Source organism: Lepeophtheirus salmonis, chromosome 1, assembly GCF_016086655.4.
Source record: "Lepeophtheirus salmonis chromosome 1, UVic_Lsal_1.4, whole genome shotgun sequence".
Taxonomy (NCBI): domain Eukaryota; kingdom Metazoa; phylum Arthropoda; class Copepoda; order Siphonostomatoida; family Caligidae; genus Lepeophtheirus; species Lepeophtheirus salmonis.
In genome coordinates this window covers 36,932,783-37,043,611 of record NC_052131.2, presented here as the reverse complement: position 1 = coordinate 37,043,611, position 110,829 = coordinate 36,932,783, and the positions used below count along the sequence as shown (strand labels likewise).

At 33.3% G+C, this 110,829-nt stretch overlaps 14 protein-coding genes and 1 long non-coding RNA gene across 32 annotated transcripts; 7 read left to right on the top strand and 8 right to left on the bottom strand.

Moving 5' to 3' along the window:
- The first annotated feature begins 12,645 nt into the window (after window positions 1–12,645).
- On the top strand, window positions 12,646–35,001 carry LOC121126708 (cubilin). The gene is made up of 34 exons (XM_040722017.2): window positions 12,646–12,927; window positions 12,993–13,263; window positions 13,324–13,631; window positions 14,733–15,613; window positions 15,673–16,211; window positions 16,276–16,444; window positions 16,703–16,877; window positions 16,937–17,109; window positions 17,165–17,735; window positions 17,787–17,917; window positions 17,981–18,167; window positions 18,296–18,792; window positions 18,854–19,074; window positions 19,137–20,376; window positions 20,427–20,759; window positions 20,817–21,136; window positions 21,194–21,411; window positions 21,475–21,686; window positions 21,756–22,499; window positions 22,567–22,797; window positions 22,858–23,177; window positions 30,677–30,872; window positions 30,929–31,860; window positions 31,916–32,065; window positions 32,130–32,301; window positions 32,365–32,668; window positions 32,720–32,914; window positions 32,977–33,226; window positions 33,309–33,701; window positions 33,784–34,006; window positions 34,064–34,245; window positions 34,312–34,612; window positions 34,675–34,781; window positions 34,859–35,001. The coding sequence occupies exons 1-34, from the start codon at window positions 12,845–12,847 to the stop codon at window positions 34,967–34,969; spliced, it is 11,340 nt and encodes a 3,779-aa protein (XP_040577951.1). The 5' UTR covers window positions 12,646–12,844; the 3' UTR covers window positions 34,970–35,001.
- Window positions 23,866–29,387, top strand: LOC121126715 (thioester-containing protein 1 allele R1-like). The gene is given in 2 exon segments (XM_040722026.2): window positions 23,866–27,989; window positions 27,991–29,387. Coding segments are annotated over 2 exon segments (4,581 nt in total). The 5' UTR covers window positions 23,866–24,641; the 3' UTR covers window positions 29,224–29,387.
- On the bottom strand, window positions 35,002–44,319 carry LOC121126731 (2',5'-phosphodiesterase 12). The gene is given in 4 exon segments (XM_040722064.2): window positions 35,002–36,238; window positions 36,240–36,622; window positions 36,694–36,952; window positions 44,191–44,319. Coding segments are annotated over 3 exon segments (1,671 nt in total). The 5' UTR covers window positions 36,821–36,952; window positions 44,191–44,319; the 3' UTR covers window positions 35,002–35,077.
- Window positions 37,078–40,877, bottom strand: LOC121126722 (uncharacterized). Of its 2 annotated transcripts, XM_071891997.1 has the most exons (4): window positions 40,732–40,877; window positions 40,536–40,679; window positions 39,856–40,240; window positions 37,078–39,800 (listed from the first exon to the last, which is right to left on the bottom strand). In XM_071891997.1, the coding sequence occupies exons 3-4, from the start codon at window positions 40,016–40,018 to the stop codon at window positions 37,153–37,155; spliced, it is 2,811 nt and encodes a 936-aa protein (XP_071748098.1). In that variant the 5' UTR covers window positions 40,019–40,240; window positions 40,536–40,679; window positions 40,732–40,877; the 3' UTR covers window positions 37,078–37,152. The 2 variants fall into 2 exon arrangements, with proteins under 2 accessions (XP_071748098.1, XP_040577973.1); XM_040722039.2 differs by lacking the exon at window positions 40,732–40,877 and having other exon boundaries at window positions 39,856–40,538.
- sicily (NADH dehydrogenase (ubiquinone) complex I, assembly factor 6 homolog sicily) lies at window positions 41,021–42,164 on the bottom strand. Its single transcript, XM_071892006.1, has 2 exons — window positions 42,033–42,164; window positions 41,021–41,830 (listed from the first exon to the last, which is right to left on the bottom strand). The coding sequence occupies exon 2, from the start codon at window positions 41,707–41,709 to the stop codon at window positions 41,029–41,031; it is 681 nt and encodes a 226-aa protein (XP_071748107.1). The 5' UTR covers window positions 41,710–41,830; window positions 42,033–42,164; the 3' UTR covers window positions 41,021–41,028.
- On the bottom strand, window positions 42,386–43,129 carry LOC139906535 (peptide deformylase, mitochondrial-like). The gene has a single exon (XM_071891590.1). The coding sequence runs from the start codon at window positions 43,127–43,129 to the stop codon at window positions 42,386–42,388; it is 744 nt and encodes a 247-aa protein (XP_071747691.1).
- On the bottom strand, window positions 43,369–44,195 carry Rrp46 (exosome complex component Rrp46). Its single transcript, XM_040722065.2, has one exon. It carries the CDS (start codon window positions 44,144–44,146, stop codon window positions 43,502–43,504), a length of 645 nt encoding a protein of 214 aa, XP_040577999.1. The 5' UTR covers window positions 44,147–44,195; the 3' UTR covers window positions 43,369–43,501.
- A 620-nt stretch (window positions 44,320–44,939) lies between the features above and the next one.
- Window positions 44,940–46,012, top strand: MED6 (mediator complex subunit 6). Its single transcript, XM_040722005.2, has 2 exons — window positions 44,940–45,227; window positions 45,283–46,012. The coding sequence occupies exons 1-2, from the start codon at window positions 44,940–44,942 to the stop codon at window positions 45,916–45,918; spliced, it is 924 nt and encodes a 307-aa protein (XP_040577939.2). The 3' UTR covers window positions 45,919–46,012.
- LOC121126691 (uncharacterized) lies at window positions 45,947–48,164 on the bottom strand. 3 transcript variants are annotated; one of them, XM_071891974.1, is made up of 3 exons: window positions 48,007–48,164; window positions 47,125–47,185; window positions 45,947–46,969 (listed from the first exon to the last, which is right to left on the bottom strand). In XM_071891974.1, the coding sequence occupies exons 2-3, from the start codon at window positions 47,143–47,145 to the stop codon at window positions 46,028–46,030; spliced, it is 963 nt and encodes a 320-aa protein (XP_071748075.1). In that variant the 5' UTR covers window positions 47,146–47,185; window positions 48,007–48,164; the 3' UTR covers window positions 45,947–46,027. The 3 variants fall into 3 exon arrangements, with proteins under 3 accessions (XP_071748075.1, XP_040577930.1, XP_071748064.1); XM_040721996.2 differs by lacking the exon at window positions 48,007–48,164 and adding an exon at window positions 47,349–47,478; XM_071891963.1 differs by lacking the exon at window positions 48,007–48,164 and having other exon boundaries at window positions 47,125–47,463.
- Window positions 48,165–49,326: 1,162 nt separating this feature from the next.
- On the top strand, window positions 49,327–50,493 carry LOC121126674 (GATA zinc finger domain-containing protein 1). The gene is made up of 3 exons (XM_040721976.2): window positions 49,327–49,780; window positions 49,848–49,907; window positions 49,961–50,493. Exons 1-3 carry the CDS (start codon window positions 49,394–49,396, stop codon window positions 50,348–50,350), a joined length of 837 nt encoding a protein of 278 aa, XP_040577910.1. The 5' UTR covers window positions 49,327–49,393; the 3' UTR covers window positions 50,351–50,493.
- Window positions 50,416–56,117, bottom strand: LOC121126620 (DNA helicase B). Of its 7 annotated transcripts, none has more exons than XM_040721947.2 (9): window positions 55,754–56,117; window positions 53,576–53,713; window positions 52,864–53,518; window positions 52,247–52,793; window positions 51,724–52,172; window positions 51,511–51,671; window positions 51,359–51,456; window positions 51,055–51,300; window positions 50,416–50,999 (listed from the first exon to the last, which is right to left on the bottom strand). In XM_040721947.2, exons 2-9 carry the CDS (start codon window positions 53,634–53,636, stop codon window positions 50,535–50,537), a joined length of 2,682 nt encoding a protein of 893 aa, XP_040577881.1. In that variant the 5' UTR covers window positions 53,637–53,713; window positions 55,754–56,117; the 3' UTR covers window positions 50,416–50,534. The 7 variants fall into 7 exon arrangements, with proteins under 7 accessions (XP_040577881.1, XP_040577857.1, XP_040577871.1 ...); XM_040721923.2 differs by lacking the exon at window positions 55,754–56,117 and adding an exon at window positions 54,498–54,865; XM_040721937.2 differs by lacking the exon at window positions 55,754–56,117 and adding an exon at window positions 54,359–54,854.
- A 2,890-nt stretch (window positions 56,118–59,007) lies between these two features.
- step (cytohesin steppke) lies at window positions 59,008–81,880 on the bottom strand. 8 transcript variants are annotated; one of them, XM_040721965.2, is made up of 9 exons: window positions 81,693–81,880; window positions 81,186–81,329; window positions 65,566–65,701; window positions 64,323–64,580; window positions 64,001–64,262; window positions 61,277–61,616; window positions 61,132–61,201; window positions 60,656–60,772; window positions 59,008–60,067 (listed from the first exon to the last, which is right to left on the bottom strand). In XM_040721965.2, the coding sequence occupies exons 2-9, from the start codon at window positions 81,205–81,207 to the stop codon at window positions 59,989–59,991; spliced, it is 1,284 nt and encodes a 427-aa protein (XP_040577899.1). In that variant the 5' UTR covers window positions 81,208–81,329; window positions 81,693–81,880; the 3' UTR covers window positions 59,008–59,988. The 8 variants fall into 8 exon arrangements, with proteins under 8 accessions (XP_040577899.1, XP_040577905.1, XP_071748040.1 ...); XM_040721971.2 differs by lacking the exons at window positions 81,186–81,329; window positions 81,693–81,880 and adding exons at window positions 65,833–65,858; window positions 67,508–67,646; XM_071891939.1 differs by lacking the exons at window positions 81,186–81,329; window positions 81,693–81,880 and adding an exon at window positions 67,641–67,776.
- LOC121126681 (uncharacterized) lies at window positions 66,150–69,992 on the top strand. The gene is made up of 3 exons (XR_005867083.2): window positions 66,150–66,284; window positions 67,025–69,413; window positions 69,477–69,992. It is a non-coding gene; the product is annotated as an uncharacterized lncRNA (long non-coding RNA).
- Window positions 81,881–89,392: 7,512 nt separating the features above from the next.
- On the top strand, window positions 89,393–93,800 carry drn (doctor no). Of its 2 annotated transcripts, none has more exons than XM_040721918.2 (4): window positions 89,393–90,409; window positions 90,749–91,153; window positions 91,600–91,771; window positions 92,386–93,800. In XM_040721918.2, exons 2-4 carry the CDS (start codon window positions 90,761–90,763, stop codon window positions 92,532–92,534), a joined length of 714 nt encoding a protein of 237 aa, XP_040577852.1. In that variant the 5' UTR covers window positions 89,393–90,409; window positions 90,749–90,760; the 3' UTR covers window positions 92,535–93,800. The 2 variants fall into 2 exon arrangements, with proteins under 2 accessions (XP_040577852.1, XP_040577848.1); XM_040721914.2 differs by having other exon boundaries at window positions 89,399–90,424.
- Window positions 93,801–94,342: 542 nt separating this feature from the next.
- Window positions 94,343–95,786, top strand: LOC121126604 (uncharacterized). The gene is made up of 2 exons (XM_040721900.2): window positions 94,343–94,604; window positions 94,697–95,786. The coding sequence occupies exons 1-2, from the start codon at window positions 94,434–94,436 to the stop codon at window positions 95,540–95,542; spliced, it is 1,017 nt and encodes a 338-aa protein (XP_040577834.1). The 5' UTR covers window positions 94,343–94,433; the 3' UTR covers window positions 95,543–95,786.
- Window positions 95,787–110,829: the final 15,043 nt, after the last annotated feature.

Here is a 110,829-nt window from a genome sequence, read left to right as displayed (position 1 = left end):
TGTGTTAGCGAAGTAACGACAAGATAGAGTGAATGCCTATATTTAAATTCCGAAATCAGGCAGATAAAAAACTTAAGAGCCATTGCTTACATGTATATATTTTTCACTCCAAACGCTGTTGTGCAACACGAACCGAAGGAGTATTGGCCTTGTATACTCGTAAAGACACAAAACTTAGATTTATATGCTGTTACTTGTTTTTATTGGGAAACTATATATAATAGAAACTATGTAATGCAAAGTTGTGCCAAACATGACAATTATTTCATTATTTATTATGGAAAAATAAGTTTATAAACCGTGTTTACTGACGTCACAAATTACATAATAAACCGAATACAAGAACATGTTGGAATTTCCAAATTGAAATCTGTAGGAAACTTTATCTAATGTTTTTAAAAAAATGGGAAAAAACTAAGTTTTTATACTTAAAGAATTTGATTGCGTGTGACTCTTCTAAGATGGATGTCTCCCAGTATAATGGCATCATGTAAAAGAGCTCTATTAATGACGAACTTGTTATTTACTCCTAATTCTTTAACAAATTAAAGCTGATTAAAAAATGATTTTGTTGATATGATTAATTATTAAAACCCCTTTTTGTAACAATTTTGTTGTGATCTAACATATTGCACATAGGTTCCTAAAGTGAGTTATTGGAACCCAAAGGATCCTTAACAAACCTCATGGGATTCCATACAAAATATTTACTAGGCAATTTTTATTATATAAATTTATAAAATATTATTATCTAAAGTTCATTTGAAAAGTTGACAAACCAAAAATGCTCCGTTTGAGAATCTCTGCTCTGATATCTCACTGTTCTTCTAAATTCCAATTATATAGACATAATTGTAGGAAATTGATCTACGTAACTTTTTAATTTTATTTTATCAATGGGGATTTATTTACTTTGACATTACAAAGGGAAAAAAATCCTTTGCAATATTTTACATAAAAATTTCCATTTAGAATCAGTTTAGAGAAAATCGACTTCCTCAAATGACAATACAAGCAAGACTACAATAGCACAACGTCCATATTTTGAGTAAAATGATCAAAGATAAGATACATAAACACGGTATAACAGTAAGCTCCAACACCAAATTCTCTTCAAAGATATGAATTGGCTCCATAATCTATAGTAGAAATCAGGACTGAAATATATTGGTTATACAATGGTTAAATTATTTTGTAATGCTATAGTTTGGGCTCGTGGGGATCATCTGACACTTGATACATATTTATTTTTAGGGCTTATATATCTGAGCCAAAATAGAATTTATGTATGACTATTAGCCATGTCCATGAATGTGCAAAGAAGTGAGGAACCACACCCTCCATGGATCATCCATCAGTGACGTGCACCCTGACATACAAAATTGCTTCTTGATTCATGGAATATATATAATTAATTAATAATGAACAATATAAATACTCGATAAATATGTCAAGAGAAAAAATTAAAGTAAAATTTGATTAAACAAGAATTTATAAGAAAAAATGTTCGAATAGGGCCAGGGGATTTGGCCGCAAGCTATTTTTTGTTGTCTAGAGTGCATACCTAAAATTAAATTTGATTTTTAAACTCCCTTTTAATGTTAATCACATAACTTTCAAGTACCATATCTTTTCTCCAGGGAAAAATATGGACTTGATTTTTTATACTAAAAGGTCAGATTATCTCTAATTATTATGATTCAAAATAAAGTAGATCTAAGGATATATATTTTTTTGCCCCTGTGTCCATAACAGGAATCAATTTTAGCATCTTGCATTTTTTCAAAAGTTTTTTGTTTTTTTTTGTTACAATTTACTCACTTTTAAGAGAATTTCGGATAATGTATTTGATTTAAAAAGAGGGAATTTCAATTTTTTTAAATGACCTTATTTATAAAATACATTGAAGGAGATTATTTTTTTTAAAATATATTTATCTATTAATTTGCCACACTATAAAATATTCTTCACTGGAGGGGGAGATCTTATTTAATAATAATAGGTTGGGAAAAAGTAATTTCGTATTTCCAGTCACTTTTTTTTAGCTAAGTATATCTTCTTAATGATCCGTCACATTGGATCATACGATAAGGTGTTGTAAAGGTGTGAGTGTATACTACAAACGCTTTATAACATTTTTCTGCTTGGTCGGTTCAGTCGTGAATTATCTTGCGTCGAGTATGGAGGTCTCAAAGGAAGGAATTCGCCATATTTTACATTTTTACTACATGAAAGGGAAAAATACGTCGAAAGCGACCAAGAAAATTTGTGATGTATACGGAATCAATATGCTTTCGGTTCGTGTTGTACAACAGTTGTTCCAGAAATTTAGTTCTGGTGTAGTGGAGATGAATTATGCACCACCCACTGCCAGGTTTGTAGTCGAAAATGTATATAAAGTTAAGGAGAATATCGAGATAGACTGTCATATTAGCAGTCGTATCTTCGCTTGGTAGCTGAGCATCGAGAATAAAACTCTTTTGAGCCATTTGCAGAAGGCTGGATACAAAAAGAGACTCGACTAGAAAAGCAATCGTGTTTCATTAAGACAACACCAGGCCGCACACATATTTGATGACGTGTCAGAAGCTCCAGTAGCGGGGATGGGAAGTTGCTATCCATCCATTCTACAGTAAGGACTTGACACCAAGTGACTACTACCCATTTCCTGCCCATGGCCAAGGTGCTTGAGGATACAAATTTGGCCTCAATAGAGGCCTGTGAAAATGGGTTATCCGAGTTTTTTTACCAATTATGAAACAGCAGATACGAAATGACTTTTTCCCCAACCTAATCAAATATGTATGTAGTTGGAAAATAATATTTATGTACATATGTATACCTACTTCATATGATAATGTTGAGCACTCGAAACATGCATTACTCTCAAACAACAATTTGGCAAGGGATATGCATATTTTTTTAACTTTAAAAATATTATCTTACTCTTGTTTTGAATGTTAGCCCTCAAAGAATTTCTTCGTAAATACTAAATATATAATTTATACTAACATAAATCAATTTTGAAAATATTTTCTTTGTGCAAAATATTTTTTGATTTCTTTAAACACATACCTATGTGTGCAGGAGAATAATAAAAATAAGAAAAATATATATTTTAGTTCAAAGATATAAAGTCATAGACTGTACATACAAATTTATGCCGGGTGGTCCATTGAAATCTAAACACTTACTAATTCAATAATTAATGAAAGTTAAAATTAATTTATATTCCGATATATTGAAGCATAAATAACTAGTTACAAAACAAAACAAACCTGAGCTCTCCAGCTTACGTACAAGTCGAGAAAATGATACTTGAACGTGACCTACACAAACTGGATCAGGAGGACTAAAAGGAAATAGGCGAGACCAATTCCCTCAAGTCCATGTGGGCCCATGCAAGAGATCTCAGGATTTCACAACAGAGTGTCCAGAAAGCTATCAAAAAATGGGTGAAAAGAGCCTTGTGAGTATGGAATTGCAATGAAAGAAACCATCCCCGACTCTTATAAGTGAGTCTTTTGAACTCTTTTTCCCACTTTTGCCCCCCCCCTGCAACCCTGATGCCAATCCCCTCAGCTTAAGCTTTTTGTGTGGATGTCGAAGGGAAGGCCTGCAGTTTCATTAATATAAACACCAAGATCTTCAAAGCTACTGGGACGCCATGGCAAAAAACTACATTTGCAGCGGTTGAAAGGCCTTCAACCGCCGCCTGGAAGCCATCATTGACGCTATGGGCGGCACCATTAATAATTAAGAGAACTCAGACACACATCTATTTATAGAATTCATTTTATTAAAATTCTATTGCATATTAATAAGTTATTTCTTTTTGAAGTTTAAAAGTTAAATTGGGCAGATTTTAATGGAACATTTAGTCACACTGACCCATCCAACTTTTGGAAGCATGATGATTTGTCTTCTTTCACTTAATTAGTGAATTACACTGATTATCTTTTTACAAACTTTAAAATACATGAACGTGATGATATCACGCAATCTTTCCGTTGATTTTTTGCCCCTTAAACGAAAAGATAATCTCATAATACAATTATTAGAAGAAAACGGAAACACTAGTAAAGATAATTCTATACTTTTTCCTTTGAATAAGCTATCACATAGATTCCTTATTTCAAAAATGAAAAAATTATAAACATAGTTTCTTGGGTTTAGGATATAATATATTGTAATTTATATCCTTTTTTTAAATGTCTCTAGTTCATAATAGGAAATAGTATTTTCCTATGTATTTTTACTCCTGAAAACGAAAAAAAAAAACACGATTAAACTCGATACATAGATCTGGTATATTTGCTAATTTATTTAAATGCAAATGTCTGACAAACCAGAGCAATTGAAAGAAAAGTAAGACAAAATTCGAATTTAGTACCCTAAAACTATGCTTCAGCAAGCGTTGTCATCAATGTATTAATTATTTTTGGGTCAGTCTTATTATGTAAAGAGTTTGTAATTTCTCTGATTTTTTTTCTTTTTAATTCATCAATCATACAAAAACCATTTTGAAGATTCAAAAGCATTACTAGTATTTGCGTTTAATTAAACTTTTTTTTAAACCGTATCCAGATAGGTAGAGGGTTGATCTTATCTAGTGCTACAGATTTTATCATTTTCAATTTTTCAAGAGTAGGTTCCTAGGAACGTTGAAGATGAGTCATCGCAAAGGTGGCTACGAGGAGGGACCTCTGCAATCTCACAAAGGACTTTACACACAACTTTTTGACATTTTTGAACACAGTAATGTGACTAACGCTGAGATTCTTGGCATGGGCGTGCATAAACTAGGTTGGGTCCTTTTTGATGGCGTCCTTGAAGGCATCCTCATTCATAATGGGCTTTTTCCATAGCCCTCTATCTTCTCTATGGTTTCGTTGTGGTCTAGACTCTTCTTATTATTGTAGATTGTATTACGAGAAATTCCAGTCAGACAGGCCACCTCTGTTGGAGTGTGACCCTCCGAAGAAGAGTTGATGCCCTAAGCCTTGAATAACGCTGCGATGACATTTCCCGTCCGATTTAAAAAATTCAAAAAGCAGCATGTGTTTGAAATGCATGGCTAGCTATACAGTAAGAGACATTCATAATTTTCTCACACAGAACCTATCAAATCAATAACACACAAGTGTTTAACTTTCAAATTTCCAGCCTGTATTTCAATATGACGTAGTTTCTTGAGATATCATATATTAAATATTCGTCTTAAAATGAATGTAAGTGACTCAGAAGAAGAAAAAATAAAAAATTATCAATCCACTATTAATAGCTACAAACAAAGAAGGCTTCATAAAACACAGACAACCTCGAATTTACGGACAATATTTCAAAATATTCAATTTAAAAATATCAAAGAATAGACTTCTCATACTTTAATAGACGTATAGTCTATTAAGTCTGAGGTTTGCCTGTGAGGAATTTAGTAACTCTACATAGGATTCAAATATCTTTAAATTTTAATGTAAGTGGGAGTCAAAAGAGGCACAAAATATACGTAATATATACATATAATTAATTCAAAATAACAATCAGCTTTGTATGATTCAGAGGCAATTAGTCAAAGGGATTTTTTTTTTTTGCCTAGGTTTTTTTCCTTTTTATCCCGGAAAAAGGCATCAACAACTCATATTTATATATATAATTGTTAGCTATTGATTTGTCTACTGGTTCCCCTTATTAGTTAACTGAATGTTGATTGGTTAAACACGAATAATATCTTGTCAAGCTGTGAACAATCCCAAGAATTATTATTAAATAATAATTCCATATTTGGAAAGAATGAGCTAACTTCCCACTGGTTTATTTTTGGAGAAAGGGTTGAAAAATACAATATAGGGAATTGAGATCTGGGGATGAGGGCGGGCACCCCTCTTTGGCCCGAATTTCTTGAAGTTGTTGGAATATAACTTACGACTTTTTACAGAGTTGGAAGATGGGGTCACCGTCTTACATGCAAACGTACGGATATTTTTTCTTGGTTCAGAGCTATTGTCATTTGATCTCTCTACTCCTACACCTTACTCGTATTAAAAATGTTGATTGGTTGGATTAGATAAATTTATCATTCTATATTGGGGAAAAAGTTATTTCGTATTTTTCGTTTTATTTTTATTCTTTATAAGAAGTGTTACAATCATCCCATTTAAGCCAAATATGCCCCATTATATTGGATAACTTGTTACCCATGAGAACTTTATAATGCCCGTTTCGTAGAAACCCTTTTGCCTATAGGCAAAAACTCAGACCTTCAATTTTCACATGCCTCTATTGAGGCCAAATTTATATACTCAAGTGCGTTAGCCAAATACAAAAACAGGTAGCAATCACTTGGTGCCAGATCTGGAATATAAAGTGGATACATAAGAACTTCCCATCCAAGCTCCGGGAGCTTCTGGCGCGTCATCAAAGATGTGTGAAACCTGATCCCTCTCCTATTTGCCAATGCTGGCTAATAGTGTTCGATCAACAGATAAAAATGGTCGAGTTGTTCACAGTAGAGGGCAGAATTGAACGCTTGTCATAGGGGACCAACTCATAGTTGATCATTCTCTAACAATCCTACCAAACACACAACTACACCTTCCTGGCAGCCAATCCTGGCTTGGACAAGGTATAGGCATTTTTGTTGGCTTTTGACCACGATATGTGTCAGTTGATATTGATATAAGTTATCCATTTTTCATCGCCAGTCACAATATGCTTCAGAAATGAAGCATTTTTCCTTTTCAGATATTAAAAATGATGTAAAATAAAACAATTTTTTCCCTTCGTGACCTCTATACTCAATGCACGATAATTTGGGTTTCAAGAGACCAGGCGCAATGATTTCCAAAAAGCAGTTGTAGTAACACTCACACCTTTACAACGCTTTATCGTATGATCTGATGTGACCAATTATGAAAAAATATAAACTTAGTTTTTAAAACTGTTAACTGTTGATTTATCTACTTCTTTTTCCCTTATCATTGTTTTGAACGTTGATTTTTTGAGCTTGTATGACCTATTATTATGCTGTGAACAATACGCAACGACACATTGTGTTAAATGAAAAATATTCCAACAATTAATTGGAGGAAGATACGTTTTTGGCTAAATAACAGTTAATTTCGAGTCTTTTTTTAAAGAAAAAAAGGTTGAGAGATATTTAAAGTAAGGATCCACATGTGGGATATTAACTTTATCTCCTTAATTTGAATTTCAATCCAATGTACTCAAATAGTTTAATGATTTTGATTTGTCTGTTTATTCTTCATACATATTTATTTTAATTACTTTCATAAATAATTACTCAAAAAAATTGTATCATATTTTTATTAATTTATTGCCAGAAATAAAATTAATATATATGTATTTTTTAAATATTTCTACTTCCGTTTGTAATAATTAACTACAAATGGATTATTTCCATGATTTAAAGACTACACTCTTATTCAGTATGTTCTGTCATTGTTTCCTTGTGTATAAGGCATCAATTAACAATGGACAAAAGATCAATCATCCTTTGGTTCATTGCTATGTGATGATTTAATATTTACCTGCCTCCTTTTCTATCTATTCTTATAATGTCAAATTTCATCAATTCGCACATGTTCAATAATTATGTAAAAAAATATATACACATGTATCATTCTGCGAATGTGACACATAGATATTGAATCCGAGTTTCCCTTCAAAGATTGCTTCATTCTTTTTTATGAATGGATTAATGCATATGACTTAATTGTTTTGTTTTTTTCTTTAGTAGTGAGGGGCATCTGTAGGGGGGCTATTCAATCAAGAAAAGGAACTTTGTTGTCACTAAAGTTAATTTTTAATGCTGTTCAATATCATTTCTGAAAAAAAAAGAACCGTAGACTTCTTACAATATTTAGTGGCCTGGAAATCAATATAAACTATCCTTTTAACTTTTGAGGGTTTTGTGTTTCGTTTAATTTCATTCTTCTAGCCCTTCGACTAGGTCATTTAATAAATAAAATCAACAGCCCATTATTTATTCGTAGTTCCTCGTTTGCTTAATTCGTTTCCCAACTGATTGGGAAGGAAAATGCATGGACAAAATTTGTTGTTTATTAATATCAATAAGAAGCTTTGGGGGTTTATTTACCATTCTCTTTTCATCTGGGTTCTTAGAGCTGCTAATATCATCGCAAATATTCGATACTAAATTGATTTTTTATTACAATTTATTTCCACATGACCTGTATTTTCGATTATTGTAACCTCTTCTTGGACAGTACACGTGTTTAGTCTGTCATTTTCAGGAATGTTTTCTTCACTTTTTGTATTTCTCCTCCCATCTGAATCTACAACATTATTTGTGTTATCCTTAGTCTTGTCAACAATGATGGAACCAATATCAATGTTTTCACTTGTTTTATTATTATCCGTTGCATTGTATATGGGTAAAACTTCCCTAACTGACTTAACATAATCTCCCCATTTCACAAACTGATTGATTTAATTTTTTGCTAATTTTGTACACCCCTGACATTGCATCTGGAACTGCTATCAGAAAGTATTTGTTGAGCCTGGAAGCTGCATTGACCTCTCCCTCAACCATATCCTACATTACAAAGTGACGGGGGTTATGGTCAAGTGAAAAGGAAGGCTCAAATTGAACATTGTTCTTCCACTTATATCTCTACACAGAATACTCTATATTTAATTACGTTAAAGTGTTAATGGGACTCTAATTCTAGACCACGCTGTATATTCAAAAGACTTATGTAGAGCTGCAACTAACACATTCATTTTTTTTAATGAAATGCACAAATAAATTAAAAACGAATTTCTTTGTGTGTTTACGTATTTCCCGTATATTTTACGGCATAAATCAATGATAAATTCCTAGCAATATAGGAGTCTTTATACGCATGAGCGGCTTTTTTTTTTATTTGATTATAATCCTGTTGATTTATATCACAATCATTACATATTAGCAAAAGTACCCAGAGTTATATGGCGTCAACAAAAATACCAAGATTACTTTATCAATATAGGGTTAATCTTATATAGTAGTTCACTTAATTAAAATTTTAATCAATTGTCTTCAAATATGGTGAAAGATAGGTTTTGTGACTCAAGATTCCTCATGTAAAGTTTCGACTCAATTAAAAACAAAATAAACGAGAACGAGTTAAATGGAACAACGAAAGAGTGACATTTACAAGCTTCTCTCAAGTGACTTGTCCTCCATGGTATATCCTATGAAGTCGGGTGCATCCATATCACTATTTATCATGCCAGGGAATTATTCACCGCCTACATGGTCTTGGGCGTTGTGACCAAATAATAGTCATACGAACATAGGCTAACGACCACATAGTTTCTATGAAAAAAGTTAGAGACATACAAAGGCAAAAAAGGTTCAAGGCGAAAACGTCGTAAGACCAAAATGTACAAAGCGAAAAAGAATCAAGGCGAAATTGTACAAGGTGGACACGTTCAAGGCAAAAATGTTCAAGGAGATTTTTGCAGTACTAAGATACACTCAAAAAGGATGCCTCCTCAAATATTCAAACATCTAGACAAATTTTGCTTTAATAATATAGATATAACTTAATGAATTTATGGGTTGTCAACACAAATTCAGCTATAATGATTTTTCTCAAAATTGAGTCTACATTCCTCGACAAATTATCGTCAATTTCTATCAGGAAATTATTTACAGCAATACTTTGGAGCCATTACAAAATGCACATAAAGTTGTAACAAAAATGCATTGTTTGAATGAAAAAATTAGAAATTGATTAATTATATTTGAAATCCTATATCGTGGCTAATATCATAACTAAACTGCAGCCTGTATATGGCTCTGCAAATATATTTTGTTAGCCTTAAAAAGGTTTTATATGAAGTAATATGTAATTTAGGTGAAGTGTATACATTTATCAAATGTATCAAACTTTTTCCCTAGAAACAATATGGTCCTTAGTCCATTCTCGTAGGACTATTACTCATCTAAAAGTAGGAAATTATTAATAAGAATTTATAAAAATCTGATTCATATTCAACCAATCAACCTTTGATTTCAAATGACTAATAAGCAAGGTTGCGGTACTAACGGTTCGAGTGGTTCCGATTCTTGAAAAGCTAGAACCAGAGCAATATATTATTGCTTAAAATATATATTATAAAAAATAAATTAGCTTTAACCAATATGTCAACTTTCTAAGTTTTTTTTTTTTTTTTTGCAATTGTACAAAGCTGTTCTCCAATGAAATTTTTTTTACGTTGCCAGAGTGATACAGTTGTATCTGAGTTCCAAATAGCTAAGGACTTCTTATGGATCTGGAAAAGAGGTTTTAGGAACCAGACAGTATAAATACACAGGGGCGTCCGCAGGATTTTTTTTTTTAAGGGGGAGCTTGTTTCTAGATTATGGATCCAGGTCCTCTACTACACTTGTCAGGGTCCTATAATATTTCTTAAGCCAGGGTTTCTCAAACTTTACTATCTAAAGTTCCCCATACACTAATACATTCTAAACTGAGGCCCCTACATTTTCGGACATTGCACAGAAGATAATCAAACTTTTTAGAAAGAGCAAAAAAAAAAAAAAAAACAACGAGTAGGTTGTTGGTTAATATTAATGTTATGTATGTATTTTATATGATAATGTTTTTAATTTAGATATGAATATTTTATCTTTGTAGGCCTAAATTTGGTGAAGAAATTTGAAACTATAATGTTTAATTATATTTTTTTTTAAATCCATCTTCATCAGAAAATTTTAGATAATTCTAATTTTTATAAATTAATTGTTGTCTAAATAAAGGTTTTAATAAAAAATAGAAAATAAAAACTGAGACCCCTATTATACGAGTTTTCAGGGCCCCTGTTGGAACTTGGGGTACAACGGACTCTGCATATAAGGTAGCTGCGGCTCTGCTTGTATGGAATATCATTTTCTGAGCCCAAATTTTATAGTGACGCGCCTTGTTTTAAGTGCATGTTAACAACTCATCCTGTAGTAAAAAGAACCGAGACCGAACCCGTTGAACCAGGACCAATGAAACTGCGGAACTTGAACCGGGTACAACATTGCTAATAAGGAGTTATAAAATAGAAAATATATAGCTGAAAAAATCAAGAAAGGAGTAGTTAGTTGATGATGTTGGGATGCCATTCTATTTTTTATTTTTTTTTTAAATATTAAATTTGCTTTTCTAATCAAAATTTCCTTAATGTAACTTATGCCTTTGCAAATTTGTTCAACTCCTCCTCTATAATGCATATATTTAACAGAGTTTAGTTTTTCAATTAATCCCAGAAATAGGAATCCAAGACCTAAACTTTACCGAAATAATAGGCTGGGGAAAAAGTAATCCCGTATTTCCCACCCTTTTTTAAACTAAGTATATCTTGTTCATTATTCATTATCCACATCGGATCATACGGTAACAAGTTGTAAAGGTTGAGAATATACTACAAACGCTTTTTGAACATTATTACGCTTGGCCGGTTCAGTTGTGAATTATCTTGCGTCGAGTATGAAGGTCTCAAAGGAAGAAATTCACCATATTTGACATTTTTGCCGACTGAAAAGGATAAATGCGTCGAAATCGATCCATTTCTGAAGCGTATTATAACTGGTGATAAAAAATATATCAAAGATCGTTGTCGAAAGCCAATGAAAAGGCCCAGGCCGTGGTCAAGACTGGATTGACTGCCAGGAAGGTCTTGTTGTGTGTTTAGTGGGACTGGCAGGGAATAATCTACTATGAGTTCCTTCCCTACAGCCAAATGCTCAATTCTACCCTCTAATTTGAACAACGAGACCGTTTTAAGATGACAATCGAACAGAAGCGGCCAGTATTGGTGAATATGTGACAACAAGATATCATCAAGACAACACCAGGCCGCAAACATCGTTGATGACACACCAAGAGCTTGGATGGGATGTTCTTATACATCCACGCTACAGTCCATACCTGTCTCCGACTGACTCCCACCTGCTTCTATCTATGGCTCACACGCTTAGGGGTATAAATTTGCCTTCAATAAAGGCCTGTGCAAATTGTTTGTCCGAGTGTTTTTTTCAATAGGGCTTCTACGAGAAGGGCATTATGAAGTTGGATTCTCATTGATAACAAGTTATCAAACCGATCGGGGCATACTTGGCTTAAACCCGATGATGTGAATACTTTTTATAAGCTTTGAAATAAGAGGGAAAATACGAGATTACCTTATCCCAAACCTATTATTAGGATGTATGTATTGGAAATCGTTATTTTGCTAGATTTTTATTAGAGATCGTTTTTTTGTTAAAGCATCGAATCGATAGGGATGTTTTTGTTCAGGGATTTTCTATATGTAATGTTATGGTTTACGTAATTTTGTTTGTTTATTGTTGTTTTGAGAGGAGGAAATGCTGAGCAACATATGTAGGTTTGTATCTCAAGTTACGGATTTTAAACTTTAAAAAAAAAAAAAAAAAAAAATTAAACGCCCAATTTAAATTAACAAGGAATTGAGTTAAGAATTCTCCCTCTAGAATGACTCATAAAAATATGTATTTGCTTCTCTCACATGATTTACCTTCGGTATAGTTTGGGTCAGACCTTGATTTACTCCTTTTCGTATCCATTCTAATATTTAATTATTATTCTTTTCTCTATTTGACCTTATAAACAAAATAACCCATGTTAAGAATCCATATATTATTATTTATTTATTTTTACTTGATCTTTAACTCCCCCTAGATTTCTCCTTGTTTTACACCTCATTAATAATTATCAAGGTGCTCAGTTTGTATTTGAGTCTAGTTTAGTTATGATTCTTCATGGTTGAAGTTAAAGAGCTTATCCAACACTTTAACCTTTAAAAAATGTTGCAACTATACAAAAATACTTTAATAATTATCCTTGTGTCAAAGTTAGGTCTCTCTGAGACGGAAATACACCATGAAAAGTATAAATAATCACAAAGAAATATCTTTCATTGGCGAGATCATTAAGATTGTTTTCTTTTTTCAGTCCTAAAATAGTTATCACGGACGGACATCTTTTGATAACCACGGGAAAGGCTAAAAATATTACATTTAAAACCTCTGAGAATGGCTTTGTCCGTTGGAACCGAGGTAACGCTCAAACAATCCCGTTTGGAGGAGGAAGTAGTGGGTATACTTATTCAAATGGAGCTCATTCCTCAAGCATAGAGGATCGAGTTCATGAGTTGGAATCATTACTTCGAGGTAGCGTTGAGGATAGGATAGTTTCCCTAGAAAACAGTGTGCAGAGACTTCAGGTAAAACTAAATAAATAGTATATTTGATTTGATTCCACGTAAATAATGGTTCGTGTGTAGAATGATGATGAAGGCGGAGCCTCTACTCCTGGTAGTGGGCAGGTTCCTCAAATGAGAACTCAAATCCGTCAATTACAGCGACTAATGAGAAGTATGAGGGAAATAATGAATCGAGATCATTGTGCAAATGCACCTTGTCGAAATGGAGGTAAATGTATTAACACATTTCAAGGACCTGTATGTCAATGCTCTGATAATTGGGAAGGGAATACCTGTGAAGATGATATCAATGAATGTATTAGATTCACTGGTACAGATCTGGGATGTCAGAATGGTGCAACATGTCAAAATTTACCAGGGACATATCGGTAATTTATACATCAAAGTAAAGTTACTTTTCAAATTTCGAGGGCAATGTATATTTGGTATGATAGTGCATTAACAAATGAGTATGTATTTATTTTTAAAGCTATATAATATGTTCGGTTTGTTTGTGAGAGGCTTAATGTTTACAGGTATTTTTTCATCGGTATCTACAGTTTGTTTGTTTTTTTTTTTTTTTCATAACCATATACCCATAATTGGTTACCAGTTATGACCCTTTTGAGCAAATCAAGATCATCATTGACGTCTGTCAGCGGATCATTAGCGATCCTCATTCTTTTTGTTAAAATTAAGCAGTTTCGGAACCAAATTCCCGAAACTCGTCTCATGCCCAAAATATTCCAATAAAATTCATGGCAGAGACAACTGATATGTCAATATCCTCAGCAACTTCTCTGATAGCCATTCGAGCCTTTTCAACAACAATTCTATTCACTCCTTGGGCGTCCAGAGCGAGGCTTGTCATTGGCAGCTTCCGGCCATCTTGGAAGAGTTCGTACCACTTATAAATATTTATTTTTTTACTCAGAACAGTATACCACAGTGAACATTTCAAGTGTTTTGGAGCACTTAATTTAATTTTTTACACTTAATTTCATGAAAATCCTTAGATCTATATTTTTTCATTAACAAAAATCGCGGAAAACACAAAATAGTTCTAAAAATTACGCCTCTCACAAACAAAATAAACATATTATATAGCTGATGTTCTTTTTCGAATGTACTAACATAAAAAAAAAACATAAAGAAATCTAGCATACCAAATATACGTTCCCTGCGAAATTTCAAAAGTAACGTTACTTTTTGAGCACACATCGTATATAACATTTGGTTATGATATATGATATATGATTATATGAGAGGTGATGATTTGAGATTGTTGTCTTCTTCCTCCTTCAAAAAAAGCGACAAAATATATTTATCAGCATTATAATCGCTAATGACATTCAACTTTTTTTTTTTTTTTTTTTTTTTTGATAACTTTTGATTTGAAACATGAGAAGGTAAACATTTTAGCTTTCGGAATATTCCCATGTTCCACTCTTCAAACCTCTCAACATTTAAATAATGTACCTATTTTTTAGATGTCATTGTGCACCAAAATGGTACGGTATACACTGCACCCAGAGAAATGATGATTGTAGCAGTGGTACTAACGAAGAGATCTGCGGTCATGGAACTTGTATAGATCAGCCTGGTGGATCCAAAGGACATACATGTATATGCAAACAAGGTTGGAAAACAGATGGAGTTAATCCTGCTTGTGTCGTTGACGTAAATGAGTGCAATGGACCCATATCACCATGTTCCAAAGATCCCCTTGTCCAGTGCATTAATACACCTGGTAGTTTTTCATGCCAGTCATGTCCTTCAGGATTTTCAGGAAATGGATTCTATTGCCAAGATATTAATGAATGCCTTAATAATAATGGAGGATGTAGTCGGAGTCCCTCAGTGGATTGTATTAATACAAGAGGTTCATTTCGATGTGGTGAATGTCCCATTGGATATCAAGGTAATGGTCAGACCTGTGCATTTATGGGTCCTTGCCATATTAATAATGGAGGATGTAGTCCCATGGCAGTCTGTCTTGTCTCATCTGGAATAGTACAATGTTTTTGTAGACCAGGCTACAATGGAATGGGTATTGGTCCCATGGGCTGTTTACCTGGGGCCTCTCAATATCCAAATCTCCCAGGTCCAAGTGGAGGAGGAGAATCAACTCCTGCTCTCTCACCTTGTATGTCAAGTCCTTGCCAACACGACTCTGTTTGTATTCCAATGGCCAATGGGTTTATTTGTAATTGTGCTCCAGGATACACGGGTTCCACTTGCTCAATAGAGATAAATGAATGTGATTCAAATCCCTGTTTCAATGGGGCAACATGTATAGACATGAACAACGATTTTCGTTGTGTGTGTAATGAAGGATTCAAGGGGTCAAATTGCGAAGAAGAGGTCGAAAGTAAGTTGTGGCTGTAGAAAGGTGTTAATGTACTATTTTGTATATCCTTTTTTTTTCAGGTTGTGGGGGTACATATCAAAATGAAGAGGGTAGCATAGTTTTTCCTCCTAGCCAAGGAGATCTTTACAATCATGAGTTAGATTGTACATTTGACATTCAAACAGTTTTTTCAAAAGTCCTTAACATCACTTTTCATTCTATAAATATTGAAGACTCCTTTAATTGCGAATTCGACTACGTGGATTTTCAAAGTGATGAATCCCGTAGTAAAAGCACATCAATCGGAAGATTCTGTGGAGAAACCCTTCCAAAACCATTCACTAGTGTTCATCATTACGTCATAATGACATTCCATTCAGATCACTCCGTGAATGGTCAAGGTTTTTCCATGTCATGGACATCTATTGATCCTGTTTGTGGAGGAGTGATTCGAGATGAAACACACGGATCAATTTATAGTCCTGGCTATCCCAATAATTATCCTCACGGGAGAAATTGCACATGGACTATTTTTGCGAATCCTAGTAAACGGGTTCAGTTTCACTTTGCTACGATTGAAATAGAGAGGCATCCCAATTGCTCGTTTGACTACGTTCAGGTAAAACACCGCTTGAATTAAAATAATAAGTTCTTAAATAAATTATATAATTTCATTCTAAAAGATACGAGATGGAATGGAACTTACAATAAATTCTCATATTTTGGCAAAATATTGTAATTCTACATCACCCCCTCCAATTACGAGCTCAGGGAGTACCGTGAGTATAGACTTTGTCAGTGATTATGGAAGTAACGATAGAGGATTCCACATAACATGGTCAGAAGTTCCTGGTAAGTAATATTATCTACACCAACAACTCGTTGGTCCGTATTTGATCAGTACGGCTATAGTACATTTTTTTATTTGAAGCCCCTTTATATAAAATCCAGTATTTTGTATGTGAAAATAACAAAATGTTAATTCGTAGCACTGCCGGACTTGAAAGGTCCGGTATGATCATGGAACAAACTATGCAGCAGACTGTTTGAGACATTACTGTATTATGCACCTAGATAAATATTAGATTTATAAATTATTGATCTTCACAGGCATTCCTGGATGTGGAGGAATTTTCACAAGTGATGCAGGGCAAATTTCTTCTCCAGGTCATCCAGAAACGTATGAATCACATTTAGAATGTGATTACCTAATAAGAGCTCCAAACAATGTTCGATTAAAGTTAGAATTCTTAGATATGGGGATTGAAAATGGATGGGATTGCTCGTGAGTGTCCTGCTCCTTAGGTTGTAAGCCCCTTATTTATATATTTTTTCCTCCGAAAGCTTTGACTTTGTTGAGGTGCGAGACGGAGGAAACGAGGATGCTCCTTTGATTGGAAGATATTGCGGGACATCTATTCCATCTGATATTCAATCCTTGAGTAATCAGTTGTTTGTCAGATTTAAATCAGATCATTCAATGGAATATGAGGGTTTTAGAGCACAATTTGAGACAGGTTATTCCATTGAATTGGCTCAATTCTTCAAAAATTTAATTATTTTTATTTATAGTATGTGGTGGAATATTTAACGCACCCACTGGAATAATCATGTCTCCCTATCATCCCAATCCGTATCCCCATAATAAAATATGTGATTATTTAATAGCACAGCCAATTAAGTCATCAATACATGTGGAATTTATTGATTTTGATATTGAAAACGGTCACGATTGCCGATATGATTATCTCGAATTTCGCGATGGTGACAATTCCAATTCTACCCTAATTGAAACATTTTGTGGAGATTCTTCATTTATTCCACCACCTATATACTCCACTCATAATTATCTATGGTTCCGCTTTGCAACTGATAGTTCATTAAACAATAGAGGGTTTAAATTAAATTATACGACAGAAGATAATATTTGTGGAGGTATTTTCAAAGAGAGTCAGGGAATAATATCAAGCCCAAAGGATACGGAACATTATCCTCACGGACTCGATTGTAAATGGATAATAAAGGGAGAGCCTGGCTCAGTCATTCGAATAACTTGGGTTCAATTTGTCTTGGAAATAGATGACAGCTGCTTTTTTGACTATGTGGAAATATATGATGACATAGCAAATTCTGGAAGTAATAGGTAAAAAAAAATTTTTTTTTAAATAATCGTTACATTCAATTTCATTGGCAGATACTGTGGAGAAATACTACCACCAACGATAACAAGTGTTGCTGAGCAACTAACCATTCATTTCGTCACAGATTCTTCAATATCACATGAAGGGTTTATTGCAAGCTATTCTATCATGAACGGATCGAGGGGTATGGATGAGTGAATACATTTTTATATATGCTTTTACAAATAGGGATTTCTCTTGAATATAGTTTGTGGAGGAGATTATTATACAGAAGTAGGGTTTATTCGTTCACCTGGTTGGCCTGAAAATTATATTCATGGTGCTAATTGCGAATGGACAATCACTGTACCTCAGGGTCAACAAATCCTTTTAAATATAACTAATTTCCAACTTGAACCCCATGAGGACTGTATTATGGACTATTTAGAAATTAGGTAATGCAATTTTATGGAATGCCTTCCAGCGAATCCCAAAATCCTAGATATATTTGCAATCTTGGGACTCAGACAGCCCAAGTCACATAAATGTATTCGTTCTTAAATTATTTTTTTATTCAATCTAGAAATGGTGGTTATATGACGTCACCACTGATTGGGAAGTACTGCTCCAATCGTATTCCTCCTGTTGTACTCTCATCAGGTCATCAACTATACATAAAATTCCTTTCTGATTTTTCTCTAAGTGCTAAAGGCTTTGAAATATTCTGGGATGGGACATCAACCGGTTGTGGAGGTCATCTCACTGCTGTTGAAGGCTCTATAACCTCTCCTGGCTACCCTATGTCTTATCATGAAAATGCTGAATGCTTTTGGAACATACGGGTTTCTGAGGGCTCAAAAATACAAATAGTTTTTACAGATTTGGATTTGGAACCAACTACGAATTGTAGATTTGATTATGTTAAAATCATTGATTCGAGCTCTATTCAAAAGAACTCATTAGGTCAATTTTGTTCTGCCAAGCCCAATATTATCTTGAGCAGTGGTAATATGGTTCGCATCAAATTCCGTTCTGATATATCATATTCAAACCGTGGATTTCGTCTCCATTATACATCCAGTAATTTATTTTTTCATGATATTTGATGCTTTCGTATTTACTATCTTTCTTTCGTTTTAAGTATGTGATAATGAACTAACTGACTTCAGTGGGATCATTGAAAGTCCCAACTTCCCTAGTTCATACCCACATTCAAAAGATTGTCATTGGACAATTAAAGCACCTAGAGGAAATCAGATTCAAATTACATTCTCATACTTTCGAATGGGATCGAGTCATTCAAACGATGATTCTTTAGCTTCAATTTGCTCACTTCGCCAATTAAATGTTACTTCCCTTAATGTAAGTCATGAATCCTGTCAAGTTTATTTTTTCTTATTATCCTATTAACGCCTATAAACTAGGAACAAAACCAGGGAAGTAATTCCAAGTCTTATTGTGGTAACACAGTCCCTACACAGTACAATTCAACAACTAATACCATATCATTAAAGTTTAAATCTGATGGCAGTCAATCCCATTATGGCTTTAGACTTCAATATAACGTGATAGGTTGTGGAGGATCATTCTCTGGTCGGTCAAGTGGTCTGATTCTCACCCCAGGGTATCCCCATACTTTTTCAAAGAGTATAGACTGTGTGTGGAAAATAGCCACAGATTTGGGAACACGAATAGAGTTGAACATCCTGGATTTAGATTTAAAGAGTTCTGAGAGTTGTAACCATGAATTTTTAAGAGTTTATGGAGGACCAGACGAGTCTTCTCCAATGTTGACGGAACAATGCACTAGACGAACAAGTCCAATGATTGTTCAATCCATGGGAAATCACATGTTGATCATTTTCCGAGGTGATAACTCAGAGCTCGGCAAATTAATGAAGGCATTTTTTAAGACTAAAATTAATGGCTGCGGAGGAAAGATATCCGCTCCAAATGGACAGATTCACTCTCCAAACTATCCCAATTCATATGATAAAGAAGATGACTGTTTCTGGTCTATAGAAACAGATCCTGGACATGCTATTCGGTTAAGCTTTACAGATTTTGATATAATGCCTACACTTAATTGTAGTGAGGGCTATGTGAGCATCTATGATGGAGACTCAGTGCTTTCTCCTCTCATTCTTCGCCATTGCAACCAAAGTGTACCAACACCTCTCAACAATTTTGTTTCGTCAGGGAACAAAATGTATATTAGACTCAAAGCTGGAGGCTCTGTTTCTGCTAAAGGATTTATCGCAAATTATTCAAGAATCTGCGGGGGTCACAGGATCATACGAGACGGAGAAAGTGGAGAATTGATTTCTACAAATTTCCCTCATCCTTGGGCAGAGCCTGGAAATTGTTCATGGATTCTTGAAGGTGCTTCTGAAATGGATAGAATAACTTTAACTTTCTTACATATGGATATTTTTGATCAAAGTGTACCAAATGATGCCCCGAATGGAATAAATTGCTCTAATACACGAATAGAAGTAAGAGATGGAGGAAGTAGGGACTCTCCCCTTGTGGGACAGTATTGCTCATCAATAACACCACCTTCTATAACCAGTCATGGTAATAAACTATTTGTTTTTATCACAAAAGTGAATTACCTACCCGAGGGCTTTGGCTTTCGAGCCGTGTATAGTAAAGAAAATTCTGGTAAGTATTCTGATTACATTGTCCAAATGGATATTTATCATAATTTTTAGCCTGTGGTGGAGAAATAACATCAGGTAGGGGAAGAATCTCTTCACCAGACTTTCCGAATCCTTATCCCATCAAGGTTGAATGCATTTGGACAGTGGGTGGGTGGCCAGGAAATCAAATTAACTTTCAGATTACGTATTTAGACATAGAAGAGTCTGACGGATGTAATAAAGATTATCTCGAGCTACACGAAAACGGACCTCATGGTCGCTTACTGGGCCATCACTGTGGATCCAATGTCTTGCAAAATTTTACAGTCAGTAACAAATTATGGATAAAGTTTAATTCAGACTCCTCCGAAACTGGAAATGGTTTTATCGCTCAGTTTTCCTTAGGTAGATCATTTTCGAAATAGTTTTGAGCAAAAATATATTTCTTTTTTTCAATTTCAGCTAAGCAAAATGAAATCATGAATCAAAGCTCGGGTCAAATCTCTTCTCCACTCTATCCATACAACTATAGAAGTTATGAAGATGATAGCATTACATGGAGAATTGTGGTTGAGGAAGGAAATAAGATTGAATTTTCGTTCGATCATCTGGATATATCCATAAAAGGCAATGATTACTGCCTTTCCTATCTACTCATAAAAGATGGTTATGATGCTGAGGCGGATAATATTTTTGCAAGTTGTGGTGTTTGGAGACCGGGTAGATTCACATCCACAGGCAACGTTGCATTCATTTATTTTCATGTGAATGCAGCGGATCAAGTGAGTTAAATTACATTTATGAGCTTTTGGGATTTCTTATTTTTCTTTTATACACAGAGACGAGGCTCTCAATTTTTGCTCTCATGGTCTGAGGTTCCAGGAGAAACGTTTGCACGTCTGACGCCATTTTCTAATAATTCATGTACATATAAATTGATGATTAATGATATCACTCGAATCAATAATACAAATTACCCAACATATGACAACAACGAAAATTGTACATGGATTTTAGAGACTTTACCAGATAAAAGGATTAAACTATTGATCACTGAGTGAGCTAATACAACCAGCAATATCAATTCCTTCATTTGTATACCTCTTTATTTCCGCAACAGATTGTCCATGGAGTCAACTCGTCATTGTAGTTATGATGCAGTTACAATATATGACGGAATGTATGGTACTCAGGAATGGAACAGAACAGGCCGTTTTTGTAAACGAGGTCAAATCGGTCGAGTCTTGTATTCTACTGGTTCATATATGAAAATTCAGTTCAAGACAGATTCATCCAGGACAAGGCAGGGATTTGTCGTCATGGCCTCATCTGGTATATATATATATATATACATAGTAATGGTTGTAATATAATTCTATTAATATATTTTCAAATCAAAAGTATGTGGTGGATATTCTAGATTGAGAGAGGGTATTATTCAAAGTCCAAGATATCCTGAAAGTTATCCTAGAGATCTTGATTGTACATGGAGAATCCATGTAAGACCTGGGCGAACAATTCAAGTGGAGTTTGAGGATATTGATATTCTCTCCTCTGACTCAAGCTGTCCTGATAATGATTACCTCACATTGAGAAATGGAGAATCCAATCTCTCTCCCCTCATTTTGATTAATAATAATCAAGGGAATTCACAGAATGGCCGAATTTGTGGTTCCACACTTCCTTCAAAGTTTAATACATCAAGCAATCATTTAAGTATTTCATTCAAGTCTTCGGATAGTCGAGTACGACGAGGGAATGGTTTTAAGCTACTTTATCGAGAGTTGTCCATATCATGTGGAGAGTTTATTCATCTTTCTTCTCATATGAAAGAGACCATCCTTACTTCACCTAACTATCCTAATGTTCCCCAAGCACACTCTGAATGCTATTGGAAAATTGTTACTGTTCCAGGAAAAAGGATTCAATTAGACTTCTTAGAAAGTTTTGATGTTAAGCCCTCACGTGGATGTAATTCCGCGGGAGTGCAGTTATTCGATGGCTTATCAGAAGATGCAACGGAATTGGGTACGTTTTGCAGAAATAAACCTTCAACAATATTTTCTACTGGCTACATGTTGTATGTAAGGTACTATACTTTCCACGATTCTCCAAATAATGGATTTAAAGCCAGAGTTAAAATAGGTGAGGAACTTGTCTTCAATCATTACAGAAACATTTTTTACTCATTATTCGTATGATTACTAATTAGCAACGTGCGGAGGAACTCATTATATTGGAAGGAGACGATCCGATTTCCTTACCATATCCTCTCCAGACTACCCTCATCACTATAAAAATAATTTGGCATGTGATTGGACCATTATAGGGCCTAGTATGCACTTTTTGGAAGTTAGTTTTATTGAATTAGATCTTCCTTCGACATCGAATTGCTCAGATACAGATCACTTAACAATAATTGATCATGAACGAAGTTTTGAAGGTAAAAAAACAATATATTTTGAGTATTTTTCATTGAAATGAAACTTGTTGAATATTATAGCTATGAGCCTCGGAACTTTTTGTGGGCGTGGTCCTCAACCTCCCATCGAATCCCTTGGGAATAATATTACCATCAAATTCAAAAGTGATCAATTGAATACTGAACGTAAGGGTTTCCTCCTTCGAGTTAAAGCAAGTTTTAGTCATTGTGGAGAGACAGTAAGTGGAACATCTGGCATCATCAAGAGTGTTGGATATCCCAACGGGGATACGCATTTTAGAAGGTGCTCTTATTTAATAAATGCTCCGGAAGGACACAAAATTACCTTTCAATTTGAGGATTTTGATTTGAATAATAACTGTCATCTCACCTTCATTGGGGTAAGTAGATTATTAAATTGAGTCTGTGAAAATTAACATATGTAGACAATCTCAAGAGGTTTAATATTTAAGCAATTCATTCTCGAAAGACATAGAAGCATTTGTACCTACCTGAGTAAATGCTATGTTTGTGCATCAAGTTTACCTTTGATTAGTATTACATATTAATAATACTGCTACTATTTTGAGCGGCTGATTAATATTGAAAGCCGCGAAGAGGTATGAAACAAGTTTTGCGTCTTTAATATATAAAAAATGTTTGAAGCCCACACAATCCCTAAACGAGACCTTTTCTTAAAAGTTTTATATATTGGATCACTAATATATGATATGTACCTATTATTCAGCCCCTTATTGTCAAAGTATTACTTTAAAGTCCTTGAGACTTTTCCATCTTCTTCTAGATAATATATCAAGGCATGTTACATATGTAATATGTGTGTATATGTACAACTAAATGATTACAGTTTAACATTTAAAAAAAAAAGTACCACTACTAGCAAAAGGCTCTGCCCTTCACTGTAAGACTTATCTTCCTTTGCAAGGACATATTCTCAATACCATTATCATCATCCTTAATTCCTTACCTGTGAAACACAGAGGCAATAACGCATCAGAATGTTATGTATACCTTATCCCACTCACTCAGTCATATATTATTTATAAACTGAGGCTCTCCAGAGCGGGATCCAAAATGCTTATGAAAACATGTCATAATAGAAATTTTAGCAAATGAAGTTTTGAAATTATATTTCATAAAGACTTGATGAGGGAACAGAAATACACTTATTTGTACATAGATGTATACCTTAGGCATTATTTCATATTTAAATAACTCCTACGCGTACCATAGATGCGCCTACCTAAAAAAAAGTATGTATGGTCTTGCTTGACTTTATTTTATTTTATTTTTAATATTTCATTCTCCTCAAATTCACAGAGAAGAGTGATAAGGACTTGATAGTATGTGTGTTTCTGTGTTCTAGAGACGAAAAGTTGTGTAAAGCATTTATTTTCATATATTTCATTTTAAAAATAGTCAAAAAGTGAATAGTTTTAGTTTTGACTTTGTTTATCCCTTTGGATATTCATATTTTCCGGAGAATAAAACAGTGATTTAGATCAAGTTAACTCCAGGTGGGCCCGTTTTGTTGTTGTTCCTTCTAAATTTATTTTGGGCGAAGATTTTTGAGTGTAGGTGAATCACCTTCAGTATTAGTAAGAGCGTATTCATTGGAAGAGAAAGAAAAAAATCAAGAGAGGCAAACCAATTTAACGCCTCCACAAATATCTTTTAATGATTTTTGTGATATAATAAGACGTTGACAAAACTCAGTTATGTTTTGCATAATACAAAGACTAGATTTGTGAATCATACTTCTTTTTTTTTTTTTTTTTTTTACTCAAAAAGAAAAATTCCTAGACATTTCAAGATTTTAAAAGGAGAAAAAAATAAATAAAATTATGTGGAAATCCAAGGTCATCCTTCTGTTCCTCCTCTCATTGATTACCTTCGTAGAGGCCAAGAAGCCCACATATACCATTATAGCACCGGATGTGATTCGTCCCAATACGGACTTCTTAATTGCAGTTTCCACTCATGATATTTCATCAGATCAGGATGTATTACTCACAATTAAAGGACTGGGTGAGTCTGGAGACAATATTGAATTGACAAAAGAAACAACGGTGCGTCCGGATGAAACTCAAATTGTACGAATTGGGGTGGGAAACTTAGAAGAAGGGAAATACATGCTTCATGCTCGAGGGAATAGTCCTCTTGCCTTTGATCACACTCAAAAGTTGATTAATATCAATCAGGGCTATTCTGTCTTTGTTCAAACTGATAAGGCTATTTATAGACCCGGGAATGTTGTTAAATTCCGTGTTATCGTTGTTACTCCTAAGCTCAAGCCAAGTGTTGTTGGATCCATTGACGTTGGAGTTTTGGATGGGAAGGGTCACTTGGTTCGTCAATGGGATAGAGTCTTTACTACCGGTGGAGTTTTTGCTGAGGAGTTTCTCATTGATAATGATCCTGTACGTGGTGATTGGAACATAACAGTGAATGTAAGTGGACAAAAGTTTACCAAACACTTTCAAGTCGTGGAGTACGTCCTTCCACAAATTATAGTTGACATTGATATTCCAAAATATGGTTTATTCGATGAAGGACTTACTTCCTCCAAAATTAAAGCATATTATCCTTTTGGAGTCCCCGTGAAAGGGGAAGCCACTGTCTCGATTTTTCCAAAATATAAATCTGGACTACTTCAACCCATTTTTATAAATCCTATCAGAAAAGTTGTGCCCATCGATGGAGAAGTGGAGGTCAGTTTCAATATTGCCAAAGAATTGAATATAAGAGATGATTACTCTAGAGAAATCATTTTTGATGTTGAAATTAAGGAATTTTTGACCGATAGAGTTCAAAATAATACGGCTCTATATCCCATGTATAAATATGATTATAAATTGGAAATGGTTCGAACGGCTGATGCCTACAAGCCCGGAATGCCTTATACTGCATATATTAAGGTTGCAAAGCAGGATAATACGCCCATTGTTGATAAAAATGCACCTATTAAATTAAAATGGGGATTTTCGAATGTACACTCGGATGAATACAACACAACAACCCTGCTTGCAGATGAAAATGGAATTGTTTCACTTACCTTAGATACTCCTGATGTTAACAATACAGACGCCGTGGTTCTAGGAATAGAAGCTTCATACAAAGACTTAACTCAATGGTTTTCAACCATTCCCAGAGCTCAATCAAGATCAGGACTCTACTTAAGATCCAAACTAATTACGAAAAATCCCACAGTAGGAGAAACCATCTCAATCGAAATTACTTCAAGTGAAAACATTGATTCCCTTACATATTTGGTATTTGGACGAGGAAAGGTGGCTCTTGCTATTACCCGTAAAGCCAGTGGAACTATGAACAATAAAATCTCGTTTAGAGCAACAAGTGATATGTCTCCAATATGTCGAATCATAATATATTATGTAACATCTATTAGTGGAGAAATCATAACTGACTCAATGGATTTTGAAGTTGATGGAATACTCACCAATTTTCTGAGCATCTCTTCCACCAAAAAAGTTACCTCTGCAGCAAGTGATGTGACTATAAATATAAAAAGCAAGCCAAATTCGTTCGTTGGTATTCTGGCAGTCGATAAGAGTGTGAGATCTCTCAAAGGAGGTCATGATGTTCTTTTGAAGGAAGTAACGGATGAATTAAGGCGCTACGACACTGCAAATACTCCCAACTTTTTCCCTTGGTTCAAATTTATTAAGCCCAATGATGGTTCTTTGTCCTGGCATACAGGCTCTTTAAATTCTGAAGATACTTTTGTCAAGTCAGGTACTATTATTTTTACCAATGGAATATTGGAAAAAGACTATACCGAAGAATCCACAAATGTTATTGAAACTGAGGTACATAGAACTTTAGCTAAAAATAGGCCGTTTGGACGTCCAATTCCAAGACCTGGTGTTCCAACCTTAAATCCTGACAAGGGCCCTGGATTGGAATACGAATCAGCCACGAGGCCTCCATTAGAAGGACCTTATGCCTTTTCACGTTTTCCAAGACCCTTGGACAATACTCCAAAGATTTATTTAAAGAATGATTTGCCTGAAACTTGGCTTTTTCTCAATGCAACAACTGACTCTAACGGAAGAGCATCAATTCCAGTTAAGGCTCCAGAAAAAACAAACACCTCATGGGTTATATCGGGTTTTGCTTTAGACGACCTACATGGTATGGGTATTACTGAGCAATTTGGATCTTTGGAAGTATTTCAACCTTTTTATGTCCAAGTAGATCTTCCATCTTCCATTAAACTTGGTGAAACTTTGAGTGTACAAATGGTTGTATATAATTACTTAAAGGAGGATATTCAGGCTTCAGTGACTTTAGAAGGTCATGAAGAAGAATTTGTTTTTGGTGAAGCACAGCCTCATTTATTCATTTCTGATGATAATCAAATTGGTAGCCTTATATCACAAGAAAAAGAAGTTGTGATTCGACCCGGACGAGGAACAATTGTTTCTTTTCTCATTACTCCTCTCATACTCGGAGATATCAAAATGAGAATAAAAGCAGTAGGAAAGAGTGATTCTAGTAATGTGGGTAATGACAATGTTGTTAAAACTTTAACTGTTAACTCTGAAGGAGAAGTCATGTATATAAATAAGGGTTACCTCCTAGACTTGAAGAAAACCTCCGAGTTCAAAAAAAATGTGACGATCGACATTCCCTTTAATGCAGTTCCTGGATCAGAGAATGTGTATATCTCATGGATGGCAGATCCTCTCATTTCAGCAATGAATAACTTGGATAAATTGATTCGATATCCAACGGGATGTGGTGAACAAAATATGATAAGACTTGTTCCAACACTTGCAATCCTAGAGTATATTGATGAATTAGACATATCTGCAACGCATCAACGAAACAAGGCATTAAAAACTATGGAATTGGGATATCAACGAGAACTGACAATGAGAATGATAGATGGCTCTTTTTCATTTTTTGGAAGGGATATTGATGACAGTGGTTCCACTTGGGTCACTGCCTTGGTGATTGGAAATTTCTTAAAAGCCTCAAAATATATTGATATTGACCCTGCTGTCATCCAAACTGGACTTGATTGGCTTGCAAAAATTCAAAACGATGAGGGTGCCTTCCCTGAAAAGGGAAAGATCTATTTCAGTGAATTACAAGAAAGTGAATTGGGACTAACTGCCTTTGTTGTGAGCGCCCTCTTCTCTCAAAAAGAAGATTTAGATGCTAATTCAAAAAAATGCATTGAATCGAGGAATTTCTTTTATTGCAAAACATTGGAAGGATGTGCGCACTGAGGTTGAAGATAACCCCTATATCTTTAGTATTATTGCATATGCTCTTGCTAAGACAAACCATCCTGATTCAAATGACGCCTTCAATATTCTTAAGTCTGTAGCCAAAAGAAACGAAACTATGGGATGGGAATGGCTTGAGGCCAAGATACCCAAGGAAGTTGAGAATAATCATTGGTACAATCAATCAAATTCCTTAAATAATCAAATGACTGCATACTATGCCTTAGTAACCTTAAAAAACTCTCCCGAAAGAGTTGCTCCAATTATGTCATGGTTGGTTGCACAACAAAATTCCATGGGAGGATTTTCATCAACTATAGATACTTATATTGGCATTGAAGCGCTTAAAGAATTTGATTTAACTCTCAACATTCCCAATAGTACATCCAAAATTGATGTAAACTATTCTTATTTGGACAATTCACGTAGCAGAGAAATTAATCCTGAATCCTTGACAATCTCAAAGAGAAGAGTGCTTCCTGCAAATATTCGAAACTTAACTTTAGAAGCCCAAGGAACAAATGCTGTGGGAGTGGTTAACGTGGAATATGCCTACAATTTGAATGTTACTGCAAGCTGGCCCTCTTTTGTTTTAAATCCTCAGCTTCTACCCGCTCCACCAGCACAACTAATCCTTAATGCATGTGTTAATTACATATTTTATAGTAACAAGGAGAGAAGTAATATGGCTGTAATGGAAATCGATTTACCTAGTGGCTACACAGTCGATGCTAACTCTCTCCCAGGTTTAAAACGCTATGAGGGAGTATCCCGTGTCGAAACGAGTCTACGAAATACTCGAGTCATCATTTATTTCCAAAATATTCGCAAAAGTGAGGTCTGCCCAACAATTTTAGGCTTCAGAACTTATGGTGTGGCTAATCAGCGACCAGCTCTCATCAGAGTATATGATTACTACGACCAGTCCAGAATTGCCAGAATGTTTTATCAAGTTCGTCCTGCAACGATTTGTGAAATTTGTTCTGGAGAGGATTGTCCAGAAGATGGTTGTAAAGACAAATCGTTCTATCCTATTTACAATCCATCTTATGAAGCTAAAGTGGATCCGACTCCCGCTCCTGGAGCTACCTCAAAAATGTCAGTATCTCTGTTTTTGATGAGCTCTTCATTGTTTTTTACTTTAGTCAGTCTTGTCTTTGCCTATTAGGCTATTACATATTTCTACTCTATTGTTTTAACCTTGAGAATATTATTTGAAAAATTCATAATCATAAAATTTTCAAACAGTTACAAATACATACATTTATACATATATATATATATATCTAAAATCTATTTAAGAGAAAATATAAATGAACCTATAAGAAAGTACATCTTTTAACTTATTAACTCCTCATACATAATATGTACCCACATTTATTTGTCATCTTAAATATAAACTAATATTAATTAAAGTCCTATAATGAAATTCCAAGCCTCAAATAACTCAAAAGTAACTTTTCATAATATACATACTTATATGAGTTCTAATGCAAATTGACAATCCCATGTCTACATAAACTAAAACTCCAAATTAAATTACAAATAAATGAAGAATATAATAATCACTTAATCCTTTTGATTTTTTTAAATTGTATTTTATACTCATTTGATACAAGATGAAGAATGGAGAAAAACTAATCTCTTTCTCGGGATTTCTCAGGGGTTTACATCTACGGGAAATCACTTATTTAATTATTTCATTAAGTAAGTTTCATTTAAATATATTATAATTCATTAATAGTGTTCCATATCTGAACAAAAGTTCTGTATTTTAAAATATAATATGTATTTCTGAAGCAGACAGATGTTCTTAATATTTTTATGAAATGAGTCACATGGATTCTAGTGATTTACCCACAGGTTGGGTTGGATATTTTACAATTATACAGCTCCCAGTTCTATCAAAAATTAGTTTTTTCATCACTTATAATTAGTTAAGTTTTTTTTGAGGGTGAGATGGTCCTATTGTATTCAAAAGAGCGGTACCAGCAATGCCTTAAAAACCATGTAGATTCTATAAGTGATAACTGATAATGATACAAATGAAGAAATTGGGAATATATGGGTCAGACTAGCTTAAAAATGATAAAATATTTACTATTTACTAACGTGTCCGATATTTCCCGGGATCCCACTCAAAGACAATTTCCCAGGAAAGAACCATTCCTACTAGATAAATAAAATATATTTTATGTACATTTCTGCACATATATTACAACAAGAGCCAACAAATTAAATAGTTTGAGAATAATTAATCGATAAACCCCCAAAATGCACAAAGTTTTTCAATTTAATTTTGTAGACTTCGTAATTTTAAGAAAAATGAATAGAAGATTAACAAACTATCATAAAACCCATAAAAGTTGGGTCCTAATGTAAATATAAGTAGGTATAGTACGTTTAGACAGTACTTAGTTGGATACTTGATATTGATTGTTAATCTTATCAAGTAAGACTTATGAGGTCTTATTTACTCTGGTTTAGAATCATCATTAATTACATTAATCCTTAATATATCTATTTACGGATATCAATATAATATTATATCTATTGTTCATTAGTATTCTATTTTTTGCATATCAATTAATTTACTTAGAATCTATTTAATACTGTATTAGGCATATTCCCAATTTGAAGAATATGATATCCCCATTTTCGGGGACCATGATCGCCATACTCTCTGTCAAAGGAATCCTCCTTCCAGTGATACAACATTTAAATCATTAACAAATAAGCTATTAATTGATTTCCAAACTTATTCCATGATTGGTAGAAGAGGTTTTAAAATGGCATGGACATCTGAGGCGACAACAGGTTCGAAATTGACTTATTATCCACAACTAAATTGCAACCTTTAATTTACTATGTAGAATGTGGTGGAGAAATGGGATCCTCTGGAGTAATGTCTCCCATTTTGGACCCCGTCTCTGGAAATTACACTCTTCCTCAGTTGTGTACATGGAAACATGTTAGTGATCAAGAAAATATGACAATTTCCTACAAATCCAGCAATATTCAAATACGTAGATTCAACAACTCACTCTGTATGGGAGACATATTAATATTTGATTCAGCACCTTCTATGACACAAGATAATTCATTTCAATTTTGCGAACCTAGAAGTATTGAATTTTTTACCTCTGAGAGACTTTCTAGATTCACATTCATTGCGGCTAAGTCTTTAGAATTGCCTCAAATTACAAATAAGGGATTCAATATGAGTTACAGGATACATCCTTGTGGAGGAGTTATATCTTCATTAAATGGGCCTCAGATCATTACAAGTCCGAATTATGGATCAATGGATAGTCATTATTCCTCAGGAATTGACTGTGTTTGGAAGCTTCACTTTGAGGAAGGGGAACAAGTAGCTCTAGACTTTAATTCCTTTGATCTACAAAATTCAGGTCAAAATTGTGATAACAGCGACTACTTGGAAATAGTAAACGGCCCTTCAAATGTCAAACATCCTCTGTTATGGAAAGGCTGTGGCGTACAACTCCCTGATCGAAGATTGATATCCATGAGAAACTATTTGTGGATTCATTTTCATTCTAATGAAGATTCAATTACAGGAAGAGGTTTTTCAATTTCAGCAACTCCACTACAGAATGGATGTGGAGGAATATTTCATGGATTCAGAGGGACTTTTTCTATTCCATCATCCGGGGAATCTAAGTATGAAAGAGAAATGGAATGTATTTGGGACATAAAGGGAACACCTGGCTATCAAGTATCCATCAATTTTACAGACCGATTCGAGGTTGAACTAACTTCTGGATGTACAAAAGATTATCTTCAAGTATGAACCTTTAATATTGATTTTATATGTTTATGTTCATAGATCCATTGTTTAGATTCAATACTGGAATGAGGATTCATCGAATTGGATTCAAAGTGGAGAACTTATATGCGGTCGCGAATTACCTGCTTCTATCCTTATACCATATCATCACGTTCGATTAGTTTTTAGATCGGATAATGATGTACAAGGAGATGGCTTCAGCGTAAAATATATAAGAAAACTGGTTTGACAAGGAAAGTAATACATACTTATTTCTTCGATTACAGATTCGCTGGGAGCTTCTATGTGGAGGTCATTATAAAGAGAAAAAAGGAGAAATTGCATCTCCAGGATATCCAAACAACTATCATAGTAACACTCATTGCAATTATTATATAAATGCATCTATTAATGACTATGTAGTCATTAACTTTCAAGAGCCATTTGAACTCGAAGAAGGTGATTTTTTAAAGAATTACAGTTCATTAAATACTATATGAACAATGAACATTTTTATTTTAGATCCTCAATGTCGATATGATTCATTAAGTATTTACAAAGTCTTAAGTTCGAACTTAATTGGCAAATTTTGTAAGCATTCTCCTTATCCAATATCAACTCAAGGGCCTGTCCTAATTCAGTTTGACACGGATTACGTAATTGAAAGAGCTGGATTCAAATTGAGTTATGAAATTCATTCTTGTGGAGGTAACATTACTCAAGATGGAGTTGAAATAGCATCACCTCTTAGTCCTCAAACATATCGCAGTAATTCAAATTGTACATGGTTCATTAAAGCTCCAGAGAATCAAGTCGTTGAACTCAAGTAAAAGTGTTACATTATTTACCAATTTACTACTTCATTATTGATTTTAAGGTTCAATCTATTGGATCTGGAAGCCAGTGGAGATTGCTTCTACGATAAAGTTGGTATCTTCGATGGTCATACACTTAATGCTACTCATGAGCTAGCAAAACTCTGTGGAAACCAAAGCGGAATACCAATTATTAAATCTAATCAAAATGAAATGACTGTCCAATTTGTAAGTGACAATAGTTTTTCGGCTGCAGGGTAAGAAATTTTTACTTATATGATATTTAATAGGTATATGTGTCTAATTTTTAATTAAAAAGGTTTAAAGCTATGGTAAGATTCACTTATGGAGCGAGCTCTGGATGTGGTGGCATGATAAATATGACATCATTGCAATCTAAGTTAATCAAGTCTGTGGATGCAAATGGTGACGGTAACTACGAAATGGATTTGAATTGTCAATGGACTATTTTTACAGGGAATGATAAAATTTTAAAATTACATTTCAACGCTTTTGATATTGAAAATGAAGAAAACGCAACCTTTAATAAATGTTGGGATTTCTTGAAGGTAAATTGTATTTCGACTGCTCATATTATACAACCATATGTTTCATATTCATTAAACTATAAATCATTTACTTTACTTCAAGGTATTCGATGGCCCAGGTCAATTTTCTTCATTGATAGGAGAGTTTTGTGGAAATGTCATTCCTAGTACTACAATTCAATCCTCCGGAAATTTTATGTGGATTAACTTTTTCTCTGACTCAACAAATGTGAGAGGAGGTTTTGAAGCTTTGATAACAGTTGAGGACCCTATTTGTGGCAGTCATACCGTTATGAATGCCACAAAAGAAGTTCAGATTCTAACATCTCCTGGATATCCTAATAACTATCAATCAAACCTTCGGTGCCGCTGGGTTATTTACGGAGGGAGTAATGATACTCAACAAACTGTTCATTTAAACTTCTTGGAATTTAATATTCAATCTGATTCAAACTGCAGACAAGATCGCGTTCATATTTCAGATTTAAATGGTCTTGTAAGTTCAATTCAGTTCAGTTGATTTCTTTAGGCAAATATATGCATACACATACATATTAAATATATTCCAAACTTAACAGGTTTCTTCCAGTCACGGATTCAATACATCTATTATTCACTCAGCAGACCGTTCATACTACTTAAATTATCGTTGGTTAAGTAATGCACAGATACAAGACACAGATCTATGTGGATCTGAAGTCCCAAGAGACTTTTTCAGCATGGGCCCCATGGTTCAAATTGAGTTCATTTCGAATCATGAAGGATCATCCAAAGGGTTTAAACTAGAATATTCTTTAACTAGTAGTCAAAATTTAATTTTTCTTTGAAAAATGTGTTTACCATGATCTTCTTTTACAGGTTGTAATAGGACTTATGATAAGTCGTACGGGCTTTTACTGAGTCCAAACTTTCCTAATGTACTACAAAAAAACGTTTTTTGCGATTTTAATGTAACTACGGTTCCGAGTAAAACGATTTCCGTTTACTTCCGAGTTTTTAGTATCCCCTCATCTCAAAATTGTTCAAAATCATATTTGGAAGTTCGTAATCAAATATTCTGATTTAAAAAAGGAAACAATGTAACTACTTTTTCATTACGCTTTAAGGTCTATGATGGACTATCTCTTTCCTCTTCAACTATTCTACGCACATGTGGTTATAGTATTCCGATTGCGATTCACTCAAGTGGACCAAGTTTGAGATTTAAAACCGTTAATACACAATATCCATCATCAGGCTATGAAGCTACATACTTGACTACAGATCAGGGCCCTGGCTGTGGAGGACGAGTTATGGATAGTAGAGGTGTAGTTACGAGTCCCAATTATCCTAGAGATCACTCTCAAGATACAGACTGTACATGGACGCTTTCTGTTCCGCCCGGTCGTAGAATAAGTCTTCGATTGAGTAAATATTATTAAAAGGTTACTCGTCATTGTATGTATTAATGTATATTTATAATTTTATAGGTTTAAGATTTGGGTATGACTTACCTTGTGCAGACAATTATTTGGAAGTATTCGACAGAGACCTTTCAACAAATAGAAGACAATTGGTCTCAAAGTACTGTGGTGGGGTGAGTGCCTTTTTTATCTTTTTGTAGAATAATCATGAAAATTTGAAATAAAATTGATTCTACTTTTTTTCGAATAGGACAATCCAAGTGTACATGAGGGACCGTTTAACACTGTGGACCTGCATTACGTTACTAGTGCAAACAATACAGGTGGATGGAAAGCTCACTTTCAATATGTAATGAATTGAAAAACTTGAAATAAACGCCAAGATTGAACGAATATGATTTAGAGTTTACTTTAATTTATAATCAGAATAATTATTAAAGATTGTATACATGTTAAGCCTTATTGATTATTATACTTTCCATTTTAAATCAACAACACAAGCAATATGATCAGATGGAAAATGTGGATTAGGTATGGCTTCACCGAGTTCTTCGATCGTTGGAAATGGAATCACTTTATCAACAGAAAAAGCCCTGGTATCAAAAAATACATAATCTAAACAATCTTTGAATTTGAGTGTGTAATTTGTATATTTAGGAGTTCCACAGCCTGATTCTAAGCTCAGATTATGAGATAGATTAATACCTTCAACCTCTTGACTAGGGCAACTTTTCCAGTCAGCATGATTTGTTGTAATTTTGCCTCCTAAGAAATATTCGTACACAGCATTAGTAGGAACACTATTAAAATCTCCGCAGAATATCAAATGACCGTGTGTCTCCTTTAAAAGCTTACACATATGGCGTAAGCATATTTCCGCTTGAATCAATCGAATATGATCGGCTTCGGGTAGAAATAATAAATGTGTTATTCCGATGAGTAGAGGAGGTTTTTTAGTTCCAGAGGTATTCTTGGGCTGCAACAACACAGTTAAAAATGCAGTTTTTCTCTTCATAATAGATTCTTTTAGCTCGGGTTTAGCTTGGATAGCGTTCCTTAAATCATTCCAGGTCTCATCATTTCCTTTCAACATCTCATTTATAACATTAACTTGAGAATTCAAAAGATCAAACTTTGATTCCCTCCAGAAACAGGCTAGACCTTCAGATAAGTCGCCTCCCTTTGTTTCAAAAACGCCATTGAAGCCCACTTCTGATAGTATGGGTAATAAATCATACTTAAACACCTTTCTATCAACTTCTTGGAGACAAATTATATCCCCATGGTAACCCTTTAACTCTCTTAAAATCATTTGTTTTCTATAATCTAAAGAAAGAGCAAATGGAGGGCAGGATGGAAATAAAACAGTTCTACTGTACACAGAGTCAGCATATAAATCAGCTAATAAATTATAGGATACAACTCGGCAAGTTGATTCATTTGTAATTGAATCAGTGTATTCATGACGTCTCTGGAATGGACAATACCCAGGACCAGGGTCCACTGCATTTTTTGAAACAATTTCAACTGTTCTTCCAGCAGTCTGATTCCCGTCTCGTGGTATAACTTCGAGTTTAACAAATCGACCAACGTCATTTGAACTTGGAGTGTATAAAAAAACTGTTCCCTTGAACTAAAGTCCATTTCTTCTGGGTCTGAGAACTCTCAGATGTATACCAATTAAAAATGGAGCTCTCTCGAGTACCAAAACTCATTTCGAACTTACTGGGATAGCATGGGAAATCAACCATTATTCGATCGGATAGTTTTAAGGTTTCTACAAAGGGAGGATTTTTTCGAACCGTGAAGATACTCCCACAAATGTCCATTGATATACTTTTTTGGCTAAGTAGATCTAAGGCATTTTCATTTATTATATCTATTTTCTCCTTATCCTGAAGAAAAAAGACCGGTGAAGGCTCTAATTTTATTTCTTGATTCATTTTCTTTTTCTTTGACTTTTTTTCTTTGATTTTATCAATTTTGTGTGATATCACTCCCAAGAAATCCGTAGCTGAAAAAATGTGCACATTATAAAAAAGGTAACAAATCAGTCAAATAACTAGTTTGAACATTAATACATACCAGACTCCGTAATTTTACGACTAAAATTGAATTCCCTATCCACTTTTTCATCTTTCAATCGAAAAGTTACCATAAAATATTCATCTCCTTCAAAGACTTTAAAGATGAAAAGTGGTGGATCTTCCATTCTTTTTTAGAAATCGAAATGTTGAATTATAGAATTTGGATTTAATAACATACACTCTCGATTTCAAGTTCAATAATCCACGAAACCATAAATACATGCTCTTTTTAAGGATCCATCAATCACCTTATGTATCTGAAATACGTAAGATTATAATCTATGCGTCTAAAAGGTAATATATAGGTACACATGCACACATTGAACAACGCATAATAATTATTAATGTAATCCTTTAATGAAAAAAAAAATAAAACTAAAGATTTGCTATCAAAATGTATAATTCTCTTAAAGAATGATTTCCTTATAATAATCATATTTATGAAATACATTATCATTTAATCGCTAGTAGACTCCTCATCCTCGGTTTCAGTATAATATTCCCATTCACTAGAACTAATGCTATTTCTATCACCAGAGTCTTGGACTAAAGAATCATCTTCCATGTCTATTCTTTGAGGTTCGAACCCTTTATTTGATTTTATTACATTTTGATGGCTCAAAATAAAAGGAAGGCTTTCAAGGTGAGGAACAGTATCCCAAAACTCAAAGTGGTAGGGTTTAGGGAAATTCGGGACATCTTTCAGGGCAAAAAGCTTGATAGTTGATGGAATTCTATAATCTCTTTCTTTACGGAGCTCATTGTCTAATTCAGCTACTTGACTAAGAAAGTGATCATTTGGATGAACGTCTCGGCGCGATCTAAATATTTTAAGTGTTTGGACTGCAGAGAAGCCTTTTGTTAACATAAGATAGGACATGGCACAAACGCAAGACCTTGAAACTCCCATCTGACAGTGAACCAGAACTCTACCTCCTCCTTCAATGCATGATGAAATAAATTCATTGGCAGGACCAAAATACTTTTGAATATTTACTCCAGGATGATCCCATAATTCGAACCCTTGATAAGTAATACCAGTTCCATCATAATAGTCCTTAGTGAGATCAACAAAAGAGTAGTCTGTCCATTTACCTTGTGCCGTATTGAGTACATGAGTTACTTTTATTTTTTTGAGAAAACTTAAGTTTCTAGCTGATGCTTCATCTCCAAGAAAAATGTGAGGGTAAATTTCGTCACAATCAACACCCCATCCACTTCCCATCACAGATGTAAATAAATTACGCTCTTTAGGTGTATCCCAGGGTTTGATTTTCCAACAGAGTATACGAAGTTGTTTGGATAATGTTGGTTTAAAATCAATTGGCGTTTGAGGTATTTCCAAGACTAAAGATACATCTTCATTTTTTTCTTCAGCTTCTTGAGATTCAGAAATGTTAATATCATCAAAATTAATGGAGACTTTTTGTGAAATAGATTTCCATTTTTTTGCAGAATCTACCTTTAGGAGCAAGGATTCTAAAATTTCAGATTCATTCGCCTTAGGTTGAATCAAATTTTTATTAATTGAGCTGCAGCGAGATTGATAACTACCAATTGGTGAAGGAGTCTCCATATTGCCTTTGTCCCATAAAATTCGCCATCTTTCTTCGGGTTTTTCGATTATGTTTTTTACCTTTTCAAGTTTTCTAGTAGTAAGTGGAGAAGATTGACTCATATCCTCCTGATTATTGTCATCTTTATATTCCCACGCCCATTCCCAGTCATCGCCATCTTCTAAATTATTATCCCTCTCATAACCAGGGTAGGCCTTTTCAGAAGGTGTGATACAAATACTTGGAGTTTTCCTATTCCTATCATAAAAACTACTATTTCTTGAGACAGCCCTGGAATTTATAAAGCTACTTTTTCTTGAAATGGATCTACTCCATCTTCTAGGGGATGATGATTTGCTTGTTTTTGAAGAAATGTTTGGGATTTTTTTTGTACAGGTATCATCAAATAAGGAAATCAATGTTCCACCAACATCATCTTCTGAAACATCCTTTATATCAACCCAAAACTCTGTGTTCTCACACCTTGGAAGTATAGCATTAGGAGGGGCGAGTTCAAAAGATCTAATTATTCCAAATTCTCTTTCTTTCCTTAACTCATTGTCCAAACTAGCTATGATTTCAAGGAAGCCATCATTAGGACGAATATCCCTATGATAACGAAATTGGGAGATTGCCTGTGAAGCAGACAAATCCTCATATATCATAAGAAAAGATAAAGCACAAGTGGCAGACCTTGAAACACCCATTTGGCAATTTACTAAACATTTGCCTCCTCCATAAATTGAGTCCTTGATGAAGTCAGCTGCGGGTCCAAGGTAGGGCAAAATATTACAATTGGGACAATCCCACAGAGGAAATCCCTTATAAATTATTTTAGTCCCCTCATAATGTTTTTGACTTAAATTGACAAGACCTTCCTCATCCCCTTCTGCAGTATTAAGAACATGGGTTATTCCCAGCTTTTTCAAGAAACCAAGATTTGATGCTGAGCTTTTATCTCCAATAAAAAGAGACGGATAAACTTCATCACAATCTACATCCCATTGAACTGCAAATTGAGATGAGAAAAGCCTTTTCCCCACAGGTCTACTTGGATTAGATTTATTTCCCCAAGGTTTAATTCGCCAACATATTAAGCGGAGAGAGGCTACTTTTGTAGGTACAAAATCAGATGGATTATCGGATGGAGTTATTTTTACTGTATAAGAAGTATTATTGTTCAACTTATGAGATGAAAGAATTGACTTTGGTTGAACTACATTACGTCTTTTAGAAGGACTGCCCACGATCTCATTACTAAAAGTAGCTGTATCATCTTTGTTCTTGGACTCAATTAAACTAATCCGTTGGGAAAGAGCTTTCCATTGAGCAGCACTCTGGATATGGAGAAAGTTCAAAGGATCTTCTTCATCTTCTCCTTCTAAGCTACTTGTAATTTTTATTGGAATGTTTGAAATGGATCGCTTACGATTGGGAGATTGAATAATTTCTTTTTTCGTATCCAATAAAGATTGTTGTCCTGTCCATACTTTTTCCTTTGTATGTTCTTCAAGATCGTTTTGGGATAATGATGGTGCATGCCTTGTGCCTATGTATTATAAAGAAGTGGTCATATCTGAGATATAGTATATACTTGGGCATACTTTTTTCCAAACGTTTAGAACGATGAGGATTGAAAGGAAGATTCGAACTTGAACCAAGATCATTCAAATACAATGATTGACTCTCCTTAATTCTTGTTCGAGAACTCTGTCCTCGGTTATTCGTCTTTAAAAACCGACTTTTAAAATAATTAATTCCATTCATATCCTCATTTGTTTTAAGGATAAAAGTATTATTATTAAACAAGAGAAAGGCGGTATGAAGAAGTGAGCATTCCCAAAGCAACTAAGTCTACAGACTGACAAATAGTACATTCCTTTGCTTGCGCTCAAAGGAATTGTCCTAAATTTGTTTACTGTCTCAAGCGAAGTTATTTCGATTAACTTTTTATTCCTTGCGATAATAAACTGTTATTCCTATCACTGTCTTAAAGTGTAATGTAATATTTGTTTATTAAGGATTAAAAATAAAATTACTCATCAAATGAATTAGATAAACACGAATGGAAAGTCCTAACGAAGAGGTAAATTGGCATCTAATCAATTAAACAAAATTACGCAAATTAGGATGAATATTATAAAAAATAAAATATACAGTGAAAGTTGATAAAAAACCGCCATAAAAATAATGAATTGGATAATCCAAGGAGTACGTATAAATAGCGTAATCCTTGGATAATCCTATTAAAGAAATCAACTATCATGACTGAAACAAAAATTACATTAGCTATTAAACTCTTTATATATTCGATGTTTACTGACTACATATGACTATTACTTATGAGTCATATTCATTGCAAAAGCTTAAATATTTTTTAATATTTCAATGAGCACAAGTGACGTCAGCCTTAACAATTCTTATCCACCTAAAATATAATTTGACTCAATTGTATTTTTTTAAAGAATGCGAAAACAAACTTCATAAAAGTTATGATGTACATGAGCTTTTATCCTTGAGATATTAATGGAGAACTAAAAAATTAAAACTATGCAAAGATTAAATTTTTAGTTATGTTGTTAAACAGGAAAATGATAAGATTTCGGTTTTTTTTTCTTTTGGTTTTTTTAGTTGCATTAAATTATTCAATATCTTTTTTGCTCAAACAATGAAAGAACATAAATTGAACACTTACATTTAATGAGAGCAATAAAGTTACTCTTATCTAACTAATGCAGTAGCCGTCAAGGCAAATTTAAAATACATAAATGAAATGTTTAAAAGGTACCCTTTAATTTATTGTATAGGAGTAAAAGAGGTAACCAGGAGTTACGCCTTTGTAGGTCAGACTTAAATACATCGCATTCAGCCTTATGTAGTTTACTTAGATAATTATCAATAGAAACAAATGGAAGAAAGAGTATTTTCTCTTCTTTACTAAGATACTTGGCTCGAAATCTACAATTTTCTAAATGTTCTTCGACACGAGCAGCAAGAATTTGAATAACTTCTTTGAACTTCGGATTGGTTTTGATAGACTCAATGCGGATAGATCTTTCTATGAGAAGACTATGTGGAACCATTATTCTCCTTTTCGAAGCATGATAGGGGATAGAACGAAGAATAATACAACATCCTTGTGCCTTGCCCAATTGATTAGCAGCATGTCTAGCATGACCTTCTTCATTAGCCCGCATTGCTCTTAAAAGAAGGAAATAAACGGACGAGAAGGAGTCCGACGCATATTCTTCAATTTCTTTTATGTCTTGGAAAGGTTCATTGTCTAAAAACCTTTCCCTGCTCTTGAGGATTTTAATAAAAGGTTCTTTTGGTAGGTCGTGGTATCTTACTGCAGAAGCCAATTCCATTGCAACAGGATGCGAACCTCCTTTAGCTAAAAAAATTTCAACATCGTCAAATATTTCATCGAGGAGTCCTTCCCAATATTTCATACGCATTTGCCCGGCTAAACGCTCATTCACACTGTCTCTAATTGTAGAAATTTCCGTATTAAAGGCTCGAATTGCAAAAGAACTATGGGATCAGGACAGTAAATTTTTTCATTCATTGATAATTCCACTAGACAGACAATCTTACTCTTTTTTATCAAATGTATACTGACAATTTAGTGCCAAAAAAGAAAATATCGAGTTTTACGTCAATAATTAAATTAAGAAATACATGTAAATGTACTAATAAGGAAAGAGTTAAAATTATGAATTACTAATAAAAGCCTGCAACATAAATTTTGATAAATGAAAAAATTTGATATGGTGCGGACCAAGCTCTGATTTTTGATGGAAGTAAGAGATTAGAGAGATAGTTTTCATAGTCTCTAGTTTTTACTTGGTTCATACAGTAATCTAAAGAGGATAAGGAGCGACGTGATGCAAGTCGTAAGGAGCCATTTATACGAAATCTTAGAAACATATTGAAGAAAGATAATGGCAACAAAAAGACCTGACGCTAGATAAAGGAATTCTTCCTGAAAAATACAAGACATATTCAGGTCAAGAAGGAAATAAATGTTGGGAAGAAAATAAACACATAAGATGAACTAATTAATATATTACAATATATCTTAAAGTTTCAAAAAACATTTACATAATCAACTACGAATGTATAGGCCAAGTCTTAACTTTGTCGGAAAAAAATTTTAAAGGGGAAAAGTTTATGAGACGCTCCGACTCCGGAATAAGACATTTTAAAGTTTCCTTTTCGATTGTTCACACTTTGCCAATAATTAAATTCGAGTGTTTGGGTTGAAGTGGGTGGATCAATAAATAATTTACCACTCAGATGATCCATTTCATGCTGAATTATTCTTGCAGTCCAATCAGTGGCCAACCATTCAAATGCTTCACCATGAATATTATATCCTTTTAGAAGAACCTTTCTATAACGAGTGACTTGAGCCGAGAATCCGTATAAACTACAACATCCCTCACGGTGCGTTGATGATGATGAGTCGATTATATCGATACGAGGGTTAATGACGACTCGAGGGGGATCAATAGGTTCCATCCCTTCCTTGGCTACAGTTTCCGTGGACCATGACTTAATTTGAGATTTAGTGAATCCAACAGCAAACATTGCAATTGGAGTTCCAATTTGCGGAGCAGATACTCCAACAGCATCGTATTTCTTCAACACATGGAGAAGCTTGTCTGCGATGGAATTAATGAACGGAGTTTTAATTTCGGAAAGAGGGATCTCTTCAACTTTTCCCCTCAAAATTGGATCTCCAATTTGAACAACATGTTCATATGGGGGTAATGTCTGGTGCATTTCTTTTGCCGCTCTTTGCATTCGCTTGTCAAATAACTCCAGCCATGACTTGGAGGGCTTGTGAATACATCTGTAGAGAGTAGTCCTCATGAGCCTTGAAATCCATATAAAAAATGTGGTCAAAATATAATTTATCAAGTAAAAATGAAGAAGTGAAGCTACAAAGTAATTCTATGTTATATGTTTAAGAATAATAACTAATTCTGTAGGATACAAATGTCATCCATGCATGAACTCAATACTATACTTGGTAATTTGTACAACACCATTTCCTTTTAAAAAATGATAAATAATGCGGACTTGACTTTTGAACAGTTTTTTAAACTCACTCATAATAGAAAACTCAATTTTATTGCATATATATCGCGAAGTAAACAAACGAAAAAGTAAAAAGACAACCATTAAAATAAGAAAATGATGACATGAGAGAGTGCACAAGAAATGTCAAATTCTTCCTCATCGTCAATCCTTGGAAAACTTTTTCTCCACGGCTTTTCGATAGAAATCAAAAATGGAGGCAGAGGCTTCCCTTGCCATTTTAAGCGCCTTATTAAAGACTTTGAGCGAGACCTTTCCTTTTTGAAGCGATGAGGATATCATTTGTCGAGAGCGGCTCTCAAAGACAAATAAAATGAGTGCTTGAGCATTCTGAGACTCTAATTTGTCTGGATCGAGAATGAAGGAGCCGGACTCGGAGTTATACGCTATGTTAACAGCGGCAGTGAGGAACTGGAGAGCGATTCCAGAGTCCATGAGTGCCAACATGCCCGCATTCAGTGAAGTAGCAGAGTAGGATCCATCGTCCTCTCCCTGTTGGAGGTAAAGCGCCGTTCCGGTTCGGGGGTAATCCGTCGGGATGAGGCCACTCTTCAAACACTCACTAAACGTCCCCAAGTTTTTTGAAGCGAAATCCCGCTCATGGGTGCGGTAATAAATGTCCACAACAGTCTGATCGTAGAGGCGATCCTTCGTTGAAAGTCTGGGCTCTCCCGGACCTGAGACGGCCGCATAGGCCAATGTCCCGCCTTGAGACAAGGAAGCGGACCCATCATAAGCACTGAGGATCCCAGACTCGGCAAACAAATCTCTTTGTTCCAAGGAGGACATGAGAATGGATAACGGAGAGAGAGAGAGTTAATCAATATCCTTACCGTTAATTAAGTTACAACAAGTATTCGGGATTCCCACGTTGAAATAAAATGACCGTCCTTCGTCTCCACAGCAGCTACCTACACAACTAACTCGCTTCTTCATATCAACTTAGCTAGAAGTATTCACTGGCTAGATATAGCCTATAGCCTATAGGCGATGTGTTTACCTTGCAGCTGTTTTCAATTTAAAGCAGCTGAGGCTACGTCTCAAGTATTAGGAACTCACGAGAACATAGGATTTGGATTTTTATTCTCATTTATATCAATCAAGGGCCTTCGTTTAGAGTTCCTAACATTTCATACTCGGTCATTGCTAAGATGACCCATTCAATGTATATAATTCATAATCTATTATATATTCTCTAAATAATAATGAAATAAGAAAAATACAGAGGACCTTCTACCACATGTTTTTTCGATTTTTTTTATTCTTTTCGGCCCTTTTGACAGTAGAGGTTAAGAGTGGATAAAAAAGCCAGTCCTGAACCTTCAGAAACAAACAACATTAGATTTACTTCTATGGCTCTGTCTTACTCTTATTCAACGCAAAACCTTATTCAACCTAAATTTTATAATGACAACGACTTTTTATTAGGTTGTTTGAGGCTTGTTTTAAGATGTAGATCACACTTATTATAATATCAATTTAATACTAATTATTTAAAAATAGAAGCTTTTATCTGGAATCTAATAAATAATAAAAGTGTTTTTAATAGGTTTTGTAATGTAAAAGGGCGGAAGTCCAAGTAATGTGCTTGCTCTACTCTGTGATTTTTGTTTATTCACTTTATTATTTAAAGGCAGGCCGTTATTGGATTATCTGGGTCTCCAGAACTACAGACGACAGGGAGATTGTGAAGATGATGTCCGAACCGAAATTAGACTCTCCTCTCTCCATTTCATGGCACGACTCTGCCTGGATTCCAATGTTGAATGCAGGGAATGTGTTGGATTATTTCTCTGAGCGATCCAATCCTTTTTACGATCGAACCTGCAACAACGAAGTCATCAAAATGCAAAGGCTGAATCCGGAGCAGGTGGGATATATAATTATTTAATGCATCTTACCTAAATAATTACGAATTGTTGTAGATGCAAAATATGTCTGGAACGGAGTATATTTTACTTCACGTTCAAGAGCCCATTTTGTACGTGATCCGAAAGCAACTGCGCCTCCAGGGTCGAGTCATGCCGCTTACAGATTACTACATTGTTGCGGGTATAGTATATCAAGCACCGGACTTGGGCTCTGTCCTCAACTCACGCATCCTTTCCTCCGTGCATCATTTATCATCGGCATTTGAAGAGGCGCGCCACTATGCCAAATATCACCCTTCCAAAGGATATTGGTGGGACTTTGAGCCTGCCAAAAGACCCGGCTTTCCTCATCATTACTTCCCCTCTCTCAATCCTATTCCCAAATCCCCTCAAAATAAGAAGAAAAAGAAGAAGAAATCATCAAAGAAGCAAGAGCATAAAGAAGAACCCAGCAGTTTATTCCAAAGAAGAAGAGTTGATACTATACTCGAAATGATAACCGGAATGTTCCCTCCAAAAACCAATCAACCCTCTCTTCCTCCCCCACCACCACAGCCCGTTGAAGAAGTAAAGACGGAAGTAGTGAAAACCGAAGTGAAAACAGAGCCCACCAATCCACAAAATGGTGTTAAAAGGGAAGCTCCCACTAAGACACCTTCGGATAACACGAAAAAACCTAAAACCTCCTAGCAATCTCTCCATACCTCTACTAAATAAATATACATATTCCTATTTTATTAATAAACTATTTTAATAATAACAAAATAATAATTTAATGAATCAAGTAACAACAGTACATTTAAACCTCGCTTACATCCTTGAATTGTGCAAATTCCTGGGTCGGGAAATTAAAACTCTCTGGTTGATAATTAGACGAATATATCGGATCTAGTATTCCGGATCTTCCTCTTCTAATTGGAGATCCTAAGGCATTTGCTTCATCATACGTTTCCCCGGGGATAACGGGTGAATCATCAAGGCACCACTTTGTTTTTAGAGCTTTCTTCTGGATTGTTGGGGGAGTAAACTTGATGTTACAGACTTCTTGAGGAACAATTGTACATTCATGCTCGGGTTTTAACTTAGGAACAAGTTTTGTCTGGCGGCTACATGTCCTTTGGGGATTCAAGTCACATATTTCTTCTGGTATATCCGTCATCGTCACTATTTTCTTATCATGGCACTCTTCTTTGCCCTCTTGAGTAATACAGCCTCGTCCGCAGATCTTGATGGGAAGTTTTTGACATCGTGTATCTCCAACAAATTTACCAGGTTGTTTTTCGACATATTTTGTTGAACAGGAAGACTCGTAAACTGTTCGACACTGCTCTTCACCTTGTCCATTACAAACTTTTTTTAAGGGTTTATAACACTTTTTAACTGTTTCCTCTTGAGCTTGTTTTTTAAAAGTAATTTGACATACTTTTTCAAAGTTTTCTTCACAGACCTTTTCTTGTGATGGATCAAATTGTGTTACATAAGTGTAATGGCACTTCTCAACATTTTTGTGTGTACACTCAAGTATAGGTCTTTTTTCTAAACTGTCAATGGAATCTTCTTTGATTACACAACGCTTACCGGTCTCTTGATCTAAAACTGCATTCGAAAAGTCTATTCCACCTGGTACATCCACATCATTAAGTTGTTTTCCCTGACGATTTGGTAGGCTATTAGGTCGTACAAAATCAGGGCCACAACACACATTGGTTATTCCAGTGAAGAATATGAATAGAGTATAGGTCTGAATTTTTGAACAATAAAATATATTAAAATCTAACATATATGACATGAACTAAATTATTTTTATTAACATTTTCAACACATTACTAAAGTTACTTTTAATTTAGTATATTTCAATCAAGAAATAAGTACAGAATGGAGTATATTGTAAACTACCTTAATTTTCATCTGATCCATGATATGATGAAGTCTAGAGTTAATCAAGAACTGAAATGTACTTCATGAAAATGATTAAATTATAAATTTTTTGAAAAGCAAAAAAACAAAAAATTAAAGGTTCGAGGAAGTAAATCTTTATTGTCACTTTTTGCTCCCACCATAGAAACAAAGTTATTACTTATAAAAAAATTATTTAATTAAACAAATTTATGCATGCTTACTCCCGGATCAGATAAGAAGACAAATCTTATTTTAGTAGTTCCTAGAGAACTATCTAAGGACCTTGAATTTTTTTTTAAATATATAACTAAGATAATGTATGTTTTGTTATTTACTGTTCTCACTTTTTTTTTAAATGTTTGTAAATATTCCGATATTTAGGTTGAAATAAAGTAATTTCATCTTTTTTGATCATATCTTAAACTTTCAATTTAATATTATTTTAAAAAGGGGGCTCGTGACTCCACTGGTAGTGAGTAAGTACACCTAATCCTGAGCTCTTACTTAAATTTTGATCCTACAACATCGAAATATATTGCTCTTTCTTCATTAATTTTCTTTTGAAATTCTTAGATCCTCTTTATTTTATTAAGATATCTTTATTTGTGGTTAATTTTAGTATTAAATGGAATTAATCGGTTAGGTATTTAGTGAACTATTAGTTTTTGAAGTCAAAGAGTAGTTAGAGTAGGGCCAAGTTGACTCACAATTCACGCTAGTTAGACTAAATATATATAAAAATAGAACAATAAACAAATTAATTAACCCTCCAAAGTAAAATTTAAAATTCTTGTTGATGTTAAACATCAATTTGGGATATCATCTTAATTATGTTAAGTTTAATAAATGTATTATTTATTTTCTATATAATATGTTTACTAGTGATGGTATCCCGCATTGGCTGGTATTATTTGGCGTCGACGAACATACAAACTTTGTTTTAATAATTTAAAAGATAGTTCCTAAGTAACCATCAGGGTTTCTATCCGTTTTTCATGATCACACTCTGACGTAGATACTCAATAGTTAGATGTTTTCTACTCAAGAATAATAATAATAACAGTTTGGATTTTATTTTTTAATATGACGTGATGTGCCAGGAAGTACTTTAGTCTTTGGAACTCTCCCTGGCTGAGCTTTAGCTACGCACTGTACGCAGTATAGAAAAAAATAGATAATTCAAAGATAAGTGACAAATTTGTAAGAGGATAAATTTTAAATGAATTTTTATAATGACACATTTAGAGACATTTTGACAAATTATTTAAAATTTGACAGCAACAAAAATCTTATCCCCTCTAAAACATTTTAACAACAAAATTTTTCATTTTTGTCAATTTTTTCTTTCCTCATAAAGTTATTTGTCTAACTTGGTATTTATTTAAAAAAAAAGCAAAAACAACGATTCAGTCAATCTTTTTTCAAATGTTTTTTTTTGAAATTTTATGCTGCCTTTTTTAATTTCTTTTTTCAATCAAGCGCGAGGCCTATTGTAGGTGGAGGGTCAACAATGACCGTAGTGGCTTTAGGCTGTACCTGATGATGAATCATAAATTATAATAATAAAACAATATAATAAGGCCACGCCGTCTCCAAAGTCAGTTTTAATATATAATAAAATTATTGGAAGTGGATGTCAAATTAATTAAATATAATGAGGGGAATAATAATAATTAATGTCAATGTTTGAAGGAGATTATCAATTTTGATTTCATATGGGGCACCAAACTAGATGTCTATGTAAAATCTAATATTTTTAGCGATTCCAGTTAGAATCATCAATTTTTTTTTCAATAACATATCAGGTTAATAATAATTATTTATTTGAGTCTTGAAGACTTTTATTGACTCCATTATAAATTAGTATAATTATAATAATTCACAATTAATCACTACAATCAACCCTCAAGTGTTAAATAGCAAATCATTCACTTAATTATTTACTCTGATTCGAATTCAGGTTTTTATATAGAGAAGGTACTTTGAAGAGTACTTTATTGTAAATATACAGTGAAAAAATTGAAAATATTGTATGAAATATCTTTAGAAAATTGTCCATTCAAGTTTTGAGCTCAAGTCAGGTACAGAAAATGCACACTCAAATACAAGTCTGACTCAAGGTTAATTGCATTTCTATTAACTTGGGTCTGACTCTAACAACTGGCGTCACCTAACTGCGTCAAAGACGAGGAATCAATGTTTGGAATGTAATCTATAGACACTGACGTCATCACTAAAAAGTAATAACAAATAACAAACAATTCAAATGGCATCTGAAGTCGAAGAATCGGAGCCCGTTACTCTGAAGCATCCTGGAGTGTTTGTAGAGTCAACGGATGATAAGGTTGCATCATTAACAGAAGCTGCCAAAGTTCACCTCTTCCCTGAGGCCTCAACTGAAATGGAAGTGTCCAAAGACTCTATTGTAACAACGCGCAATAAGAAACAAGGACCTGAGGAAACTCCAACCCCAATCTCTGGACCGCATGATGAAGAAGAAGATGAGCTCAGCTCCACTGAGTCCACCTCCTCAGAAACTAACCTCAATTTAAGGCCTAAGCGAGCCATAGCTAAGAAATCCCGACCACTTCCCACTCGGCGGAAAAAGGCCCTGCCTAAGGGGAAGGGCAGGAGGTGGATCTTCAAGAAAACAGTACTTTTTGCCGCTTCTTCACTTAGATCTAATCTAATCTTTATTTTTTCTCTGTCTCCCTTGAAAGCCTCTCAAATCTCCTGCAGCTGTGGCCAGAGCCGTTACATCCGATCGCGTCTATCACCAAGTAAGTACCCAATAGAACTGCACTGTCATGCCCTCACTTATTTCTCTTTACAGGGTTGCTACTACACTAAAGGGGATATTGTTTCAGTCACGGATATAGGTGGTGGTATCTACTATGGACAATTAAGAGGCTTTCTCACTGATCAATATTGTGAGAAAAGTGCTATTATATCATGGCTCCTTCCTTCTATTTATTCTCCAAAACCAGAGGAGGGGTTTGATCCTGCTACTTACGTTATTGGACCTGAAGAGGATTTGCCACGGAAACTCAGCTGCTTTACTTTTGTTATGCATGCTCCCGATGATTATTTTTACTATAAGAATGCACCCTATCCCACTGAGAAAATAGAAACCAACCAAGAGTATTTGATAACGAGAGCTGGACCAAAAGTGAGGTTAGTCCAAGATGGGAAGGCTTTTTATAAAGACTCGAAAATATTTTAGTTTCTATCCTTATATTTATTATTTCAACTAATAGAAGCATGCAAATAATGAATGTTGCCATAAACTGATTTGTATTATTTATTTGATTGTTACCCTCGTTTTATAAAATAGTAAAAGCTCTTAATAAAAATGATAAATGCTGATATCATTGTTGTACATGGTGAATGAATTCATTCCTATACCACTAGCCCATAGAAAGTTTCAACTTTGAACTCATCTCGGGAGTAAGACACGTCATTCGTTGCTTACTTAATGGAGAGTTGGGAGGAGTAACATCCCCACTGTCATACTGTATTTGACTGAGTACTTGATCAAATGAGTCATTTTGCCAAGCATCATTATCAGTAGTAGCATCCATTTGGCTGAGCATAATATCAAACGACTCGTTATCTTGCCACAAACTGGAATCTAACTCAGTATCCTGAAATGAGGATTCATCGACCATAGATAAATCATCTGAAAGGAGGGAAGTGTCATTCTTTTCATCAGAGATAGTCGAGGCAATTTCATCATCAACGTTATTTTTCCTTGGATTATCTGATAAAGAATTCAAAAGATCATCTAAGAGGGATTTCAACCTTGTTTGTCGAGGTTTCGGATCACGAAGAATTGCAGCTTCTAAATGTAATTTTGAACCAATAATAATAACCTTATCACAATCAATTAGCTCCTTTTTTTTTATTTGTTCAAACTAAAGACAGTACCTTTTTCTTTCCTCGAGTAATTGCAGTATAGACATGCTGCCAATTTTCATTCCTTGAATTAGATACACTATAGACGATTGTGTCTGTTTCTGAGCCTTGAAACTTATGAATAGTTAGAGCCCAAGCGTGACATGGCTTACAAAGCTTATCAAATATTTTCTTTTCTACATAAATTTTTTCACCTTGTAAGTTATCGAGCTCATAGCTTAAAGCTGACGAAGATTCGCTTTCAGTTACATTTTCACCCTGCAAAGAACAGACCCACATAAAATCAATGCATTTTCAGTAATCAAAAATTAACTACCTCCTTTTCCTCTCTGCTGAGCCCTTTGTAAGATTTTAAGGAGTCAATAATGAAAACAGAGCCATTCATTAGTCTATCCTCTTTTCGTTTCACAATTACTTTAAAAGGAAAAAATTAAAAACAATTCATCCATAGGTTAATGTAAAAAATACCATTGTTATGTATGGTTAAAAGTGGAACGTCTTTATTCTTCGTACAAATGATTTTATCATTTTGTACTAAAGTTTTTAGTTTTCGACCGTTATAGTAACTGAATATATAGTGGTCATTATATATTTTGCAACAGAGTTTGTTGAGAAGCTCACACTCTTTCCTAGATAATTAGAAAATATAATTTTACTCAAAGATAAAAATGAGGAACAAACCTAGTGAAAGTGATGATTTGTGATTTATTTTGGCAGTCTACCTTTAATTCTATTGATTTATCCACTAAAAGTTGCAAATAAGCATTTATTTTCGATGGATTTACATCTTCCGCAACAATATCTTGCTTGAGTAGTTTCTTCAAAGTTCCACATCTTTTGCTTAAACCCTTTTCATCCCAAATAGGTTCGATCAAATGAAAGCCATCATCATCATGAAAAACAGGCATGATTTTTTTACTGATCCTTTTTGCATTATTAAATATCAAAGACCCTTCAGATCGATGATTTGTCACCAACTCAATTGAATAGCTGCGAGATTTAAAAGCTTGATAAATATCGCTCATTAAATTTCCTGGATCGATGGATGGAAGTTGAAGCACATCTCCAAGAAGTATCACTTTTTTTAACTCTGCATCCTTATGAAGAATATTCAGAATATGCGAAAAAAGCTATTTTAAAAGAAGAACATTTTCAATGTTCATTTATATATTGTTCAAACTTTCACATTCTCAAAGATACTTACGCACATTCCGACCATGGAACATTCATCAACGACAATCACTTTTATAGTAGCATATTTCCAAGGACCAGATTCAGCTTTCATTCGGTTCTCCAGAAACTTTTTGTGTGAGGCGATAATTTGGTGAATTGTATATGCTTTACTCTTAATGCGATGTCTGATAACGGATGCAGCTTTACCCGTGGGTGCAACGTAGAGGACGCTCGTTTGATCAATTTCATCGTCATCACTTTTAGATTCGTCTTCATCTGTTTGAGCTATTTCATTCAGAGAAGACAACACAGTGGTCACTATTTCAGTTTTACCCGTTCCTCCTCTACCAGATATGACAGTGATTGGATTATGAGCAATCATTTTAGTTGCTTTTCTTTGTTCCTTGTCTGGAGTTAAGTCTTTAAATTGTTTTTCATTAAAATCAATTGTCCAGTAAGGCTTCAACAATAAGGACTTAAAAATTGCTATTATCTTCATTTCAGCTTGTTTAAATCGCGAGAGTTGATAAATTTGCAATGTTTCATCAATAGAGATGACATTATGCTTTTTCAAAAATCTAATGGCAAACGATATTTAAATTATAAAGTTTATGAAAAGACAAATCAAATAATTTATTCAATACTTGCTTCAAAATGTCATCTAAATCATTGTTGAATCCCTTAGAGAATAGTTCCAAATTTCTTCGAGTTAAATATGTATGACCGTCTTGATAGCACTTGGACTTAAAGCCATCGTATATCTCCAATGCATGTTGGTGAATAGGCTCTAGTTTATCATAAAAATTGGTCATTTTAAGAGACTTGAGTCTAACCTCTAATCCAGAACGACCTGTACACTTATAAAGAACATCATTGAATCCTAATGACCAATAACTTTGAGAGAAAATGTATTCTAAATCTGACAATAGCTTTTCTTGAGAGCTTACATCTGCAGGTGAATCTTCATCCTCATTGTCATTTTTGCTCAATAAACTCAAAAACTTATTTCTAAATAGTAAAGCCCCATAAACAAACAAGTTTGGCTTGTCCTGAGCCAACAATAAAATTTTTCCTGCAGGAGATTTAAGATACTGTTCTTTCATTTCTATTGCTCTTTTATCAGGCCAATCATCTAATAAATCCCAAAAACGACTTAATCTTATATCCGATCCATATTTTCTTCTAAGATGATCCTCAAAGCTTTTTGCATTAGAACTAACATCATCTACACAGGAAAGGAACTTGGAAATGGACGTTAAACCCAAGGAGTTATTTAGCTCATATCTGATGGGTTCGAAAAAGCCTAAATAATTCCTTATGAAACTCGATGGATCAATAATGCAATTTAAAGAAAAAATACCTCGCCTAATGGACCAAGCGATATCTCCGCGACTTTTGAATACGGATATAAGACATTTCATCCAGGAGTAGGTCCATACAAAAGCCTTGCTAACAATACTGATTGTTGAGACACGGTCTGTTTTGATGTTGAATGAAACTATAAAATAATTGTTATAACTCGATATTCATAGGTTTTCAAATTTTAATTAATAGACCACGAGGGAAGTTAAAGGTTTTCATTTTTTTTTTATGATAACAAATTCACCCCAATAATTAAATAATTATGAGACTAGAAAAAAATGACATTTACCCAAGGCCGGAAGGATAATGCATGGTAGAAATTTTCTGATTTTTGAAATTATAAATCCTTCTTTATTTTTAAGAACAAATTTTTTTTGTTTTGTCTTTTTAAATAGATTTTTGTTTGAATCAAAAATTTTGAGTTATTGGTTAGAAATTGAGAACTTTTTTTAATTTTGCATGTATCTGACTGAGTGTTTTTACTCATGTTTATTTACAAACTTTCATATTTTCTTTATATAATTACAACTATAAAATTAGATTTGTAATTGTTAGAAAAACATGTGGGTTTGATATTTTTTTGAATAGTCAATACGTTTGGAACACGCGAAGATCTTAAGTAAGAAATTTGCATTTTATTATGTTTAATGATCTATTGGTTATACATTTGCAATTGCATCTATGTGGTTTAAGAGCCCAAAAATTGTCAAAGTTCATAAAAATAAGATATAGCCTATGATTTTTTAGCCACAGGCTCCAATTATAATTTATAAACCAATACCTCACTGTTCAAGAAGCTCTTCTAATAGGTACCCAAGAATAAGTATGCACAACATCAAAGACGCCATCTTAGATGGAGTACTTTTGTATTCAAAGTACATAAGGGATGAATAATAAATTATTTGTTCTTCCATATATACCTCTCCTATATTGAGGCCTAATTGAAGGAACAGAGTTAGGTCCATAGGAATTAAAGTCTTCTTCTTCATCATCCAACTCTCCAGAGTCTTCCAGATCCATAAACTCATCGGCAGTAAGAGTTCGACTTTCCACAAATTGCACCCAAACTTGAACCCGATTAAAATTGGATGATTTCATGATTAAAGAGTAAATTAATTAGTCTATGAGAACCATTGTCTATCAAATTCAAACATAAAACACTTCAGATAATTAATATAATATTAATAATGAATAACCATAATCTAATGTGTGTTCTGTTAATGTTTTTATAAATTGTAAATACTAAATTAAAAATTTAAGTATGCTGATGATATGTTATGAAAGCTTTATTATTTATCTGCCACCTAGTGGAAATAATGCTAACTAGTGTAAATAAAATATTAACAAATATTGCTCTATCTTTGAATTTAGTACATAGCTAGTTACTAAATATTATTTATTAATTATTATTAGGTATGTTAAATGATTCCAAAATATTAATTTTGAAGGCAATATTTGATGCATCCTTTTCTTTTGATTTCAGTGATGCTAATATTTCATAAATATATTAGACAGCGACATATTAATTTAAACTTTTCAATAGAAATTACTAGTTCATTTTCTCCGCTTCTTTAATTATATATCCATTTTTTGACATAGATGGTTCATGTCAGATTCAGGAAATTTCGTGAAATGTTAGTTGAAACATTTAAGTATGTGAGAAAATTTTTAAAAAAATAATCGAAAATTATACGTAATATTATTTCAATCTTCCCTCTTTTAAATATTTCCCTCTAATTAATATACCTAATTATTATGTATGAAGGATTTAATAAATAATTGTTTTATAATACAGTTAAACTGGTCAACGGAATTTCAACTACATTTGGTCGATTTATTGAAATAACATCTTGGGTTGAGTGCCAAATTAAACTCCATTTTTTAATTTTGAATAAATAGTAATGGTGGTTTCCATTTTTTTACAATAAAACACGGTGTTCCAAAATAAGAGTTGGATCTAAAAAAAAAGTAGCAATATTTCACATACATTTTTGAAGTTTGTATGCCCATAGGTATCCAAAAATGCAAATTTCAAAATCAGAGATCTATATCCGCCCGAGATATGGGCTTGGACTTTTTTGGGCAGCGTTAGTGTAATTAAAAAACCAAGACAGTTTAAAAAACAAATTTTTTCAAGAAAATGACTATGACTTCAATGATGATGAATGATTCTTACCATGTGCTTAGTCTAACAATTGTTACACAGTCTTGAGATCTCAAAACTATGATAAGTCAATAAAGCTTCCAGATATAATATTTGTTTCTAGGTTAGGTCTTGAATTTTGATTTAAGTTGACTTGTTATAAGAATCTTTTCCAAGGTTCAAGGAGTTGGCTGATTCCATGAGATCAATTCCACCATCCACCAGAACCAAAGAGGACAAACCATACATAATTGAAACACCCAAAGGTAGGTTACACCAATCCTCTCTTCTCTTGGAGAAGCGTAAGAAAAAAAGAGGAAGGCCTATCAAAAAAGCACCCTCTCCACCAGACTGCAATGTCTGTGGGACATGCGATCGCGAGAAAAGAAGAGGAGTCAGGCATCAGTGCTCGTTGCTAAAAAAGGGCTAAATGCTGCTGACAAGATATCCAAAGATTCACTGCCATGGTCATTATGGTATCTGAATATTTGAAGAAATGTGAACCGTGTGAGGAGGGTTTCATCTTTCTTCAGACAAACCAAGGTGCCAAAATGAAAGTCAAAATTGGAAAGACAAAAAATTTCCAACCAATGGCTTAACTTAAATTTATTCATTAACTTGGCCACTGAACTTAATCTCAGTGTCCGAAAGACCATCTAGTCAGGGTCCTTGCTTCGAAGTGCCTCCAAGACCATAGGTGTTACAGGATCTGTTGTATCTAATTTAAAAAAATGGTTATACAGAAAGGCCATGAGCTTGATTCTTTCCTTGAGGCCAAAATGTTAATATGTGATGCCAAGGACGTGGATGAAGATTACTCTAGCTCCAAGAAGAATGCCTCTAAGTACAGAAAAATGGCGAGTCTTCTGCAATGATCTACCAAATTTTACCAAACACCATTGAGAAGAGAGAATGCAAGAAGTCCTTGCTGAAACTTGGCATGGATGGTGGCCAGAGTTTTTTGGAAGTATTCAAGAGTAAGATCCGACTTGCGCCAGCCCTATACCTCAAAAGGCCAAACTTTGGGGTGAAGAAAATGTTAATGCATGCAATTGTGGATGACTGTCCTGAAAATTTATTTAATATCAGAACCATCTTGGATCAGTTGAACATAAGTGCCACCCATGTTTTGCCATGTGATTTCAAACTATTAAATATTCTGCTTGGATTGCAGAACCTTACAGCTACAAAACCTTGATGTGAAGCCAAGAAACCTGTAACAGATTATAAACCCCCTTGAGAAATCTTGGCAACATCAAAGCAAACTATAATGATTAAATATTTTGGCAAAGAAGACTTAAAGGTTGCCAGGGACTTCAAAAATTGTAAACATGAAAGCTAATCCTGTAGTCATTTTGGATTTAGCTCCCCAACAGAACTACATCTATTTCAAGGTAATGTCAAGAGGATTTTTGATAGCCTCAATAATACACTTACTGGCAACAAGGCTTTTAAATGGGCCTTCGAAAATGAATAGTTTGGCAAGGCTATCACAGAGGCCAATTAAATTACCCCAATTGTGTACTTTTGCTCTCCAAGCTGGATACTCTTGATCAAATTGAACACAAAGATTTATTTGAACATATTGATACCCTTCGATCGTTTGACAAATTATGACAGGCGTGTTTTGGCAAGACTCTTTATTCAAATTATGCCAAACTGATTGAAAACTACAAGAGCTTATTGCAAACTTGCAATTACAATTAGCCCAAGATGCAGTGTACCATTGTGCATGCCAAGCAATTTATTGACCGATACCAAAAGCCACTAGGATTTTACAGCAAGCAAGCTGTTGAGTCTCTTCACAGGGATTACCTGGATGATATACCCAAGGAAGAGTAACCACCGCGACTATACCAACCAGTTGTGGAAAGCAGTAGTTTATTATAATTCCTATCACATTTGAATATAAAATCCAGTTGATTTATGTGTTTTTATAATGATTTAGGAAAAGCTTTAAAAACGATCCAGTGTTATAGTTAAACTTTTTTTACATGAAAAAATTATACATATTGTGAAAAATTAGCACTATTTCCTGAATGATATTGCTCGTTATTATACAATTTTTTGGACTTTTTTAAATTCATCATAACTTCGTCAAAGCTTAACTAAATTGAGCCTTTATGGCTCTAAATGGGTAAAAAAACCCTTTGTTAAATCTATTTATCCCAAAGATAGGCGAGAATTCTTTTAGAGAGAGATGTTAACACCCCCACGACTTGTTAAGTAGTGAGAGAGAAGGAGTACACACGTTATTAATTATTATACAGCACCTTGGCACACATCGGCCGTCTTTCCTTTTTTAATCGCTAAACACAGTTTTTTCTTTAGATATACAATGTATACATCATGGAACACTATGTACAGTGCACCCGGTGACGTTTATTCATACATAAATTATTTTTTAGTAACCAAATGTCACAAGTTGAATCAGTGTTACTTTTTAAAGACTTTTTCACGACAATCGGCAAGATTCTATGTAAGATTACAGTTGTTTCACTCAATTCAATCAAATTGCATCCCATGGTCACATCATGAAATCCCCCCCATTTCTTTGATTGAACATACTTTTAGATCGAAGAATGTCTGATTATTATACATTTTCAGGAGTGATACGTTTTTTTTTTAATAATAGAGATTTCTTACAATTTAGAAAATTCAAATAAATTAGTGAGTAAGGAGCATCATAGTTTTGTAAGTTATCTCAGTACGACAAATAAAATGTCGTCAATCAACGTTCCTAATAAAATTTAGGATTATTCGGATTTACATTCGACAATTCTCACACACCTATTTATATATATTGAGGTCCTTTCGTTGTCAGACGGATATAAATTATATAAAGCGATGCAAATAATTTTACAGTATGCGCAAGTGTATTTTTCTTTAGTATGATAAGGCATTCACAATCACCCTGTCCTTCATTTCAACTTCATTAAATGCATTGTTGTATCTCTCAATGAAACTTCCGTCTGTTAGATAACTTGTTAATAGCAAGTAATAATGTTCACGATTGCATTCTCAAGAGGGATGTATGCCTTGCATTATAATTTGAAATACATAAAGTCACACCTATTATATATTTTTTGTAAATTGAAACTATGTAAACAGGCTACTCCAGAATATGTATTTAATAAAATAACATAGGATTCTCTTTTTCATCCTCTTCAGAGAGGCAGCGTTAATCATCTCAACATGCCAATGATATATAGAGTAAATGACTATATACACTGATAATAGACATCATTTGATCATTATTAATTTTGTTTAAAAATCATTCAAATAAGTTTATATAAAATAACATTTTATATTCGATTTGATAAATATATATAAATATAAAAATACGAAATAGTAATAATACTTGATGAGACATGCCTTTGTTCAAAAAATAAATAAATTGAAAAATAGTCGTTGTTAGCGTAAGAATAAATAAATAATTGTAATTATTAATAAAAGTATAATTATGGTTACGGATATTTTTCGAAACATTATTATCAAGTGGTAATCATAATTTTAGGTGTGCGTGGTGTTTAGTCTAATAGTAATAATTAAGAGCGATAAAAAAATAATCTGGAATCAGTCTCATTTGAAATATCATATGTGTATATATATATATATATTTTTCTTCTATTGATACAATAACGGAAAAATTGTTAACATCAACTTAGGCTAGTTATTGCTTTCTATAAAGGGGAGAAAAGGCCATTACTGAGAGGCATATTTGTTGATAATAGTAGTAATAAGAATAGAATTAATAATAGCGTAGAGAAGAGATGATATTTTCATATAGTATATGTATGTATAAAAGGAATTAAAAATAGAAAGAGGCAAAAAGAGTTCGTCTTTACAGTATGAATGAATGTTCGTTCAGGAGTCAACTATAAAGGGTTCACAAGGGAAGCGAGGAGGGAAAGTGGGAGAAGGCTCTTGTATAATAATAGCATTCACAGGTGCCTGAAGTAGAATCATCCTCTCAATTATCAAAATTTCAAAACAATAACAAAATAAAGGTTTTGATTTGATTTCACCTTCTTCATTCATTTGTACTCAATAAGCGTAATACAGATGTGCGTTGTGTCATCGTTATCATCCTCATTAATTAATTATGCATGGTGATATCAACAAACAATCACTAATAAACATTCTTCTTTAATATATATATTTTTTCCTCTTTGGATAGCTGCTTTTTTGTACTCGTAGGGTTTTGATTCTCTTATTCTGATATTGAGATACTCTCTTCAGTCTCTCCACTCTATCGAATATGTCATCTATCGAGACGCGTTCTTCTGAACCTTCTTCTTCCTCACAGCCAACATATCGTAAAAGGGATTGTGACTAATACTTTGTCTGAAAAAAAAAATTGAGGGGGATGATTAGTAACGGTTAATCATAGTTGTAATTAAATGAGTGGAAACTAGGAGTGAGTGAGTTAGTCAATTGGGTGTTGTCGTTGAATATAATTGTATACATAATATGTATTTCTAAATTTACTAATTAATTATAATTATTAATGAAGGGATACGTAATAAATTAGAGTTAATAATAACAACAATTGTTAGTAATCATTAAATAGTTGCAGAGGAGGGGGAGATTAGGTAGATTTGAGTTATTTCCACCCATTCTCACATACGTCAAAAATCAAGTGCTATATAAATGAACAAACGTGCAAAGGCATGAAGTCAATTGGTTAATGCCGCTCAAATAGTAGATATTTATTATATGCAATTACATTTTTGTTAGTAGAATTTAACTAAATAAACACATGCAGACACTCAGACTAACATATTCGATTCTATTATAAGTATTAAATACTTTTTATAAATTAATTAAATGTATTAATCATCCTACACCACACTTCATAAGCAACCCAAAACACAAAATTATTATGACCATATTGTTTAAAATGCACGCCCAAATAAAAAACGTAATTCTTACACTTTGATGTATTTAGGGGCACTAGTGCAGAATGTCAACATTTTAGCCAGACTTTTGGAAGAAGAGGGCCTAGGCAACGTTAAGAATATGTCTTCTTCCTCATTGGCCTGTACTCGTCTGAGGGACGAAAAATTAGGGGAAAAACAGAAAAATGAATAAAAATTGAGAAGTCTCATTCTTTAGAGCCACAATACACACATCAATATACACTCATTAACAAAAAAGTATATATTTAAGTAAGAGAAAAATATAAAAACATGGCAACAAGATGACCATTATAACATTTTGTTGACCTTTTATTCTTTTACGTAGAGATAAACTATAAATGAAATTCAGGTACATAAAAACAATGAAATAATAACTATCTTTCATGCCATATAAGAATGATATGTACACTAAAATCCCTAGCATAAATAACTCTCCGACTCTAAAATAACTATCATAGCAATGTAGGTATGTAGGTAGAAGGAACTCACTGTATGCACTTAATCCACTCTTCTTTTTCCTCTTCGGTTGATGCTGACATGCGATATACCGTATGTTTGCCTAAATGAAGTACAAGATAAAACAATGTTGATAATCCTGACTCACATTAGTTGAAAATGCAATTAAATAACATACCTTCTACCACTTTCCCTTCGGAATCCGTTTTACAAGCTTTAATGACTTCGTTTCCCGCTGAAAATAACTCGAAACAATGGGATTTATTACGATCCCCGACCTCTCGGACTCTAATATTCTCCAATGGAATGATTCCACGAGGTTCTTTATCAGTGGTAAACTCGAAATAGTAGAGACAATTATCATTCAAAATAAACCACCGACGCTTCCATGACTTATAACGGCCTCCTTGCTTCCACAACCAACCTTCTCGATCAGGATTGAAGAAGGTATGCATGAGGTCATTACCATCATCCTCAGGTATTTTAAAAGGCTCAGTCTTAATGCTATCATATAGACTCTGAAAGAAAAAGGGCAAAAATAAGACACAAATTAGAATAAATAGTATGTATGAGTGACAAAGGGTCATGTCAATTAATTTAAATGTTATGAAGGACGCCACTCAAATTATATTATTATGTTTAACACGCCTATTCTATGTAAATACATATATTAAAATGAATTAGGAGTAGTTAGTTGGATAATTCACTACATCAAATAAGAATCCCTCTCTTTATTCATACAAGCATATCCTAAAACAATAATCAATAGAATTAATTATGATGAAGCAGATGGAGGTTTTTGAGAAGGGAGGGGGGGAGAGAACTGAGGAGTCATAAAAAACCTTTTGATGTTGGAACAAAATGGCTATGTGTTATATGTTGTTGTTGGTACAACAACATAACGATTAGTAGTACATCTAATACTCTAGTAAATGTATTATATAATACGATAATATATTTAATCATAAATTAATCTCGTGATTGCAATGACGTTTCCCTCTAATTAATGCATGTTGCTACGATATCAATATTTTTGTATAAAATAGGTATTGGTATTTCCATACTTTTTCGACTAAAAAAAATAAGTACCGAATAACGCTGATGCATAGTATATTAAAACTATTAGCATAAATATCGTTATTAATAACAAAATAATTAGAGATGAAACTAATTTGAGGGAGGCTGTTGTCTTTATTTTATTTAACATCTGCAACTATATAATAGCCGTAGCAAAGCCTCAAGCTATCCCAATAAAATAATAAAAGTAATCATTCACAGTATACTTAGAAGGGCCATCCTACTCATCTGAATCGTACATACTCATACTCAGAGGGTTGTGCAAACTTGGCTTGAATACATGGTTTTTCCACTTGACTCAAATGGTGAGTCAATTTCCAAATTATTATTTAAAAAAAACGAGTCGACTTCGTATTTTTATGAGTTGGATTAATTTATCATTAAACCTCATCAATTATGATGAGTTTTGTGTCGCTCTGATTTTCTAATTAATCTCAATTTCTAATATAATTCTTTTCATCAATGAGGCAACAAATGTTGCACCGTTCCAGAGTTGGTTCAACTCGACGCAAGTAGATACTATACTCCTCGTATATACCGAGTCATACAGTACAAACTGAACACTTTGAATTTTAAACTTCAACAAGAACTAATTTATTAATTAAGGATAGAAATTCAACAAAATTAATACTATAAATGGATATGTGTCTGAGCTCACTAAATCATTAATGATGGCTTCCAGAGGACGGCGGAAAGCTGGGTACCCGCTACGGATGTATTTATCGGTCATTATCTAGCAGTGCTGGATGACAGTTGCTTTCAGGGCCTCGGTGTTTGGATGGCATTCCCCGCGACATGCAACCAAAAGGTTTAGTCAATGGGGTTGGCATCAGGGCTGAGGGGGGCAAAAGCGTCAAAGAGTCTTGTAACGGAGGAGATGGGTTTCTGCTTGAAGTGCACGAATGGAAATTTGTCCATCACGTTCAAGCGTCATTTTCTCGAGTTGTACGTAAGCTAGAGAGCTCAAGTTTGCTTTGTTTTGCAATTAATTGTTTATACTTTAATAGATCGAAATATGAATTAATTTCAATCACTCAACCTTCATTCATTATTGAATTAGTAAGTCTTCCGATTTCAATTGACTACCCTCCGGTATATGTACATATATCTTTTGAAAATGAGAGAAAATGTTACTTCAGCTCCAACTAAAAAATTATTCAATAATAATTATATTTAAGGTGAAATCCAATGCTTTAATTTTACCATATTGTAGAAGTAAATAATGTTTTGCCTTTGTGATTATTATGACATGCGAATAGCTACTTAACAAAAGAATGAAATTATATTTCCTTTAAAGAAAGTTTCGCAATGGAACATGGATTAATTTATTATTATTATAATAGCCACCATGTGTTTAAATAATTATTTAATATAGAAAGAGACATGCATTCCAACTAAATAAAATCTCTTTCCAAAGGAATCAAAAGGTCGGAAAAGAAAAAGAAGAATAAATACAAAACTTCCTAAACATCTGCAAATAAATAACATTTTAACTGTTTATTTTTTTTAATAGTGTTTTTTTTTTTTTCAAATCTTGAAACTAATAATATACAGGAAGAGGTTTGTTTTCTATTTTTAGATAGTAGTACTAGTAAGAAATTACATAATCAGAAGCAAAAAAAAAAAATAATAATAAGGGTCTTCTTCCTCTCCTTATCCTTTTTTCTTATATTTGATAATGAAGGTATGTCAATATCAAAATAATATAACGGAAAGTGATATCATAATAATATTGCGTCCGACAAAATTTGATCATTTTAACTTCATTTAGTACATATATAGAATAGACATGAATGTAATCAAAAATGAATAAAAATAGTCTTACCACAAGAAGCTCTCTTGGCAAATCACCTCCATCGTTGATCCCTCTATTCATTGAAATAAACTGTTCCACAGAGGGTTTGTCCTTCACACTAGGATTATGAAGACTCGTATTGAGCATAATAATGGCAAAAGAAAGAACGTAGCAGGTATCTGAATTAGTAAAAATATCTGGATTCAATTGGCAGTATCTTTGAGCAAAACTTTCCATCATTCGATCAATCTTTTGAGCCTCACCCGGCAGACGAAAGCTCCAAAGAAATTGTCTACAAAAGTAATAATGTAATATAATCATTTTTATATATGTGGTGAGAATAACAACATACCTAAGTGCTTGTACCAGAATTAAATCTGTAAAATCATGTAGTTCTACGAAGGCTTTAAGGACGGCTTCATTGAAATCGTTCTTTTCTCCAAGGAAATCCCCAATCATTGTTTTATTGAGGCCTTCTCCCTTATAGAGGAACTGTGCTACATCCTCGGGGGTTTCTTTAATCAGACCCTGAGTAATGAGGAATTCAATTCCCTTCTTAGGATCCATATTAAACTTTTTCTTTCCCATTTGAAGATTTTTTACTTTAGCACTATAACAAATAAAGATACATTTGATTAGAGTACATATTAATAAAGCAATACTATAATTATTATTACTATGCACAAAATACAATCCTTGACTAAGGTAGAAATATCTTTGTAAGCAAATAATGCACGTAATGCAGTGGTTCTTAACATAGCTTTTTGTGTGTGCACTTTAAACTTTGAGAACCACTGATAAAACGTCATAATTCGGATGATTAGTATTAACAGTCATTTGGACTCTGCTATCATAATACATACATATGTATTTTAAATTTCAAATTATAGCATTTCATTGGTAATTTTATATTTTCAAAACAAGGATATCAAATGAAAAAAAAATAGGATATCTAAAACAACAACAAAACAGAAGCATTCCACATTTCTGTTTGTTGGTCCTCCCATTCTTTTGGGTAGGATATTTGATTATATATTTCTGGTCTACTATTGACTGATGATTATTATTTTCTTTTTGGGGGATTTTTTTCTTCTTCTTAAAAGAAGAAGAAGAAAATTATAAGCCTTTTTATCAGCTCCCCCAATTTTTTCCTTCTTTCTTTCTTCAACGAACAAACTCAACAAAAAGACGTTGAGGGAGGAGGGGGGGGGATAGGATTATATTATGTACATGCTAACAACTAATACAAGTTTTTATAATGAGCTTAAACATTTAAAAAGAAACTATAGCTAATATGTACATACAACAATAAAATTCCATTGACATCTACTACTACTAATGAAATGTTAGAAAAGCGGTTGAAGTTTTTTAGATTAGTATGAGGGGTTCATGTCAGCTTTTTTGGCCTTATTATATATATATATTTAAAAAAAAAACAAATTGTAGACTAGCATACATTTTGCTTTTGTGTATTCATCAATTCTAAAGACCTTTATTGGATATAATTCTATTATGCGTACATCAAATAGAATTATTTCTCTATGTAGTAGAACACATTTATATTATATTATATGATATATATTTCACTCTCTTACCCTTCTTCAGTATCCATGGCTTCTATTTCTGAATTGACTTCGTTCAGTTCATCTTTGAGCTGATTTATTTCTTGGAGTAGTTCTACTTTACGCCTGCGAATGGTATGTAAAACTTTTTGTTCTTCCGGAGTCAAATCTGCAAGAATAAGAAATTAAATTATCAACTATTATAATAGAATAGATGTAATCATAGAAAATCAATGAATAGACATAAACATTACATTAATTGTACATATATATATAACTTAATAATAATAAAAAAATTACATTAAAAGATACGCTATTTCTTTTTTCTGCTTGTGCAATGCGAGTCAATAGAGAAGTAAAGAAAGAAGAAGAGGATGATTATTATTTTTACATTATTCTCTGAGTAATAAATTATTATAAATAATAGTGAGAATCAATGTTGTTGTTGTTGGTGGTGGTGGTGGGTGAGAAGGAGCTCTGCTCTGGTCTTCTACACTACTACTTTCAAAGGAAAAGTATTTGATAACATGCAAAGAAAAACAACAATACTGTCAAAACGCGGGTCAATTATTTCCCCATGAATCATCATTTTATTCATTATACAACATTTATATTATCATCAATGTGAGAAGAAAATTGTCAAAGAACAGTGTTGTTGTGTTGTCTTGGAGAAGAGAAGAAAACTTGAGTGGGTTATTATTTTTGTTCTTCGAAGAAGAAAGAAATAATTTATCCACTATAGTACACGATTGGTATGCACGTATTTATTATAAATCCTTGTTTTTAATACACATAGTAATAGGATTGGTTCAAATAAAGGAGTCATTAAAATCTTTACGTTTGGATGGTTTCATTAGGGGGTGTTGTTGGAAATCTAGATATTCGGTGCGATAAGGAAGAATATTTGTTTTTAGAGACACAAAGACGAAATAATAACAATAAAATATATTACATCGCTAACTCCCCCAATTCTATAAAGTTTAATAATACCTTTATAGAATAATAACAACATTTATAAATATCCCCGCATTCCAAAACACCCACGTTTCATTGCTCCATATTTTTTAGTGTATTCAGTTTAAAAAGAAAAACTCACGTTTGACTGACTCGCTTGATCGTAGTTTTTTTTAGCTATCCATCAGTCTTTTCTTTATATATATAGAAAATTTATAAATTCGCTTTGTTTAAGTTTAATCGATAAAAAAAAATGAATTTACTCCAAAAAAGAAGAAAAATTATCTAGATCAACCGACTTTTTGTTATTTTTATTTTTTTTGATTTAAAACCAATCATCCATCTTTTAGTCAACATTGTCCATGGTTTGTTTTTTTACTTAAAGAAAACCAATTGAAATATCCAATGTATATACAATTTATAAGAAGGAGAATAAATCGTTTAGTCTAGATTTTGAGAGGGAAAGACGGACGGACTGGATAGAAAAACAAGTAGTAATTGGATTTCAAATTTAATTCTTATTTTTTTGACTACGTAGGTGGGATGGAACAAAGGTCCAGTTCATCACGAAGGAGAAGAATTTAAAAAAAAACTATGATATTAGGGATTTTTGTGTAAGAATGAATACATGATGTGAGAAAAACAACGTCAGAGTGGGGGGGGAATTGAAAATAATGGAGGGTACTGAGATGGATTTAAAGAAATCCAATAAAAATTCTAGAATTGGTGTGAATTAAATCCAATCCTCTCCTAAGGGATAGAAGAAGATGAACGAAAAGGAGTAACGGACTCCTACAACTTGTGATGGATGTGCAAGTGACTTGGGAGGTGCATTCAAAGGACAGGGACTGACAAGTCCACTTCAAAAGAAGAAGATCCTTGTCATTTATTCCTCATCCGAAACTAAAGGGTTTTGGATCACGACAAGCAATGAAAAAGATTGAGTTTTGAAAGACGTGAATAGAGAAATAAGAAAATCAAGATTTAGAGAGAGATCCGAATGGGAGCGGATGGGGTTTACCAGGAAAGGAAGATTGTCCAGAGATCTCATTAATGCTCATTTTCCTCTTCATTTAGACGACGACCACGAAGAAGACGACTTCTAAAACAATGTCTAGTATAATTTCCTTGCTTCACCTCCTCTTAATCCTCACTTTTTAGTTCACACTCATAACAAACTTCGTGGTCCAAAGGAAGGATCTTCTCAACACTGCATTAATATTAATAATATCTAATCATAGGAAAACTTCTTCTTCCAACAGCTCCGCATCCCTTTGCGATCCCTCAACCAATTTAATACTAACTCCAGAATCCTTCTCTCTTTTTTTTTATATATATTTTTTCCTCCCTTCCCCCCTCCTTCATCTCTTTGCAGTAATATATTCTCTCTCTCTCTCTTTCTCCTCCTTCCTCTCTATACACTCCTCAGCTCCTCACCCTCTTAAATAGCAAACAGACAAACGTTACTACTTCTATCGCCCTCTTTCAACAACGTACTTTTCCCTCTATGACATAATAATGAAACAAACAAAGAGGTCGCTACGTGTTTTATTAATCGGAGTCATACAATATATAACAGTCAAAATATTCAAGGAGGGCTCTTATCCTTCTCTTCATCACTCAACCTCACTCCTCTCTTTTTAAATCCATTTCTTCTTCTTTTCGTATTAGGTAATAATAAATAATATATTATTATGTTTATAAAAAGTCGTTATGAGGGGGATAGGAGGAGGGGGCAGGGGGGAGTTGCGTATCTAGGAGTCACTAGAATGCACTTGAGCGTTGAATTCCCCCATTTCAGTGGAATTGCTGACAGTATTGAATCAAAACGTCACGTTATGACTCCTTAATGATGGCATCGTGTGTGTATTTATATAGAAAATGTCAAATGATTGGACTTTAAAATGACAAATCCTTAATAGGTCGATATTATATGTAGGATAAATATTTTTTTTTTTTTAAATCAAGTTCTGAGAGATAATGATGATGCCCTGGTATTTACCAACTTTCATTAGAAGAGAGATACTTAGGCATTATTCTACACGGCGGGAGAGTTAAGGATAATAGAGTTGGGGGGGGAAGGACCAACCTTCTGACTGCATCATACACACATGCAATACTATCTGTTTTACATCAAAGAGAGTTGGTTGGTTGTAGGGCCATTCATCTTACTCACCCCCATAATAATTAGTGGTTACTAGCTTGACTCCTAAGGATGTTCGTTACTGCTTCACCCCCTCCTCTCCTCTCTTTACAACAGGGGGGTAGAATAATGGCAACGATGATGATGCTCTATGTAGTGACTAGTAGGGTGTCTGGGTGTTTTGTATGGTTGATTTATTAAGAAGAAAATGAGATGATGCACCAAAGGAGGTCTTGTCTCTAGAGTCTACACTCTCTGCCTTCCTTCATCATCAACATCATGTTTTTCTTAACAATTATTGGGTTTCTCAATCCTTTTGCTACGGTATCAACTATTCAATGGACAATGACTAATAATGACACTTAGCTTGAAGGAATCTTAGAAGGGGACTGCCAATACTAGAACTGATATAAAAAAAGAAAAAGAAATCAAGTTGATTGACGTCATCAAGGAAGGAACTTTATATGTTTTTAGAACTGATATTCCGGACTGTTCTGGACGGGAGTGCACTGACGCAAGACTATGTAGAAGGATAGGGGTAGGAGAGAGAAAGGCAAGAGATGCAACGGCTTCTTGGCCCAATTTAGGGTAAAATAAGCAATGGTACCTTCGGCCAATTTTTGACCTGTCTAAAAAAATGTCCCCAGAAAGGTTATTTTACAAAAGAGTTACCAACGAAATGCTAGTAAAGCCCTCTCAATAAATTATCTTCTCCCACGTTTTGGGTCAAAGGCAGCTCAGAAGGATTGACTCAGGTATTCTAAGTACTTGTACAGCACATGAGGTATGACTAAACACTTGTTCAATCATGAGGAAACAATTATTTTGTGAATTCCTGGATTAATAGGTGGAATAACATGGTATGAAGTTCACAGACACTACTACCACACATTAATAGGGCAGATGGGATGGATCTCGGATTTTTGTTTTCCTTCAAATTTCCCTCTCGAAATCATATTGTAATAGTGAATGGTTGAAAATTACAATACCAACAACAATAATAATAATAACAATAAAATAATCAATGAAGACACACTACACTCGTGTATCCACTTTTATGTAGCAGGGCAGCCTTTAATAATAGATGGAGACAGAAGAAATTCAATTCTTTCATCCATTTTTTATTGTTATTACACATTATTATATTGATGACTCAAACATGTGGATTCATTTCACTTGGGACGGTCAACCGTTCTCTTTTCGCCGGACATGACATCTTCTTTTTATATCCTGTCTGAGACGTTTGAGACTTTTTTAAACGTATAAATTAATAAAATGTCCAATTTTATTAAGGGTCCCATGTTAACAATCGAGATGAATAGGAAATAAAATTGGCATTAATGAAATATAAAAATGAAAAATAGTTGATCCAGAATATGTTTTCTAAAAAGTCAAATTTATTTTCTGAAAAAAATCAGAACAAGAATCTAAAATTATTTGTTTTTCAATATTATATTACTTTCAAAATAATACCCCCCCCCCCCTAAGCCAGGGATGTCCATCCTTTTAATATAATGGGCCGCATTGCCACTTGAAATATTTTAATGGGACACATAAAATATATAATTTCATGAAAATTATTCTTATGAAACTAAACTACTAAATACCTATTTATTTCAACTTTAGGCCAAATCTAATTTTTCAAGACCAAATTGCTACAGAAAAGGCCAATTTGGCAACTCTATTCAGCAGGTGCGTCCACAAGGGGTGGAGTGGCTGTAGCCCCACCCAAATTAAAGAATTTGTGATGTTTACTAAAAAATTTTATATTTGAAATTTAATTAAGTTTTTAAAAAAAAATCCAAAATATCTGGAATATCTATGGATTTTAGAAATTTTTCTTCAAAAATTTAATATTTGAAGTTAAATTTTTGAAATTTTTTTCCAAAAAAATTAATTTTTTGTAAGAACTGAAGGTTTTTGAATTTTTTTGAGAATAATTATTCCAAAAATTGTAATATTTGAAATTTTTTCAAAAAAATATTATTTTTCCTAAATAGGTGTGGATTTTTGAATTTTTTTTTCCAAAAATTTAATATTTAAAATTTAATTTTCGATTTTTTTTTCGAAAAAATTATTTTTTTTGTGAATAGCAGTATGTTTTGGAATTTTTTTTCCGAAAAAAATATTATTTGAAATTTAATTTTTGGAAATTTTTTTCAAAAAATTCTAAAAACAATCGCCCGCCCCCAAAAAAAAAATAGATATATATACACCAATCTGAGGATGCTCCTGTTCAGGGGCGTCTTTTCTTTTAGAAATCAAAATATGGTCACTCGCTTTCTATTCCTTCAATTAGTTATTTGATCTCAAATCAAGAGGATTTCAGAATTTGTTATAATATAATGCTTATATATAGAGAGAGAGTATACACTCTATATTATAAGAAGGTACAACAAGATATGTCTGTGTGTCCCTATCTATCTCATACTCCTGGGAAAAGACTTTAACATCATCAAATAACGTATAAAAACTCCCAAAGGAAGCAATTCAACCTTAATATTTTTATAAACAAAATATTTTCTTAAGAGTTTTAGGCTGAACATATGTGAGTATGTACATTCAATATTGTATGTACGTACATTTAAGAATTTCCGTCGTTCTTACAACTGTCTTAATACGTAGTAGTAGGTATTTACATATATACAATATATACTCTATAAGAATTCAACTATGACTTCCCCAAGGTTAAACCCCATAGAAGTGTCGATGTTAACATGTACTACACACATACATATGTATTCTATTTGTAATTGAATACTCTACTGCAAGGCAGATATTCTTCTCTCAATGCAGGGAACTTCCTGCATTATTTATTATGTCAAAAGTAAAAAGAATCTATTACAAAGAGGTCCTTCTTCACTTCTCAAAATCACGTGCAAAAAGCAAATAACTTGATGGGGTTAACCCCCTTAAATCAGGGGATGTCTTCATAACATCCATAATTAATGATCTAAATGTACCACGAAATGACTTTCCGGATGTCATCAGTCAGTCAACGGTTCGTATCCATTTATAATATATATTATTTTTGTTAAAAGAGATCCCAAAAAGGTGGGGGATGGGATAAAAAATCAATATTTACGTTGGGCGTCCTAAAATAATTCAAACCCATATTTAGCTAACCGACACATTAAAATGATTTTCTTTATTGTATATATAACCGTAGTAATCCGCGAATTATATCCTTTATTATTCTAAATTAAACAGTTGGAAATATGGCTCCGGCGCCAATAGGTTTTTATAATTAGGTGAGAAACTAAACGAGAGAGAGAGATTTGTATATATATGTATTTAAAATTTAATACTAATCTCATGTTATCTTTTTGTGGATTAGAGTGTTTGGGGGCTGAACGGAATGTCTTTTCTAGGAGGCTACTACATAATTAAAATGTGTTGTGGAGAGTGGTTAACTCAAACTCATTGTTGATAGAAATATTATTATATCATATCGTAGTGCAAATATGTACCTACAGGATAGTTAGTTACGTACAAGGAAACTATTTGCGGTGACAGTAGGTATTATTTATATGTAGGTATCTATTTACAGAGCCGTAACTAGGATTTTTCTTTGAGGGGGAGGGGGGTGAATAGCTCAGAATTTTTCTTTATTATAGAGGTGACATTGTTATTTATTTATTTTTATTTTTTCAAGAGACATTTTTGAATGACTTTATTTTTTGTTTTAATACAAAAATTGCCACTTTTTGACAAAAAAAAAATCCATGACACTACGGCTAGCGTTAGATCCAATAAAATTTGTCAGTCCCAGGACCGGTTCTTATCGGTCTTTTATGGAAACTACGCTAGATGATGCTACGTAGTTACTATTAACTACGTCATTTGAGTCGCCAAAGTTAAATCACAGTCTCTTTCTAATAACAAGATACCTACGGGAGATGTGTGATTAGAACGTATTATTATACGTTCTAGCTATTTTTTATTACTTTCTTGGTTCTTATATTCTTCAATTCTAGTAAGAAGTGAAGAAAATAAAAAGGTAGCTAGGACTGTAGGAAAAGAAAAGACTGAAAAGTGTAGAAAACTGATTAGGAAATCAGTTCTAGGACCAATCCGACACTAATCACGACATTATCTCATCAATATAACAATTTAGTAGATACTTGTTGTCAGCTGTCGATGGTTCTACCTCTTTCCCCTTTATTTGAACGTTGATGGGTTGAATTGTTAAGCTGTGAACAATTCTTTTTTGGGTATCTTTTTAGATGAAAGGTTTCGAGATATTAGAAAGGTAACGGTGTATTATTATACAAATATATTTTGAACTTTGACAAAATATAAGCATTTCGACAATTTTTATTAAAAATTGAATAGCAACTTAAGACTGTATATACCTCCCCCCACTCCCTCCACTCGTAGTCACTGTCCTGTAAATTTTGGAAAAAAATACCCTACCTACTTCCAAATGTAATTTTCACCTTGGCGAATAGTTGACTTTTTTTAGAATAATAAAAATAAATATAAGATAACGCCCAAATGTTTTTGATAACGTGGGTAAGGAGCTCATCTGGATTAACACTCAAGTTTAAATCGTTACAAAAGTGTCATTTCAATAAAGATGAATTGATAGGCGCATTAGTTAAAATCACGACGTTCCTTTGAGATAATTATCTCGCGAGCCAAAAAGTTTATTTCTTAACATCTATCAGACTATCTTATCTATAGGAATCCGTGTCGAGTATTCACTTGTAGTAATAAATTATGTATGATTACTAGGGTTTCTCTCTCAGGATCCCGGATACCTTGGGGTTTTACATCTATGGTAAATCTCACATTTAATTATTTCAATATATAAATTAATATATATTTAATCCAACAAAAATTAGTTTTTTCATTAGTTACTATTTCATTTTATTTTTTGCCTGTCGGATCGGATAACGGAATTTAAAAAAGAAAAACAACCTCTACACTATCAGTGATAATCATACAAATGAAGAAATAGAGAATATATGGGTACTTACTTACGGGATAACGATATTTCCTGCAATCCCTTAACTCATAAATGTGTCCCCAAGATCTCTCTCTCTCAAAAAAAAAAAAAGAATCATAAAACAAAGCTTCTGAATATATATTTCATATTTAGACCCAATCTAATTTTTCAATGGGAAACTGATTAAAAAAAGGTCAATCTGGCAATCCTGTTCAGGGATGTCCACAGGAATATATATTGGGGGGCCTTGGTAATTTTGAATTATTTTGTATATTAAATTTTTTGCTCCGCTGAATAATTTGATCGAATTACCTCTTTTAGAAAATAAATCATTAAAAAAAAATTTTTTTCCTGTGTTTTCACATTTAAATTTTTTCCATCAGAGGGAGAATTTTTCAAAGATTATTTTATTTAAGAAATATTTTTCCATGCTTGTTCGTATTTTGAACGTTCTACGCGAATTGATGATACTATGACAATTTTGCTAAGAAATACTACTTAAAGTGAGAATGAGTTGTAAACATTAAGCGGGCTACGGGCCGGACATCCCTACCCTAATGTATATATAGGCGTACTGCATAGAAGATTTGAGGAAAATTAGAGTCCCACAAAATTAGGCGGAAAACAAAATAAAAATCATCAAAAATATGTAATATATAATCTCCCAAATTTGTTATTAATATTCGATCAAAATTGTAGCTTTTCCCCTAAAAAAAATATAACTTTCTACACCTATAAAATAACTGATTCCACCTATTTTTCCAATTTATTTTTAAAATTCTAAATGATGGCATTGAAAAAAGTTCCCTTGAAAAATGAACCCCTGGTGTGACTCGTTCCTATAATATATGTGTGTTTTTTAAGTGTAGCATTGAGTCCTAAGTCAATATGCTGGTTGGACACACAATGCTTTTTGTAACAAGAGAACTATACTAACCTAGTATGAATAATATATATTACGGCGCGTATGTATGACAATAAACACTTTCAAATTAATGTGTCTATTGTACATAGCACTGGATATTTATTGTTGTGAAAGCAGTTGGTAAGCGTGTCCTTATTGACTAAAACCTCTTTATACTATGTTAACTGCATATTTCATACATACCGAAAAGAGGGAACTATAGAGTAAAGGGCTTTTGTACATTTCGACAGGGAATGTGTCATTCAAAGGATTTGATATTGTATACTTTTATGTATATTATAGAAAAATGTAAGAAATTCCGTTGATTTTGCCAAAAAAGAGAAAAGAATGACGTAATAGTCATTCTTTTCTTAAGAATAACATGTTACTATGTCTTTACAAAATAAATAGTGACTGCATTCGAAAATTATGTTTACTTATATTTATAAGTAGTCGGTTACATCTACTGATATTGTCATAAATTTCACCTCTCTTCTTTTAAAAAAAAAAAAGAAGAAGGAAAAAAATAAATATTGGGAAAGGTTGCGCGAAATGCTTTTTTGGTGAAATATATAACGGAACATTTTATTACAAGTCGAATTTACATCTGCACGAAACTTTATTTTGTAATTTTCATAAGGGAATAAACATTTCATTAAAGTGAATCCTAATTTTATAGAGTGTTGAAATACTGTGGAAATAAAATGATTCAGGAAATAATAAATTATTTGAACCTCAATCTTCGGTTCATGTGTGCGTATCGAACCATAAGATACAACAAAACCAATCATTTTTAAATATATATACAATATAAATGAATTATCATCATTATGAAACGGTGTTACCTCGCAATACAAAAATATACATTGCATATTGATGTCAGCTATTAATTTTTCTTATTATCTTCTACTTATTAGTCTTCTGAACGTTGATAACTTGAACTAAAATTAGCTTTTTTCAGAATAATTCCATGGTTGGAATGAATGGTGCATAAACATTGTTTATTTATATTCGCCTACCGGGTAGTTCATTGAAATCTGAATAATTACTTATTCAATATTTAAGATAGGTTGAGTGATCGAAATTAATTCAAATTTCGATATATTAAAGCAAAACAAACCTGAGCTTAATTCCAAATCGAGAAAATGACACTTGAACGTGATCGACGAATTTCCATTCGAGGACTCTAAGCACTTTGGCCTCTCTATGACCACTGTCTACACCGTCAGCATGAACAAAACTTTGGAGAGGAAGAAGAGCTCTGTCAAAAGGCCAAACTGGGCCTGAAGGAATTAAAGCTCCATACAGCCCTAATCCCTGCAGTTTCCATCATCCAAACGCTGAGTCCGTCAAGGCTTCTGTGCGCCAGCACTGGGACGCAATAATGGAAGATTACATCTGCAGCGGATGCCAGGCCTTCTGTTGCCCCCTGTAAGCCATAGTTACTGCTAAGGGCGGCTACATTAATGACTAAGAGAGCTCAGACTCACATCTATTTATAGTATTAATTTTGTTGAAATTTTATCTTTAATTGATAAATTATGTCTTTTAAATTTTACAATTCAAAGTGTTCAGATTTTAATGGACCACTCAGTATAAACAATTGGGCGCCATCTCGAGGCAAATACGATTCTACCCCCTGAATTAAAACATTATTTAATAAAAAAATAACATAATGTATGTTACTCACATGGAAAGCCCCGTGAAAGTTCTTCTGAGTATGCGCCGTTATTTTTAAAAGCAAACTACATACTTTAATACCACCTTGCGGATTTTTTATATATTTTTTATTTTGCTCATCCCCTATTGGGTAACTACTACCAACTGATTTAAGTTGGGAGATACAATAAAGATAACAGGGAAAATAAACAAATACATTAGTCGTCATAACAAACATCTACTAAATAAATAATGTTTTCGGAATTTTGAATTTTGAAAACTTTCGAGAATTAAGATCAATAATAAGGTTGAAAATCATTTGTTATGAATAAATACATTTAAATGACTGAAAAAAACTATGATAACAACATTAGCAGAAAATATAATTAATTTGTAGTATTGGAGTTATCTTTAATATACTAACAATTTTTATGTTATAATATGAACTGTTTTTTTTTATATCAGTAGTACAATCTGTCTTATCAAAGATTTTCTACTTATTATTTTGCTGAAAATAAAAACTATTTTTTGTTAACACATTTTTAGATTAAATAGAGAGGCTTCTCCCAGCAATTATGTTTGCTTTGTGACGGAAACTATGATCAAATATTCATTCTTTTTTGATATTATTAAGTCTTCCACTTCTATTTCTTGAGTAGTGGCTGGAGCAAATAAAGATGGAAGCTTTTCTGAACGTATAATTAACTTACAGAGGATATGGTTTTTCCAGGTGGCTATATATAAATTGTTTACAAAAAACTATATCAAGGTTTATAGAAATACAAGGTTAGACCATCATGTAATCGGACAAACTGGAATTTTCAATTCGGTGTTTTGTACCGACTCCTTGGCATGATAGGCGGATTTTGACCTAGCACATAATCAATCATAGTCTCTGACGTCACTATTACTAGTATTTTCAATTTGATGCATCGTAACGACTGCAGAGTAAGAAAGACAGATTTTGACAAATCACTCAACCACTCATCTACTATGACGTCAATATTAAAACCTCGTGAGTCGTACACGCGTATGAGGTTTCTTAGTATGGAAACCCCGTTTTTTTCCTTACTCGGATAACCTGTTTTACAACGATCTTGCATTCTAATTAAAGCTAAATCTATAGTTTTATACATTTTAAGATGATATATCTCTGAATAATAACACATACAAGAGCGTCAGCAGGATTACTTACTTTTGGGAGGAGGGGTTTCTTTAGAAAAGAAATCCTTCCGTCCTTACGAAAGAAGATTCTGGTAAAAATCTAATATTATTTGGTTTTCGGGGGGATAACCTCCCTCCATGTAGACACCCTTGACAATCTTATTCATAGTAAATTCAAGAGATTAAGTATATTAATTTACTCATAAGAAGAAGTTATCTTAAGACGACTAATGTATAACACGGAGAAAAATACTTTCTCTTGTAAATAACCAATTTGTATCAAAAAACTAACAAAATTGATACGAAAATTTGATACATAATCATATATTATCAGGGCCTTCTTTAGGCCACTGCAATTGCAGTCGGCCCCGATCTTCCATTAGCCCCACTGCGAACGCTTGATTAAAAATAGAAATTTGATATTTCCTTTCTGAAAAAGAGGTCATATGATAAAAATGATAAATTTATTTTCTAATAAGAAGTCGTTTGAGACTGAAATTATATTCAAATTTTCAAAAAGAAACAAAATAAAGGAGGCCTACACATTTATCTTTTCTCTAGGCCCAAGTGACACTTAAACCGACCCTGTTTTCTGTTATTAATTATTATCGCTATCCCTACACGCACTGGGATTTGTGCCCTGCTCAATCAGTTTGTATAGAGCCCGCAATAGGTCAGGCCGACGCAGTATATAATTATTTTATTTCGTCTTATATTATTTGATGAATAATATGTAAAAAAAAACAAAAAACACATTTGAAAATTGATAAGATAAGAACGCTTCATATTTGTCCTTACATGCTTATGTCATGGAATTATACTCCCTAAATACATTTATTATGTTGCTTTTTTTATCACATCAGGCTTTGATTAACAAAACGTGAAGTTTGCCAATGAAATTAAGCAAAAAAATATATTAAAAAAATTACACAAAGAGCCAACCGGAACGTCCACAGGTTTTTGTTTTGGGAGGGATGATTGGGTTTTTGGGATTTCGTTGCAAAAAAATCCAAAAATTTAATTTCAAATATTACACTAAATGGAAAAATGACAAAAATCCGTAGCTATTCAATGAAAATAAAAATTTTGAAAAAAAATTCAAAAATTATATTTCAAATATTAATTTTTTGTAAAACAAAATTTAATATTTTTATATTTTTTGGGAAAAAAGGCAAAAATCCGTTGTTGTTCATATAATTTTTTTATTTTATTTCAAATATTAAATTTCTTTTGGAAATTAAAAAAAAAAAACATAGTTATTCACAGAAAATTAAATTTTCTGGAAAAATAATTGAAAAAATTAAATTTTTTGGAAAAAAATATGGAAATATTTCATTGTCTAGTAATAAGCTACAGCCTCTTTAGCCCACCCCTGCGGACTCCTCTGGACAACATCCCATTCTCACGTTAGTATGTACGCATAATTATTTCTTTCTTCTCACTAAAGCAACGAAATACAATACAAAACAATGCTAATAATGTACTCATAAACAAGGGCTGATAAGTAGAATATTCAATTCTCATAGTCTGTAGACAAAGTGAACAAAAGAGATTACTCTAAATCTAATAAGAACAAAGTCAATTCCTTCATTTCAAACTATTTATAAGCTTCTCCAGGATTATTATCCACGCCCCCCACCACAATTCTTAATTAATTACATTTTAGAGAAGGAATTCCTTCACATAGAGCTCCTTCAGATTAAAGGATGATAAAAGAATTATTGTAATCAAACACTAAATTCTTTCATTAATCAGAGTCATCCACCGATTAGATCTGAATAGAAATAATAATGGGAGTTGGTGGGAAAACAGTGAGTCAGCTGACTTTTCTGTTTAGTAATGAAGTAGAGGCGTCAGCAGGTGTTGGGCTACCCCCCAAAAAAAAAAAAGAAAGGAATTTTTACTTTTTCATTGAAACGTTTTTGGTCAGGAGGGAAATTTTTCTATACAAAAATAGGGGTAAATTTTTTTCTCCAAATTTTCAATATTAGAAATTTAATTTTGGAAATCGTTTGTAAATAGCTGTGGATTTTTGAAATTTTTTTCCTAAAAAAGATAATTTTTTGTGAATTGCTATGAATTTTTGATTTTTTTTCCCAAAAAGTTTAATATTTAAAATGTAATTTAGAATTTTTTTTGTGAATAGCTGTGGATTTTCAACATTTTTTCACAAAAAGTTTATTTTTTGTGGATAGTTGTGGATTTTGGAATTATTTGTGAATTCCTATAAATTTTTGAATTTTTTTCCAAAATATTTAATATTTGAATTCCAAAATCCACAACTATTCTGAAAAAGTTAATTTTTTTGGAAAAAATTTCAAAAATTTATAGGAATTCACAAAAAATTACATTTTTAATTTATAATATTTAATTTTCATTAGATTTTTTTTTCTATTTATTTAATTTTTAATATTTTTCCAGAAAAAATTGATATTTTCTTTAAAACAACCAAGCCCCCCTCCCCCAAAAAAAAAAAAAATCATAATAATATATATATCTAATCCTGCGGACACCCCTGTAAGGATTGTGAGGAATTCCATTTTTCAGCATGACTTTTAGTCATTCATAATTATTACTAAGCAAACACATGGATTTATTGTTCATCATTGATTGTATACATAAGTATATAATTTAAATTTATGGTCAAGCTCAGTGAACAGGTTTCTGTGTTTAAAACCACCAAGGTATGAAATGTCCTTTAGTTTTTACATAAATATATCTACTCCATAAAGGTAACTCATCACAAACATTAAAATATGTACATTTTATTTTGTTGTCAGCTGTCGAATTTTCTGTCTTTTCTCTCCTAATCAGGGGTTTGAATGTTGATTGGTTCATTTTTATTAGCTCTTGTTAAGCTATGACCAACTTTCAACAGCTATTATATAATTGTTAAAAATGGATTCTACCAACTAATTTTTGGACTTTTTTCGTGTTCTTTTTGGAAGGAAGTTTGCGTGATAAAACAAAGGCAACCATTGGTTACAGGTAGTATTCTTTGGATCCTTATTTAAGACTGAATATTGCAGTCCAGTTCAGCCCTGCATATAAGTCTTAAAATTTATAAAGTTACGTACTTGATGAAGTCACTCAACTTTATTTCTTCTTCCATAGGACTGATGGGTCCAGCCTTAAGACTGGACTGAACTGAATAAATAACACAAGACAAGTTATAGGGTTACTTAAACATGTCGGAGTCAATTTAGCTTAATCTCTCCTTTGTACAAATATTCATCTGGTGCAGTTCTGTGCCAAAAATAATTGAAAAAGTTTTTATGCAATTTATTACCATTTATGAGATCTTTTAATATACATATATATATGTTGAGGAGAAGCAGGCCTGTTCCGACAGGGAGGAGGGTGGGTGGAAAGAACATTTTGAAACAAGTGGGAAAATTGCATGTAATGCACGTAAAATTTGTATATTAATTGTACAAAATACAATGGTTGTAATAATATTATATACAAATAGATCATCCAACATAAATTTTAAAAGATTTTAACATCTCCAACTTAGGACTTAATTACAACAAATCAGTCATATTCAAAAAATCAATCTGAGCATCTTAATCTACATACATTAAAATGATATCCTTCTTCTTTTTTTTTAATTTTTCCAAAATTCTCAAACTCTGACTATGAATATTACTCATTAAATTCCAAGCTAGGTACGTGTTAAAGGCCCCAAAGGAAGGACCTATCAGTTTTTGCAGGTATATTTAATAAATAGTAATCATATTTAATGTTATGTCACGAATTACCAAGTTTACATATATAAGAAATAAGCAGCGATTTACTAAAGGTAGATAGCATGAAGTAAAAAACGTGTACCTCTATACATATATATATGGTTCTATGTTAATATATAAAACACTTACGCTCTTCGTAGATTAGCAACATATCCAAATACTCTTAACAAAAACACACACAAATTTAAAGACGGAGCCACACAATGAACTTATTTGGTCGAATCTTGAGCAGGAACTGAATCAATTGCTCCTTTCTTGACTTCCTCAAACACTCTAATAATGATAGGGAAAAAGTAATCATAAATTCAATTCAAGGAAAGAGAAAAATCTATAAAAGAATTGTAGCAATCATACTAGATTATCATATCATCATAAACTAATTTCTTTCAAAATAATAAATAAATTAATAAGAAGAGGAATTCGATTCACTACTCATAAAATAATTAAGAATATAATTCATATCCGAAATGAGTGAGAGAGTCTGAACGAAACCTCGTAAGGCTCTAGATAATAACATATTTATTATGTAAATTTTTGAGGTTTCTAATTGAAAGAAAACACAATAAAGCCGTATCAAAAATACATCCACCCTTTTTATGTTTTCAATGTCCTCTCTTTATTTCAATTCCAACTCACGTCGGTCTCAAAGCGACAAATTTGCTATGCCTCTTTACTCTAATGTAGTACTAACGAATTGAATTCAATGACTTAAAAACACTTTTTCCTTAATTCCCACGAAGAAACGTTTCCCTGGATATGCAAATAACTTTTACTATTTCATTTTTTAGCTACATGACTCAACAACTCAGAATCATTTTGCATCTGGCAATATCTCCTTTGCCCATTTAGAGAGCACCAATGGAAAAAGTATAACATAATTACTGCTAGAGATCAAATATTATTATGTGTAACAACAAGGATAGAGGCAAATGTAGTGTAATACATGTATTATTACTACGTATTTACAGATAACGAGGGAAAAGTGTGTAATTGTATCCCAAATGTTTTGCTCTTGATGAGGAGAACAACATAGGCAGCATAACATAATATTAACTCATCGTTCCACAGCTAGCTCCACGTAATTATCCTTCCTTCTAGAACGACAAACACATCGCTCCAGTTTTGTTTTTCTTCAAAAAACTGCATTTTCGAAGAATTACAAACAAGAGTTAAAGAAGGCCAAATAATCTAATATAAAGTGACGTAATTAAAAGAAGAGGATGATGGATTTATTACTACGTTTCCTTTACATAGGTATATAGATAGTCTATGTACCTACTCTAAGAAAGGATTGTTGTCAAAGCTTCAACAATGACGTCACTATGTTAAGGGATGATGATAAGGGTTGCAATTAGTGTTGGATCAGCCTTATCGAGTTTCCCCCACCCCCCACCCCTTTAAGTCTTTTTTTATCAGTCTGATCTTTTTTACCAATCAACGGTCTTTCAGTACTATGGTCCTAACTATCTTTTTATTTTCTTCACTCATAGCTAGGATTAAAAAATATGAAAACCAAGAAAAAATAAGGCATGATAGCTTGAACTAAAAGACTATAGGCAAAGAGTGGGCACTTAAGGCAAGGAAGGTAGGGTTTAGTAGTTCTCAATTATGATTGCCTTAAAATTAGAAGCTGCTACATGTTCCTCCAGCTAGGCACGCAGCCAGTGTGGGGGTTGGGGGGAGTACCTAGTAAAAAGAGAAGAATAAGGACGACTACTTCCGGAACATATTCTTGCCTGCGTTTTAAATTAAACTGTTTATTTTTCCCTTGGCCGCTCTTCCCCTAGAGTCATTCAGCTTGAACCAAGGTTATACCATAACGAGTGTACGACTGATGTTCGACTTCCACGCCGCTTTTAATATTGACGTCAAAGTAAATGAGTGGTTGTGTGTTTTGTCAAAATCCCTTGTTCCCGCCCAGCAGTCGGTACGATACATTCAATTGAAAATTCTAGTAACAGTGACGTCATTCACTATGAGTGGTTGCGTGTTTTTGTTTTTTTAGTTTTTTTAGACCGATAAAACTCTAGTTGCAATACGTTCTACAAAGCAAAAGAATATAAGATAATAAATATATTTATGTTATATGTCAGTATAATGTATATATTACGGCCACAGTAAGGACTTTTAAACTTGGAGAAGGACTATTCAAGGGCGTTATTACATAAATGATGTAAAGTAAGGTGGCAGACATGTTGGGATCATTGTTGGAGAGCATGTTCCCCTCCTCTAACGGCCCCGTGGATGTATATAAATAGAATGTATCGTAGTAGGGGTAAGATTAGGATTTTTAAACTTGGAGAACCATTCAAGGGCGTAGCTTTATATATGCTGTAAAATGGGGAGATACATTTTGGAGTTACTGAAAATCTGAGGGAGGGCATGTTCTATCCCTCGTCGTTATTTTTATTGTATTCCATTAAAAAGAAAAAGGGGAAAATAGGCTCAAAATCAGTTGCTATTGTGAGCCATGGAATTCTAAATACATGAAAGTCTATCAAATCCCTTTCCCCTTTGTTAGTAATTCTTGGGAAATAAACACATTCAAGGATATCCGCTGTAGGAGAATAGTTTTTTTGTTTAAAATTTTAGAAAATTTAAATAATTTTTTTTTATATATAATTGTTAAGATAAAAATCTGTAATAAAAAACTTGAGTAAGACCAACAACTATTCTAATTTATTACTGTTCACACAAAATAAAAAATGACTCATATGGGAAAAAGGAATCACTAAAGATATCTAAAGTGATTATTATTTTCCACTAGATAACTACTATTCAACAATTATTGAAAATTTTTCACAGCTAGCTTAATAAGAGCTAATTCAACCAATCAACCTTCAAAACAGCTGACATCAAAATACAATATATATTTTTGTATAAGTGAGGTACCGTTGTGCTTCGCCTCCTATTGGAACCTCTGATAATGTAATATCAAAGGGCTACTCAACTGCTGTTTCAAATCCAGACCTCCTGAGTGTTGTAGTCTGGGTGCCCAGACCTATACATACGAGGGTCTTTTCAAAAGTCTGAGATTGGTCCATTTAATTCTGTTTGACATTCGTTTGAATCGAGGAATCAGCCGGAAAGATGATGGTGACTTCTTTTTTTTTTTTTGATTCGAAAGAAATAATACTCATCGACTATCTGGAAAAGGTAAAACTAACACAAGTTTGTATATTATTGATCGTTATTGGACAGTTTGAAAACGAAGCTGCATGGAAATCGCTCACGATAGACCCACAAAAAGTCCTTATTCATCCCAACAATGCACCAGTTCAAAACTCAGCAGTTGTGGTTGCAAAATTAATGGAAATAGGGTTTCAACTCGAGATGCTCAAAGCACTAGCAATCTCACGCACCTTCAGCCTTATGTTATCCATCACCTAATCATAGATTTTAGCAATGATTTCTGTTGTAGTAACCTCAACAGGACGTCCAAAACGTTGAGCATCACTTGTGTCCATATGACCACTCTGAAAATTTTGAAACCACTTATAAACTGTTCCAATCAAAGATGCAGAGGCCCCATAATGCTTATCAAGCTTCTTTTTAGTCTCCGGAGCCGTCTTGCCTTATTTTTTGCCCTTTTTTTTTAATTACTCCACTTCCTCAACTCAAACGAATGCCAAACGGAAAGAAATAAACCGATCTGGCTAAAGGTTGGTGAGTGTTCTTACAAGAGATACTACTAGATAAACATAACGTCAATAAGCACCACTAATGCCCTCTCATGGACTGTTCAAACGACTATCGTACATGCAAACTTGTCTATTTGGGGATTTACTTATAATAATGGAGTATCCCGGTATATGGAGAATGTTTATCTTCTGGTACAACCTGTCTGTAGATACTAGTATCACGGAAAAACTCAATCAGATTTTAAACGATAATGTTGACTGACAATATTATGAAATCCAAAAATATCCAAGCTCAATGCAAAGTCAGGTTTGACAAGATATAGAGTACCCTAATGGCTATTCCTGTACATCAAACAGGGTCCATAAGGTATTATAAAATTTACACATTTTACGAAGAACTTCTTATACAATATAGATTTTATTTGCTGTTAAATGAGTAATAGTTGCTGTGAGCTGGAACATAACCTCCCGGGGAGCCTTCATTTTTTAATCTTTTTTTTTTACGATAACGCTTTCCATAATAAACACACAACAAGTGTTTTTAAAACAATCATTTGAATTAATTAGACACAAAGAGTTAAAAAAATGCAAACGAACAAAACAAAAATTATTGGATCTTATTTGAGTATGCGATTTAGTCCATTTTTGATTGATGATGACCTCATTCACAATCTATTCTGAATTATATTTCAATCAAGTGATAATAGCGTAATCGAATGTAGCTAATTTAAGATTTACATACCGAGTGGTCAATTAAAATCTGAACACTTTGAATTTTAAAATTCAGCAAGACATAATTCATCAATTAAAAATAAAATTTCAACAAAATTAATACTATAAATAGATGTGTATCTGAGCTCTCTTAATCATTAATTTAGCCGCCCTTAGCGGTAATTATGGCTTCCAGACGGTAGTGGAAGGCCTGGCACCTACTGTGGATGTAGTCATCTGTCATTTCGTCCGAGTGCTGGCCGACAGTCACTTTTACCCCTCGAAATACATACAAAAGTTGTAGTCGAAGTGTTGGCAACAGGGATGTAGAGGGCCAAATTTGTCAAAAAAAAAAAGAGTTCAAAAGAGTCTTGCAACGGATGAAAGGATTTTCTTTCATTGCTGTTTTCAAAGGTGGCCTCTACATACTCACAAGGCTCTTTTCAACCACTTTTTTGATAGCTCTCTGGACATTCTGGTGTGAAACCTCGATATCTCTTGCATGTACCCTCATGGACTTGATGGGATTGGGCTGTGCCGCTTTTTTTAACTCCTTCGGGCCCAGTTTGGCCTTTTGACAAAACACTTCTTCCTCTCCAATATTTCGTTCTTGCTGACAGCGTAGACGGTGTCCCAGAGACGCCCGTCTGCTTGGAGTGTGCGAATGGAAATTCGTCTTTCAAGTTCAATTCTCATTTTCTAGATGTATACGTAAGCCAGAGAACTCAGGTTTGTTTTGTTTTGTAACTAATTGTTTATGCTTTAGTATATCTAAATATGTATCACTCAGCCTTCATTAATTGTTGAATAAATAGATATTCATATTTCAATGGACCACCCGGTATATTCATACATACAAATTTGGGACAACTCGTATAAATGTAAAAGTGGAACAGAGATGGTGAAATTTGTTTTTGGTATATGAATTTGAGTCTCCTCTAATTAGGCTCATGTGAAATCCTTTCCACAATCAATTAAATTAGCCCATTTTAAACCTACTCATCATTTGTATGGTTTACTTTGATTTTTGGGGGGAAAAGGAACCCACGACAAACAGTAAACAGAACCATTAATCTTTTTGAGCACCAATATTTTGACCTCTGATCCTTAAGCCAGGTAGAAACAAGGGTAACATAAAATAAAGCGAATAATTACAATACTAAATTGGACTTCAATCTATGTGATTTTTATTATACAGTCTAGTGGTACACATATTATTATTATTTTTTTTTTCAAGAATAAAAATTTAAACTAGAGGTTTTGCGAGGACATTTATTTAACAAGATTAACTGGAAATAATGCTCGGCAGAACTTTTATTCAATATATGAGCCCTCAGTTCTAATTATTGCCTCAATAAGAGGCCTAAATCCCCTTGCAGGGCTAGACTATGTAGTCAAACTCGAGCTTGGCCCACTCTTTTCTTGATGGAAGCCTCTGGCCGAATGGAGCACTTTCTTATGCATAAGTTCGATAAATGCATCTGCATTGAGCCACTCCTTCCTCTCCACAAAAATCGGATGGTGGACTTCGTCTAAGATGGCCACTGGATTTTTGTTCTGAGATCTGAAGCTGAGACATTGTCTGGATGTTTGGTTGTGATGTAGGGGCTGTTCTGCTTAGTCAAGGGTGAAATTTGTTTTATCAGAAAATGATATAACTTTGCCCAAATTTTTGTTGGCCTTGAGAAAATTTATAATCTTTTTTGCACTTTCCAAACCGTCTCAGCTTGCTTTGTTCAGAGATCAGATGTATTATTGTCTTCCTTCGTTATTTTTCACCAATATCATTCGGGATTGAAAATAATAAAATGTGTACCACTCGATAAGATCAACCCTTTATGGATATGTGCTATTAAGTATTATTATGAATTAAAAATGTACAAGGTTAAGCCGGAACTGTAGTATAGAGAAAAAATTTAATTTATTTATTGATAGTTTAGTCCTTTTTGTAGCTATCATTAGACTCATATATCCTTTCTCTTATTAGTACAGAAAGAGCAGTAGAAAAAAATAAAGTAGATTTTTGAATTTCCTGTCCAATATTAATCATGATAAGGTAAAATATGTTTATGTATTAATAGCTGTTTATGGTGTTGAATACTTATATTATTCCATCACAGAATAGCGTCTTAATCATTTCCTTCACCTCAAACTCCTTCTCCGCCTCTTCCTTTGTGTATGGATATACATACAATCATTAAAAATATTATAATCATTAATTGAGTTTGAGTCATTTGCCACAAGTTATTTTATGCATGTGTCTTCAAATGGAAAATGATGTCGTTCGTTTATTAACCAAGAGTGTAGGTCAAATTTCCAATTGAAGAAAAAAGACCAACACTCTATTTTTAACTGTATACATTCCATATCCCACTACTCTAGTTCGTCTTAGTATTATAACTAGAAAGAGCGAAAGAAAGGCGGAAAAAAGAGTTTTTAAAAATATAATATTTTGTGCTTGTATGAAGAAAAAAAAAAGTTACTTATATGCAATTATGTGAATGTAGCTCAGGCAGAACCGTTGGTTCTTCTTCTAAACACGTGTCCAATATGTTTAGATCTATGTATAAGAAATCAATCTATGGATGTTTAAGTAAAGTTAATATACGATTCTAATTTATAGGGATAATATGTATTCACATCTCTCATATGAATAAAAGAAAGACTAATTAATTGAAACAAAGTCTTTTCAGGATTCTCAACTATTTATGTACTAATTATGTACATAATTGTAGATATGATCCTTTCAAAATGAACTTAATACATTGCTTTTTATTGAGTTGTTGAATACATTTATGACTGAATATAATGTAAATTTGAGTAATTGAAGTGCTCTTCATTATTACATAAAAATAAATAATTTTTCACCTTACATTGACTTGATGGAAGAAACATCTGCACAATACGTCTATTCAACTACAAAATAGAATTACACTCCTAAAGAGTGCAGTGTTGATTATTTGTCAATTTAGTTAAGTCGTCAAAGATGTAAATCCCGATCCGTTTTTTTACATATTAAGTAGATTAATAAGCAGCTCTTCATTTTATCTCAAAAATAAATAATTATCATTTGACATGAACCTGTTTCGGAGGAACAAAGATTATACCTACTAGCAAACATTAAATAATTATTATTTATGTATATATAATATACGTAAGTTTGAAGATCCCATAATGGACGAAGGGATCCATTTTTTTTTTTTTTAATTATCAAAATTGATTCATTTTAGAACTTGGAATGAAGAGTAAAGAATGTAAAATTCTTACATATTGAGTATTTGACAGATTTGCAGCTTTTTCTATCCTGGCTATAACTTGTTATGTGATTTAAAAACATCATTTGCCCTGAATCAAGGGATTGAAGTCACATCTGCCTTATGTTACATACTTTGTTATGTATGGCATAAATGACTTTATGTACGAGAATATATTGAAGGATAGACTTGAAGTATTTAGCTCTTTTACAATACACACATACCTACGTATTGTACGAAAAGTTTTAAGTTTGAGTAACTGTTTATGATGTATTTTGGTTATTTAATGTTGGGGGGCTTTTTTTTCTGAATTCAGTCATGAAGCATAATAAAAAAGTAGGTATACCATGATTTAAAAGATTTTTACTAGAAATCACAATTCTTCAATTATAAGCAACTCGCTTATGTAATATTTAATAATAATCATGACACGTAACAGTGAGAAACAAAGAATTAGATACAGGAGACCCTTCAAGACACGGATTCATACTTGTATTATCTGTTTGAGACGTTCTCTAAAGTATAATCCTTTTACTAATGAACAGGGATTCTTTTTTGCTTGCATGGTCAACTCAGTCACCTACGTATTGTACGTGGTTGTTCCCTTTAACTATATTTTTGTACGCCTCTCTCACCTAGTAATAATAGCTACCTAGAGGAGGAAAAAAAAAAAAACAAATTCCCTTCATTTGAATGTTTGCTTATGAAAACAAAAATATATATTATCTACGAGTACATTGTACTGTATAATATTGTAGTGTTTGCAATGAAAATAAATTTGTTTTATAGTAAGAAAAACAATTTATGATCGAACAAAGTAACTTTGACGCCATTTACTTCGCATTGCCTTAGTTATCACTTAGTTATGTCTTGGTTTCGTTTCTTGTATCATAAAAAATGAATCCATTTTCAAAAACCTTCGAAAAGAGGCAATACACACATTCGTAGTCTATTCAACTACGCCATTCCTCATGGGTTTTTTTTTTATAAATATGTAAAGAAATGGACAGACGTGGCCCTACTCGGATGTAAGGCGCAAAATGACTGTTATTCTTGTTCTTTGTTCCACCTTATGACAAAGAAACATCGCCATGATTAGAGCATAAACGAGGATTTCTTCAAAGTTAAATATGGAGATTGGAATGATTTCGTGTTTTTTTATTTATTGAATCATTATTCATCCCATGTATTTCCTTTTCTCTACGAAAAAAGAACTTTTAAATAATAGCCTCCTTGCCTTAGGGGGGGTGGTAAATAATCGAACTCTAAAAAAACAAGATGGAGTCCGTTGATGAGGCAGGGTAGGGCCAAAGTTGGCGTAGAAGTAAAGAGAGTCTGGAATTTAAAAAGAAAGAAACAAGGGAAGGAGGGAGGGAGGCAGAGATGGATCGAAATGTATGTAGTAATAAAAGAAGGAGCGTTGCCGCGTGAAGCCAGCCCACGCTGGGCGAGCCAAGAACAAAAACTCTTCTTTTTCTTTTATGCTAACTCACTTCTTTTTTTTATTTGATCCTCTCAGTTAAACAAAGTCTCTCTACACATTCGTTGTCTCCTTCCCCTTCTTCTAGTGATTTCTTCTTTTTTTCTTCCTTTTTTTTCTTTTTTTTTACTTCTTGAGAGTTAAAAGTCCAAAAATTGTTTGACTGTGTGTTAAGTGTCGGATATTATTATTGCGTGTAGAGAAGAGGACGCATCTCTAGCCCTATTTATATTAGTGGAAGAGGAAGAAGAAGAAGTGCTTACTAGAGTGAGTGATTGTGAGGTAAGTGAGATATGTCTGTCCACTACAGACGCCCAAGGTCAGGTTGGAAGTTGAGACTGAGGATGGACTCGTGGAAAAGGGATAAAGAGGATGAAAGACCTACCTACCTGGGTCCAACTTTGTTCTGTCCACTCTGATTTCTCCTCTTTGAAAGCGTCCCTCTTGGCCCTCAGGGACCTTGTAAAGAAAAGGGGAAGAGTGAATCATGTCCATGTTGAGTCTCCCAACCTGAACCAGAAGTCTGACCTATTTGAGATTTCCAAACTACTCTCCTGAGCTCGTATTGAAGACTCGATTAATTGCCTTTTATTTTTTGCTTGTCAGATTGCTACAACCATGGATCAAGAGTCGAATCAAATGGAACAGCATCCTGTCCGTTGTCGAAACGGGTGTGGATTTTACTCCAACGCGGGAACAGATGGCCTTTGCTCAGTCTGCTACAAAGAATTGATCAAAAAGAAGCAACAGCCTCCCACAGGAATGCCTGTTTCTTTAGCACCAGCTCCAGGAGCTATGGCCTCTTTATCCATAGATGAATCTAGTCGTCAACAGCAAATTAATATTAACAAGTCCAGTAGCAGCAGCAGCAGCAGCAGCAGTCCTTCTCCTCCTATAGTTTCCTCATCTTCTAATTCTACACCCACAAGCACATCATCCACCTCTTCTTCAACTACATCCTTGTTGGAAACTGCTTCCCCTACTATTTTAATCCCCTCACAGACTGAAAAGGTACATATATCCACTTTGACTACTATCTAGACGCAAAGGAAACGAATCAAAAGTGACAAAAAAATGAGGATATCAATTTAAATCTCGTTAACGTGTTGTTCTTTCTAAATTTAAATTATACTAGTTGTGTTAAAATTCTCTGTGAACATCTTTTACATCCTGTCTATTCATGGAGTCTCAGAAAGGCTCCCACAAATCCCGAAAGAGAAGGAGGAGCCTCTCTTCCAGTTCGGAAGAGGCAAAAAAAAACCTTCGTTAAATGATAAATCTCCGGAATCGGAAGTGCAGTTGAATCAAGAACAAGAATCTCTAGACTCGCATGTAAATCCACGTTTCCACGACTTGTTGATTATCCATCGCCTTATTTGTCACTTTTAATGTTTAATTAATTACTCATGTGTGAATGTTTTACTCTTTTTATTGAATGCATCCCTTTTCCTTTTTAGAGACCAGATGGTGAAACTGAGTCCCTTAATAATGCTACTACCGAATGTCTTGCTGGAGGAACTCTAGCGGCCACACCTAACGTACCCACCGATTCTGCCGATCAAACCCAAAAAGAGGGTAAGAAGAAGAAGAATCGGTGTCAAACCTGCAAAAAGAAGGTTGGGTTAACAGGTAATATTGCCATCCATCATTTTGTTTTGTTTTTTATATTGTTTATCTGAATGGATTATGAAAGTTTCTTCCTGTATAAAACTAATTGTTTTATCTTGTCATCAAAATCAAACATTTGAGTACATACAAATATTTTTTTTTCTCCTTGAGATTATGCATTTCAAGTTGTTTAATTAAATAAACTGGTTCATAGGAAGTAATTTATTTATTATTACTATTTGTTTATTTTGAAAAGTACCTTTGTGCGCTATTTTCTTTTAGAAAGTCTACAAAGTCGGAGAAAGCATTATTTCTCTTTCTTTCTTTTTTAGAAATGAAAAAAATAAATATATTTTTTATCATTCAAATAATAGTGTGCTGTTTCCTACCTACCATGGAAAATATGAGATATATTATCCTTAAAGGAATTTGTATCAATCTTAATTCCTGTAGATGACGACTTATTGCAAAACTTATGCAGAGAAATCTTTTAATTAAATAAGAATAGAAAGGATGTTTAGGAGTCATAGAGTATTAAATAGAAAGGATGAATATCATAATATATGTAATAATACTTTCCTTACTGCGTCTGATTTCACTCTACATATACTAAGAATGTCTCATTTTATTTACAGGATTCGAATGTAGATGCGGTGGATTATTTTGTTCTATTCATCGTTATAGTGATAAGCACGATTGTAATTTCGACTATAAGGAATTGGGTGCAGAAGAAATTCGTAAAAGCAATCCTGTTATAGTAGCCAAGAAAGTAACGAAAATTTAAAGTCTTTGAAAATGATATATCTAAGAAACAAAAAATTCATTAGAAGGAATAAGGCCGAAGAAATAATAATAATAATAAAAAATGAAGAGGAAAAAGAATTATAATACATATACTATTACTATTTTTCGAGATAAAACTATATTGGACTCTATATAAGTCGTCCGTTTTCTATTTCCACCCATAAATACCTTCCGGCGTCAGATTTTTTTTTTTTTTTTTTTTTTCAATTCTACATTTCTTCTTTCTATTCTTATTTAACACTAATTTTTAAAACCTATTATTTCCGACTAGATGGCTTAAATATATATTTTTTCCATGAATCTGACTTTGTTTCAAATCCATCCTCCTTCTCTCTCTCCGCCCCCCAATTACCCTGACAAAATAATATATATATATATAAATAAGTAGTTAAATTGATTATATTTTTTTCTTTGTGTATTTACCTAAGTGCAACCACCTCTACAAATAGAGACGAGAGATTAAACCCACGTTTTTGTTTAAGTGCCTAGACTGATTATTTTCTGTTTCTTTTCTACAAAGATAAACGCAGCACCCTCCTTCCCCCTCCTTCACTTTAGGTTCCCACATTTCTTTTTATTTTCTCTCGTTGATTGTGTGTTATTTTTCTTTCAATATTAGCACGCCGGAATAAAAACCAAAAAAAAAAAAAATATAATAAAATATAATATAATAGTTTTCGGGTTTTTTTTCTTCTTCTTCGAATATGTCAATTTAGTTCTATTTTGTTATACATACATTTTAAATAGTATTTCTCATGATAAAGACAAAGAAGACGAAACACTTGGAATATTTTTGCACCCAATAATGCTTGTGTATATTGTAGAGTTTGACATGGTTTATAATATTAAAAGAAGGAACGGCACATCTCAATAGCCCTTCTCAATGAGGGCACTTTGTGGTGTTTCTGTATGCTTGTAAATTATTTCATCTCAACTTGATATATTTGAGTCCCTCATAATCTACTTCTTATGTATATAACGTACAACGCTTATTACTACTTTGTTGGGGGGAAAAACACGTTCGGACATTAATATGCCATGTATCAATTTTTCTTTCAGTTATATCCCACAAAGCTCAAGAGGAATTTTAAATTTCTTCTTGCATACACATACATATATATATATATACTATACATTTCTTTTTCTTGTCTTTTTTTCAAAAAAATAAGATAGTTCAAATTAGCGAATTTTTAATATAAATATATTTTTTGGCTTTTTAAAAGTTGATTGTTAAGTGTGTACTCTACTATTTTGGTTTTATTTTATTAAAAAAGCAGGCATTACTCAATTATTCATCTTCAATATTATTTATTGTATGTTTCTTTAGATTGGAGTCCCTGTCTTTAAGTAGAACTTTACGAAATCGATTGCAATCATTTTAATTTCCTTATTGCAATTCCAATTTCCAGAGGCCAAAACGTGTGCGATTTCTCAATTGTTAATTTTTATGTGTGTTCGTCCTAATATTTTTCTTTGCTTATGTACTGATCAATTTTTAATATATATGATGGTATTGTTATGTCTACCCAAAATATCGATCTTTATTTACACCCGTTCCGCTGTTAAGATTATTATCAGATTACCAGCTGATCAAGAAAGGGGAAGTTAGGAAGGAAAGGACTGGGGTGTAGAAAGTAGATGGAACTGCATCATTCAACAGGGTGTGTTTTCTTTGTTCTAAACTTGTTATAAATGAAAATACGTACTTATGAATTAGTCATTTATGCCTTCACATAATATGTGTAAATTTATCGCCTATGTACTCCCTTATCTTTGTCGCCGCAATGATTCACATTCTTGCTACATAACGCTGTTATCTTATCTTGAAACACAAACAAACTTATATATTCTTATATATGTGATCCAGCTTTGGAAGTTTATGCCCCTTAGTTTCCGTCGCGTTGAGGTTCAATATTCCCAGGGAGACAACATGTATTTCTTCTTCATTGTAGTGAGTTTGCTTATAAGCTCAACTACTAGCTCTAATGTAGAATGGTCCACAATATCTGGCGAGCATTGTATCGATCGTTGCGCCTATAGGGGCGATGGGGTAATACAAAAGAATTATTTAATTTAAGTCTTCTTTCATTACATTCAAGCCCTTCTCTCCACCCTATTTTTTCTTCTCGTTTTTCTATGTAGAATGATTTTTATTGGTGCTATGTTACGGATTTATCACAGAATCGATTGGCTAGTGCACTTAAGGTTGGTGGACTTATTGATGAGCGTTTCAAATGGGACTATTGTGTCCCCACTACGAACATGGACAAAGACACTGTTTCTGCATACACTGCTCTCTACCCTAAAACAGAATGTACCTCTCCCTGCAAGAGGTCTTCCTTTGGTCCTCGGACTATGTGTTATATAGAAGAAACCGATAATCCAGATGTAGAGAATCACCCAGAGAACGGTCCCTGGTTTTATTGCTCAGAAAGGATCCCAGTGTTAAGAGAACAAATATCTTCGAGACATCGTTTTTGGTGTGTTGATTCCTGCAGAAAGGAGAGACGAGAATATTATTGGTGTAATACACTTGCTGGAAATGATTTTTGTTCTCCTGAAGATGGGTTAACCTACAAAGGAGAGGATTGCACAAGTCCTTGCAAAGAGCACACAGAAGAAGGTGAAACCTATAACGCTTGCTATACTAGTGTGGACAACTCCACATGGGATTACTGTGGAGTACATGATACATTGATAAAGGAAGTAGAATTCACTGTCGATAGTCAAATATGTGGGGATATTTGCTACGACGAAAACGACTATAAGATCTGCCACTTTATGGAATGGAACTTTAATCAAACAAGTCAAGTAGCGCATATGGAGAAGAACTGGAATTATTGTGAAGGGAGCAAAATGCCCGCGGAGAAAACTTGGATCATTGTGATTGTCACAGCTGTGTCTATTGCAGTCATCGTTGCTATTGTGATCGGCGTGTGTATTTGTAGACAGAAACGAGGATTCCGTCCTGTTCCTACACATGGTTGATTACATTAATGTACAAGAATAATATACAAACCTTGTTCATATCACTCACTCATTTATATAATAGCGCGTATTAGGGGCTAAAACATAAAACACTCGATTTCTTGATATTAAGTACAATGTATTTCCTTTTAAATGCAATTTATATGTATGTATACTTATTTGCAGAACTATCTCTTGTACTACTCAACAGAAAGAAAGACTAAAATGCATTATACACAATTTTTAATAAATATTGAGGAAGTTCCATGTTCAATTATTTATAGCTAGTTATTAATAAAACGCTAAGGAAGAAGGGATATAACATGAATCATGATATATATCATATTATACATAGTTAGTACGGACGACTTTATCTACAAAATCAAAGTACATAGTATGTGATTCTAGCAAAAAAATCATCCCGATTACAGACTTCCTTTCCTTTACTCTTCTCTATGATTCTCATTGAATTAAATTTGGAGATTCAAAAGGTATTATTATATAGAAGCAAAACAAGGAGTACGGGCGGGGAAGGGCACTGAATAATGTACTTTGTCAGATTCTTCAACCTTTTTTTGAGTGCTTCAAAAAAAAAAAATGCTTTAAAGAAGAAGAAGAAGCATTCTATAAGGAAAGAAAGAGAGAGAAAAAGAGGAGCCATAGTACTTGAAGGGATTGGTTGGATTGTTCCTTGCTTCCCTGGCCATGTTGTTGCAAGAGTAGAGAAAAGTGTTGTTCTTGGCTTAGGGCTTAACTGCATATACTTATGTACGTCCATACAATATTATCAACTCATACTTTGTACATAATTTCAATATAATATAACTTGAAATACAAGTAACTAACGATGCATGCACCTTCTTTAGCAGTAACTTGTACGTTTTCCCAAATTTTAATTTCATTTATTCAATATTTCTTCCTTAGTGACTACTTAGGTATATATATATATTATATAGTCTACCTATTTAGTTCTCCTTCTCATGCTGCTAACAAAGATTTTAGGCACAAAATGTAAGTAGTAGACCCCACCTCCTTAATGCTCATAATATGCTCTAGTAGATTTTGAGAGAGAACATATTATATTTATGTAATATGTTCAAACTACAATCATAAGTAGTCTTCTAGCTTCGTTCATTTGAATGACCGTCTTTGAACTAATGTCACCCACCCACCCTAAGCAGCTTTCTGACAGGAGTTCTTTTGTTTTTGTTGTTTATATTATTTGCCTGTTATTTTTTCCTTTCTTGAATACTATATACTAGCTATATTATAACTACAGGTAAGGAGTTAGAGGCGAGACCCTGAGACAAAGAGTTTTTTTTTTGGATTTTCCCCCTCTCTTTCGTCCCATAAAAATACAATCCTCTGTAATCTTAGAAATAATTCCTCATTTTGCGCAATCTCTCGACTCTTCCTATGACGTTATATAACAATAGTTCTAGAATTGAATCAAACAACAATTTCACACTCGTGATTATTTTTAACTAACTAAACGTTTTTCCAATACAGGGTAACCTATAAGTCTTAAGGACAACTTCAACAGCCAAGAAAGTACACAAATATTTATTTTCTCGAAATACTTTTTACAACATTGCAATCAACGTGCAATTTCCTTCAAAATGAGTGGCAGTTAATTCCACCAGGGCACTATTTGCGGGAATTAAAACTCTCAGACGCTTCGGAACTGCTTTAAACGCTGTATAGATGGTCTCTTCCGACAAGTTGTTCGATGCCGAGATTATTGTGCCCATCAAGTCATCGACGCTGTGGTTGGAAGTCACACTAACCTCCTTCTCCAGAATGGACTATATGGTTAAGACCTTGAGATCTGAGGAAGAAGGGGCCATATGGCCTTGCTCCAAAAGTGCGCGAAAGTGGTTTAGCACCACTCTTGTACAGGCTTTGAAGTATGTGAAGATACTCAAAACTCAGAACATCACCGAGGCTGAAATTTTGCCCTTTAACACTCGTCCATAAGAATGTCATCGATGATCCATCCCAGCACCCGATCTTTTGGCTGTTGTAAGCCAACTCCACGGTTAAGATTTTCGAGTCAGTCCAAACGATTGAAACGTGTGTACAATAATTTAGGAATTTCAGAAGCACCTTCGCCCGGATCAGCTTAAAGTCCATTGTGGCCTCACTGAGAAGCTGCCGCTTTTGTAGACAATACAGCTTCAATTTTCAGACCCTCCCCGCCCAAATCCGCATTGTTTCTTTAAACACACCAGTCTCATGAGCCGTCTATCGCATTAAGTGCTTCTTTTTGCGGTTAAGGTTCAACCTCGTTGCCTCGATCAACCTGGGTATCCACATGGACATCGAGCGGCACTCTTGGCTAGGGGGTACCATTGAGCGGCACTCCTGGTATCTTTGTACCCCTTGACAGTGTAGTGGACGGATCACTGGACTCATTGAGGTATTTCAAGCCCTTGGTAATGGTGAGTTGGGAATGGAAGTCGTGGTTAGAGACTCAAAAACAGATTTTAGGGAAAAGCTTGTTTACAACAAACAAAGATGGAGGTTGCATGAATTATAATTTAAACAGAATTTAAAAAAATATACAGCAGTCTAGGAGAAATATTAAGTTGAAGTTGCTATCCTAAGATTTATGGGTCACGCTGAATACTATGTTACTCTTACTTTTACTATAAAAGAAAGAAAAGATTGATAGAATCGTCTTTGTACAAGATAGATTATGCATGAATGACTTCAATGCATGTTATAAATATAGGAAGGAAATGCAAGGAACCTGAGAAAATGAATCTCCTTTTAAAGGGTGAGTATATCCGCGAATCGTTAATTATATTACATTCTTCCTTCTATGAATCAAAGGAAGTCAGATACATCACTCAAATGATAACTAAATAGAATTAACAGATGTACTTGTCTACAAATCTATCTATTAAATTTAATTCCTTGTCTTTGGTCCTAGACACACAACAACAAAATTAGCATTAATATAATACCGATATGCATATCACTACATATTTAACTTGATATCAGTTATAACATTAATACGCAGCACCTATTGGCTATTACCTAGTCATTAAAAAATTTCTCTGATGTAATACTAATAGATTATACATATAGATACTAGAAACATATATGGATTATATTTATTATGTGTACGTATATTGAAAAAAAAATCAAATAAGTTAAGACACGGTAAGGAGTCCGTTCCGAACACTTATCTAATATTTTGACAATAATATTATGCAATACTTTTATGATTTCAAATATTTGCAAACATACATATTATGTATTTATATAATAAATATATCAATTATAATCATAATATCTATAAATTGAATGTGAATGTCTGTGTCTGGGTGTGTGTGTTTGTTTGTCCTTCAATGACAGTCGAACCAATCTATGGATTTTACCGAATTTTTTTATATAGGTTTTTATGGCTCCAGAAACGGATTGGATGACAATTTTTTTGGTCTTTGGGACCATGGCGGTTAAGTAGCATTTTTAGCACTTTACCTGTACAACCTGTGGGCTTGGGTGTATTTTGGGATATTAGGAGGGTTCCTTAATGCTCAAGGTAGTAACTGCAATATTGTGAGTTCGGTGTCTGACCTAGAATAAAGCTATCACTTCCTCATAGAATCAACATGGGAATAATTTTTAAATTTGAAGGGTTCCTATTTTTTGTTTTATATTAAGCAGAAGAATTCAGAATTAAATTTGAATTTCTTAATGTTTGGGCAAGGCCGGATAAACCTATTCTAGTATATATATAAGAATGTGAAGATATTTTTACAATAGTTTCTTTGCAGCTTAGCTATTGGCTATCCACTCTTTCCCTCTACCTATCTTACATAAGATAATGAGCTCCATTTTTATATACAAGTGAAAAATGTATTTATATTTTATATTATTAGAATACTACCATTTTTTCTTTTTTTTTATCGTCATAGGGCTTCCTATACTTATAGATCATACACCGAGTGGTCCATTAAAATCCAAGCACTTTGAACTTTAAACTTCAACAAGATATAATTTATTAATTAACAATATAATTTAAAAAATTTAAAACAATAAATAGTTGTGTGTCTGAGCTCTCTCAATCAGTAATGTAGCCGCCCTTAGCAGTAATGATGGTTTCTCGGCGATGGCAGAAACCCTAGCACCCACTGCAGATGTAGTCCTCTGTCATGACGCCCTGTGGCTTTGAGGGCCTCAGTGTTTGGATGACGGACACAGAAGACCTTCCCCTCGACATGTTCCCAAAAGTTGGGGTGTTGGCCTCAAAGATGTAGGTGGCCAAAAAGAAGGGCTGCAGAGTAGGTACATAAAATGCCCAGTAAAAAACTCCAGTATTTTGAATGTCACCAACTCCAACATACACTAATATTTTTTTATAATATATTTTATAGCCAATATAAGTACTATTGGGTCATTTGAGTCTGTATACTTTAGATATAGATTTAATTTATAGATATAGGTAGTTATTAGTTATACGTAGTAAATCATGGTGCTATGTATAAAGAAAATATTTAGAGTATAAGATGTTTAACCAGATGAGCAAGAAACGAAATTGATCTATCTATTGCTAATACATTCATAAGTTTCGGAAATTGATTTAAGTACTCGTAGCCGAGGAACGACAATACACACAACATCCCTCTGTATTGTTACATTTTTCTGTGATGTCATTGACTATTCACAAATCCAATTAGAGAACTAGTGGCTATGCTATACCCAACATAATAATTTAGACTTTAGAAGTGTTTCGGAATTGTGATTGTATGAACTATAAAGCACATTTGAAATTTATGAAGTAAACTTATAAATTAGTTAACCTAATAAGTTTCATAAATTACTAGAACTTAATATCTATAATTTATAACCATTTAGAAAATAGCTTTACGAATACTCAATTTAAGCCTTAAATTATAAATAAGTTTTGTTTACACAAATTAAAATAATTTTTGTAGCCGGATCCTACTCCCCACCCCTGGCCAAAAGTGTCAAAAAAGAGTTCAAAAGAGCCTTGTAACAGAGGAAATAGGTTTCTTTGATTGCTGATATCAAAAGTGGCCTCTCCATTGTCACAAGGCTATTTTCACCCAATTTTGATAGCTTTCTGGACAGTCTGGTGTTTAACCCAGAGATCTCTTGCATGGGTCTCATGAAGTTGAGGGGATTGGCGTGTACTGTTTTCTTTAACTCCTTTGGGTCAAGTTTGGCCTTTTTTTTTACAGTGCCTCTTCTTCCTCTACAACGATTCAGACATGCTGACGGCATAAACAGTGGTCCTCGAGACGCCCAACTGCTTGGAGTAGACGATTGGAAATTTGTCAATCACGTTCAAGTGTCATTTTCTGGACTTGTACCAGAGAGCTCAGGTTTGGTTTGTTTTGTAACTAATTGTTTATGCTTTAATAATATAAAAATATGAATTAATTTCAATCACTCAACCTTCATTTATTATTGAATTAGTAAGTGTTCAGATTTCAATGGACCACCCGGTAAATAATGAACAACTCTAATGCAATTATGAAAAGCTAGGAGGAGAGGGACTTGAAAGCTGCTGTGCCTAGAAAGGAAATCACATGATTCGATAATATATATAAGACGAATTCCTTAGTAATGATGGCAAAATAAACATAATGGATAATAAGTTCTTCGATCCGTTCACTCTCTTTCTCTCTTATATTTCTACTTCACGACCATTCATCATGCCCTTAATACCAAGTTCAGAGGTTCTATCGGTCCCTGTTCTTTCATTTCAATAGTCTCGGTTCAGCTTTATCGGTCTCGTTTCCGATCTTAGGGCTCGGTTCTTTTTTATAAAGGCTCAGTTTGGTACCAATTTTTTTAAACTATGGGCGTGGCTTGAAAATTCAGGCTCAGGGAATGATATTAGAAACAAACAGGGGCGCATCTACCTTATACGCAGAGTACGTAGTCCCCAAGTTCTAGCAGGGGCCCGATAACTAAGGTTACTTAAGAGAATGGTTTTCAAAGTGGAGCTGTGTGGATAGTCTATCGCAGGAAGATGGATAATTGAGTGTTGCTTTCAGTCTACACATACATGGTACAAATGTTCCGTATAAAGGGGGCCTCAGCTAAAAATGTATTTGTGTAGGGGGGTCTTTGCCAACTAAAGTTTTGGAAACCCCGGCTTAAGAAATATTATAGCTATAATATTATAGGATCCGGACAAGCTTAGTAGCGCACCTGGGTCCATGATTTACTCCACCCCTTCGCTCTTCTACTTAGTTCTTTTGTTGGCTTAAACCACTTTTCCAGATCCATAAGAAGCCCTTTGCTATGTGGAACTCAGATACAACTGTATCACCCTGGTGGCGTAAAAAGAAACACATTGGAAAACCCGGCAATTGCACACAAAAAACTTAGGAAATTAACTTATCTATTAAAGCTAATTTATTTTTTATAATATATATTGTATTTTCTTTATATATTCTATATAGGAGCAAAACAGAAGAACAAAGACTGATAAGCAATATATTACGCTCTCGGGTTGACTTTGTCTGTTCCGCTTCTAGTGGTTCAGGAACCGGAACTGCTAGACCAATAAAGTCAGAAACTGGCTTTATATATATTTTTTTAGATGGAAGCTGTAGACCGTTCCAAACGGGATTAATGGTGATGCCAAATATTCAAAGACAAAATGGATGACGTATGTCACGTTGTCTCCTTTATTGTATCTTTTCTTTAAAAAAAAAAAAGAAGAAGACTCAAAACCAGTTGTTAGTAGTTAGTGAATTTTTCCAAACTATGGAAATATTATTGAAGTTCACATCTTAACCAGAGCTTTCGAATTCAACCAATCAACAAACAGAAATCTGATTAGAGGGAAAAAAACAGAAAATCGATAGGTGACAACAAAATACGATATACATTTTTGTGTTTGTGAGCCAAAACAGTGTTGAAAAAAATCATTTTGCCCAAAGTGTTTGTAATGATTTATACCTAATATAATATAATATTATGTAGAATGATTTATATTAGTAGTAATAATATTCTAGAGTAGATTTGTTCAGCGTTGTTGGGACATTAAGAAATTCAAATTAATTAAGAACTTTTCTGTTTTATGTATAACAAAAAACAAAGACCTTAAAATTTTGAAGAATTATTCTCATGTTGGTTTTATGAGTATGAGTCTACTAATATATTTAGGGACTCTTCTTTCACGCAATGAGGAAGGGGTTGCTTTATTCTGGGTCAGACACCGAACTCGTAGTCTCGTAGCTGTTTCCCAGAGTATCAAGGAAACCTCCTAATAGTCCAAAATACACCTTGGCTCTCAGGTTGTACACGTAAAGTACTGGGACAAAATACAGTTTCAACCCTACCGCCGCCGCATTTCTAAGCACCAAGAACCCCTTATAATGTACTAGAATACTTCCTTGTCCACGGGATATTTAAAGGCCGTTATGGGCCCGAAGACCCAAAAATTGTCACAAGATCTGTTTCCGGATCTATAAGAACTTACATAAAAAATTCCAGCAAAATCTATACATTGGTTTGGCGGGGATTTAAAGACATACACAAAGGCATAACTGGTTTTATTGATAAATAACTGACCTAGTTGAGTTTATTATTACCTATTTTTTTTGTATAAGCGTATATATTTTTTGTTTTGATGGGAGGGGGTGAGTAGCAATTTTTGGCGGAATATTTGAGTTCTGATAACTTTTTTTTTAAATAGATTTTTTAATGACCTTGATAACCTCCCACATCCTTAGACAATTCAAGTGTGGATCCCGAGTTGGGAATCACTGGTTTAGAACATGATAAATATTGATCTAAAATGTATTTATGAATAAGTTTTTTCTTTTTTTTTTACCTGACATATGTTTTTTGCTATGATTACCTAGCTACGTACATGCTACATCCACCGCATCGGTTTTTGGAAATTTTTGAAAAAAAAAAAAAAATTGGAATCAAAAATTCCAATATCAAATTTTTTGGAATTTTTTTTCAAAAATCTATAGTTATTCTCAAAAAATTATATTTTTCAGAAAAAACTTTCAAAAATTTATAGTTATTCTCAAAAAATTATATTTTTCAGAAAAAACTTTCAAAAATTTATAGTTATTCTCAAAAAATTATATTTTTCAGAAAAAACTTTCAAAAATTTATATATGAAATTATCTGTAAAAAAATTCTAATTCAAATTTTTTTGGGAAAAAATTCCAAAAATCCAGTTATTCTCAAAAAATTAAATTTTCAGTACCAAAATTTTAATAAATTTTTTGTAAACAAAATTCAAAAATCCATACCTATTCTCAAAAAATAAAAATTTTTTGGAAAAAAATTTCAAACTTTTTTATTAATTATTCGATTTTTTAGAAAAAAATTTAAAAGAGTAAATTAAATTTCAAATTTTATATTTATAGTAAAAAGGAAGAATTGCCCCTCCAGCCCCTCTAGCACATCCCCCTCTGCAGACGCCCCTGTACATAAAGGCATACTCCATATAGATTACAGACTATAATTATCTCCATAACTTTTGAACCAGAGTGAGGTTTTTTTCCATCTCGCTCACCAATTAAGAGAATAAATTGACGGAGCAATTTAATACCATTTAATTCACTCTGATGGTTCCTCATTTTTAATAATAATAACAATATTTATCAAAATGATTTAATATGATTATTTTAGCCTTTTGCCAATTTTTTATTTATATATTAAATCCGAGAAGGAAGTTTCCTTTCTTTCTATCAGGGATGTGTGACCTTCAGGATTGCTTTATTTTGCAGCACTTGCTAATAATGTATTATCCTTCTCTAGGAACTTAGTACTTATGTACATGGATATTAGGAAGAAGAAAAGTGTGTTTTTCGTCGGAAGGGATTTAGAAGGAAACGGGGATTTAGGGTAAATTACAATGAAGGGTTTGTCAGCGAGGAAGAATTCAAGTTGAATATTATAATACAATATTGAATATTCCTTCTTAGTTAGTAACAGTGAGTGACAAAGGAAAGACGAGTGATCGTCCTCCTCTTTTTGTTTGAGATTAATGTATTGTATTTATGAATTAAATATTGAGTAAAATTATTATTGCTTTTATATTTTCCGGTTTAACTTGTTGAAAAAGAGGAAAGAAGGTGGACGAAAGGTTTGGGTCCACCTCCTAACCAACATCATTGGTAGAATGAGAATAGCTTGGGACAAAAGTAATTTCGTATTTCCCGCTCTTTAAAAAAACAAGTAGATCTTGTTCATTATTGGTCACATCGGATCATACGGGTAATCATTGTGAAAGTGTTTACTACAAACGCTTTTGGGAGAGTATTGCGCTTGTTCAGTTTATTTGTGAATTATCGTGCATCGAGTATGGAGGTCTCAAAAGAAGAAATTAAGCATATTTTAGATTTTTTCTGAAAGGAAAAAACGCGTTGAAAGCGACCAAGAAAATTTGGGATGGATACGGGACCGACAATCTTTCGGTTCGTGTTCCACAGCAGTGGTTCGAGTGAATTTTTTCCTCGCTCAATTTTGCCCTCTAATCCAAACAACTTGGGAGTTTGAAGCGGGTGATTGAGCAGAAACGGCCAGCAATGGTGAATAGGAAAGAACAAGGCATCCTCAAGACAACGACAGGTTGCACACATCTTTGATGACGTACCAGAAGCTCTGGGAGCTCGGATAGGAAGTTCTTATTCATCCATTCTAGAGTTCGGACTTTGTACCACGTGACAATCAGTTGTTCTATGGCCAACACGCTTGGGGTTACATATTTGGCCTCAATAGGGGCCCGTAAAAATTTGTTTTGAATTTTTTTTTGCCAATAGGGACTAGGGGTTTACGAGAAGAGCATTATGAAGTTGGATTCTCATTGGCTACAAGATATCGAACAGAACAGGGCATACTTGGGTTAAATTGTATGATTGTAACACTTCTTATAAAACATTGGGCAAAAAGTAATTTCGTTTTTTTTCCTACTTCATTTCAATGTATTACGAGTTTATTGTACCATGGACCATGTAAAACTATTATAGACCATAATTTATGGTTATAGGCCAGAGGCGTCTGCATGATTATAAATATATACTAGATCCTAAAGATAGCCAATGAAAAATAGCTTATTTATGTTAAAATTTTAAACTATAATTATATAATAGGTAAATTCCTATTGTAAAACCTCCTTATATACAATATTTTTTGAATTACTTCTGTACATTTGATGTCAATATAATCAAACCTACACTTACTTTTAACATTCTTGAAAATGAGAAATATAAAACCATGTGAAAATACTGATTTTCGTAAATATTAAGCAATTTTTCAAATATTTGACCTTGTGCTTTATTTATGGTCATTGCCATTGCTAAATTGCCAGGTTCCTTCTTCAATCATAAATATAATGAAGATTCAAGATACATACTAAGATTAATTAACTCATCCTCTTCCTAAATCCCTTTTCTATTGGTATTTAATATACGTTCTTCCCAAGGCTAATAGAAATACAAGGTTATACCATAACGCGTATACGACTGATGTTTGACTTCCAACATGCTTTTTAATATTGACGTCATAGTAGATGAGTGGTTGCGTGTTGTGACAACACATGTTTTTCTTCCCCAGCAGTCGGTAGGATAAATTAAATTGAAAATTTTAGCAGGAGTGACGTCATGGACTATGAGTGGTTGCGTGTTGTCAAAGTATGTGTGTCTTGCCCAAGAGTAGGTGCGATACATCAGATTGAAAATTCTAGCAAGGCCGATTACATGATGGTCTAACCTTGTATATCTTATATCTATTAACCTTGGTTCTCCCTTTTTTTATTACAAAGTGAGACATACATTACACACGTAAATTATTTTAACTATTATATCATATATATAGCTGTTTTTTTTGGGAGGGGGGCTTGTTTTTTGAAAAAAAAATTCCAAGAATTAATTTTTTTGTTCGAAATTTTTTTAAAAATTCATTTTTTTTACAAAAATTCATTTTTCCCGACAAATTTGATTTTCAATTTTTCCAAAAAAATTAATTTTCTTTTAATATCTATGAAATTTTTAAATTTTTTTTCAAAAAATTTAATATTTTGTGAATAAATGGATTTAACATTTTTTGAGAATGGCTGCGGATTTTTGAATCATTTCCTAAAAAATTAAATAATTTAAATTTAATTTTTGAAATATTTATATACTTGAATTTTTGAATTTTTTTATACCTAAATTTTGTGCGCAAGCTGGCATAAACATTACTGTACATTAGCTAATTATGCAGCCTCCCTGAATTAACCACGTTGTTACCTTTCTGGTATCACACAACCTTTCCTCCCAAAAGAAACATAAAAAAGGCCCGAAATCATCTCGTAGTTATCCAAATGAGTAAATCTTACCAACTGCTATTTATCTATCAAGTAATCCTAGAGTATAATTGTCATATTATTCCTCAACCACTTTTAAAATAAATTAGATAGGTATATATATTTCATAATATTAAAATCCTTCATAGTATTTAATTCGAAATAATTGAGACAATAAGACAAGAAATTACATTGAGTAGGTTAAATAGATAATTTAGTCTCTAAATAACTATTGAATGTTTTTCCACCATAAAATTCATGAGAAAATCTATGATGGTGGCCTTTATATTTGTAATTTAATTTTTTTTTTCCAAAAAATTTAATTTTCTAAGAATTTCTATGGATTTTTGAAATATTTTGACAAGTATTTTCTTCATATCAAAATTAAGAAAAAAATTAAGATATGAAGAATTGTGGAGGTTTAAAGATTATAATATAGGAAATCTTTAAAAATACGTAGTCTATTGGTCCGTTCCAAACTTATTCACGTATATTTATAAAATCTCGATATATGTGGTAACCCACCTTTAGCGAGGTAACGCCTTTGAGAGTGGTGGAGGCCAAGTCCAGACCAAGGGGAAAAAAGGACCATGTTTTTATTTATAAAAAAAAGAAGATAAATTTAATGTATTTGCTTTCAAGGACTTATCTTTAGTTGTCATAGTTGCTTTTGTCTTGACAATGGACCAATACTTTCAAGAGCTGAGTCCAAGATCGTTCTCGAGAACCACATCACTAGTACAACGATATCCATGACATTATATTAAGTACCTATTACTCTCCATAATCATCACCTACACAAAGAACAAGATTTTCTTCTTCATGTTCCCAAAATAACTCTAAATCTAAGTTCATTAGATTTTCAAGGCCAATGAGAAGAAGAAGAGATGGGGTTTGACATAGTTCTTCTTTGTGTCTTTATTTTTGATTAAATTATTAATGACAAAGAGTACATAAGCATCATGCAATACTCGATATTTCTGCATCCAAACACAAAGGATCCGTCAAACAAATATGTTGCTTCATAATATATATATATACTATTTATATTTGAGGTATTCCCTTTTCATAATATAAACAAATGATTCGGGGCTTGCAAAATACACACACACCCACAATGACCTAAAAGTTTTTCATATTTGGATGTTCATATCTAGGTCATAGGCAGCTGCTTGCCTTTCCTTTAGTGCATTCACATATATTTTGTACATTCTACACGCATAAAAAAGGAGAACCTTGAAGTTTTTATAGACTGGATCGTGTGGATTGTGTTTATTTAAGTATGATTTTGTCTCTTTTTCCTTATTTGCATTAAAGCTTTAAAACAAAGTGGCGAGACGCGCCTGTTAGCTTAAGTACGTAGATTCATGGTCCCTGGGAAATATTTTTCTCACGTAAGATATTGCTATTTTATAATACAACTGATGACGTTCCTTTATCATTTTCACTTATAATTCTATGAATTATGATGTAACAAGGTGTACATTAAAATTTGAACACTTTGAATTTTAAACTTCAATCAGATATAATTTATTAATTAACAATAGAAATTTCAACAAAATTTATACTATAAATACATAGATGTGTGTCTGAGTTCTCTTAATCCATAACGTAGCGGAAATGATGGCTTTCAGGCAGTGGCAAAGGGCCTGGTACCCACTGCAGATGTAGTTCTCTGTCATGGGGTCACAATGCTGGCTGACAGGGGCTTTGAGGGCATCAGTGTTTGAATGACGGACATTCAAGACATTTCCCTCGACATGTACCCAAAATGTTATGTGTAGGGGGTTAGCATCAGGGCTGCGGGGAGAGGGTGAAAGTGTTAACGAATAATTCGTAAGAGTCTTGCAACGAAGGAGATGGGTACCTTTCAATAATGGTGACAAAAGTGGCCTATCTATCCTCACAATGCTCTTTCCGCCCACTTTTTTTTTATAGTTCTCTGTACAGTCTGCTGTGAAACCCAAAGATCTCTTGCATCGGCCTTCATTGACTTGAAAGGATTGGCCTGAGCTGTTTTCTATAACTTCTCAGGGTCCAGTTTGGCAATTTGACAGATCCCTATTAATCTCCAACATTTCGGAATTATGATGGCGTAGACGGCGGTCCTGGAAACGCCAAACAGTTTGGAGTGCATGAATGGTCATTTTCTCGACTTGTACATAAGTTAGAGAGCTCAAATTTGTTTTATTTTGTAACTAATTGTTTATGCTTTCATATATCGAAATATGAATTAATTTCAATCACTCAGCTATAATTAATTATTGAATTAGTAAGTGTTCAGATTTCAATGAACTACTCGGTATGCAATTTTTTCTTCACTTCGCAAGATTTTCATTGTTAATTCAGCTAAAAGGGTGAATTCATGAAAGGTACATTGTAAACTACGGAGTAATTTTCAACTATCAAATTCTAGTGAATAGAATTTCAGGGTGTGCATCAAATTGTATCGCACAGCCAAGTTCAACATTTTTCAAGTTGATACAAGATACAACCTACATTGTATTTATTTGTCAAAATGTATTTTTTTACTTTTTAGCTACTCTCCCTATTATATAATATGAAATAGGTTACGAATTTACGAAAAATAATAATATATATTTCGAAAATGAGAAGAGATTATTACGCAATTTCTTCTTTGTAAGAGAAGCGAGATGAAAATTATACTTAAAATATAAAGAAAACTAATAACATACACGTCATACCCACATACTCAACTCCGTCGTTTAATTACTGTCCATGTAGTAGATTTTTCTTACTATGAGCTGTTCTTTCCCATTACATATGTTATCATTTAATCATCATTTTACTGAGAACACATTAAAAGGTTGCGTGAGTTCAAAAATTAATCAACGTTACGTATTTTAGATGAATACAGATCTTTGTAATTTTAGAACGCACTGGACAATGGCAGTTTTTGAGAAATTTCTTTTTACGTAGAATTAATGATGGACAATATATATACAGCATCAAACAGATAACGCACTTAATATTCAAGCCTTATACTGCGCATTACCCAAAAACAATGTCTTATATTTACTCTGTTGTGTGAAAAAACTCGCAAATTACTTCTTAGTACTCAATATGTAATCGATTTGGGCGAGTTAAGATTTGTAATAATAATAATTTACCCACCATTATAATATAATATTATAGTTGTATGTACACGCATTATATATTTTATTTCGAATTATTTTATTCTGCACATACAAAGACTACTCAGATAAACTTTCCTAATTCCCTTTTTTAATTCGTATTTAATATAATATGTACGTTCTCCCTTTTTCGTTTTTTACACTTTTTAGTGCATTTTCGAATCTACATCCCATACCTTAAAAAAATCTTTGAGATACGGGGAATTGATCTTATTTTATGAAAAAAATCAACTTATTAACGAAAAATAAATTTTCCCTCATCAGCCCAGGAATTTGGTCTGATCAGAATCAGTGATGGACAAGTTAACTAATCTTTTTAATTTTGAGTTTTTTTTCTTTTAACTAGTTGAGTTAAAATTAATTTCGATATTAAAAAATAACTAGTTAAGTTAGTCCATTGAGAGTTTTATCAAGGCTTTATAATAAAGATTATTCTGTCGGTCTCTCTGCCTAAAATTTGCTATACTTCCAATTGAAAAATTAAGAAAAAACTACAAATTCAAGTTACTACTAAAATGGAAGTCAAAGACAACTAAAATTTTAGATTTTTGAGTTTCTATATAATTTTAAACTATATGTAAAATATTTTAAATATCGGAGACAATATAAAAACGACATTTTCTTCGACACTGATAAAATATCACTTTTATCGATTTTATGTGTTATGACATAGTAGAAAAGTTTAATAAAACAGATAGTGTCGACACAGTGATAACTAAATTATCGAAGAACTAAAGGTTACTTCCTAACAGTTTTTTAGTATTCCAACTTGGAATAACAAAATAAATTTAACTCTAACTAATTAACTTAATTAAAGTTATTAAGTAAATGCACTAAAAAAATTTAAAAATCCA

Bases quoted from the DNA above. Each gene is read 5' to 3' on its own strand.
- LOC121126604 (XM_040721900.2), top strand. From the start codon at position 94,434: ATGCCCCTTAGTTTCCGTCGCGTTGAGGTTCAATATTCCCAGGGAGAC. The intron at 94,605-94,696 runs GTAATACAAAAG...TTTTCTATGTAG, and splicing joins GCGCCTATAGGGGCGATGGG to AATGATTTTTATTGGTGCTA.
- MED6 (XM_040722005.2), top strand. From the start codon at position 44,940: ATGTGCTTGCTCTACTCTGTGATTTTTGTTTATTCACTTTATTATTTA. The intron at 45,228-45,282 runs GTGGGATATATA...GAATTGTTGTAG, and splicing joins AAAGGCTGAATCCGGAGCAG to ATGCAAAATATGTCTGGAAC.
- LOC121126708 (XM_040722017.2), top strand. From the start codon at position 12,845: ATGTTGCAACTATACAAAAATACTTTAATAATTATCCTTGTGTCAAAG. The intron at 22,500-22,566 runs GTGAGGAACTTG...ATTACTAATTAG, and splicing joins TAAAGCCAGAGTTAAAATAG to CAACGTGCGGAGGAACTCAT. The intron at 34,246-34,311 runs GTTCGTAATCAA...TTACGCTTTAAG, and splicing joins GTTCAAAATCATATTTGGAA to GTCTATGATGGACTATCTCT.
- LOC139906535 (XM_071891590.1), bottom strand. From the start codon at position 43,129: ATGAGGACTACTCTCTACAGATGTATTCACAAGCCCTCCAAGTCATGG.
- sicily (XM_071892006.1), bottom strand. From the start codon at position 41,709: ATGCGTATGAAATATTGGGAAGGACTCCTCGATGAAATATTTGACGAT.
- LOC121126722 (XM_071891997.1), bottom strand. From the start codon at position 40,018: ATGAATGGAATTAATTATTTTAAAAGTCGGTTTTTAAAGACGAATAAC. The intron at 39,801-39,855 runs GTATGCCCAAGT...TATAATACATAG, and splicing joins TTCTAAACGTTTGGAAAAAA to GCACAAGGCATGCACCATCA.
- LOC121126674 (XM_040721976.2), top strand. From the start codon at position 49,394: ATGGCATCTGAAGTCGAAGAATCGGAGCCCGTTACTCTGAAGCATCCT. The intron at 49,781-49,847 runs GTACTTTTTGCC...CTCCCTTGAAAG, and splicing joins GGTGGATCTTCAAGAAAACA to CCTCTCAAATCTCCTGCAGC. The intron at 49,908-49,960 runs GTAAGTACCCAA...TTCTCTTTACAG, and splicing joins CCGATCGCGTCTATCACCAA to GGTTGCTACTACACTAAAGG.
- drn (XM_040721918.2), top strand. From the start codon at position 90,761: ATGGATCAAGAGTCGAATCAAATGGAACAGCATCCTGTCCGTTGTCGA. The intron at 91,154-91,599 runs GTACATATATCC...TTTCCTTTTTAG, and splicing joins TCCCCTCACAGACTGAAAAG to AGACCAGATGGTGAAACTGA. The intron at 91,772-92,385 runs GTAATATTGCCA...TTTTATTTACAG, and splicing joins AAAGAAGGTTGGGTTAACAG to GATTCGAATGTAGATGCGGT.
- step (XM_040721958.2), bottom strand. From the start codon at position 67,559: ATGAAGAGGAAAATGAGCATTAATGAGATCTCTGGACAATCTTCCTTT. The intron at 65,702-67,507 runs GTAAACCCCATC...TTATTCTTGCAG, and splicing joins TGGACAATCTTCCTTTCCTG to ATTTGACTCCGGAAGAACAA. The intron at 61,617-64,000 runs GTAAGACTATTT...TTTTTCTTTCAG, and splicing joins TGCCAAGAGAGCTTCTTGTG to AGTCTATATGATAGCATTAA.
- Rrp46 (XM_040722065.2), bottom strand. From the start codon at position 44,146: ATGTCCTCCTTGGAACAAAGAGATTTGTTTGCCGAGTCTGGGATCCTC.
- LOC121126691 (XM_071891974.1), bottom strand. From the start codon at position 47,145: ATGGATCAGATGAAAATTAAG. The intron at 46,970-47,124 runs GTAGTTTACAAT...TCAAAAATTCAG, and splicing joins TGGATCAGATGAAAATTAAG to ACCTATACTCTATTCATATT.
- LOC121126620 (XM_040721923.2), bottom strand. From the start codon at position 54,675: ATGAAATCATCCAATTTTAATCGGGTTCAAGTTTGGGTGCAATTTGTG. The intron at 52,173-52,246 runs GTAAGTATCTTT...CTTTTAAAATAG, and splicing joins GTTCCATGGTCGGAATGTGC to CTTTTTTCGCATATTCTGAA. The intron at 51,672-51,723 runs GTTTGTTCCTCA...CTAATTATCTAG, and splicing joins CAAATCATCACTTTCACTAG to GAAAGAGTGTGAGCTTCTCA.